General features: G+C 44.5%; 1 pseudogene across 1 annotated transcript; it reads right to left on the bottom strand.

Moving 5' to 3' along the window:
* Nucleotides 1–41,072: 41,072 nt before the first annotated feature.
* On the bottom strand, nt 41,073–131,761 carry LOC309974931 (traB domain-containing protein-like; annotated as a pseudogene). The gene is made up of 2 exons: nt 131,756–131,761; nt 41,073–41,966 (listed from the first exon to the last, which is right to left on the bottom strand). The product of its transcript is annotated as a traB domain-containing protein-like (transcript).
* Nucleotides 131,762–144,179: the final 12,418 nt, after the last annotated feature.

Genomic DNA, 144,179 nt, shown 5'->3' with positions numbered 1-144,179 from the left:
GTTGTTGACATTTAGACTAAAGTAAGAAAGGAAGATGGAAACCTATCATGATAAGATTGGGGTGAAATCATTCTAGGCAGAGGGAACAGATAATACAAATGCCCCAGATTGGGAACAATTTTGTCAAGTTTGAGGAAAAGAAATCAGACCAGTACAGTGAAAACACAGTGGAAAAGGAGAGAGGCAAGTCATGTAAGGATGACTTCCTTATCAGAAAGATAAGAAAAGTTCAAATCACATGAAATTTTGAAAAGAAGATAAAATGTCAAATGTTGTTCTCATACCATGGGAAGATGTAAAAGGATTTTTAAAAGAGGGACAGACATGATCAAATGTGTGCTTTAAAAATCTAATTCTGACTACCAAGGAGACCAGTTATGAGATGCTTACAGGATCCAGGCAAGAAATGAAAGAGGCTTGAACAATGGGAGATACTGGAGATGGAGAGAAATAGATGAATGGTAAAGTCTGAAGAACTTGCTATTAGTTGGATTGGGGGATAAAAGAAAAGAGTTAAGGATAACACTTCAATTTGGGATATGAACAACTGAGGGATATACTGCCATTTTTCAAGATAAGGAAGAAGAGGAAGAGTTTTAGTAACAAAACATGAGTTTTATTTGGGCAACTTTTAGTTTGAAATGCCTTTATTAGACATCCATTTGGATATATAAGCTGTTGGATATAGGAGTTTGGAGTTCCAGCGAAAGTACAGTACTACAAGTAAAGATTTATAGGTCATCAGCATATAGGTAAAACTTAAATCTTGGAACTGGACGGGCTCACCTAGAGAGAGTATGTAAATAGAGAAATGAAGAAGCATATCTCTATGGTGTTCCAACATTTAAAAGCAAAATAAAAAGTGAAGAACCAATCAAGGAGATCATGGTATCATGGAAGGTAGCAGAAGAAAGTGATTCAAAGATGAGAGAGGATCAACTGTGTTAAATGTTGCTTAGAGGACAAGATAGAAAGAACAAATAGTGACCAGTGAATTTTATTAATGGCCTTGACAAGAGCCACTGCAGTTGAGTAGTGGGGGCAGAATGCTGAGAAGTGTAGGTTGAAAGGAAGGGAAAATGAGGAATGGAGGCAGTGGTCAGAATCAACTTCTTCAAGAAGCTTCCTGTAAAAGGAAGCAGATAAATGGAGTATAATTGGGGAAGATTGGGGTCAAATGATGGTTTTGTAAATAGGAGATATGAGATAGAGTGGGAGAAGGTGGTAATTCAAAGAGAGGACATACTCTGAAATTCACCTCACATCCTATATTTGAAACCTAATCTTGACTGTGGTCCTCACAGTCTAACCACTTAAGTGGGCCCACGGAAAAGAAAGCTTTCTTCCAAAGTCCTAGAAAAGGAGTCTTTCCCAGGATGGACACATATTTTTAATCAGGATGCAGCTCCAGGTCCATCTTAGTGTAGCATATCCACAGGAAATAAATACTCAAAGAGCAAGCCAAAGGGAGGTCATATACCCATAAGATATGCCCTATGTTTGCAATTGCTCTTAATCTTTATCTGCCTTCATGGAAAGCTGCCCATATGCCCCCCTACCACAGGCTCTTAAGCATCCTATTCCACTAAATATCCTGGCTTTTCTTTGGGTGAGGTGCAGGGAAAATAGAGGAGTTCTCCCTAGAGGTCAGAGAATGATGTGTCATCTTATATAGTTGCCACTCATTCACTTAAATACTCTTAGGAGCTCAATAAATGCCAGTCACTGTGCAAAGGGCTGGGGAATATAGCTATAAGCAAGAAAAATAGCAACTCTGAGCATCCTGTGCATCTTTCATTCTATTGGGGAATACAACCTGGAAACAAATAATTGTGTAAGTAAATATTTATTACAATTGAGATAAACTATAGGAACAAGAACCAGATGTTTTAAAAGTATATAATAGGTGAAAAAACAAACTAAACTTTTGTTTGAAAAAAATTGTTTAATATAATATATGGCTGTGTAGTATTAAACAGTTTACAAAGAGCTTGATCATTCATGAAATTATTAAACCTAAGGGTAAAGAATAAAGAGATGAGTAAGAGCAGAGCTCAATTTTACAGACAGGAAAGCTAAGTTTCAAAGAGGTTAAGTAAAAATCAACTATCTCCATATTTTTGAACATATGTTTCCCTTTGTCTATTGATTAAACAAATCAGCCAGAACTCTAAATTACAACTCAAACCCAGACTAATGCACATAACTGAAAAGGTCAAAAGTAATAAAAACATACAGTTCTTCCTTCCTCCATAGTGATGTAATTTCAGCTTGGCACATGGCAACCCAGCTAGACTTCATTACTCAGCTCTCCTTATAACTAGGTGTTACTGTGTGACTAAGTTCTGACAATCAAATGTTAATAGAAAGGAGATGGGAAAATTCTGAGTCTTGTGAGATGGGCAACTTCTGAGTCTTGCCCTTAAAAGATTTTTCCTTGGAGGACTTATGCTTCTTTTGTATAGAGATTACCTTCTCACCATAAACAACTAGAAAAACAGACAAAATATATAAGACAACTTTTATAAGACATTGGACAACAGACACCACAGGATTGTGATCCCTGAGGGAAGGGAAATAAACAAGCTTAGCATAATAGTGACATTACTTACTGTCTAGAAGCATTTTTCAGGATATAGCACAGTGAGGGGCAATCAGAATGGATCAGTGGTCCTGCTGAGTTGAGAAGACAGAACAAAGATTGGGGAATCTGAAGCAGCCAAACTTTTTAAGGCACAGTATCAGAAAGGAGGAAGCTGCACTCAAAGAGAGCCTCAGATGTCAGCCAAAGGGTCCTTTTCAGTTTGGGGCTGAATACTAACCTAGGAATCCATGGGATAAGACTCCTCAAGGCCAGAAAAAGAACCACTAGTAATCAACAGGCCAACGAATGGTCAGAACTCACAGACTTGGGAATAGTTCACATTCCCAAAAGCCAGAGTGGAGAAATCATGGGTAGAATCCTCAGAAGTTTCAGGACTTCATTATGAGGTTAAATTAGTCCTCAAGTAAAGCTATCCTGGACTTTCAATAATAAAGCTTAAAAGCAAACCACAAAAGATCAAACAGATCCTCAATAACTTAAATTTGCATCAGAAAAAATCTAAATTCTTTAAAGGAAAAAAACAAAATCTAGCATTCAAGAGTATAGTATAGCCAACATCCAGAATCCAGTCAAAAATTACCAGGCATGTAAATAACAAGTAACTATAACTCATAATGATTACTACAAATTATAAATCTTATAATAGCATGTGCTCAGAGATGTAAAGGAAAAATACACATAGAAAGAGAAGCATAAGATATAAAGAGACTCAAACAGAACTTCCACAGATGAAAAATATAGTATTTGAAATAAAAAATAAAATAAATAGGATTAAGAACAAATTAGATGGCAGAAGAAAAAAAATCAGTGAACTTGAAGATATACCAGTAAAAACTATCTCAAATGAAGCAAAGAAAGAAAAAGAAAGACAAAAAAATAGCTTAGTAATCTGAGATAACAGCAAATGTCTAACATTCTAGACTCAGTAAAAAAAAAAAAATTTAAAAATGGGGGGGCAAAAAATATATGAGGAAATAATAGCTTTTTTTCTAAATTTGACCAAAAATTCTATAGATAAAGAAGATCAATTAACACCAAGGAATATGAAGAAAACAATACTGAAGTACATAATAATCAAATTGCTTACAACCAGTGAGAAAGAGAAAATCTTAAAATCAGTTACAGGGAGAAAAAAAGACATTATGTGTGTAGAACAAAAGATAAGAATAACAGCAAACTTCTCAACAGAAAAATGCAAGCTACGGGATAGTGGAACAACATCTTTACCATGCTGAAGAATATGTCACTATACTCAGGGAAAATAGCTTCCAAAAATGAAGGTAAAACAAATACTTTTTTTTAGACATACACAGCATAAAAATTCATCAACTTATGAGCACTACAAGAAATACTAAAGAAAACCCTTCAGACAAAAGGAAAGTAAAAGAAGTAAATCTGGATCTACACAAAGGAATTGAGAGCCCAGAAATGGTAAATATATAGTTAAATATAAAATACTTATTTTATTATTTAACATTTTTAATTTTTTAATCACTTTACAAGATAATTGACTGTTTAAAGCAAAAACAATAAAAATGAATTTCTGGTTTATATCACACATAGAATATATAACAACTGTGCACAAAAACCAAGAGTTCTTATATTATATGTGAAATGATATAATACCTTAAGCTAGCTTGTGATAGGAAAATATGTACACTCTTAAAGCAATTGGTAAAATGAAATAAAACATAGGCATATACTAATAAGTCAAAATTGGAAATAAAATAGAGTTATAAAAAGATATTTGATCTAAAAACAGGCAGGAAAAGAATAAAGGAGAACAAAAAATAGATGGGATGTATAGAAAACAAATAGTAAAATGGCAGTTTTAAATCCAGCCATACTGACAATTATATTAAACTTAAATGGCCTAAACACTCCAATTAAAAGCAGAAATTGTCAGCTTAAGGAAAAAAGTAAGACCCAATGACATGCAGCCTGAGACAAACTCACTTTAATTGTAAAGACACAGATAGGTTGGAAATTAAAGATGGAAAAAATTAGACCCTGAAAACTTTAATCAATATAAAGTTTGGGTGGCTATATTAATAGAAGATAAAAAATAGAGCAATGAATAGTCCAGGGACAAAATGTGACAATTCATAGTAGTAAAGGGAAAAAGTCATTAAGATAATATAATAATATTGAATGTTCATGCACCTATTGGTGGTGCTTCAAAATACATGATGCAAAACAGATATAACTGAAAGGAGAAAAAGACAAATCCATAGTTATAGTCAAAGATTTCAATACACCAATTTGAGTCATTGAAAGAATAAGTAGACTACATAAAAAGCATAAAGATTTTAACCTCACCATCAAAATTTTTATTTGACATTTGACATTTATTGAACACTCCAACAGCTGCATGCACATTCTTTTCAAGTGAACAATGAATATTCAAAATATAGACCACATTCTGTGCCACAAAACAATTCATAATAAATTTAAAATGGTCAGAATCTGACCATACTGAAATTAAACTAAAAATCAGTAACAGAAAGATATCTGTAAAAACTCAACTACTTGGAAATTAAACAACATATCTGAATAACACACAGTCAAAGAATAAATCACAAAGGATAACAGAAATTATTTGGAACTTAAAAACATAATATATCAGAAAGTGTGGGATACAGATAAAGTAGTGCATAGAGAAATTTTCATATTAAAAAATGTTTATATTAGAAAATAAGAAAGGTCTAAAAACAACAATCTAAGTCATTACCTCAAGATATCAGGAAAAAGAACAAAAAAGAGAAGAGCCAAAACCAATGAAAAATAAAACAGAAAAAAATAGAGAAAAATCAATGAAACTAAAATTTGTTTGGTTAAAAGAGCAATACAGTTAATAAACTCTGGCTATAATGATCAAGAAAAAGGAGTGAATACAAAAAAATACCAATATCAAGGATGAAAGAGAGGTATTACTGCAAACATTAGAGACATTTAAAGCATAAGAGAACATTACAAACAACTTTATGCCAATAGATCAACAACTTTGATGAAATGGAAAAATTCTTTGAATGACACAAACTGCAAACACACACTCAAGAGAAAATGTGTGTCCTGAAAAACCCTATATCTATTAAATAATTTGAATTTGTAATTACAAACTTCACCACAAAGAAAACTCCAGGTCAAAATGCCTTTACTGGTGATTCTACAAATCATTTAATAAAGAAATAATATTAATTCTACACTAGCTCCTTCGGAAAATACAAAATGGGGAACACTTCCTAAATTATTCTATGAGACCAACATTATCCTAACATCAAAATCTGAGAAAGATATTACAAGAAAGGAAATATAGAATATCCCTTATAATTATACATGCAAAAATCCTTTATATATTAACAAATCTAATTCAACAATATTTAAAAGGATCATCATCCATTTAGCATCATGACCAAGTGAAGTTTATCCCAGAAATGCAAGATTGGTTTAATAGTCAATCAATATAATTCAACGTATCAACAGACAAAGGAAGAAACATTATGATTATTTCAGTAGATTCAGAAAATCATTCAACAAAATTTAACTTCAATTCCTGTTTTTTGGTTTTTAATGTTCAGCAAACTAGAAATTAAAGAGAACTACCTCAACCTGAGAAAGGGCACCTATTAAAAACCAAAAACTAACATTATACTTAATACTGAAAGATTAAATGCTTTTCCTCTCAAATTAGAGACAGGGCAAGGATGGTCATTCTCACAATTTCTATTCAGCCTCATACAGGAGATTCTAACTAGTGCAATTAGGCAAAATCGACAAATAAAACAAATAAAAGAAAGAATAGAGAGGAAGGGGCTTCCCTGGTGGTGCAGTGGTTAAGAATCCGCTTGCCAATGCAGGGACATGGGTTTCATCCCTGGTCCGGGAAGATGCCACATGGTGCAGAGCAACTAAGCCCATGCACCACAACAACTGAGCCTGCGCTCTAGAGCCCGCAAGCCACAACTACTGAGCCCATGTGCCACAACTACTGAAGCCCACGTGCCTAGAGCCTGTGCTCCACAACAAGAGAAACCACCACAATGAGAAGCCCACGCACTGCAATGAAGAGTAGCCCCTGCTTGCTACTAGAGATAGCCCATGCACAGCAACAAAGACCTAACACAGCAAAAAATAATAATAATAAATATAAATTTAAAAAAATAGAATAGAGAGGAAGAAACAAAACTGTTTCCACACAGATTATTTATTTAGAAAATTCCCAAAAAATTACCAGAAAAAGCTACTAGAACTAATAAGCAAGTATAGCAAGGTTAAAAGATATAAGGAAAATACACCAAAAATCAATCTTATTTCTATAATATATAGTAGTAACCAACAATGGAAATTTATTTTTAAAGTACCATTTATAATAGCACCATAAAATCTAAAATATTTAAATACAAATCTAACAAAATATGCACAAAATCTGCATGCTGCAAACTACAAAATATTGATGGAAGAAAAACAAGAAAGACAAATAAATAGAGAGATATACCATGTTCATAGATTAGAAGTTTCAATTATTAAAATTTTAATTCTCCCAAATTGATCAACATAGTCAACACAATTTCAATTACAATTCCAGCATAGTTTTGTAGAAATCTACAAGCTGTTTATGAAATTTACATGAAAAAGCAAAGGAAACAGAATAGCCAAAGCAATAATAAAAAGGAAGAGCAGAGTTGGAGGATTCATACGACCTGATTTCAAGACTCACTATAAAGTTACATTAACCAAGAACTGTGGTGTGTAAATAGATATAGGCATGTAAATCAATGGAACACAAGAGAAGCCAGAAATAAACCTTGAATACATGATCAATTTATTCTCAAAAAAAGTGCCAAGGAAATCCAACAGAGACAGGATAGCTTTTCAACAGCTGGTGCTAGAAAAACTGAAAACCCATATGACCCATTTTTTTTTTTTTTTTTTTTTTTTGTGGTACGCGGGCCTCTCACTGTTGTGGCCACTCCCGTTGTGGAGCACAGGCTCCGGACGCGCAGGCTCAGCGGCCATGGCTCACGGGCCCAGCCGCTCCGCGGCATGTGGGATCTTCCCGAACCGGGGCACGAACCCGTGTCCCCTGCATCGGCAGGTGGACTCTCAACCACTGCGCCACCAGGGAAGCCCACATATGACCCATTTTTGAGTTAATTTTTATATTATATGAAGTATGGATGAAGCTTTATTTTTTGTTTATGGCAAAAGATTTGAACACCAAAGATATATAGAGAGCAAACAAAAACATGAAAAAATGCTCAATATAATTACTAGGGAAATCAAAATTAAAACCACAATGAGACCCCACTACATACCTATTAGATTGGCTTAAAAAAACCATAACAATTTTTAAAAACTGAAAATATCAAGTGCTGGCAAAAACGTGGGGCAACTGGAACCCTCATATATTGATGGTGGAAATGCAAAATTGTACAGCCATTTTGGAAAACAGTAGAGCAGTAGCTTACCAACTTAAACATACACTTATGACAGAGTAAATTCATTCCAAGGTATTTACTCAAGAAAAATGAAAGCAAATATCCATACAAAGACTTCTACTCAAGTGTTCATAACAGCTTTATTCATAACGGTCAGAAACTGGAAATGGCCCAAATGATTATCAACTGGTGAAAGGAAAAATAATTTATGGTAGATGTTTACAATGGACTATTACTCAGCAATAAAAAGAGACAAACAATGAATGATACATGCAATACTATGGCTGAGTCTCAAAAGCATTATGTTAAATCAGAGAAACCAGATAAAAATAATACATATTGTGTGATTCCATTGATATGAAATCCTGGAAAATACAAAGCTATAGTTACAGAGAATAGGTTGGTATTACTTGGGGCTGGGGTTGGGGAATGGGATTGACTGTACAGGGTGGAAATGTTCTATATCTTGATTGTAGTGGTGGTTACATGACAGTATCCATTTGTCAAGTCTTAGATTTTTATGCTTAAAATAGGTTAATTTTGGATGTAACTTATACCTCAATAAAGCTAATTAAACATTTTTTAAAGTTCCCCTGCTCACTTTCTCTCTCCAACAAGGGAGAAGACAAAATACTGGAGTAGCTGCCTTGGACCTAGGGAGAGAAACCATGAATTGAGGATGGATCCCTGGATCACTTATCTCTCAGCTATGACCTGAGAGGGGAATGTATTTTGTTGACACCATTGCATATGTCAGCCTCTTTATTACGGCACCTTAGTCTGCACACTAATGAATATGCCAGCTCAGGTTCAGCATAGCTGGTTTCAGAGGCTCAACAATGCCAGGACTTGAGCTCTGTCTCCAGCCTGACTCTGGTCCTCCCCATGCATTGGCTCTTTTCTCAGGCTCCATCTGGAGGCAAACTGCTCATGCAGCCCCAGATTCCTACTCTTTCATGTTTCACCAGTCATAAATTGAGTATCCACTTCTGACAGTTCCATCCAAGCCTCCTTACATCTCATTGGTTGTGTCTGGGTCACATGACTATCCTCGGGCCAGTCACTGTGGCCCGTAAACACAATGCTGTGATTATCCCCATCTGAGTCAAATGCTCTTTCCAGAGTATCAGGGGATAAAGCACCACAGAGAGTGCCATATGGGGAGGGAGGAGTGAGTTCCCCAAAGAAATCTGGGGTGTAGTTATGAAGGAAAGGTAGTTACTGGAGAGCCAAAGTAACAGATGGCCCTGTCAGAGAGTGAGTAAATGAGCAAATGACTTACCCACTGTCACCCAGCAAGAAAGTGACAGGTGTTTGAGGCTTGCCTCCTGTAGCAAAGCATAAACAAAGACTACATTTTTGTTTCTTTTATATCACACCACAATACCTGGCACAGAGCAAGCCCACAGCAGCGATTCCATCAGTAACTCCTGACTTGACTTTTTGTCTGGATTTGTTTGCCCTTGATTGGAGTCAAAAGTACCATGGCTGAGGAGAGATTACCAGGGAAAACATATGCTAGAAGGAAAAGACCAGGGCTTGACTGTGGATGTGTCTGCGGAGGAAGAACATGGCGACTCAAGTTACTAATGACTTTTTACAAAAGCTACCTCAGGCTGAGACCTTACTCAGACTTCACCTGTTCAATGCAAATCAGAGTCCTTCCTCCAAATTGCCATCCTGCTCCAGCAGTTCAAAGCTGTGTGGCCTTGGACAAGACATTTAACCTCTCTGAATCTCGGATTTGTCACCTATAAAACATGAACAGTGCTGCTTCCCAGGATCGTTGTGAGAATAAAATTTGATGATGTATGTGAAAGCACTTTATAAGCTACAACCACAGCTTGAGGAACAATCGCCGCCCAGCTGCTCCCGTGGGCACATACCACTTGCTCCGTTCCATCACTTTCTTCTACTTCACACTCTCCGCCTGGGATTTCTCAAAGTCACCTCAGCTTCAATCTCCTACTCTCCATCAGATCTACAGCATGGAGAAAATGCCCTCCTTTGGAGAACATGTGGCCTGTTTGCTGTGCCCACCCTGTTTGCAACATACTAAAATGGTTTAGTGCATTGCAAAAAGTTGCAGAGCAAGACAGTGGTGATGGAGGGGCAGGATCCCAGGCTCAGTCCCTGGTGACCAAATCCAGAAGGAATCTATATAGACCATGTTCCCTTGCTCGCCAGGAGGCACCAGCTGAGATATACAACCTTCCTGGATCTGGTGTGCAAAGTGGCTTCCCAGGCCAGAATGCTCTGGGGGAGGGCTGCTGAGAGCACTCTGGCCAAGTTAAGGGTCTAAATTCAGTTGCACAACCATGGGGCTGGGATATAAGAAACTTGTGGCCCATCTATCAGGATCTTTTGCTGAACGGCCTTGTTGTTTGGGCATCACTGAAATTGTGCCCGGGAGCCTTGGTCATAAAATACCAGGCTCTGCAAACAGGAGCTGGAGAGACAACATTGAGTCTGTTTAATCAGGACCGTTCACTGAGATACAGAGCACGGAGATGCGGAATACTGCCCTGCTCACTCCCACCATTGCACACACACGTAAGCTCACATCTGGGCAAGCACAGTCACATAAATCTTCTCACCACGCACACATGTGTTCTCACTCCCAAAAGCATGTGTTTTTACTCTACCCCACTATTCATGCGTAATGCACACTCACCTGCACTCAGCACACACTCAAACACACCTATGCACACACTCACACTCCAGAGCCATTCATTCACCCACTCAGAGGTTCACATAACCCTCAGATTTTACACACCTCACAATACACAAGTAGTTGTGCAATTAACCTGTGGTCACACAGACATATTCCAACACACATGGTCAAGCATGCATTGCACACACTTAGACACACACACACTGGAAGTTCTACATTTGGAGGCTAAGGGCTGTTCTGTGCCTATCCCAGCCTTCACTTCTTTGCAGATTTATGTTTTCACTTGAAATCTTGGTTCAAATGGGTTCCCACTGAGCATGTTATCTGAGGGTTCCCAGCCATATGCTTGCTACAAAAATTCTGCCCATGTGTCAGATTCTGGCAGAAATGCAGCTCACACACGTGTATCCATTGCAACAAGAGCCAGAATGTAGTTCTCGCTGTGGGATGGATGGGCGCCTGAGAGAGAGCCCTGGTACCTGGCCAGGAAGGGTATTCTGGTTGGGCATAGCTTCCAGGCAGCTCTCCCGAGGCTGCCCTCTGTGCTTTGCCTGCTAGGAGGCCCAGCATCCTAGCAGAGCTGGAGTTCTTTTTACTACGTGCAGGAAGGACTCAGCTGGGGGCTCTGCGGCCTGAGCCCCTGCCTCTGGGAGAGGCCCCAAAGCTAAGCTTCTTCCAGGTCGGAGAGAAGACGATTAGAAAGGAGTTCAAGTAGGTCAAGGCTTTGACTTGGGCAATTTGGCCCCAGCAACAGGCAGAGCTTTGCTGATATAATAAAACAGCCACAAGGAAGCATTGAAGTTTGCTGAGAATAGAGAAGGGGCAGATAGGTGAAATGTGCAAAGGCAATCCTCCTAGGATAAAGGGAGAATCCAACCACGTGACATGAAAGTTAGAGACAGACAGCAAATCCAGGCTCTGCCGCTCACTAGCTGTATGATCTGGGGCAGGTGACTTAACCTGTTTGTGCCTGTGTGTTCTCATTTGCAAAAACGGCTTAATAACAGTGCTCACAGAATAGGGTTGTTGTGAGGATTAAATGAGTGAACAGAAATAATGGATAAGTTGCTATAGGTAAGGCACTTTGAACAGAACCTGGCACCTAGCAAGTGCTTGTATTAGTTTCCCATTGCTTCTGTAAAAAAAAAAAAAAAAAAAAAAAAAGATCACTCTTCGTGGATTAAAACAACAGAAATTTATTCTCTTGCTGTTCTGGAGGTCTGAAGTATGAAATGAGTCTTACAAGGCTAAGACCAAGGTGTCAGCAGGGCTGCTTCATCCTGGAGGCTCCAGGGAAGAATGCATGCCTTCCTCACCAGCTCCTGGAGTCTGTTCGCATTTCTGGCCTCGTGCCCCATCACTCCAGTCTCCGTTTCTGTTATTATATTACCTTCTCCTCTCTCAGATGTTTCTCTCTTCTTCTTATGAGAACTTAGGTGATTAAATTGTGCCCACCCAGATAATCTCCCCACTAAATATCCTTAAATTAATCACATCCACCAAGTCCCTTTTGCTGTATAAGGTAGCATAGTCACGGGTTCTGAGGATTGGCACATGGACGTCTTTGATGGTGAAGAGAGCGTTATTCAGCCTACCACAGTGCTCACTAAGTGTGAGTGATTATGACAAAGTCCTCCCAGCTAACTTGCCCAAAGTCACACAAATGGGAGGTACCAGTGCTGGAAGCCCCAATCTCCCTGATCCCAAAGCCGTTTTCCTTTCCACTAAGCCAATGGGCTTCAAACTTAAGGAACATCACCCAGAAGGCATGGTTGCTGGGCCCACCCCTAAAGTTTCTGAGTCTGGGGTGGCACCTGAGAATTTGCATTTCTAAGCGGTTCCCAGGTGACGCTGAAGCTGCCATACAAAGTTGCATGTACCATACTTTGAGAACCGCTGCACTATATAGTATGCAGTCTGCTGGGAGGAGTGAGTTCCCCATCTTTGCAAACATTCAAGCAGAGGTAACAGAGGTGGTAGATGGGCAGAGTCCACCAAACGTTCTTTACAGAGCTCTCCCAGCGAGAGGCTCCCTGAGTCTGGGCCCTCGATGGGAAGGGTGCCCAGGATCTCCTGGGGACAGGTGGGCTCAGCTCAGCCTGTTAATTGAATGCCCATTTGAGCTCGGGTCTCTCTGACTCCTTTGAAGGCAACCTGGTACCATAAACAGTCTGGAGCCCTGGTACCATGGGGTCTGAGCAGACTGTGTTCCAGACCCCTCGCTCCCTCGCTCACAACAAAATCAGTCAACCTTCCAGAAGCCAAATTTTCTCCTCTGTAACATGAAAACCTCCATGCCTGCTTCGTAGGGTTGTTTTACGGATTAGAAAAAAATAATGACGTTGATACGACTTACACAGTATCCGGGACACGGTACAAGCCTTAATAAAATGTTAGGTCCTCTCTCCTTGAAAGAAAGAAATGGAGTGTCTGGTCACATCATAGTGAACAAGACTCCACGTACAGCAGGGCAGGGGATATAGAACATAGGAGAAAGCATAGAGCAAGGCTGACAGAGGCACACAGACAGTGAAAGCCCAAGATCTAGGAAGCAGAGAGCACTGAGCTGGGCAGGGAGCGGTCAGAAGCGGAGGAGATAGCATTTGAATGGAAGGCATCCCCTTAGCCTTTGGTGACACCCTCAATTCTTTTCAACTGGCACATTCAAGGGGCCAGATCTAACCCAAGTGCTTCCCCTCGGGTTTCTCCTCTTCATCTCTTGAAAAAGCATCATTGGTTCCCTCTTCAGCCTTGGGATGGGAGGTTGTGGAGCTATCATTTATTAACAGTCTACTATGTGCCGGGCTCTATGCTAGATGCTCTACATGTGCTATCTCACATAAGCCACTCACGCAACTATGAAGCAGGGATGTTTCAGATGTTTCGGAGGCTCAGAAAGCCTCATCTTCCTTCCCTCCCTGTTCCAGGGACACCTGCTCAACCCAGCGGCCACTTTAGCCTTCCAGCTGTGGGACCCCTGGAAACTTCCTCAGCTTCCTTCCTTTGTACCAGTCTCTCTGTGTGCTGCATTTTTTATTAGGATTCTTGCAGGGCTGCAGGGAAGCTAGGTGTGTGTGTTTGGTGATGGTGGTGGGAAGGGTGGAGAGGGGTTATTGAGTCTATAGCCATTCATCAACCACTTTCAAAGAGTTTCCTCCCCTTCTGCTGCTTATTATTATGACTATCTTCCAGGCTGCATTGCCCACCGTGGTTATTGCCTCCAACTCCAGAGGGCCACATCAGCTGCTGCTGACTTTTATTCCCGCAAATAAAATGGAAGCTCCGCAAGGAGAAAACCGCGGGCTCAAGAGACAAAGCCCATAAACTCGAATTTTAAAGACGGAAAGATGATGCCAGCAGTTCTCTGGGTGCCACCTCCCACATCCCCTCTGTACCCATTGCACTGTGCACGGCTATCCTCCAGAGAGAGTCCCTCTGAGCTCAGAAGGGCCCTCCAATAGGTGAGTGAGAGGGTGACAAATTGGGAAGAATTAGGGTGAGTTGCAGTGGTTTGCACAGCCCTTCCCCCAACCAATATACACAGGCCTACGTAGACCTCCTTCTGGTACCAAAAAAAAAAAGTCAAATAAAAACCATCTTGCTCTCTGGATATTCTGTCAGTGTGTGTTTTCTGCGCGTATAGACATTTTCAACTAATTTCCTATTTATTGTCCTCGGTGGGGAGTCTGGTCCGTTCCTAAAGCAGGCTGAGCTCTTCCAGTGGCTGGAGGTGAGAGGGGCAGCTGTCAGGCTGGGAGTGTGGGCTGAAGAGGCAGAGACCTCCTCCAGGCAGGGGTGCCTTCCCTGAACACCTTTCCTAATGATCCCCCCTCTGCATCCCCTAATCCACACTCCAGCTCCTCCTATTACCCAATATTATTCTCATTGTAACCTTTAGCACCATAACAGTATCTTGACTCGCTACTGCCTGTCTCCTCTGCTAGAGTATTAGCTCCATAAGGGCAGAGACCTTGTTTCACTTATGTAGCCTTCATGTTCTAGGCATGTAATAGGCACTATTAAGTGTTGTTGTTGTTGGTAGCAGTGGTAGTAATAGTAGTATAACCACCTGTCTCTACACCTAGAGCACTGCCTGGCCTATAGCAGGTCCTGAATAAGTACTACTTGAACAATTGAATAAACAGAGAAGGAAGGCCCCCTGAGGTTTGCTGGAGGATGAGGTTGAGCACCGTCATCTCTCCAGGGCCACAGGACGAAACCAGGTGACCTAGAGGAGGAAGAGTGGCTCACTTAGAGGACTCAAGCCTCTTTTAAAATCTCATCCCTGAGCCCGAGAGCCACAGTGATTTAGAAATTGGAAGGACCTGTAAGTATCAGGGAGTCAAACCTCCCACCCACCCACCCGTATGTCCCGAATCATGGCTGCCCAGTCTCCACTTGCATGTTTCCAGGAGGGGGAGTTCCCCCTCACACAGAACAGCCCAGTCATCTATTCAAGGCCCTAATTCCCATGCTGAAGCCTGGGCTAGCCCTGAGGGCACAGAGAGGAAATTGGCCACCCTGTCCTTTCTGGCCTTGCTCTGAGACCTACCCCCATCCCACCACTGGAATGATGAAATGGACAGCTCTCTAGAAGAGCCCTCTTGAGTCCTAACATGCTTCTTCTGTCCAGGTTAAGTGTTTCCAGTCCCTGTGATTTTTCCCCATATGACCCCATATTTAGTCTCCTTGGTTATGACCCTTGAACATGTACTAAGTTTTCACTGTTCCTTTAAAACTATGCTGCCTAGAACCAAGGATATTACCACAGGTGGGGTCTGTCTACAGGAATATCACCTCCTTTTCTCTATTCACTAGGCTTCTGTTAACGTAGCTTTGAGACTAATTGAAATTACCAAAAGAGAATGCTGAGATGAAGAAAAGGGCCACCCTTGGAGAAAACCCCTTCATTATGGGATGGGCTTATGAAGGACAAGAGAAGAAACTGAGAAGGAGTAGTCAGAAGGTAGGTGGAAGCAGGAGAGCACACTTTCCCAGATACAAGAAGGATGGGAGAACATCCCAAAGCTGCAGGTGGTAAATGACCATACAGATCCTGCAGGGGGGCCAAGAGAACAGGATGAGATAGAGGGCTTCGTCTAATGATTTAGCTCACCATAACCTTCAAGGGAGATTTTCCATGACATGGAAGGACCAGAAATTGGACTGCAAGGTGCAGAGGAGAAAATGAGAAGTGGAGAAGCAGAGGCAGGAGGTATAGACAACACCTTCAAGATCCAAAGGGAGGACTTGGTTGCTGGGAGCTGGGGTGGGCCAGGGACTTAGGCAAGAGCTCAGACACTGTGGTGCACATCACAGTTTGTGTGTCCAGACTCTTCTTTCTTCTGGGAACCATATGCCCTCTTCTTTTGGGGCCATATCCTCCCCAACTTCAACCATTTTGTTTTAGTGGGACCTGGGCCTTGAGTCTCTGCTCAGCCAATCAAAGCCCTTCCCTGGGATTTCTCAAATTAGAACCAAGGGAATAGAGGCTTTTCCTCTCTAGTGTTAAAACCTGGGTTTGTGAGTCCAAGAGTAGCCAATGGTCCCTGTGGTAGCCCAGCCCGGTGGAGAAAGTCCATGTGGGAGAATTCAGTTGACGTTTAGAGAAACAGAAGTCTTGTCCTGGAGCATGTGAGTGCCTGACACTCAACTCTGCCCCTGCCTGCTTGGCCTGAGATATGGTCATTTGAGTCAATAGAGCCAGTTGGATCTTAGACTAAATCAAACTGAGTTTCTGTCCCTTTCTACCAAAAAAATTTTCATATCATGACTGTAGACCAAAGGGCAGGTTCACAGTGTTTGGTACCCAAGATGCTTGATGCTAAAATCATTCATGTATAGAGCCAGGGCAGCCCTTGTGGGCCACTTGTCCCTCCTGAGCCTGATGTCCCCAGTCTGACAACTAGAGATGGTTACGCCTAGCAACTGTCTCTGCTATGAAAACGGAGCCAGCCTGGCTGCCTATGGAGAAGGTTATTTGCTTCATAAGCAGGAGGGCCCAAGGCACATCATGGCAGGGCCCGAGCTCGCCCTTCTTTCCTATTTCACATTATATTTCACCCAGGCAAGAATGATTCTTCTTGGCCAGGAAATTGATTTTAAATCACACTTCTTGTTGCTGACAGCTCCCATGGAACCCTCCCTTCCTGGTGTCTTTGCCCTCTCTCCCTCTCTGAAAAGCCCTCCTATCAGCCCATCCTCCAGCGTCCCCTCTACACACACATACACACACACACACACACACACACACACACACACACACACACACACACACAGCTCTTCTCCATGCTGGGGATTTTATTTTTCCCCAATTCCATTTATTGATGCACTTTTATAACCAACTCCATCTGTGGCACTGAGACCAGTCTGGAGTGATGGGGCCCTGGGAGAGGAGGCCAAGAAGCCGGCTGGAGGAAATGCAAACTTTAATTCTTGGCACATGCCTAGAGGAAGCGAGCTGGTATGGGGCAAGAGGAGGCTGACTGGTTGCTCCAAGAGCAACTTAAAGAAGGGATGGAGACTGATGCCATGGCCGTGAGCTCTATAGACCAACATCCTCAGCTAAGACACCAGACACCAAGTGGGGAGGAGAAAACACAGAAACTGCAGTACTGCTGACAGAGCTCCTCCTGGGGCCCTGACCACCACCTTTCATGTGTACATTGCCACTGTGCCTTATATATCCCAGCACCTGGCTGCAGGGGACATGCCTGGGAACTTGGTGCACAGGCTTTGGAGTCTGAAAGGCTTTAAGAAGCGGCTGGGGTCTGCCAGCCTCTTCTTAAAGGCCCAGATGGTACGTATTTTAGGGTTTGCAAGTCAAGAAGTCTCTCACAACTACTAAGTTCTGCCACTGTAGAACCACAGCCACCATACACAATATGTAATTGAATGGGCATGGCTGTGTCCTAATAAAACTTTATTTACAAAAACAGGCAGCCTGCCCTCAGGGCATAATTGGCCCCTCCCTCCCATCATCCTCCCAGTTCAGATGCAACTCACAAAACTGATTATAGTCACAGGCGCTCAGCCCAGTTGCTCAAAGGAAAAATGCAAAATTGTGAGAAAGCAAGTACACAAGGTACAGCCTAGTGGTCAAAACCGTAGGCTAGGTTCAAGCCTGGCTTTGTCACTTACAAGCTCCGTAACCTTAGAAAAGTCATTTACCTGTTCTGTGCCTCAGCACTATCATCTGTAAAATGAAGATGCTGAACAGCGGGTGTGTGTAAGGACTTGATTATTCAGCTCATGTGCTAAAACAGTATCTGGAAGATAGTACGAGCCTTATTATCAAGGAGTCTGGTGAGACTGCGAGATGGGTAACAGAAGGAGGCGTTCATGTGATGGCAGAGGAAGGCCTCTTAATCTAACCTTAGGAGGGCTTCCCAGAGGAGGTGCCCTTGGACCTGAGGCATTGACAATAAGTAGGAGTCGCTCAGGAGAAGAAGACGGACGCATGTTTGTGCATCTCATTAAAGGCAAGAAAAAGTAAGTCTTTTTTAAGGCCTCACAAGGAGGCTTGGTATTCCCAGGATTTGCTGCAAAGCAACCAGGCAGAGACCAGGCTGGAGAGATAAGCAGGGGCCAGATCATGCAAGACTACGTGTGCTATGCAGCAGAATGTGGGTTTTATCTTCATGACACCGGGGGCTATGGAAATGTTTTAACTGGAGGAGATTTGTACCTAGATGTGTGCTCACTGTTGCTGCGGTCTAGAGGATAGATTAGAGCCGGCAAGGGTAGAGGCATGGGGACCACCAGGAAGCCCTTGCATAGATTAGGGCAGGGAGGAGGTGGCTGCCCTAAGGCAGGGACCCTGGGAGGAGAGAAGAGGCACAAGCAGGAGATGTTAAGGAGATAGAAGCATCCAGATACGGAATCCTGTTGGACATATGGAATGGTAGAGAGGGAGGAGGCTAGAGTGACTCCCAGGTTTTGAGCTAACTAAAATCATGACCAGCAGAAGCAATTGACATCACCACTCGCCTTTAAAGTTCTGACACAGCAGAGCTTTATCACAGACTGATTTGGGGCCAGAGCTCAAAAACCATCATGCAGACATCTCTTCAAGATCCTGATATCAATTCCTTTGGACATATACCCAGAATTGGGATTGCTGGATCATAGGGCACTTCTGTTTTTAATTGGGAGGAACCTCCATACTGTTTTCATAGCTGCTGTAGCATTTTGCATTCCCACCAACAGTGCACAAGTGTTACAATTTCTCCACAACCTTGCCAACGCTTATTATATTTTGATTTTTTTAAAAGCCATCCTGGGCTTCCCTGGTGGCGCAGTGGTTGAGAGTCCGCCTGCCAATGCAGGGGACACGGGTTCGTGCCCTGGTCCGGGAGGATCCCACATGCCGCGGAGCGGCTGGGCCCGTGAGCCATGGCCGCTGAGCCTGCGCGTCCGGAGCCTGGGCTCCGCGACAGGAGAGGCCACAACAGTGAGAGGCCCGCGTACCGCAAAAAAAAAATAAAATAAAAGAGCCATCCTAACAAGTGTGAATGATATCTCCCTGTGGTTTTGATTTACATTTCTCTGGTGAGTAGTGATGTTCAGCACCTTTTCATGTGCCGGTTGGTCATCTGTATGGCTTCTTTGCACTCCCGTGTTCAATGACGTATAATACACAATAGCCAAGATATGGAAACAACCCGAAAGTCCATCACCAGACAAATGGCTAAAGAAAATACACATCCAGTGGAGAATGACTTAAGCTTAAAAAAGAAAGAAATCATATCACTTGTGATAACATAAATGGACCTTGAAGACATTATGCTGAGTGGAATAAATCAATCACAGAAGGACAAATATTACATGATTCCACTCGCATGGGGAATCTAAAGTAGTCAAACTTACAGAAGAAGAAAATAGATTGGTGGTTGCTAGATGGTGGGGGGGTGGAGGAGGGAGAAACGGGAAGTTGTTGCTCAATGAGTATAACATTTCAGTTATACAAGATGAAGAAGTTCTAGAGGTTTGCTGTATAACATAGTACCCATAGTTAACAATACGCTATTGTGCACTTAAAAAATAAAAAGGGTAGGTCTCATGTTAGTTGTTCTTATCACACAAAAAAGCAAAGGAACACAAGGAAACTTTTGGAGGTGATGGGTGTGCTTATTACCTTGATTGTGGTCATTGTAGCACAGGTGTAGGCATATGTCCAAACTTAAATATATTAACTATGTGCAGTTTGGGGTACATTGATTATACCTCAATAAAGCTGTTGTTTAATATAACCTGAGGTAGTAAGGAGCCTGTCAGAGGCCATTTTATACATCCCTCTGCCTCAGGACCCATCTGCATTCAACCCATCTAAATGGTCAGCCACGGGTGCAGTAAAGGACAGATGCTCCGTGAACACACAGGTTGGCTCTGCTCTCAAGAAGGAAGCTGCTCCTACATGGAGGTGAAGGTCTTGAGGACCTGGAGAGTCAGAGCTTTTAACTATTAGGCACTACCGTGGTCGCTCCCGCCACCGAGCACAGGCTCCGGACGCGCAGGCTCAGCGGCCATGGCTCACGGGCCCAGCCGCTCCGCGGCATGTGGGATCTTCCCGGACCAGGGCACGAACCCGTGTCCCCTGCATCGGCAGGCGGACTCTCAACCACTGCGCCAACAGGGAAGCCCCGCTGTTTCCTTTTATTTCTTTTAAAATTAGCCAGCCAGGTCAGCTTCCTTGCTGTAGGGGGAGGGAGGGTCTGGCAGATAGCCACCCCAACTGCATCACAGTTAAAGCTCCATGGCCTCAGCCACGACGGATGCAATTTATCTACAGCCAAGGCAAACAGGGAAAAAAGATGCCGTTTCTTCCCTTCCTTGCTGTTAGAGGCCATTTATCACTTTCGTTATTTTTATAGCAGTGTGGAGTGCTCAGCCCTCACCGCTGCCCCCCAGGAAATGTGAACAAATGAGGAATCTGGAACCCATGCTATCAAGGAAGGCATCAAAGCACAGAGGGTGATTAAGAATGGGATGTCAAATTCCCACCCCCCGCCGCCTCTAGTTCTTATTTTAACTCCCTCCCATGCGCCAGAATTCCCCAGAGAATCTGAGTTGAGGACCAGAATGGAAGAGTTGGTCTAAAACACCTGGCGCATCAGTAGACTTTGAAAAAGGAGTTTATTGTAATGCTCATGCCAAGTGACCTCTGATTTAAGCCAGCAGAGTAAGCAAAACTGACTCAATGAGAAAATTCGGTGTCAGGGCTGTAGGACTTAAACTTTTGCTGGAAAGATGGAAAGGTGGCGAAAGAAAATGGAACCTACTCTCATTTGGGTGAAGGTTGGTGTTGCTCACCTCAAAGCAGAAGTGAGTGCTTTATGCATTGAGAGATTCTATTTGCCTTGCTACAATAGGGAAGGTGTGTATAGTGAAGCTTTGGTATTATATGAACCTGAAACTGAATCTTGACTTCTCCAGTACCTCAGGGATTTATAAACTGGGAATAGTTATATCCATATCATAGGGTTGTTATTTTTTTAATTAAAATACCAGCATTATTTTTTTGCTGCTCAAATGGTTCAAGCTTTAGCCATTGGGAGCTCCATCAAGTTGGCTCCTATCTTCTCTCAACAAGCCTCCAGATATTCTAAGCTCATCTTGTATTTTCCTTTCCTCACTCCTGGAATCAACCACTTCTTCTAGGACCCCTGGTTCCTTTTAATGGAAAATGGTGTTTAGAGACCAAGAGCTGAGCATTACATGTGCTCACGGTTACTGAGGTGTCATTGATTCTAGGCCCTCTCATCAGACAGAGCTAAGAAATATAGGTATGTACACCAACCCATGCATATATGCATATCGATATTTCTTCATCTATCTATATTGTGGTTTTGCAAGAAGAAGATGAGGTAGGAAACTTAAGAGAATGTTTTATCTTTGCAACTTTTCTGTTCACTCAAAATTAAAGGTTTTTTTAAAGTATATGAAGAATCTAGAATGTAATAGGCATGCAATAGCTTCAGATTCCCTTTCCATCCCTCCACTTCCTGAACTTGACTGCTCTACCTCAAGAATTTATAAGTGGCCCCATAGGATTGTTGCAAAACATACTGGATGTGTTTCAGGATGTGCCCTATTACAGCCAACTAGCAGCAGGAACCATTCTGGCCAAGCTCTTTGAGCAATTAGCTGACTCTATCCAAAGTTTGAAGCAGAGTCTTTTATAATCTGGAGGGGGATATAGTTTAGGCTCCCCTAGAAGCAGACCCTGAGACAGGATTCAAGTGCTAATAATTTATTTGGGGGGCACCAGGAACACTATATGGAAACGGGAAATCATCCAGAGAGAGGAAGGCAGCCAAAATGTGTGCATTAATAAGCCAGCTTCCCCAGTGAGGGTCTGCAACATAATCCCATAAGGAAACTCCAGGAAATGCTATAAAGCACACGCCTCAAAATTAACCACACACACCCAGCAAAGTAGCTAGGGGATTTTACATACAAACCCACATTCATCATTGGTTGAAGGCTGCTCCCAGGGTTGTTGCTTCCCCAGCACAGGCAGAGTGGCCTCCTGTGGTTCTGGGGAAAGATGGGCCTTAGCTTGCCCCAGACACCAGTGGCCATGCCAGGCCCAAGTTCAGTCTGCTTGTCTCCATATCCTCATCTTCTCCAGTTCTCCTGAGTTTCCTTGAGAAGACTATGTAATGGGAAGAGAATCACGACATCTCCTGAGCTTTTCGCTTAGGAGGAGAAGATTTGTCATGGAAGAGCCAGTTTCATCTAACCAAATATTCAGTAAACTGTGACAAGGTAGCCAGACCTATAAATTTCCTCAAAATGATATTAAAGTGTATTTATATAGAGAGCTAAGTGGCATTTCTCTATATATGAATATGTAAATTTCTGGGTTTGTAAGTGTCTGTGGTTGAGAATGAGAATGAGAGTGAGTACAGAGCCGTGAATTCATAATGAAGTTTGAAAGAAGCTCTTTCCACCCTTTTGGTGTGTTACGTTATTAAGGTACAGCAGACTTGCAAAGTATCTTGTAAACTTAAAAGTTTAATGCATCATTTGCAGAAGTTTTCCACCGAGTTTGCTCTAAGAAAGGTCAATGAGGAGAAAGGGATGTCATCTCAACCTTTCCCCTTAAGAAGAGCTGCATGGTTGGCTTCCCCAGCCGGAACCAGCATCCCTCCCTGCAACCTGAGGATCCAGAGCTTCTTGCATGGCAGGCTTGCCATGTAAAGATGCAGACTGTACCCAGCACAAGCACACCCAGCCTCGGGATGATGGAGCACTGAAATCTTGCCCACACCCCCGTCACCAAGCCAAGCACCCTGATGCAGGATTGCAACTGCCAAGAAGAAGAGTATCTTTTATTAATTTGCACGAAAGCACCATGTGGGTCAACAGCATTCACATGTGTAACATGCATTATATACAAGCACCAAAGACAAGGAGTTATCAATTTAAGCATTGCAAGACCAGGACACAGAGAGGAAAAAGACTTGTCCAGGGTATATTCGTTTGCTGCGGCTGCCATAACAAAATGCCGCAGACAGGTTGGCTTCAACAACAGAAATTTATTGCCTCACAGTTCTGGAGGCTAGAAGTCCAAGATCAAGGTGTCAGCAGGATTAGTTCCTTCTGAGGTTTTCTCATCGGCTTATATATGACCGTCTTCTCCCTGTGTCTTCATATGGTATTCCTTCTATATGTGTCTGTCTTCATCTCTTCTTCTTATAAGGACACCAGCCGTATTGCATTTGGGCCCACCCTAATGACCTCATTTTAGCTCAATCACCTCTTTAAAGACCCTATCTCCAAATATAGTCACATTCTCAGGTACTGGGGAGTTAGGACTTCAACATATGGGTTTTGGAGGTGGGGGGGGCACAATTCAGCCCATAACACAGGGCAACACAGAAAGTCATTAATGATTCCAGAAATTGAACTTAATATTTTCTGACTTCCTATCTATGAAACTCTGGGGCTTATTCCAAAGTTGTCGCGTCCCAGTCAACCCTTGTTTTTGACAGAGGTGTAAATGGAATTGCAGACACTAAGAAGAAGAAAAAAAGCAGTCTGCCTCACTGCTGTTCCTGCTTAGCAAGTCATGTTGCCATCCCTAAATGGAGCCAGGATCTCCTGTGACACCCACGTAATACCCACCTCCACTGGTTCCTTCAGCGGAAGAGGGGAATGTCATTCCAGAGCCAAGAGCTCACAGGTACCTGTTAGATACCCACTTCCCTCCCCTGAGCAGCCACGTCCCACCTGGTCTACACAGAGAATGGGTTTCCACAAACCCAGCTTTCAGAGACATTTGTGTCATTTCTGCATGATGAAGAGGTCACCACGGTGAAGCCCCTTCCATGTCAAACTTCTGCAGGGAAGAGGCTGTGCTCACCTCCACTCAGGGCTTTGGATGATCTATGTAAATGGAACCTCCTAAAGTAGTGCAGTGCACAACCAGCATAACTGTATGGGGCAGCCCTGCCACAGTATCAACACCCGTTACCCCATAAGTTGTTTCTATCTGTTCCCTCCTTTTCCCCTCCTCTCAACTTCTTGCCCCTTCCCAGTCTTTTGTTATGGTAAAACTGCTTCTTCCTTACAACCAATCAACCAACGGACAGTATTGTATCCAGTCTCCCAGACTGCCCGCAGTTACCGCCACCTCCTGGAATTTATACCCCCAAATTGTACCAGGGTGATTGATAGAATACTGCAGAAATGATGGCATGTCACTTTCAAGATCAGGTTATAAAAACAATGTGGCTTCTATCTTGATCAGTTTCTCTCTCTTACTCTCTTGAACCTTTTGCTCTGGAGGAAGCCATGTCATAAGAAACCATTTGGTAAGATCCGCCTAGCAAGGAACAGGAGCTTCCTGCCAACAGACACATGGGTGAGCTCAGATCCCCCAAACACAATCTTCAGATGACTGCAGCCCTGGCTGACTCACAGCTAAGCTGCTCCTGGATTTCTGACCTACAGAAACTATGAGATAATAAATGTTTATTGTTTTAAGCTGATAAGTTTGGGGTCACTTGTTACGCAGCAACAGATAACGAATGCAAGCAAACCACATGTGGAGTCAGATCCACTCAGCCCCTCACAGAATCACCTCCACTGAGCTGAGTTTGGATGTTCTGCCCTAAATTTTATCAGAGTGGTTACAAGAAACAGCCACATAGAATGTGCCACCAATTCTGCCGCACACCTGTGATTAAGCATATTGTTTACTGCTTCATTAACTTTGTGGTTCTCTTTGTAAAGGGCCATATGAGAAACACTTTAAGAGTTTAGAACAGGGTTTGCCTTTATCCAGGTATTCATTATCTGAACTCCTACAGTTACATGTTTACCTAGGGAAGCAAAAGTCTCCACATATAATATTAGTCCTCTCTCCTTAATATTCCTCCCACATGCACACTAGGATCTATGCCTTCCTTTCTTATCAACATCTTTGGTGCTCAACCTTTCCCTGGTTGACAGAGGATCAATACCCTGGGAATACAATGCAAACTGATTGCCAAGTATAATTGCAAATATTGCAGAGGAAGGGGGCAGGATTTCATAAAGTCTATGAGAGTGAAGTTGAGGAACTGCTGGCATCGTGTGCAAAGGCTTTGACGAATGTGTATTTGGAAGCGTTAAAGCAGTTAACAGCTGAAGAGGGGAGAACAGCAAGGACGATGATACCATGAAGACTTTGAAAGGGATTGGTTTGAATATGAAAGGAATAAGAGAGGCTCTGGAGAAAATTTATAAAGCGCTCAAAGAGTTTTTGCAAAAAATAACACTTTATGATCATGCTGAAAAAGTCAAACATGAATTTGAGAATGTTATTTCATTCTACCATATACTTTTGTTGGGAAAATTCCACCAAAAAAGTCAGCCCTTGGTTTCCACTGTTCATTCAAAGAGCAGACTGATAGTATCATGTGCAAATCCAATTTTGTTAAGTTTACAATAAAATAAACTTACTTTTAATAATTTTTGCTTTCACATTTCAAGGTACAGTCTAACAAAGCTCTGTTTTAAATATTAACTGTGAGATGTTTGTCCCATCTTTAACGCCAATTTTTTTTTTGAAATTTATTTTTTTTATATAGCAGGTTCTTATTAGTTATTGATTTTATACATATTAGTGTATATATGTCAATCCCAATCTTCCAATTCATCTCACCACCACCACCGTGCTCACTTTCCCCCCTTGGTGTCCATACGTTTATTCTCTACATCTGTGTCTCTATTTCTGCCTTGCAAACTGGTTCACCTGTACCATTTTTCTAGATTCCACATATATTTGTTAATATACAATATTTGTTTTTCTCTTTCTTTTTTTTTTTTTTTGCAGTATGCGGGCCTCTCACTGTTGTGGCCTCTCCCTTTGTGGCTCCAGACGCGCTCAGGCTCAGCGGCCATGGCTCATAGGCCCAGCCGCTCCGCGGCATGAGGGATCCTCCCGGACCGGTGCACAAACCCGTGTCCCCTGCATCGGCAGGCGGACTCTCAACCACTGCGCCACCAGGGAAGACCTGTTTTTCTCTTTCTGACTTACTTCACTCTGTATGACACTCTCTAGGTCCATCCACTTCTCTACAAATGACCCATTATATTCCTTTCTATGGCTGAGTAATATTCCATGGTGTATATATATATATATATATATATATATATATACTACATCTTCTTTATCCATTCATCTGTCAATGGGCATTTAGGTTGCTTCCTTGACCTGGTTATTGTAAATAGTGCTGCAATATACATTGGGGTGCATGTGTCTTTTTGAATTGTGGTTTTCTCTTGGTATATGCCCAGTAGTAGGATTGCTGGGTCCTATGGTAATTCTATTTTTAGTTTTTTAAGGAACATCCATACTGTTCTCCATAGTGGCTATATCAGTTTACATTTCCACGAACAGTGCAAGAGGGTTCCATTTTCTCCACACCCTCCCCAGCATTTGTTGTTTGTAGACTTTCTGATGATGCCCATTCTAACTGGTGTGAGGTGATACCTCATAGTAGTTTTTTTTTTTTTTTTACATCTTTATTGGAGTATAATTGCTTTACAGTGGTGTGTTAGTTTCTGCTTTATAACAAAGTGAATGAGTTATACATATACATATGTTCCCATATCTCTTCCCTCTTGCGTCTCCCTCCCTCCCACCCTCCCTATCCCACCCCTCCAGGCGGTCACAAAGCACCTAGCTGATCTCACTGTGCTATGCGGCTGCTTCCCACTAGCTATCTATTTTATGTTTGATAGTGTAAATATGTCCATGCCACTCTCTCACTTTATAACAGCTTACCCTTCCCCCTCCCCATATCCTCAAGTCCATTCTCTAGTAGGTCTGCGTCTTTATTCCTGTCTTACCCTTAGGTTCTTCATGACATTTTTTTTTCTTAGATTCCATATCTATATGTTAGCATACGGTATTTGTTTTCTCTTTCTGACTTACTTCACTCTGTATGACAGACTCTAGGTCCATCCACCTCACTACAAATAACTCAATTTCGTTTCTTTTTATGGCTGAGTAATATTCCATTGTATATATGTGCCACATCTTCTTTATCCATTTATCCAATGATGGACACAGGTTGTTTCCATCTTCTGGCTATTGTAAATAGAGCTGCAATGAACAAGGTACATGACTTTTTTGAATTATGGTTTTCTCAGGGTGTATGCCCAGTAGTGGGATTGCTGGGTCATATGGTAGTTCTATTTGTAATTTTTTAAGGAACCTCCATACTGTTCTCCATAATGGTTGTACCAATTCACATTCCCACCAGCAGTGCAAGAGTGTTCCCTTTTCTCCACACCCTCTCCAGCATTTATTGTTTCTAGATTTTTTGATGATGGCCATTCTGACTGGTGTGAGATGATACCTCATTGTAGTTTTGATTTGCATTTCTCTAATGATTAATGATGTTGAGCATTCTTTCATGTGTTTGTTGGCAATCTGTATATCTTCTTTGGAGAAATGTCTATTTAGGTCTTCTGCCCATTTTTGGATTGGGTTGTTTGTTTTTTTGTTATTGAGCTGCATAAGCTGCTTGTAAATTTTGGAGAGTAATCCTTTGTCAGTTGCTTCATTTGCAAATATTTCTCCCATTCTGAGGGTTGTCTTTTGGTCTTGTTTATGGTTTCCTTTGCTGTGCAAAAGCTTTGAAGTTTCATTAGGTCCCATTTGTTTATTTTTGTTTTTATTTCCATTTCTCTAGGAGGTGGGTCAAAAAGCATCTTGCTGTGATTTATATCATAGAGTGTTCTGCCTATGTTTTCCTCTAAGAGTTTGATAGTTTCTGGCCTTACATTTAGGTCTTTAATCCATTTTGAGCTTATTTTTGTGTATGGTGTTAGGGAGTGATCTAATCTCATACTTTTACATGTACCTGTCCGGTTTTCCCAGCACCACTTATTGAAGAGGCTGTCCTTTCTCCACTGTACATTCCTGCCTCCTTTATCAAAGATAAGCTGTCCATATGTGCGTGGGTTTATCTCTGGGCTTTCTATCCTGTTCCATTGATCTATCTTTCTGTTTTTGTGCCAGTACCATACTGTCTTGATTACTGTAGCTTTGTAGTATAGTCTGAAGTCTGGGAGCCTGATTCCTCCAGCTCCGTTTTTTGTTCTCAGGATTGCTTTGGCTATTCGGAGTCTTTTGTGTTTCCATACAAATTGTGAAACTTTTTGTTGTAGTTCTGTGAAAAATGCCAGTGGTAGTTTGATAGGGATTGCATTGAATCTGTAGATTGCTTTGGGTAGTAGTGTCATTTTCACAATGTTGATTCTTCCAATCCAAGAACATGATATATCTCTCCATCTATTTGTATCATTTTTAATTTCTTTCATCAGTGTCTTATAATTTTCTGCATACAGGTCTTTTGTCTCCTTAGGTAGGTTTATTCCTAGATATTTTATTCTTTTTGCTGCAGTGGTACATGGGAGTGTTTTCTTAATTTCACTTTCAGATTTTTCATCATTAGTGTATAGGAATGCAAGAGATTTCTGTGCATTAATTTCGTATCCTGTTACTTTGCCAAATTCATTGATTAGCTCTAGTAGTTTTCTGGTAGCATCTTTAAGATTCTCTATGTATGGTATCATGTCATCTGCAAACAGTGACAGGTTTACTTCTTCTTTTCCAATTTAGATTCCTTTTATTTCTTTTTCTTCTCTGATTGCTGTGGCTAGGACTTCCAAAAATATTTTGAATAATAGTGGTAAGAGTGGACATCCTTGTCTTGTTCCTGATCTTAGAGGTAATGCTTTCAGTTTTTCACCATTGAGAATTATGTTTGCTGTGGGTTTGTCATATATGACCTTTCTTATGTTGAGGTAGGTTCCCTCCATCCCCACTTTCTGGAGGGTTTTTATCATAAACCGGTGTTGAATTTTGTCAAAAGCTTTTTCTGCATCTACTGAGATGATCACACGGTTTTTATTCTTCAGTTTGTTAATATGATGTATCACATTGATCGATTTTTGTATGTTGAAGAATCCTTACATCCCTAGGATAAATCCCACTTGATCATGGTGTATGATCCTTTTAATGTGTTGTTGGATTCTGTTTGCTAGTATTTTGTTGAGGATTTTTGCATCTATGTTCATCAGTGATATTGGTCTGTAGTTTTCTTTTTTTGTAGTATCTTTGTCTGGTTTTGATATCAGGGTGGTGGTGGCCTCATCAGATGAGTTTGGGAGTGCTCCTTCTTCTGCAATATTTTGGAACAGTTTGAGAAGGATGGGTGTTAGCTCTTCTCTAAATATTTGATAGAATTCACCTATGAAGCCATCTGGTCCTGGACTTTTGTTTGTTAGAAGATTTTTTTTTTTTTGCAGCTTGTGGGCCTCTCACCCCTGTGGCCTCTCCCACTGCGGAGCACAGGTTCTGGACGCGCAGGCCCAGCAGCCATGGCCCACGGGCCCAGCCGCTCCGTAGCACGCGGGATCCTCCCGGACCAGAATACGAACCCGCGTCCCCTGCATCGGCAGGCGGAATCCCAACCACTGCGCCACCAGGAAAGCCCTAGAAGATTTTTAAACACAGCTTCAATTTCATTACTTGTGATTTGTCTGTTCATATTTTCTATTTCTTCCTGGTTCAGTCTTGGAAAGTTATATCTTTCTAGGAATTTGTCCCTTTCTTCCAGGTTGCCCATTTTATTGGCATAGAGTTGCTTGTAGTAGTCTCATATGATGCTTTGTATTTCTGCAGTGTCTGTTGTAACTTATTCTTTTTCATTTCTAATTTTATTGAATTCAGTCCTCTCCCTCTTTTTCTTGATGAGTCTGGCTAAAGGTTTATCAATTTTGTTTATCTTCTCAAAGAACCAGCTTTCTGTTTATTGATCTTTGTCATTGTTTTCTTTGTTTCTATTTCATTTATTTCTGCTCTGATCTTTATGATTTCTTTCCTTCTGCTAACTTTGGGTTTTGTTTGTTCTTCTTTCTCTAGTTCCTTTAGCTGTAAGGTTATATTGTTTATTTGAGATTTTTCTTGTTTCTTGAGGTAAGATTGTATTGCTATAAACTTCCCTGTTAGAAATGCTTTTGCTGCATCCCATAGCCTTTGGATCATCGTGTTTTCATTGTCATTTGTCTCTAGGTATTTTTTGATTTCCTCTTTGATTTCTTCAGTAATCTCTTTGTTATTTATTAACGTATTGTTAGGCTCCATGTGTTTCTGTTTTTTACGTTTTTTCCCCTGTAATTGATTTCTAATTTCATAGTGCCGTGGTCAGAAAAGATGCTTGATATGATTCCAATTTTCTTAAATTTACTGAGGCTTTATTTGTGATCCAAAATGTGATCTATCCTGGAGAATATTCCATGTGCACTTGAGAAGAATGTGTAATCTGCTGTTTTCGGATGGAATGTCCTATAAATATCAATTAAGTCCATCTTGTTTAATGTGTCATTTAAAGCTTGTTTCCTTATTAATTTTCTGTCTGGATGATCTGTCCATTGGTGTAAGTGAGGTGTGAAAGTCCCCCACTATTATTGTGTCACAGTCGATTTCTTCTTTTAGAGCTGTTAGCATTTGCCTTATATATTGAGGTGCTCCTATGTTGGGTGCATATATATTTATAATTGTTCTATCTTCTTCTTGGATTGATCCCTTGATCATTATGTAGTGTCCTTCCTTGTCTCTTGGAACATTCTTTATTTTAAAGTCTATTTTATCTGATATGAGTATTGCTACTACAACTTTGTTTTGATTTCCATTTGTGTGGAATATCTTTAACCATCCCCTCACTTTCAGTCTGTATGTGTCCCTAGGTCTGAAGTGGGTCTCTTGTAGATAGAATATATATGGGTCTTTTATTTGTATCCATTCAGCGAGCCTGTGTCTTTTGGTTGGAGCATTTAATCCATTCACATTTAATGTAATTGTCAATATGTATGTTCCTAGTACCATTTTCTTAATTGTTTTGGGTTTGTTTTTGTAGGTCCTTTTCTTCTCTTGTGTTTCCCACTTAGAGAAGTTCCTTTAGCATTTGTTGTAGGGCTGGTTTGGTGGTGCTGAATTCTCTTAGCTTTTGCTTGTCTGTAAAGCTTTTGATTTCTCCATCGAATGTGAATGAGATCCTTGCCAGGTAATCTTGGTTGTAGGTTCTTCCCTTTTATCACTTTAAATATATCATGCCACTCCCTTCTGGCTTGTAGAGTTTCTGCTGAGAAATCAGCTGTTAACCTTATGGGAGCTCCCTTGTATGTTGTCATTTTTCCCTTGTTGCTTTTTTTTTTTTTTTTTTTTTTGCAGTATGCAGGCCTCTCACTGTTGTGGCCTCTCCCGTTGCAGAGCACAGGCTCCAGACGCACAGGCTCAGTGTCCATGGCTCACAGGCCCAGCCGCTCCGCAGCATGTGGGATCTACCCGGACCGAGGCACAAACCCATGTCCCCTGCATCGGCAGGCGAACTCTTAACCACTGCACCACCAGGGAAGCCCCGTTGTTGCATTTTATAATTTTTCTTGGTCTTTAATTTTTGTCAATTTGATTACTCTCTGTCTTGGTGTGTTTCTCCTTGGGTTTATCCTGCCTGGGACTCTCTGTGCTTCCTGGACTTGGGTGGCTATTTCCTTTCCCATGTTAGTGAAGTTTTCAACTATAATCTCTTCAAATATTTTCTCAGGTCCTTTCTCTCTGTCTTCTCATTCTGTGACCTCTATAATGTGAGTGTTGGTGCATTTAATGTTGTCCCAGAGGTCTCTTGGACAGTCTTCATTTCTTTTCTTTCTTTTTTCTTTATTCTGTTCTGTGGCAGTGAATTCCACCATTCTGTCTTCCAGGTCACTTATCTGTTCTTTTGCCTCAGTTATTCTGCTATTGATTCTTTCTAGTGTATTTTTCATTTAAGTTATTGTATTGTTCATCTCTGTTTATTTGTTCTTTAATTCTTCTAGGTGTTCGTTAAACATTTCTTGCCTCTTCTCCATCTTTGCCTCCATTCTTTTTCCAAGGTCCTGGATCATCTTCACTATCATTATTCTGAATTCTTTTTCTGGAAGATTGCCTATCCCCACTTCATTTAGTTGTTTTTCTGGGGTTTTATCCTGTTCCTTCATCTGATACATAGTCCTCCGACTTTTCATTTTGCCTCTCTTTCTGTGAATGTGGTTTTCGTTCCACAGGCTGCAGGATTGTAATTCTTCTTGCTTCTGCTGTCTGCCTTCTGGTGGATAGGCTATCTAAGAGGCTTGGGCAAGCTTCCTGATGGGAGGGACTTGTGGTGCATAGAGCTGGGTGTTGCTCTGGTGAGCTGAGCTCAGTGAAACTTTAATCCAATTGTCTGCTGATGAGTGGAGCTGAGTTCCCTCCCTGTTGGTTGTTTGGCCTGAGGTGACCCAGCACTGGAGGCTACAGGCTCTTTGATGGGGCTAATGGTGGACTCCGGGAGGGCTCATGCCACAGAGTACTTCCTAGAACTTCTGCTGCCTGTGTCCTTGTCCCCACAGTGAGCCACAGCCACCCCCTGCCTCTGCTGGAGACCCTCCAACATTAGCAGGTAGGTCTGGTTCAGTCTCTTATGGGGTCACTGCTCCTTCCCCCTGGGTTCTGATATGCACACTACTTTGTGTGTGCCTTCCAAGAGTGGAGTCTCTGTTTCCCCCAGTCCTGTGGAAGTCCTGCAATCAAATCCCATTAGTCTTCAAATCTGATTCTCTGGGAATTCGTCCTCTGATTGCTGGACCCCCAGATTGGTATGCCTGACATAGGGCTCAGAACCTTCACTCCAGTAGGTGGGCTTCTGTGGTATAACTGTTCTCCAGTTTCTGAGTCACCCACCCAGCAGTTATGAGATTTGATTTTATTGTGATTGCGCCCCTTATACCACCTCACTGTGGCTTCTCCTTTGTCTTTGGATGTGAGGTATCTTTTTTGGTGAGTTCCAGTGTCTTCCTGTCAATGATTGTTCAGCAGTTAGTTGTGATTCCAGTGCTCTCGCAAGAGAGAGTGAGTGCACATCCTTCTCCTCTGCCATCTTGAACCAATGTCACAGCCAATTTAAAGTAGGCCTTTTCTACTTTCAAGTACACCAAGGTATCAAAGGCTGAAGCTGGCAGAGGGAAAAAATCATTCTTGTCCTGAGGAACTGGCCTGTGGCCTCATTTCTGATCATCTGTGTTTTGTAACTTCCATATTTGACTTTTTGCCTGGACTTCTGGGAAGCTAAGTATGGTTCTGCTCCCAGTTCCAGTGTGTGGGTTTTTCCCACACCACCAAGCAACTCTGGGACATCAGCAGGCTGTCCTACAATTCTACTCAATTCTGACATGATCTATCAAGTGATAGCATCAGATCCCACAGGTTAATGGCTCAGTCCTACAAAACTGCCCCCTACCCTGACACCAATCACAAGTCCACGTTGTCACCTGTGCTTCCAACTGACCAACTATAGATTGGAGGTTTCAACAACCCCTTCCTTGGATTCAATCAATTTGCTAGAGTGGCTCACAGAACTCAGAGAAACATTTTACTTACTAGGTTACTGGTTTATTATAAAAGGCTATAACCCAGGAAGAGCCAGATGGAAAATATCCACAGGGCAAGGTACATGGGAAGGGACTCGGAGCTTCCATGCCCTCTCTGGACATACCACTCTCCAAGTATCAACACAGTTAACTGGAAGCTCTCCAAACCCTGTCCTTTGCATCTTTACAGTGACTGCATTACATAGGCATGACTGATTAAATCACTGGCCATTGGTGATTGATTCCATCTCCAGCCCTGCTCCCCTCCCCTGAGGTCAGGTGGGTGAGACTAAAAGTTCCAACCTTCTAATCACCCCGCTGATTCTCCAAGCAACCAACAACCCCCATCTTTAGATGCAGTCCAAAACTCACCTCATTAACATAACAAAAGAGCACTTTGTCTCTCTCATCACTTAGGAAATTCCAAATATTTTAGGAGCTTTGTGCCAGAAATGGGGACAATATCTATTTCTTATTATATATCTATATTTCTTATTATAAATCACAATATAACACTGTCAAGCTTTGCTGTTGTCATGTTTAGTTTCTCTTTTATCCTTGGTCCCAAATTTTCCTTAGTGTCCATCCTTCACTAAAGCAATTGAATATGTATGTTGTAGACAAAGTGCAGCACAGACTTTCGTCAGCCTTCTCAGCCTCTTTACTGCCTTTGACTAGGTTAGTCCCACGGCCCTTCCCCCAGCCTCCTTTTTTGCTTTTTCTAACACATGGTACTCTAGCTAGTTTTCTTCCTACATTTCTATCCTTTCTTTCTGGGTCCCCTTTTCCCAATGTAGAAATTTCCTTGCCTGAAACATCTGCTCTCTTTTCATATGTGTCCAGTGGTGTCTAGAAAGCTAGGATGGTCCAAAAGCCATCTTGTCACATCAACAAAGTTTATCTTAAGGCCACTCTAGAGTTACTTATTCTTTTTTTTAATTTTATTTTATATTGGAGTATAGTTGATTAACAATGTTGTGTTAGTTTCAGATGTACAGCAAAGTGATTCAGTTATACATATACATGTATCTATTCTTTTTCAAATTATTTTCCCATTTAGGTTATTACATAATATTGAGCAGCGTTCCCTGTGCTATACAGTAGGTCTTTGTTGGTTATCTATTTTAAATATAGCAGTGTGTACATGTCAATCCCAAACACCCAATCTATCTGTCCCCTCTGACCCTTCCCCTCTGGTAACCATAAGTTTGTTCTCTAAGTATGTGTGAGTCTGTTTCTGTTTTGTAAGTAACTTCATTTGTAACATTCCATTTTTAAATTATGCATATAAGAGATATCATATGATATTTGTCTTTCTCTGTCTGACTTCACTTAGTATGATAATCTCCAGGTCCATCCATGTTGCTGCAAATGGCATTATTCGTTCCTTTTAATGGCTGAGTAATATTCCATTGTATATATGTACCACCTCTTTTTTAATCCATTCATCTGTCAATGGACATTTAGGTTGCTTCCCTGTCTTGGCTATTGTAAACAGCACTGCAATGAACATTGGGGTGCATGTATCCTTACAAGCAATTTTTTTCTCCAGATATATGCCCAGGAGTGGGATTGCTGGATCATATGATAGCTCTATTTTTGTTTATTAAGGAGCCTCCATACTGTTCTCCACAGTGCCTGTACCAATTTACATTCCCACCAACTGTGTAGGAGGGTTCCCTTTTCTCCACACCCTTAGAGTTACTTATTCTGATGCCCATTCTCTCAACCTGCCCAGACTCATTTTATTTTTTAGCCTATTATGTAATATTTAAGGTAGAGAAAAGGTTTAAAAATAATGCAATGAATGTTGTGCACCCTATCCAACTTAAGCAATAAAACATGGCTACAGAGGTAATGCTTTCTACCTCCAGCTCATTTTCAATTATTAAAAGAAGTAGGGGGGGAGTCAATATGGCATAGTAGGAGGATGTGGAATTCGTGTCTCCACACAACTAGGGCACCTACCAGGCACCAGTGGGGGACCACGGACACCTAAGGGGACGGGAGGAACCCCCAGTGACTGGGTAGGACATGGGGCATGGGGGGAGTGAAGGGGGAGTAGAAGTGTAGGCAGGAAGGGACTGGCGCCCCAAGGGGTGGCTGGGGGAGGGGAAGGGTTTCCCACACCCGAAGGGGGAAATTGGGGAACCACTGGGAGGGCAGAGGATCAAAAGGGAGCATGGCCAGGTTTCCCCTGCCCACTTGGTCCCCCAGTAACCTGCTGAGATCCCGGGCCTGATCCTCTGCCCACCAAGGCCCCCTCCAGCCGGGCGTGTCCTGAGGGAGTGAGAGGGAGGGAAGAGGGAGCAAAAGTAACGGCTGGACCTCCAGGACAGCACCCCTGAGGAATGGCTGGGGGAGGGGAGGAGTTCCTATACCCAGCAGGACCCACCCACGGTTCGGGGTCCAGTGGCAATGGGGGAGACCCTGGGGGAGGGAACGCAACCAGTGCTTTCCCTGTCCATTTAGGCACTGGGGAGCCTGTTGGGATCCTGGGCCTAATCCTCTGCCCTCAGAGCCTCTCTCCTGCCGCACAGAACACAAGCCCTGCCCCTACACCCCCAGCCAGGGCCCTACCTCTACACTCGGAGACCCCCTCCAACGATCTGGGCCTAAACCCCACCCACACACCCTCACTCAGGGCCCTACCTCCAAACTCTGGAACTCCACACTCCATAGGCCTTCCTTGCAACCGGCTGCCTCTCCCCTTCTGAGCAGGTCCTCAGCAGAGGCCCCGTCCCATGCTTGAACATAGCCCCGCCTAGGCCCCCCCCCCACAGAGCCTTTTCCGGCTCCATGGGTCCTGAGCCTAGGCCCCGCCTCACGCTCAAACGTGACCCCCCCACCCGCCTAGATCCTGCTGCAGCCTAAGTTCCACCCCCACCTAAACTCTGCCCCCATAGCCAAGCCTTTTTTTTTTCCTCTTTTAGATTGGGGTTCTGTTTTACCTTGTTGATTCATTGTTGCTCATTCTTTTATATTTTTATTTTTCCTAATAAATCTTTTATTTTTCTACTTTTATTATATTCTTTATACTTTGTTATTGCTCTCTCCGTTTTGTTTGTTTTCCCCCACCACTTTATTTATTTCTTTTTTTCTGTTCAGGTTTTGTTATACTTTGTTGCAATTGTTTCAATTATGGTTTTAATTTTCCTAATATATTTTCTATCTTTCTAATTTTATTTTGTTTTTTATCCTTTGATATTGTACTGCTTTCTTTCTTTCTTTCTTTCTTTATTTCTTTTTTTACCATGCCACGAAGTATGCAGGATCTTGTTTCCCAGGCCAGAGGTCAGGTCTGAGCTCCTGTGGTGGGAGCTCCGAGTCCAAACCTCTGGACTAACAGAGAACCTCAGAACCCAGTGAATATTAATTGGAGTGAGGTCTCCAAGAGTTCCTAACCCAGCTCCATCCAACTGCCTGCAAACTCTAGTGCTAGACGTCTCAGGCCAAACAATCAGTAAGACAGGAACACAGCACCACCCATCAAAAAAAAAATGAAATGACAAAACAATATGTTACAAAAGAAGGAGCAATGTAAAAACCTACAAGACCAAATAAATGAAGGAAAAATAGGCAAACTACCTGAAAAAGAATTCAGAGTACTGATAGTAAAGATGATCCAAAATCTCGGAAATGGAATGGAGAAAATACAAGAAATATTTAACAAGGATCTAGAAGAACTAAAGAACAAACAAATAGTGACAAACAACACACTTACTGAAATTAAAAATACTCTAGAAGGGATCAATAGCAGAATAACTGAGGCAGAAGAACGGATAAGTGACCTGGAAGATAAAATGGTGGAAATAACTACCAGGAAGAAGAATAAGAAAACAGAATTGAAGACAATCTCAGAGACATCTGGGAAAACATTAAATGCACCAACATTCGAATTATAGGGGTTCCAGAAGAAGAAGAGAGAAAGAAAGGGTCTGAGAAAATATTTGAGGAGATTATAGTCAAAAACTTCCCTGACATGGGAAAGGAAATAGTGAATCAAGTCCAGGAAGCACAGACAGTACCATACAGGATAAACCCAAAGAGAAACACGCCAAGACACATATTAATCAAACTATCAAAAATTAAATACAAAGAAAAAATATTAAAAGCAGCAAGGAAAAAGCAACAAATAACATACAACAGAATCCCAATAAGGTTAACAGCTGATCTTTCAGCAGAAACTTGGCAAGCCAGAAGGAAGTGGCAGGACATATTTAAAGTGATGAAAGGAAAAACCTACAACAAAGATTACTCTACCCAGCAAGGATCTCATTCAGATTCGATGGAGAAATTAAAACCTATGCAGATAAGCAAAAGTTAAGAGAATTCAGCACCGCTGGCCTTCCCTGGTGGCACAGTGGTCAAGAATCCACCTGCCAGTGCAGGGGAAACGGGTTTAAGCCCTGGACCAGGAAGATCGTACATGCAGCGGAGCAAGTAAGCCTGTGTGCCACAACTACTGAGGCCACGTGCTGCAACTACTGAAGCCCAGGCACCTAGAGCCCGTGCTCCACAACAAGAGAAGCCACCGCAATGAGAAGCCCGTGTACCACACAGAGAGTAGTCCCCCACTCACCACAACTAGAGAAAGCCTGCACACAGCAAAAAAGACCCAACACAGCCAAAAATAAAATAAATAAATTTTCTAAAAAAGAGAGAGAGAATTCAGCACCACCAAACCAGCTCTACAGCAAAGGTTAAAGGAAATTCTCTAGGCAGGAAACACAAAAGAAGGAAAAGACCTACAAAAACAAACCCAAAACAATTAAGAGAATGGTACTAGGAACATACATATCGATAATTACCATAAATGTGAATGGATTAAATGCTCCAACCAAAAGACATAGACTGGCTGAATGGATACAAAAACAAGACCCATATATAGAATGTCTACAAGAGACCCACTTCAGACCTAGGGACACATACAGACTGAAAGTGAGGAGATGGAAAAAGATATTCCATGCAAATGGAAATCAAAAGAACGCTGGAGTGGCAATTCTCATATTAGACAAAATAATCTTTAAAATAAAGACTATTACAAGAGACAAAGAAGGACACTACATAATGACCAAGAGGCCAATCCAAGAAGACATAACAATTGTAAATAGTTATGCACCCAACATAGGAGCACCTCAATACATAAGGCAAATGCTAACAGCCATAAAAGGGGAAATCGACAGTAACACAATCATAGTAGGGGACTTTAACATCCCACTTCCACCAATGGACAGATCATCCAAACTGCAAATAAATAAGGAAACACAAGCTTTAAATGACACATTAAACAAGATGGACTTAATTGATATTTATAGGATATTCTATCCAAAAACAACAGAATACACTTTCTTCTCAAGTGCTCATGGAACATTCTCCAGGGTATACCATATCTTGGGTAACAAATTAAGTCTTGGTAAATTTAAGAAAATTGAAATGGTATCAAGTATCTTTTCTGACCACAATGCTATGAGACTAGATATCAATTACAGAAAAATAATTATAAAAAATACAAACACATGGAGGCTAAACAACACTACTAAATAACCAAGAGGTCATGGAAGAAATCAAAGAAGAAATAAAAAAAAATACCTAGGAACAAATGACAATGAAAACACAATGACCCAAAACCTATGGGATGCAGCAAAAGCAGTTCTAACAGGGAAGTTTATAGCAATACAATCCTACCTCAAGAAGCAAGAAAAATCTCAAATAAACAACCTAACATTTCACCTAAAGCAATTAGAGAAAGAAGAACAACAACAACAAAAAAACTAAAATTAGCAGAAGGAAAGAAATCATAAAGATCAGATCAGATATAAATGAAAAAGAAATGAAGGAAACAATAGCAAAGATCAATAAAATAAAAGCTGGTTCTTTGAGACGATAAACAAAATTGATAAACCATTAGACAGATTCATCAAGAAAACAAGGAAGAAGACTCAAATCAACAGAATTTGAAATGAAAAAGGAGAAGTAACAACTGACGCTGCAGAAATACAAAGAATCATGAGAGATTACTACAGCAACTCTATGCCAATAAAATGGACAACCTGGAAGAAATGGACAAATTCTTAGAAAAACACAACCTTCTGAGACTGAACAAGGAAGAAATAGAAAATATAAACAGACCAATCACAAGCACTGAAATTGAAACTGCAATTAAAAATCTTCCAACAACAACAAAAAAAAAAACTTCCAACAAAAAAAAGTCCAGGACCAGATGACTTCGCAGGTGAATTCTATTAAACATTTAATGAAGAGCTAACACCTATCCTTCTCAAACTCTTCCAAAATATAGCACAGGGAGGAACACTCCCAAACTCTTTCTATGAGGCCACCATCACCCTAATACCAAAACCAGAAAAAGATGTTACAAAAAAGAAAACTACAGGCCAGTAGCTCTGATGAACATAGATGCAAAAATCCTCAACAAAATACTAGCACCAGAATCCAATAGCACATTAAAAGGATCATACACCATGATCAAGTGGGGATTATCCCAGGAACGCAAGGATTCTTCAATATATGCAAATCAATCAATGTGGTACATCATATTAACAAATTGAAGGATAAAAAACATATATAATCTCAATAGATGCAGGAAAAGCTTTTGACAAAATTCAACACCCATTTATGATAAAAATCCTCCAGAAAGTAGGCATAGAGGGAACTTACCTCAACATAATAAAGGCCATATATGACAAATCCACAGCCAACATCATTCTCAATGGTGAAAAACTGAAAGCATTTCCTCTAAGATCAGGAACAAGACAAGGTTGCCCACTCTCACCACTATCATTCAACATATTTTTGAAAGTTTTAGCTACAGCAATCAGAGAAGAAAAAGAACTAAAAGGAATCCAAACTGGAAAAGAAGTAAAACTGTCACTGTTTGCAGATGACATGATACTATACATAGAGAACCCTAAAAATGTTACTAGAAAACTACTAGAGCCAATCAATGAATTTGGTAAAGTAGCAGGGTACAAAATTAATGCACAGAACTCTCTTGCATCCCTATACACTAATGATGAAAAATCTGAAAGAGAAATTAAGGAAACACTCCCATTTACCATTGCAACAAAAAACATAAAATACCTAGGAATAAACCTACCGAAGGAGACAAAAGACCTGTATGCAGAAAACTATAAGACACTGATGAAGGGTAGTTTTATTTTATTTTATTTTATTTTATTTTATTTTATTTTATTTTATTTTATTGACAGTGAAATAATTCTTTATTTGGGCCGGTTGGGAGAGGGCAGGCAAGGCTAAGCTGGACCCCCATGGGGGGTGGCACCCAGGAGCTCCTCAGGGGGCCAGCTCCTGTGCCCCTTGGCTGTGTCACAGGAGTAGCCACAGGCAGCCCCCTGGACGGACGTGGTGGCTCCCTCTGTCCTTCCTACTTGTGTGACCAGGCCTCGGGGGCCCTCTGCAGGCAGTACTGGGTGGCAGGCAGTGACAAAACCAGGCTGCTGGCATGGCGCCCCATCCAGTACAGGCCATAGCCCAGGAGGCCCAAAAAGGCGGCCTTCATGGTCAGCCAAGACACTCTGCCAGAGACGGACAGCAGGGGGACCATCATTATCTCCTGGATGTTGAGGTCAGTGGTCCAGTTCTTCTCGATGCCAGGGACATGGCCCATGCCCACAATGCCCACCACCATAGAGGGGACGCACTTTCTGCACTCGGCATCAGAGGCATGCAGCAGCTCCAGGCACCAGGCCGCCTGCCTCAGCATGTAGGTCAGATAGATGTCCCGCTCAGACACGGTGCAGTGCAGGTCGGGGAACTCGCCGATCATCTCAGCCATCATCTGCTCCAGGGAGTCCTGCTTGCACCACTCCACATCATCCTTGCTGATAGGGTCTGACAGGAAACATAGGCCCCAGGCCAGCTTGATCTTCTGCAAGAAGGAGAGGGTGGCAATGGCCCTCTTGAAGGTGATGGGGATAGGCTGGTCACCCAGGTGGAACTTGCAGAAATGCACCTTGCTGGCCTCCTTGAAAACCTCCCTGAGCTCACCTCCAGGGGCCATGCCCAGCTTCTCCATGATGTGGGCGGACACCTTCAGCAGCAGCATCTGCATGAGTTCTGACATGACCCCGTTCTGCCTTATGGCCTACTGCAGCTTCTCCAGGCTGATGTCCTTGGCCTCACGCAGCAGTGTACACTAGTTCATCTTCAGCACGTCAGGCCGCACCTCCCAGATGGTCTTCACCATGTCCTTTATGCTTTCATCGCTGAAGTGCGCCATGCCCACCATGTGCACCCAGCTCCCGTCCTCGGCCACCAGCTCGATCACCAGGGAAGATGATACAAACGATAGAGAGATATACCATGTTGTTGGATTGGAAAAATCAACATTGTGAAAATGACTATACAGATTAAACGCAATCCCTATCAAACTACCAATGGCATTTTTCACAGAACTAGAACAAAAATTTTCACAATTTGTATAGAAACACAAAAGACCCCAAATAGCCAAAGCAATCTTGAGAAAGAAAAACAGAGTTGGAGGAATCAGGTTTCCTGACTTCAGACTATACTACAAAGCTACAGAAATCAAGACAGTATGGTACGGGCACAAAAACAGAAATATAGATCAATGGGACAGAATAGAAAGGCCAGAGATAAAACCATGCACATATGGTCACCTTATCTTTGATAAAGGAGGCAAGAATATACAATGGAGAAAAGACAGCCTCTTCAATAAGTGGTGCTGGGAAAACTGGACAGCTACATATACATGAATGAAATTAGAACACTCCCTAACACCATACACAAAAATAAACTCAACATGGCTTAAAGACCTAAATGTAAGGTCAGACACTATAAAACTCTTAGAGGAAAACATAGGCAGAACACTCTATGACATAAATCACAGCAAGATCCTTTTTGACCCACCTCCTAGAGAAATGGAAATAAAAACAAAAATAAACAAATGGGACCTAATGAAACTTAAAAGCTTTTGCATAGCAAAGGAAACCATAAACAAGATGAAAAGACAACCATCAGAATAGAAGAAAATATTTGCAAACGAAGCAACAGACAAAGGATTAATCTCTAAAATTTAGAAGCAACTCATGCAGCTCAATATGGAAAAAAAAAAAAAACCACCAACCCAATCCAAAAATGGGCAGAAGACCTAAATAGACATTTCTACAAAGAAGATATACAGATTTCCAACAAACACATGAAGGGATGCACATCACTAATCATTAGAGAAATGCAAATCAAAACTACAATGAGGGGATTCCCTGGTGGCGCAGTGGTTGAGAGTCCGCCTGCCAATGCAGGGGACACAGGTTCGTGCCCCGGTCCGGGAAGATCCTACATGCCGCAGAGCGGCTGGGCCCGTGAGCCATGGCCGTTGAGCCTGCGCGTCCGGAGCCTGTGCTCCGCAACGGGAGAGGCCACAACAGTGAGAGGCCCACGTACCACAAAAAACAAAAACAAAAAAACACTACAGTGAGGTATCACCTCACACCAGTCAGTGGCCATCATCAAAAAACTTACAAACAACAAATGCTGGAGAGGGTGCGGAGAAAAGGGAACCCTCTTGCACTGTTGGTGGGAATGTAAATTGATACAGTCACTATGGAGAACAGTATGGAGGTTCCTTAAAAAACTAAAAATAGAACTATCATATTACCCAGCAATCCCACTACTGGGCATATACCCTGAGAAAACCATAATTCAAAAAGAGTCATGTACCACAATGTTCATTGCAGCTCTATTTACAATAGCCAGGACATGGGAGTAACCTAAGTGTCCATCAACAGATGAATGAATAAAGAAGATGTGGCACATATATACAATGGAATATCGCTCAGCCATAAAAAGAAACGAAATTGAGTTATCCGTGGTGAGGTAGATGGACCTAGAGTCTGTCATACAGAGTGAAATAAGTCAGAAAGAGAAAAACAAATACCATGTGCTAACGCATATATATGGAATCTAAAAAAAAAAAAAAAATGGTTCTGATGAACCTAGGGGCAGGACAGGAATAAAGACACAAGACCTAGAGAATGGACTTGAGGGCACGGGGAGGGAGAAGGGTAAGCTGGGTCGAAGTAAGAGAGTAACATTGACATATATACACTACCAAATGTAAAATAGATAGCTAGTGGGAAGCCGCTGCATAGCACAGCTCGGTGCTTTGCGACCACCTAGAGGGGTAGGATAAGGAAGGTGGGAGGAAGATGCAAGGGGGAGGGGATATGGGGATATATCTATGCATATAGCTGATTCACTTTGTTATACAGCAGAAACTAACACAACATTGTAAAGAAATTATACTCCAATAAAGATGTTAAAAAAAAAAAAAAAGCAAGCAGTGACTTCCCCGGTGGTACAGTGGTTAAGAATCCGCCTGCCAATGCAGGGAACATGGGTTCGATCCCTGGTCCAGGAAGATCCCAAATGCCACAAAGCTACTAAGCCTATGTGTGCCACAACTACTGAGCCTGTGCTCTAGAGTCCATGAGCCACAACTCCTGAGCCCATGTGCCACAACTACTGAAGCCCATGCACCTAGAGCCCGTGTTCCACAACAAGAGAAGCCACCACAATGAGAAGGCCACACACCGTAATGAAGAGTAGCCCCCACTCACCGCAACTAGAGAAAGCCCTCACACAGCAATGAAGACCCAGCGCAACCAAAAGTAAATAAATAAAAGCAATCATTTATTTAAAAAAAGAAGAAGAAGAAGAAGAAGAAGCAGGCAGAGGGGTTGTATTTGAGGGTAGCCTGGGGATTGTAGCAATCACGAATAATGAACGTAGGGAGCATAATTTCTGGCTTACATGTACTCCCACAGATATTTAATCTTCTCTACATTCTGATGAGGTGTCTATTGTTCTTCCCACTTAGGGATGAGTAAAAAAGTTCAGAAATCATCTGATGTGATAGATGCAGTAGGAAGATATGGACCATGGAGCAGATGCTTGGGTTTCAGCTCTGTCTCCAATAAGAGCTGGCAGTGCAATACAGGCCCAACTACTTAAATGTTCTATGCCTCTAGCTTTCTCATCTCTAAAATGGGGTAATAATATTACTTACTTCATGAGATTTTCCTAAAGATTAAATGTATGCTTAGAAAGAGAGCTTGGCACATTATAAGTGGTATATAGGTGCTGTTGCTGTCACTACTACTATTACTACTGTGATTATTATTATTACCTGAATTGCCAACTAAGGAGAGCTGTATTCTCCTACATAATTCTCTGTCCCCAAGAGTCTCAAATGCCTACAGCTATAGCCAATCAGCTTCCACCACAGATTTAGCTACACCCCAGGCTCAAAACCCAATCATCTGGTACTTAGAAGAATTTAAGGAGCCCATAGCCTGCTGTTCAAGATTCATCTTGTCAGCCTTGGTGCTTGGACCCATTCTGATCTTGTGCCCCATGAACACTGGGGTTCTGTCTCATGCCTCAGCATGCATTTTCCCAAGGCTATGAGGGACCGAGGTGCAGGGGGTGTCCTGCAAGCAGCAAGCTAACCACCTGCTGAGACTACTCCATCCTGGCACATCCTTGCCTGGCTGGTGCAACACCCTTGAGCTTCTGATCATACCGCCACCAAGTGAATCTCCTTCCCTGGTAAACATGCCTGCCCTCTGGATCTGAGACCTCCCTGGCCTACATCAACCCACCGCTAACTAGGTCTTCTTCCAACAAGAGTCACCCAGTTTGGGAATGGCATTTCTTCATTTCTACCAAGTTCCACTTTCCCTTTTAACTACATAATTTGATTTTTTTTTAAATCAATGGCCTCTTGCTAATCAACCTCCTGCCTTGGCATTTGTGCACTGAGCTTATACAGCAATCCAAAGCACTAGGCTACGTTAGGCCTTCACACAAATGCAATTGCACTTTTACTGCTGCCATAATTTTGAGTTGCTGAGTAACGAGACTGATTTCTCAGAGAAGTGAAAGGCAAATATGTGGCCACTCAGCAGCCAACTTCTTCTTCTTTTTTTTTTTTTAATTTTATTTTTGGCTGTGTTGGGTCTTTGCCACTGTGCACAGGCTTTCTCTAGTTGCGGTAAGCAGGGGCTACTCTTTGCTGTGGTATGTGGGCTTCTCATTGCAGTGGCTTCTCTCGTTGAGGAGCACGGGCTCTAGGCGCATGGGCTTCGGTAGTTGCAGAATGTGGACTCAGTAGTTGTGGCACACGGGCTTAGTTGCTCCGTGGCATGTGGGATCTTCCCGGACTAGGTCTCGAACCCGTACCCCTGCACTGTCAGGCGGATTCTTAACCACTGCGCCACCAGGGAAGCCCATCAGCAGCCAACTTCTATTTCTTTATAATTTAGTGCCACCAAGGACTATGTCTCGTTTTTCCTCCTTTCTGGTCACAGTAACCTCAACTGTCGAGAATAGCTGGGTGGTATTCAACCCAAGCAAGCTACACCTAGTCCTACTTATTCTTTTAAAAATATACATGAAGGGGAAATACTTCCTGAAAGGTGCAAAAGGAGCTTGGCAGACTCTCTCTCTCCAGCAAAACAACTATTTAATTGGTGAAAATTATTTTTAAAAACTTATTTAAAGTCTCTAGAAATTGTCCTAAATATGTACAGCAATGGGAGAAACATTCACTCTAGAAAATCTACTAAACCTCAGTAAGAACAGTGAGAGTCTATGGTATCTGAGCCACAACTCACTCCCTTACCCCCTACCCCACAGCTCTACATTACAGAAGCTCTGCCCCAAGTCAATGTGTCCAAGAAGAAGAGGGCTCCCTCTCCCTCCAGCTCCCAGTGTGGAGCTCCTGTTTCATCTTGTCAGGGGGCAGTCCACTGGTTTTGCTCATCCCTCTCCCCAGCCCCAGGTTGCAGAAGTTCTATTCTGGTTGATGCTGCAGAGAGGACCAGTCTCCCTTCCCTCACTCAGCCCCTACTTATAGGGGAAAAGCTCTACTCTAGGCTCAGCAGGCTGAGATGACTGGGGACCCAATCACTCTATTCCCAGTTTGCCTGTAGGGAAGAGGTTTCATGTTACTAGAGATAAAGAGGGACACTTTTTTTTTTTTTTTTTTTTTGCGGTACGCGGGCCTCTCACTGTTGTGGCCTCTCCCGTTGCAGAGCACAGGCTCCGGAAGTGCAGGCTCAGTGGCCATGGCTCACGGGCCTAGCCGCTCCGTGGCATGTGGGATCTTCCTGGACCGGGGCACGAACCCGTGTCCCCTGCATCGGCAGGCGGACTCTCAACCACTGCACCACCAGGGAAGCCCAAAAACTATTTTTTTAAAAATGAGAAAGAACTCAAATTAATAACCTAGTCTTTCAACTAGAAAAATAAGAGTAAACTAAACCCCTAAAAAAAAGCAGAAGGAAAGAAATAATAAAGATTAGAGCAGAAAAAATGAAATAGAGAATAGAAAAATGATTTTAAAAAAATAAAAACAAAAATTTGGTCCTTTAAAAAGACTAAGAAAATTGACAAACCTTTAACTAGAGTGACCAAGAAAAAAGCAGAGAAAGAATACTTGACACTAAAATTAGGAATGAAAATGAGAACATCCCTACCAGCCTTACAGAAATGAAAAGAATTGTAAAGGAATACTACAAATAACTTTATGCCAACAAATCAGATAAAATAGATGAAATAGGAAGTTCTTAGAAAAACACAAATTACCAAAACTGACCTGAGAAGCAATAGAAAATCTGAATATACCTGTAACAAGTAAAGAAATCAAATTTGTAATTTTAAAACTTCCCACAAGGGAAAGCTGAGGCCCAAATAATTTCACTGGTAAATTCAACCAAAACTCAAAGAAGAATCAGTACCAATCCCTCATGAAAACTTCCTAAAAATAGAAGAGAAACATTTCTCAATTCATTCTATGAGGTCATTACTACCCCGATATCAAAACAAAACAAAGACGTCACAAGAAAACTACATACCAGTATCCCTTACGAATATATTTGCACAAATCACTAACAAAATACTAGCAAGCTGATGTCAGCAACATGTGAAAAGGATTCTATACCATAACCAAATGAGATTTATCCCAGGAAGGCAAATTAGTTTACTATCTGAAAATCAATTCATGTAACGCACCATATTAATAGAATAAATGACAAAAAATATCATTTCAAAAGAGGCAGAAAAATAATTTGACAGAATCCAATAACCTTTCAATATTTAAAAGAAAAAACCTCGAGAAATTATAAATAGAAGGAAACTTTTTCAACTTGCTAAAGGGATCGAAGAAAACCCACAGCATCTTACTTAACGGTGAAAGTCTGAGCGCTTTTCTCCTAATGTCAGGAACAAGACAAGGATGTCCACTCTTGCCACTTCTATTCAATATCGCACTGGGGCGGGGGGGGGGCACTCAGCAAAGATGCAACACACATGATTAATGTATAAAAATGTTTTATTTCTATACATTGGCAATAAACATTATGGAAAAAATTAAGAATTCAATTCCATTTACAATAGCATGCTATTTCATACTAAGAAATAGAATGAAAAAAATAACATAGTCAGGAAAAGGAAGTACAAGACTTGTACACTTAAAACTACAAACATTGTTGAAAGCAATTAAAGATATAAATGAATGGAAAGACATTCCATGTTCATGGATTGGAAGGGTTAATATTAAGATAGCAATACTCACAAAATTCATCTACAGATTTAACACAACCCCTATCAAAATCCTAACTTCCTTTTTTGCAGAAACAGAAAAGCTGATCTTCAAATTCATATGCAAATTAAAGGGACCCAGAATAGCCAAAAGAATCTTGTAAAAACAAGTTGGAAGACTCACACTCCCCAAGTTCAAAACTTGCTGCAAAATTACACTGCAATCAAGACAGTGTGGTACTGGCATAAGGATAGATCAATGGAATGGAATTGAGGGTCTAGAAATAAACCTTTACATTTATAATCAGTTGATTTTCAACAAAAGCGGCAAGACAACTCAATGGAGAAAGAACACTCTTTCAACAAATGAAGCTGGGACAACTGGATATCCACAAGCAAATGAATAAATTTGCACTCCTACCTCAATTATATACAGAAATTGACTCAAAATGGATCATAGACTTAAATATAAGTGCTAAGTTATAAAAGTCTTAAACAAAAACATAAAAGCCAATTTGTGACTTTGGATTAAGTAATGGTTTCTAAATACTATAACAAAAGTACAAGCAATAAAAGGGGGGAAAAAAGGAAATTGGACTGTATCAATATTAAGACTTTTGTGCCACAAATGATACCATCAAGAAAGTGAAAAGATGACCCATGGAATGAAATAAAATATTTGCAAATCTTATACCTAATATGGGACTTACATTCAGAATATATTTTAAAATTCTTAAAGCTAACAATGACAAAAACAAATAACACAGTTTTTAAGTGGGTAAGGATCTGAATAGATATTTTTCCAAGGAAGATATACAAATGATCAATAAGTGCATAAAAAGATATTCAACATCATTATTCATAGGGAAATGCAAATCAAAACCACAATTGGATACCACTTTACATCCACTACACTGGCTATAATTTAAAATACAGGCAATGACAAACATTGGTGAGAATGTGGAGAAATTAGAAGCCTCACACATCGCTGGCAGATTTTTAAATGGTGCAGCCACTTTGCATAAGAGTTTGGCAGCGACTCAAAACGTTAAATATAAAGTTACCATGTGACTCGGCAATTCCACTCCTAGGCATATACCCAAGAGAAATGAAAACATATATTCATACGCTTGTACACAAATGTTCATGGCAGCATTAGTCATAACAGCCAAAAAGTAGAAACAATCCAAATGCCCATCAACTGATGAATGGTTAAATAAAATCTGATATATCTATATAATGAAATATTATTCCACAATAAGAACAAATAATGTACAGATACATACTACCATATGCGTGAACCTTGAAAACATTATGTTAAGTGAAAGAAGCTAGTCTCAAAAAACAACACCTTGTGTTTATATGAACTATCCATTTATATTAAATGTCCAGAAAAGTCCAGAATTGGAAAGTCTGTAGAGAGAGAAAGTATATTAGTGGTTGGGCTGGAGCAGTGGTTGGGAGGAAATGGGGAGTACTAACAGGCATGGAGTTTATTTTAGGGAGACAAAAAGTTTCTAAAATTAGATAGTGTTGATAGTTACACAAACTTGTGAATATACTAAAAAACATTGAAATCTACACTTTAAATGGTTTAATTGTGTGGCAATGTGAGTTATCTCTCAATAAAGCTGTCTAAAAATCATCATCGTTCATGTATAGGAAGACAACATTGTTAAGATGTCAGTTCTTCCCAACTTGACCTAGAGATTCAATACAATACAGTCAAAATCCAAGCAAGTTATTTTGTGGATATCAACAAAATGATTCTGAAGTTTATATGGAGAAGCAAAAGGCCTATGATAGCCAACACAATACTGAAGGAGAGCAATAAAGTCACAGGACTGACACTACTTGACTTAAAGACTTACTATAAAGCTAAAGTAATCAAGATAACATGGTATTAGTGAGAGAACAGATAAATTAATGGGACAAAATAGAGAGCCCAGAAATAGATCCACACAAACACAGCCAACTGATCTTTGTCAAAAGAGCAAAGGCAATACAATGGAGAAAAGATAGTCTTTTCAACAAATGATGCTAAAAAAACCGGACAGCCACATGCAAAAACAAACAAAGAATTTAGACACAAACTTTACACCCTTTGCAAAATTTAACTCAAAAATGGATCACAGATATAAATGTAAAGCACAAAACTATAAAACTAGAAGATAACATAAGAGATAATCCATGTAACCATGGGCTTGGAGATGAACTTTTAGATACAACACCAAAAGCACAATCTATGAATGAAAAGAATGCCTATTAATTAAACTTCATTAAAACTAAAAATTTCTGCTCTGCAAGACACACTGTTGAATGAAAAAAAAGAAAAGCCACAATGGAAGAAAATATTTGCAAAACACATACCTGATAAATGATTTGTACTCAAAATATATGAAGAACTTTTAAAACTTAACAAGAAAAAAACTACCCACTTTAAAAATGGGCAAGAGATCTAAACAGACACCTCACCAAAGAAAACATAAAAATGGCAAATAAACATAGGAAAAGACGCTAAATATCACATGCCATTAGGGAACTGCAAATTAAAACAAGATACCACTTCACACCTATTAGAATGGCAAAATCCAAAACACTGACAACAAATATTGACAAGGATGTGGAGCAACAGGAATACTCATTAGGTTCTGGTGGGAATGCAAAATGGTACAGCCACTTTGGAAGACAGTTTAGCAGTTTCTTACAAAACCAGACATACTCTTAATACAAAATCCAGTAATTGCACTCCTTGGTATTTACCCAAATGAGTTGAAAATGTCTATCCACAGAAAAGCCTGCACACAAATGTTTATAGCAACTTTATTCATAATTGCCAAGATAACAAATATGTCTTTCAATAGGTGAATAGTTAAACTGTAGTATACCCAAACAATGGAACACTATTCAGAGATAAAGACAAATGACCTATCAAGCCATGTAAAGACACGGAGGAAACTTAAATGCATATTGTTGAATGAAAGAAGCCAGTCTGGAAAGGTCTACATACTGTATGATTCCAACTATATGATATCTGTAAAAGGCAAAACTACAGAGACAGTAAAAAGATCAGTGATTGCCAGGAGTTGGGGAGAGGAAGGGACGAATAGGTGGAGCAAAGGGAATTTTTAGGGCAGTGAAACTACTCTTTATGATTCTATAATGGTAGATATTTGCCATTATGCATTTGTCAAGACCCATAGAACGTACAACACAAGAGTGAATCCTAATGTAAACTATGGGCTTTTGTTAATAATGATGTATAAATATTGTCATCAATTATAATAAATGTTCCACAATAATGCAATACTTCAATAACAGGGGAAACTAGGGATGGGGAACTCTTTGTACCTTCCACTAAATTTTTCTATAAACCTAAAACTGCTCTAAAAAATAATAAAATCTATTAATTAAAAAAGAAAAAGTTCAGGGCTTGCCTGGTGAAGTAGTGGTTAAGAATCTGCCTGCCAGTGCAGGGGACACGGGTTCGAGCCCTGGTCCGGGAAGACCCTATATGCTGCAGAGCAACTAAGCCCGTGTGCCACAACTACCGAGCCTGCACTCTAGAGCCCACCAGCCACAACTACTGAAGCCTGCACACCTAGAGCCCCTGCTCCACACCAAGGGAAGCCACTGTGAGAAGCCCACGCACCGCAATGAAGAGTAGCCCCAGCTCGCCGCAAGAGAAAGCCCGTGCGCAGCAACAAAGACCCAATGCAGCCAAAAATAAATAAATAAATACAAAAGGAAGAAAAAAGAAAAAGTTTCCCAGTCATTTCTCATGTGCGATCCTGTTGCATATCACCAATTCAAGCACAGAGAGATGCTTGATTCTTGAGAGTGAGTGTTTGCTCTTATCTCTTTCCACAAGGACACAAGTAAATAAATTATAAAATAATAATAATTTGTCATGTAATATTTGGTAATCCAAAAGAAAATATGTAATCTGGGTGTGAGTTATACAGTGTATAGTAAAGTGAATACCGCCTTAAAAACTAGGATATCATCAGTATTGCTACATCCACCTATATGCTCCTCCTCATCCTATCTCCTTCCTCCCATCAAAGGGAATAACGATTTTCCTGAGTTCTGTGTTTACCATTCCTTTGCATCTTGTGAAACAGCTTGGTGTTAGGAAGGCAGCTCTGGAACTTCACTGCCTACATCATTGCCATGGTGGTAGGCAGCTTCTAAAATGACCGCCAGTGATTCCAGCCAGCTGGCATATTTACTCCTTTGTGTAATCTCCTTCCCTTGAGCAAGGACTGGACTTGAAGGCTTGCTTCTCTTCTGAGGAGACTATGGCAACCATCATGGGATGTCATTTCCAAGACTGGGTTGCAGAAAGATTCTAGCAGCCATCTTGTTCTCTCTCTCTTGCTTTTTCTCTTGCTGGCCCTGATGGAAGCCAAGTGCCATGTTTTGAGCTGCCCTATGGTAAGAATCACATACCCTCAGTCCAACAAACCCAAGGACCTGCATCCTTCTGAAAGCCACGTGAGTGAGCTTGGAAACGGATCCTCCTCTAGTTGAGCCTTGAGATGACTAGCAGCCCTAGTGGACACCTTGACTGCGGCCTTGTAAGGAACCCTGAGCAAGAGGACCCAGCTAAGCCATACCTAGATTTCTGACCCACAGAAACTGTGAAATAATTTTGTGTTTTTAAGATACTAGATTTGGGAATACAATACTCTCCCCTTATCCACGGGGGGATATGTCCCAAGACCCCCAGTGTTTGCTTGAAACTATGGATGGTACCAAACCCTACATATGCTATGTTTTTTCCTATATATAATACCTATGATAAAATTTAATCTATAAATTAAGCACAGTAAGAAACTAACAATAATCACAAATAATAAAATAGAACAATTATACTGTAATAAAAGTTTTCTGAATGTGATCTCTCTCTCTCCCTCTATCTCTCTCTCTTTTTGTCAAAATATCTTATTGTACACTGGACAAACAGCTGACTCATGTCCTGGGCAGGACAGAGCAGAATGGTGAGAGATTTCATCACACTGCTCAGAATGACATGTACCTTACAACTTATGAGTTGTCTCTTTCTGGAACTTTCCATTTAATATTTTTGGACCACAGTTGACCATGGGTAACTGAAGCTACAGAAAGTGAAACTGCAGATAAGGGGGTACTACTGGTAATTTGTTATGCAGCAATAGATAACTAATATGGGCATTTTATTAGCTATGTGATCTTGGGAAAATAACATAATTTCTGTGCCTCTGTTTCATAGCTATGAAATAAAGTTATCTTCTCATGGTGTCTAGAGAGGATAAAATAAGTTAATCTACAAAAGGCTTAAAGTGGTTTGTGGTGCATAGTAAGTGCCTAGTAAATGTCAGCTATATGTCTGGGTTGACTGATATATGTATGGATTCCTCACTGAAGGTGCAGACAAGACCCAACCTCTCCTCACTTCAGCATGAACAGGCACTGCTGATGTTGGGATATTGGAGAAGGGGCTGCAGGTCCACAACATTTATGCCTGTTTATAAGAGCTTGCCCCCCTTTTCTGAGGTGGGGGGACTAGTTTCAGGAGCTGGTCCTCCACTGATAAGATGAAATGTATTGAAGTTTGTCTAAACTGACTGTGTTCAATGTTCAGGGAGCTTCCATATCAAGAACTTGGTGAGTCCCCACTGAAGACACTGATATTACAAAAGGAGAGAAGACATCTCTGTTCAACCCTCAGTTTCCCTGACTGACAAACACAGATCTCTATAACTTCTTTTCATGGGTTATACCTACCATTTATCCCCAGCCTCTCTAGAGCACCTCAGACCAGAAGTGCCAAAAGCAATACACAGGTATCTGGGTATGAACACATGGAAGTTAAACAAGATACTGAGGTGTGTAATTCCAAAATTTAGTGATTTGCTTATGCTTCAGTCATTGATTTATGCCCACTGCAAGCCAGGCACTCTGCTAGTTCATGAAGTTCAACACCAAATAAGTTAAGGGGCTTCGGTTGGGATTTGAGGATTCATGCAGATCTCTCACCTAAGTGTAGGGGTCTGTAGTCCTGTTTGCCTGGGTTCACCATTCTTCCTTTCTTTCCCTAGTAGCAATACTGGGAAGTCACTAGTCCATAAAGCTATACGCATGGAACTTCCATTGAGCATTTTGGTGCCTCCCTTTTAAATACAAAAGGCACTGGGGCTCACCAGATGTTTGAGGAAATGCTCTATCATGGAAGAAAGACTAACATAAGCAAAGCAGGGGGAAAAAAATTGGGAAATAGAAACAAGGTATTGATAGATTTTTTAAAAACAACCTGTAACTGATATCCCCAGAGATATAGGGAAAACTATTGTATCCTTAAAACAAGAACTTATGAGATGGCTGCTAGTCATCTCAAGGCTCAACTAGAGGAGGATCCGTTTCCAAGCTCACTCACGTGGCTGTCAGAAGGATGCAGGTCCTTGGGTTTGTTGGACTGAGGGTTGTTGGACTGATTAAAGAGAAATATTAAAAGAACTCTTGAAAATTAAAAATATTATAACAAGTAAACAACTCAGTAGAACGGTTGTAAGAGTAAGTTAAGGGAACCTCCAAAGAGATGCACAGAGCACCAGAGAAGTGAAAAATGGGAGAAAGTACAAGAAGATTATAACACCAATGAGAACAGCCAATATTTGAATAACAGAGACTCCTAATAAGTACCTACTGTACAGCACAGGGAACTCTATTCAATACTTTGTCACGGCCTATGTGGGAAAAGAATCTAAACAAGAGTGGATGTATATACATGTGTAACAGATGCCCTGTGCTGCACACCTGAAACTAGCACAACATTGTAAATCAACTATATCCCAATAAAAAGTTTAAAAAAATAACAGAAGCTCCAGAAAGAGAGAAACCAAGAGGGGAAATTATTGAAGCAGTAAACCAGGACATGAATTTCCAGATTGAAAGTGCCCCCAAGTACCAGAACAAAGGATGGAAAACATCACCCACCAACTGACACTGAAAAAATCAGGAAAAAGAATAGCATCAGACTTCTCAATATCAACACTGCAAGGCGGAAACAATGGAGAAATACGTTAAAAATCCTGAGAGTCAGGGGAGAGATGATCTCCATTCTATAATTTTATATTCAGCCAAACTGTTAAGGAAGTGGGAGGATATAATAGAAAATCACCTCACACATACAAGATCTCAAAAATAGTGCTTCCCATGAACCCTTGCTCAGAAAACTGCTAAAGGATGTTCTCCACCAAGATGAGGGAGCAAATCAAAAAAGAGAAAGCCTGGCATCCAGGGAATCAAGAATTGAATACAGGAGAGAGTCAAGGGAATTTCCAATGTGATGATGAAGGGAAGTTCCAGGGTGACAGATGAGCGAGAAACCAAGTTGGAGCAGGAGGACCAAGAATTAAATCAATACATAATTTTACGTGTCAACATATTTAAGAGAAAATTATAATTCTGCCAGGGAGCTTGGGGATGAAATAGTGATAGGTACATAGAAAACCAAGTAAATGACAAATCAGGGCAATTATAACCCAAGGAAAACAACAAAGTTGTACAAGAAAAGAAATGTAATCATGATACACTATGTAACTCAAGCTGAGACTAATACAACCATAATAACATAAATATTGAATACTAATATTACCCAAAAATGATAATATAATCATATTAGGAAGATAGAAAGAAATGTGTTTTGGGAGATAAGAGAGATAAATCCTCTTCTTACACAAAAAGAAGTTAATAAATGGTAAGTAGATATTTTTTAAAAAAACAGAGTAAACATGTTATTTAGAAACATGGATAATACTGGAAGAAAACAGCTAAAAGGCTGGAAATGGTTGCCTGAGGGAGAAAAATAATTAGGAGAAAGGAAAAGTTCTGCCTTCCCTTCAAAGACTTATATGGATATTTATTCTTTTAAACTAAGTACATGAAATTTAAATATGGACTGCATAATAGATGATAGTGTTGAATTAACTTTGAATTCCCTAGTTGTTATAATGGTATTATGATTATATAGAAGAATGCCTTTAATTCTTAGGAGATACATGATGAAGTATATAGGTATAAAGCAATACAATATCTGTAATATATTTTTAAATTATTCAGCAAAAATAAATAATAAGATAGGTAGATGATAGATGGGTAGGTAGATAGAGAGATAGTTGATAGACTGGCAGAGATGAGAAAATAAAGAAATGTAACAAAATGTAATTGGTGAGACTAGATAAAGGGTATGTAGATGTTCACTGTACTTTTCTTTCAACTTTTCAATCATCTTTTTTTTTAAATTTATTTATTTATTTTTGCTGTGTTGGGTCTTCGTTTCTGTGCAAGGGCTTTCTCTAGTTGTGGTAAGCAGGGGCCACTCTTCATCGTGGTGCGCGGGCCTCTCACTGTCGTGGCCTCTCTTGTTGAGGAGCAAAGGCTCCAGACGTGCAAGCTCAGTAGTTGTGGCTCACAGACCTAGTTGCCCCGCAGCATGTGGGATCTTCCCAGACCAGGGCCCAAACCCGTATCCCCTGCATTGGCAGGCAGATTCTCAACCACTGCACCACCAGGGAAGCTCTTAATCATCTTTTATATTTTTCAAAATAATATGTTTGTGGGAAAACCACAACATTTTATCAGGTACATTGTTACTCTGATAAAAATAAAACACTTGGCCCAATGCCTGATATATTTATATAGGCATGCTATCTATCATTAGTATTTTGATCATTATCACCATCATTATTTCTCACTAAGTGGTCCAATTTACAGATAAGAAAGTGATAGATCACTGATTGTTACTCCTGGATAATAAGAAAAAATATTAACCAAAGACAATTTTTACTTCACCATTCACCCACCCACCTATCTACCCAGGGTCTAGGGCCTAATGTGTAGCACTAGAAACGTAAGCAAATATGCTCTTTCCTCTTACGTAATGCTCATGGTCCATACCTGAATGATAGTTGTGGTCACCTCTGGTTGGAGATGGTCCAGAAAATGACCAATGGCCTGGTTAAAGAGATATAAAAGAAGCAGAATCACAAATGTTGAAAGGAAAGGTAGTTTAAGGTACCTCTCAGGTGTCCAACTTGGTGGATCTGGGTGAGAGATAGGATGTTGCCTAGAACGAGACCAGCCACCTTAACTTTTACAGTACCTTGTTCAGAGTTGCTTAAGGGTGTACGCTGACTTCCCACCCCAAGAGCCATCCCGAGACCTGGAGCCTGTTGTGTCATAACTATTTATTCTAAATGTATTACATTCACACCTGGCCCTATTTCATGTTACCATTTTCTGTCCACTTGAGAAGAGCTGAAGGTCTTCCCAGAGTCTAGCCAAACAACTTAATGACTTATGTCCTAAAAAAGCTCAGTACAACTGCAGATTTAGAAACACCAGTGTGCACCTCCTTACCCTGGTCACTTATAAATGCTTAGAAGACCAATATAATAATGAGACAACCTCAAAGGAACTCATCTTCACGTGTCTCTGTTCTGAAGCAACAGGTCAAATCTAACTGGTGTTTTCTGCCACTAGGTTGAGTCCCTAACCTCTGAGTAACATGTCATTTGTGTGTGTGTGAGTGTGAGTGTGTGTACACAGATAGACTAGCAAGTATATATACAGTCGATCCTCACTATTCACAGACTCCATGTTCATGAATTCCCCTGCTTGGTAAAATTTATTTGTAACACCAAAGTCAATACTTTCACAGTCATTTATGGACATGCCCAGAGCAGCAAAAAAATTGAGTGGCCTGACATGCACATTCTCAGCTGAGGTTGAACAAGGCAACACCCTTGTTTCAGCTCTTATACTATAAACAAGTGTCTTATCTGAAGTCTATTTAATGCCCCGCCCCATTTTTCTTTTTTTGCATTTTTGTGCTTTTTCTGGTGATTTTACTATTTTAAAAGGCCCCCCAGGCATAGCGATGAAGTGCTGTCTAGTGTTCCCAAGCACAAGAAAGTTGCGGTGGGCCTCGGGGAGAAAATACGTGAGTTAGATGAGCTTCATTCAGGCGTGAGTTATAGTGCTGTTGGCCGTGAGTTCAATGTTAGTGAGTCAACAGTATATATTAGAGAAGGCGTCTTTAAAGAGAAACACATAGAACAAGGTTATGTATTGATTGGCTGACAGAAATGTTGCAACCTGAGGCTAGCAGGAACCTGACCCTTTTATTTCCCCTAGAAGCAATGATTCAGTATCCACTAAGTCAGAGTTTGTGGCAACTTTGTAGACCACAACCCGCATAAATAATAAGAATCAACTTGCAATATGTGTTTGTGTGTCTATAGGTTTATGTACATATATTATGTATGTATATATATATACACATATGTATATATCTTTCCAATGGCTCTTTGAAAAGTAATATCAACAGGTCCTCCTTTGTTGCTTGATTTTTTTCAAAACAACCACCAAATGCACTTCCCCCAAGGTCACATGTTAAAATTCTAGGATGGGGCTTCCCTGGTGGCGCAGTGGTTGAGAGTCCGCCTGTCGATGCACGGGACACGGGTTCGTATCCCGGTCTGGGAAAAGCCCACATGCCACAGAGCGGCTGGGCCCGTGAGCCATGGCCGCTGAGCCTGTGCGACCGGAGCCTGTGCTCTGCAGAGGGAGAGGCCACAACAGTGAGAGGCCCACGTAACGCAAAAACAAAAAAAAACAAAACAAAATTCTAGGATGTAGCTGAAAAGGGGCAGGAATTCAAATGACACGGCTGACAAGGGATTAATCTCCAAAATACAAAAACAGCTTATACAGCTCAATATCAAAAAAACAAACAAACCAATCAAAAAATGGGCAGAAGATCTAAAAAGACATTTCTCCAAAGAAGACATCCAGATGGCCAATAGGCACATGAAAAGATGCTCATTGTCACTAACTATTAGAGAAATGCAAATCAAAACTACAATGAGGTATCACCTCACACTGGTCAGAGTGGCCATCATCAAAAAATCTACAAATAATAAATGCTGGAGAAGGTGTGGAGAAAAAGGAACCCTCCTACACTGTTGATGGGAATTCCTTTAAAAAACTAAAAATGGAGCTACCATACAATCCTGCAATCTCACTCCTAGGCATATATCCAGAGAAAAACACAATTCAAAAAGGTACATGCACTGCAATGTTCATAGCAGCACTATTTACAATAGCCAAGACATGGAAGCAACCTAAGTGTTCATCAACAGACGAATGGATAAAGAAGATGTAGTATACATACACACAATGGAATATTACTCAGCTATAAAAAAGAATGAAATAATGCCATTTGTAGCAACATGGATGGACCTAGAGATAATCATACTAAGTGAAGTAAGCCAGAGAAAGACAAATATCATATTATATCGCTTATATGTGGAATCTTAAAAAAAAAGATACAAATGAACTTATTTACAAAACAAATAGACTCACAGACATAGAAAACAAACTTATGGTTACAAAAGGGGAGGCGGGGAGAGGGATAAATTAAAAGTTTGAACTTCAAATATATACACTACTATATATAAAATAGATAGCGAACAAGGACCTACTGTAATAGCACACAGGGGACTCTACTCAGTGTCTTTTAATAACCTACAATGCGAGAGAATATAAAAGAAGAATATATATATTTATACATATATGTGTAACTGAATCACTTTACTGTGCACCTGAAACTAATACAACATTGTGAAACAACTATATTTCAATTCAAAAAAAAATTTTTTAACGGCACAGGAATGATATAGGAAAAGTGTGGAAATGATAACTGTGGCTAGATAAGTCAAAAATCATCTCCCTTTGCAGAAATGTTCAGGTCCCCTCACTCTGAGCTGCACCCCTCACAACCAGTACCTCTAAGAACCCCACGGCTCTGGTCTGCAATCGTGTACCTACCGTGGTCCTTCACACTGCCCTCAGCCTAGGCTTCTATAGATTATGGGTAATGATTGTTTCCCATGAGAAGAAAGGATGAACGGGAGAGTCTTCCCCACCCTTTTGGCCTCAGCCATGGAGCATTCACTTATAGTGGGTAACAAGTACACAAACAACCCCAGGTACTTTATCTTGAGCCCTGGTCATCTAAGTATGATTATTTATACATTGTCTGGCACATAGTAGGCATTCAGCAAGTATGAACAAATTAACATCTTAGTATAAATAGTCATTCTTTCCCTTTAAAATATGATCCTGAAAGATCTGTCCATTCCTAATGATGGTTTTATTATTCTTAAGGACATTTTCTTTTCTTTGCATCAGAGAAACACATCTTCAATTCTGCATCAAAAGTCACTGGGTGCTGGTGGGAATGTGAATTGGTTCAGCCACTATGGAGAACAGTATGGAGGTTCCTTAAAAAACTACAAATAGAACTACCATATGACCCAGCAATCCCACTACTGGGCATATACCCTGAGAAAACCAAAATTCAAAAAGAGTCATATACCAAAATGTTCATTGCAGCTCTATTTACAATAGCCCAGAGATGGAAACAACCTAAGAGCCCATCATCGGATGAATGAATAAAGAAGATGTGGCACATATATACAATGGAATATTACTCAGCCATAAAAAGAAACGAAATTGAGCTATTTGTAATGAGGTGGATAGACCTAGAGTCTGTCATACAGAGTGAAGTAAGTCAGAAAGACAAAGACAAATACCGTATGCTAACACATATATATGGAACTTAAGAAAAAAAAATGTCATGAAGAACCTAGGGGTAAGACAGGAATAAAGACGCAGATCTACTGGAGAACGGACTTGAGGATATGGGGAGGGGTAAGGGTGAGCTGTGACAGGGCGAGAGAGAGTCATGGACATATATACAGTAACAAATGTAAGGTAGATAGCTAGTGGGAAGCAGCCGCATGGCACAGGGATATTGGCTCGGTGCTCTGTGACCGCCTGGAGGGGTGGGATGGGGAGGGTGGGAGGGAGGGAGACGCAAGAGGGAAGACATATGGGAACTTATGTATACGTATAACTGATTCACTTTGTTATAAAGCAGAAACTAACACACCATTGTAAAGCAATTATACCCCAATAAAGATGTTAAAAAAAAAAGTCACTGGGTAAAGAAGGTTTGATTCAGTGACCTGGATTTATTGAAATTGCTTGAAGAGAACATCAGTGCCATAAACAGTGGTAAGCGCGCAGCCGAGACGCCATCCAGTCTCACCTTGGCCCATGCTGGCACCCCTGTTCTCACAGCTGGCAGCCCCAGTCCACACAGTGAGAACCTAGTGTACACAGCTGGCTCCTAATCCAGTCCACACCTGGCTGGCATCCCAGTGCACACAGATGGCACTCCAGTCCATTCAACTGGCTGGCACTTGGATTCTCACGGCTGGCACCCCAGTCCACTCAGATGGTGACCCAGTCCACACACCTGGCTGGAACCCAGGCCCTCACAGTTGGCACCCACTCCACACAACTGGTGCCCCAGAATGGCAGCTGCTCCACTGGGAATGTTCTCACTGTTCCTTGCTCTTGACAACAAAGTCTGTACTGGCCTCTGAACACACCTCAGGTGACTACTCTGTTCTCACTAAGCAAAACAAACTTCGATGACACTAAAAGGGGGTTAGGTAAGACACCTAGTAAAGCTTTCCAGGCAGAAGAGTTTAAGACATGACCACAAGGAACCTCTTTTATTGAGGATTCCCAGAAAGGAAAGCACTTACAGGTTTCCCAGATGGTGTGAATGTAGTTCTAGTAAGGGGCCTCTTGGAGCCCCTTTGACCTGCGCTGGGATGGAGGTTGTTCTCTTCAAGGTGTCCAGGCTACTCCAGGCACAGCAAAGTCAAAAACATGGCTCAGGTCTGCATCAGGAGCAAAGGCCCTGTGAAGTCAGGCCCTGACCCTTGTGGAGGTATAGTGACCATGGTGTGGGGACTCCACGTTGTCCAAAAAACCCACCAGGCAAGCCTAGCACAGATGAACACTGGAGTCCAACTGCAGGTAGAAAGGAGCATCATGGGAGTCTCGGATACTGGACCAGACAGTGCACAGTGGGTCTGGAACAGTGCTCTTCTCAGATGGAACATACTTAGAAGGGCACACACACCCATTCCTAACTCTTTATGATCTTACAGAGACAGCTGAATACAACACCTGTTGGAAACATGTCGAAGGGGAAACGCAGAAAGTAATTCCCTAAGCCCAGGCCAAGAATGTTGCTGAGAGAATATTCAGGAAGGTCAGCTCCCCTGAGCTCAGTGGCACTGCCACTCATTATCTTGGGAGTGCATCTTCCCCTCTATCAACCTTGGTTCGTTCAACTTGGAAATGAGAATGATGGTGCTTATCTCTCAGAAGCTCCTTCCACCATTGCCTCAGTCTGAGCTGATCCAATTAGATCCTCCCTCTTGGGCATTTGAAAGTGAGATGGAAAGACCACATAAGTTAGCCATGGATATCCTCCATTTGCCCCTCCAAATCCACACCCTATCCTTCTCTGCCCTGCTCTGTGCCCTGGGAAGCTGACCTCTATCTGGATTGTATCAACTGGCCTCCCTGACCTCCTGGATTCTAGCCTGATCTGGCCAACATGAGGCACCAGCAGGAGAGAGGAGAGTGGAAGGAGAGAGAGGTAGGGGACCTTATTCCCACAGTTCCGTCTCTGCCAGGTTACGGTTTCGCAGTGGCTGAATTCCTCTACCGAAGGTCATGACTCTTGTCAGGCAGCCTTTCTCCCATTGCCACAGGCTTTGCCAGGTTCAAGGGCACCACTCCCTCCCCTTGCCCCTTCTGATCTACAAAAAGAAATGGTTTCCCACTTTGCCAGCCCCAAGGTGCTTCAGGGTCCCTTGCTGGTTTCCCTGAGCCCTTTACTGGTAAATAGTCTCTGCCCTAAGCTCTCTTTGACCTCCCCTTTCGAGCAGACCTTCTGTGTCCTGCTGGACCCCTGACAATACGGGGAGCCAAACCGGAAAGCCTCAAAGAGTTAATGACCTGAGGTCACAACTTGGGGGCATCATGATAGCCCTTGTAGAAGCAGGATCATGTAGCTGTAGAGAGCATCCAAGGAGCAGATGGCTGCCTGGTGACTCTCCAGGACCCACACGGCATGACCACGCATCCCATACTCCAGAGTCCCTTCCAACAACCTCTCTGGCTGAGCTAGCTTGAGCAGGCTTCTGATTCTTGTGTTCATGGATCCCTGACTGAAACACACGCCTGTCTTTATCCCACTCTAGGACAGCAGCTGCCTGTTACTTCTCACAAGGACTGGACTTCCTACTGGTGAAAAGGTCTATCCCTTTTTAGGTACGAAGAGCCAGATGGGTGGGTTCTATGTCTGCTCTTGAGCGCGCTGGATGATCAGTACCCAGCCTAGCACATGGCAGAGTAGACACTCAAAAATATATCGTATTGAATGACTAAACAAATAATCTCCAAGCAAATGTGTTTGTTGGGTGCACAAACACAAGATCATTTCAGAGGAGACGCTTAGTTGAGAAGGACTGTTGGGCATTTTGCTAATTGGCTGAATAAATACGAGTCCACTTTTCTCTTCCACCCAAACCGCCTTTGATTTATCGATGTTCTGTAAAGCCGGCTGCCACAGATGACCGGAAATGCCTTCCCAGGCACGTAGGGGCACTGGAAGAGGAGGAACTACTTGCCTCCAGGTACACAAGACCTGAGCATTTTGCTTTCTGGTTTTGAAATGTAGGAGAAACAACAAAGGGTTGAAGGATGACATTTTGGCTGGATGTAGAGGATAAATATTCCTAGAACTGTAGATTCTCAGAATTGGAAGGAATGTTCAAGGTTGGCAAGTCCAGTCTTCCACAAGTGGTAAAATGGCCCCCAGCAAAGGCTGGGGACCCCTCTTGCCCGGCCCAGAGAGGTGCTGTGCCTCCCCAGACTCCCCCCTCTCCCAGCTCAGCAAAGGCTGGGGACCCCTCTTGGCCGGCCCAGAGAGGTGCTGTGCCTCCCCAGACTCCCCCCTCTCCCAGAAAAGGCCTGGCATTCCAGAGGAGGCAGGCAAGGGGGTGTCCAAGGCTCACCTGCGCCTGTGGAAGATGGGGTGATGGCATCCTCACTGTGGGTTCCACGGGACACAGGAAGCACGTGGAAGTGGCAGAGACAGGGTCAGGGGTGGCAGTCACGGTCATGCTCTGTCCATGCCCCTGTGAACACGGGGTCTCACAGGGCAGGGGCTTTGGCTAAGCAGGCCCAGTCATGGGTGCCCACACCAGCCCAGGCAGGTCCTCTTCACAGAACTCAAGTGCTCGTCGAATGTTGCCACGTCTCTGTCTCTCGGCTTGCAGTGGGCAGGCGCGGCCTCCACCACCCTCAGGAGCCTGGACTGGAGGTGCTGCCAAAGAACGTACCCCCCCCACCCCCCAGGTTGCCATCCAGAATGAGCCGGCAGTGCCAGGTCCATCTCAAAAGAGATGCTCAGAACTGCTCTATCGTAAGTATGTATCATATCATACTGTATCATATCATATTGTATCATGTATCATGTTGTATAGTATCATATGTTATTACATCATATCGTATCATATCACGTCGTGTCATATATCATATCGTATGGTATCATATTATATCATTTCTTCTTATCACCTCTATTTTACAGATAAAGAAACTGAGGCCCAGAGGGACTAAGTCACTTGTCAATGGCTACCAAGAATGTGAATCACAGTTGGGCTCAGGTGCACGTGAGCTTTCAAGAGCAACAGGTGTTTGGTGGAGAGTGAACGGGGGACAGGGCAGGGAGGATCAAAACCTGCCTGGAGAATAGGAGAGGCTTGGAGGAAAACATGGGCCAAGCTTTCAAGGTTAGGTAGAGGCTCTCCTGGTATCAGAGAAAGGGCATTCCAGTCAGGGCACAAGTTTGCCTCCTGGGTGCCAAACTCTGTTCTAGGAGTTGGGAATGCAGCCTTCAACAAGATATACAGAATTTCCTGACCTGGGGAAGCTTATACTCTGGTGAGAAAGATAGACAACAGGGGCTTCCCTGGTGGCGCAGTGGTTGAGAGTCCGCCTGCCGATGCAGGGGACACAGGTTTGTGCCCCGGTCCGGGAAGATCCCACATGCCGCGGAGCGGCTGGGCCCGTGAGCCATGGCCGCTGAGCCTGCGTGTCCAGAGCCTGTGCTCCGCAACAGGAGAGCCCACAACAGTGAGAGGCCCGCATACCACACACACAAAAAAAAGACAACAAAAAATAATAATAATTAACTCTGTAGTGTGTTAGGTGATAAATGCTGTGCAGAAAAATTAAGCAGGGAATGGGAGTTAAGGAAGGAGTTCTGGAAGAATAAGATGGTCAGGGAAGGCTTCAGATATCCATTTGAGCAAATACTTGAAGGGTTAAGAATGAGCCATTCAGGTATGTACAGGAAGGGCATTCCAGGCAGAAGAAATAGCAGGTGCAAAGGCCCTGAGGCAGAGGCATTCTGGGTATTTGCGGAGCATCAAGAATCCAGTGGAAGGAGAGGGAAGAAGGTAACTGGACTGAATGGACTCTAGGGTTACCCATTGGGGGAACCTTTCTGTGCCTCAGTCTTTTCATCTATATAAGGAATGCACCCTCCCCAGGTATTCAGGGACCAGGATGCTCCAGGCAGGTTTCCACTGCCTTCTCCCCTGAGGTCTGAGTCTTCTTCTGTCTCAGTAAAAAGGACCTCAAGTAAAAGCCAAGGGGCAGCTGGCTGGGAAGCCAGAGCAGGCAGCACAGGGAAGGGGCAGGACAAACAGGGGAGTGAGGGGGTGCACTCTGGGGAGAGGGGGCAGCAGACAACTCCCATGTCCCCTGGACAGGACTCGTGGTCCAGGAGGAGGGAGTGGGGAAGAGGGCAGGGAGGAGGCTGAGTCAGCTTCTTCAGTCCTGGGGCTGCCATCTTGCCTGGGGCAGGAGCCCTACTCAGGAAACCAGTGTCGGGAGGGTCTCACCTGGAAAGTGACTACTCCTCCCTTCCCCAGGCCAAGCCAGAAGGAGGGAGCATGGTCCATCAAAGGGCCACCAAAGGAGTCTCTCAGAGATTCCCACTGAAGCCCCGACTCTACAGTTGCACCTTGCCTTTCTCCACCCATGTCCACCCCAGGCCCCTGCCCTGCCTGTCCATGGGGGCTGCAGCTTCCAAAAGCCACCAACCCTCACCCCAGCCCCGGGACTGGAGAAAGGGCTGTCATTTCCAGGGGCTTGGCTTCTGACTTTTAGAAATGCCCCCAGGGAATGGGGCATGGCAAGAGGAGGAGAATTTCCCAACAATGGGTGGGGATGCATAGATTCAATTATGTCCCGCTGTTCCCCTCACTCCCCTTAGTTCTCCAATAGAGAAACTAGGAGACCCATATCCTGTGCAGAGAGGCTGAGACACATAGAGAAACAGGAAAAACACACCAGCGAGGTAGAGAACTAGCACGACAGACACAAGGAGAGGCAGCAAAGGAGAGAGAGAAACAGAGGCAGAGAGAAGGACACAGAGAGGGAGAGATGGAAAACAGAGTGACAGCCAGACAGATAGAGAAATAGAGGGGAAGACAGACAAAAGTGTGCGGGAGGGAAGCAATGAGTCGGAGACAGAGAGACAGAAAAAACAGGCAAATTCTGGGCTTCAGCAGGAGAACCAGCGATGGCTGTCCCTGCTATGGGAATCCCTTCATCTATTTGTAGAGAACACAGAAGACATAGGATAAAGGGACCCCCACCCAAGACTCCCAGTAAAGCCTCTTAAAGGCGAGCTCTCACTCCAAACAGCCTTTGTGTCCCTCCAAATCCAGACTGGCCCTCTCCCAAACCTTGCCCCTCCCACTCATGCGGGCTCTGGGCTCACTCCCCCTACCAGTGGGTACCTGGGGCAGGGCAGTGGGGAAGTCCACCCCAGTGCAGGAGATACAGGGATGTGTTGTCTGTACAAATGCCTAAAACAGTAATAAATCCAACTAAAAGTCCGTCTCTTTTTATTATCACCAGGAACTGACAATTCTAAACATTGCAGTGATAAAAATACTCTTCCACGAAAAATTCTTTTGTGGGTAAAATGCTAAAAATTGCTGTGATTACTGTTGAGTTTTAACCTATATATTTAATATAGATACAACATATTTTCAGATCATCTCTTTTTATTACTTGTCCTTTAATGAACATTGTATCCTTCATGGATGGTAGTCCAGAGCCCTTTCAGTCATAGCTGGCTCCCATACGTGGGGCCTCAGTTACACATGTTTATTTTCAGAGTGTTCCAACATTCAGAATCACTCAAGCCCACTTCAGGGCACTTTATGTCTCTAACTCCCATGATACTACATATTCCTGTGTTTAAATGGAAGCTTCTAAATAAACAATGATAGCACAGTGACGGTAAAGATAGTCTTTGGAAAACAAAGAAACTGAGCTTGAGTTACTTCCATTCTGTCTTTCCAAGGGACCACATAGAATTTTTATTCATATATAAATTTTTAAAGCAGTGAAACAGAATGCAAACTGCGAGTGTACTATCTTTTGTCTGGAAAGTGCAAATTTTAGCTCAAGAACTACTTTACTGGCTTTGGATCATATCTTTAATATTGAGGTGAATTCTTTTTCAATTGTTGCCTATTTTAAAGCTAAAAAGTGAATCAAGAAAACAGAAATTGTAGTGTTATCATTTGTTATTGCAACAGACCAATAAGTAAGTCGAAGTTTCCTCTTTCTTTCAAACCATATGTTAACACAATTTAAAAGTATTAATCCATTACTTCTTAACATTTTTGTACTGTAGTATTTTACTTTTTTACTGGCATAATGGTATATATGAAGTTCAATACAAGATAACTTTTACTGAGTTTCTTCTCTAGTCATTATCATCATCATCATTATTATTATGGTTTTATTTCATAATTAGTACTAAAAATAACTTTATTAAATAGAGGAGGGAGACTGTTTAAAGACTGATCTATCCCAGGTGTCAAAATGCACCATTGCCCCTGACCAAACTTCAGTGGACTGGATGGACCCCCATCTTGCACACCTCACCCATGCATCCCCTCCCGTTCTTAGTTCCCCTCCATTTCCTGGAGGAAGTGAGACCAACTCTGCTCCAGGCCTCATACTCTTAAGCCCCCAGGGCTTCAGTGTAGAGGGGTGGGCAGCACGGGAGGAAGTCTCCACCCTCCTCACCATGGTTACCATCTCACACAGGGATGCCTTCCTAGGGGCTCGGCCACCCCACCCCCTCCTCACTGCTGCCACACCTGACCTCCCAGTCACACCTTCACCTCCCTGGAGGACTCTGACCCTGGCTCAGGGTCTTCCTCTCTGCTCAGCCTCAGCCAGGCCGACCTCACTGTCCACGTGGGCTCCACAATCCCTATGCCTTTGCAGCAAGTTGATAATCTCAAACCCAGTGAAGGTCTGCATCCCACACAGTACATCTCAACTAATGGCACCCACATTCACTCAAATACTCAAACCCACATTCACTCCCACACCTAACCCAGCAGCAAGTCCAGACAGCTGTACCCTGGACTTGGCCATCCTCTGGAACTATCCAGTATCTTCAAATCTTAAATTTTAGTATTTCAGGATCTGGCCAATCATCTCTGATTTTTCCAGCTCTCTCCCACCCTCTCCTGCCCTTTCACACACTCCTTCTTCAAAGTTCCATTTTTAGCCAATGGGCCACCATCCATTAGTTCCAGAGGTCAGAAACTTGGGAATCGGGACTTCCTTGGTGGTGCAGTGGTTGAGAATCTGCCTGCCAATGCAGGGGACACAGGTTCGATCCCTGGCCCGGGAAGATCCCGCATGCCACGGAGCAACTAAGCCCGTGCATCACAACTACTGAGCCTGCACTCTAGAGCCCATGAGCCACAACAGCTGAGCCCGTGTGCCACAACTACTGAAGCCCACGTGCCTAGAGCCCGTGCTTCACAACAAGAGAAGTCACCACAATGAGAAGCCTGCGCACCACAACGAAGAGTAGCCCCCACTTGATGCAACTAAAGAAAGACTGCATGCAGCAACGAAGACCCCAAGCAGCCAAAAGTAAATAAATAAATTTAAAAAAGAGAGAAACTTGGGAATGCTCCTTACCTCTTCCCCCTTCCCACCTTCTATGTCCAAATCTATTTCCACATCCCACCCATTCTACCTCATACATATCATTTGAATTCATCTACTTCTCTCCACCTCATTGTCACCATCCGAGTCCAAGGCATTTTATCTCCAAGCTGGAACACAAAAGCTTCCTAACCAGTCTCCATCCCTCCACATCCCCTACCCCCAGGAAGCTATTTGTCCCATAGAATCCAGAAAATTCTTTTAAAATGGTAATTTCATCACAATACTCCCACTCTTCAAAACCTTCAGTGACTTTCCATTATCCATAGAATGAAGATGAAACTCTTGAATAGAGACCATTATTATCCAACAGTGCCCTGGCCTCCACCTACCTGTCTCACCTTTTCTCTTATCATCCGCCCTCTCGCTCATTAAAATCCAGCCATACTATTCTCCCTTCTATTCCTATATGTACCTTGGTCCTTTTAACTCAATAATTTAATATATATTTATTGAGGCAAACTATATATTGGACACTGGGGTGGATATACAGTGGTGAACAAAAGAGGTGAAAATAGTTGCCCTCAGGAAATTTATATTCTAGTGAGTGAAGACAAATCATAAACAAATCTGTATATAATACAAAAGCATGGGATGAGTAAGTGCTATGAAGAAACACGAAGCAGGGAAAGGGAATAACAAATGTCCAGGGATGCTGTGCTAGCCAGAGAGCCAGGAAAGGCATCTCTGAGGATGTGATCTTTGAGCAAAGAGTGAGCCATCAGGGGGGCTCCCCTGGGGGGCTCCCCTGGTGGCGTAGTGATTGAGAGTCCGCCTGCCGATGCAGGGGACACGGGTTTGTGCCCGGGTCCGGGAAGATCCCATGTGCCGCGGAGCGGCTGGGCCCGTGCACCATGGCCGCTGAGCCTGCACGTCCGGAGCCTGTGCTCCGCAATGGGAGAGGCCACAACAGTGAGAGGCCCGCATACCGGAAAAAAAAAAAAAAGAGTGAGCCATCAGATTATCAGGAGAGAGGGCTTTCGAGGCAGAAGAAACAGCAAAGACCAAAGGAAGAAAAGTGCTGAACCCATGTACATGAAGAACAGCAAGAAATGCCAGGGCATTTGTAAGGGTCTGGAACCCTTTTCTCAGCTCCAGCTTTCCCTTTTTAAACCTCCAAATCGCCTTTAGATGTCTAATCAAAGATTATTTCCTCGAGCAGCCTTTTCTGAACCCTGCCCTAGATCAAATCCACTGTCCCGAACTCCCAAGTTTCCCTGCTCTCTTCCTTAGTAGCATTAAGCACCATTTAGCTTATGTATGTGGGAAACTAATTAAGGTCTGTCTACTTTGCTAGACTCTCTGGCTCACACTTAACATTATGCCACCCTGTGCATTGGCCTCTTTCCCCTGGCCAGGGCAGAAGAGAGTCTGTCACATCTTGCTCTCTGATTGACCACTTGCTATCTCCTGCCTGCTAGTTAAAACACACTATTTTCAAGCACGATTCAATATAATTGATCAGGCTACAGCTTGCTTCACCACGATCACATCTTCCTGGGATTACTGCTTCATTCCCTTGATTGGACTCAGATGTTCTGTCATCACTCAGGATGGGTCTCTACCATCTCAAGATGCTGATTTAGTCCATCAAATGTTGAGTCTTCATAGTTTCTGTCTCAGAGATTGTTGAATTTAGCAGTCTCCTTATTTGCCCAACCATACCCTCTTCTAAAAGAGATTACGCCCATATCCCTGCTACACAACTTCCATGCTTTCTTTTACCTGACCCTTTTCTTGACCTGCCATATTCAAGTGGGTCAGAGAGGGAACACACGAGCAAAGGCCAGAACCACCTTAGGTCAAGAAGTAGCCACTCCTTCCAAGCCTTGTAGAGCCCAGTCCACTATTCCCCCTCTTCTTGGATGGCCTTGAGAGTTCCCATCTCTGCATTTATTCTTAAGATCCATGGGCTATCCAGAGACTGTGTGGCCTGGCTTTAAAAAGAAAAAAAAAAAAAAAAAGCTGGATCAATTTAATGCTTTCTTGAGACTGACCCAAAGGAAAAAAGTTTTTCAGTTAGTGGCCCAGAAAGAATTTGAAAGGATGCCTTGAGTTGGGACAATGGCAAACCAAGGCCAAATGCAATGGAAAATTATAAGGAAAGAAAGGAACTAGACATTGGCTGGAGGTAGCTGATGCATATTAATGGCAGAACAGGGGAGGGATTCTGCTGCTTGAAGAATCCAGAACCACATCAAATCCAAAAGCAGCCACCAACATTCCACCCTTATGGGATGGAAAATAAAAGGAGATGTCAAGGTCAAGATCGGTTTTTGACAACCAAAATGGGACTTGACTTGAATAGAAGGTAACTGATATCCAAACCACAAGGCTCCTTGACTGGACATCCTCTACTGAAGGTAGAGGACACTGACTGAAGGTCTACCTGACTGAAGGTCTCTAATCAACTCTGGGGACAGGTGGGGTGCACACGCCAAGGTAATGGGCTGTTCCCTTCTCCCCCACCTCCATCCCAGCTGGGCTCTGAGAACTTCAGCGTTACTGAAGTGACCTGGAAATACTTGGAGCAAGGCTCTGCAGTACAATGACGGCCTGAGCAGACCCCACCCTTCATTACCCTCTGCGATCAGGGCAGGGAAACTCTGCTCAAAAGACGTGTGCAGTTGATAAAGTGAAGTAATGTGGAGGCACTGCTATCTGGGGAGGGGAATAATTTTATTATTTCCTGGTTCTACTAGCAGCCCAGTGTGAAGGCAGAGATGGGGTGAGAAGCAGAAAACACAATCTAAGCTACTCCTTGAAGGGTTGACAAAGAAAAGGACAAGCCTGGAAAATTTTCAGCAAATATTCGCAGTTGGTGAAAACATCTGGCAGCTGCTCTGACACAGATCCAGGGAAAGGGAAACCGAAGCAGACACAGGGCTGGACCCCCCGCACATGTACCAGGCTGTTGATCATCACTATGCTGGGTACTCTGTACACACTTTGTCATTTAATTCCCACAAACTCTATGCCAAGGGTATAAATACACTCATCTTATAGGTGTGGCTCGTAAGTGAAGGGTTGCCAATAATTGAGAATCAGCCATTTATTGAGAATTTAGAACATGCAGATCCCAGCCTATTGCACTGTGTTATTTCATTAACCCACAGAGCAGCTGTGTCAGTTAAGTACTGCTATCTCCACTTTACAGGTGAGGAAAGGGAGGCACAAAGACTCTTGCCCAAGGTCAACAGGGAAAGAAGATGCTTCGAGGTGACTCGGTATAGTAGAAAGTCTCCACAGCTCCTAAAGAGCAGAGCTTGGGTTTAAACCCAGAGAGATCTGACCCTGAAACTCATGCCCTTCCACTACACTGTGCTGCTTCCCGCCATGACCAAGAGAGGTCATGTGATGACTGAGTATGTGGGCCTGTGAACGCCAGAGCTTTTGAGCCCTGAGTCCTGCAGACCTGAATTCTCTCCCTGTGGGGCTCCAGAAGGGTGTGGGAGGCTGTGCCAGCCCCCAGGAGCTGGAAGGCTCACCCTCCCTGTCTGCCAGCACAGGGTTGCCCGGGGCCTCTGCAGCTGCCCTTGTCTGGGCTCCAGTGTGCCTTCCCCAAGCAGCACCCAGGGCCTGGGATGACTCTCTTAGGCAAGAGAAGAGTTTCTCTTAAGTTTCCAGAAATGACCTAGAAGAATCAACTTGACTTGCAGCCCAGTAATTGGGGGAAAAATCCCAGTTGTACCACTCACTTGGTGTTCTTGGAAAAACTGCTTCACCTCTGAGGTTAGCATCCTTATCTTAAAATGAGGATAACCGTCCCTATCTCCTAGATGATCAGACAGATTAACCGCCCCCAGCTCTGTACCTAGAATGCAGAAGGGACTCCACAATGTCAATGTCTGCCTCTTCCTCTCCCCACTTATATCTAAAATGAGACTCTTTTTTTTTTTTTTGCACGCCTCATAAGGCTGCTGTGAGCATGAAATGACATAATCCAGCCTGGCCAATTTTAGGCACTCAGTAAATGTTAATTAAAACCGAATATTCTAAAACGATTGACTTGATGCTGTCCCCAGGAAGCCTCAGCATTTGCACAGCGAGCTGGAGTGGCTGGAAGGAGAGTCCAGCCCATTTTGCCCAGGCCTGTGATCTTGGGTCATGGCCGCACTTTGCTGTCTTTCAACATCATCACAGAGGCTCTGAAAGGGCCCTGGTTCTCGGAAAGGACTCAGCATGCACAGTGAAGCCAGAATGATCTTCCTAGAAGGCAAAACGAAGCATGCCCCTCCCAAAAGCTAAAAACTCTTCAATGGCTCCCTGTGGGCTCAGGATCAAGTTCAAATCCTTGAACATATTTTCAAGCCCTGTGTGATCTGGCCTGCATCCATTTCCAGCCTGATCTGTCACTCTCTTCCTCCTTCTCTACAACCCCAAACACTCTGAGTCTCTTTCAGGTCCTTCAAGGGGCTGGGTTCCTCCCCTTATCACACACTCCCAGAGCAGCCCAAGTGTCCTCCTTCATAACGTACATCCCATGTACCGGGCATGTTTTACGTCTGTCGACACCGTAAGAACATCGGGCGTATGAGGGCAGAAGGGTCGAGTCCATGCCTCCTTTGTTCATTGTTATATTCCCAGTGTCTAGCACAGAGCTTGGCACATGGTGAAGACTGAGCATATTACTTTTAAAAGCAGAAATATATGTTCTTATTCAGGTTTACTGAGAAATGTCACTTTTCTCTGTGTACCCCACCATCTTGCTCAGTCTGGTACGCCAATACAGCGTTCTGAGCTCCACTTCTGCAAACCTAGCAATTCTGATCCCAGCAGGGTCTCGTGGTGTGGGGGAAGTGCAAGGGTGAAGGGTTAATACAGACTACACGTTCATAAGGCTTAGAGAGCAGCTGTCTCATACACACACACACACACACACACACACACACACACACACACACACACACTCACACACGGATTCACTTGCATGCACCCAAATAACGCCATGCCTGTATGTGAGGATGTACATGTCTCAGTGTAACATCTCTAATACAAGGATGCATCTCTGTGCATGTATATTTATGTGAGTAGCCCAACGCCTTTTTTAAGTCCCTCTGAAATGCTTCCATCTTTTCCTCAAAGTCTCTTCTCTCTTGGGCCACCACTTGACTCTTTCTTCTCTCCCAAAGCCCCATGAATGCCCCTCTCCCCTACCATTCAGACTAATTCAGCTCTGCTTCCAGACTCACACGCCTCACTCAATCTCTGCTCAGCAAGACGAAACTCCTGCAATTAACAGGACCTGCCTTCTTTAGAAGGCAGTTTAGCTATAATCTGTTTTACTTAAGGACAATCGCAAAGGTTTCACCCAGTCCCCAACCCAAGCCACTTATCAAAGCAGCTCTTCCAAACGCATCTATCATTTGGTCCAAGAATCTTTCATCCCAGCTGCTTAGAGGATAACACTGCCTCTTTAGAATTACAAACTCATACATAAAATCAAGGTGGGGGTCCTCCCTAATCCATCTAGCAGTGCTGTAGGTGACACAGTTTATGTAGGATCTGGGCATAGGAAGAGGAAGAAAATTCATACTGGGTGTGCACCTATGTTTGCCCAGCCTATTCTTTGATAATTTATGACACTAATTTCACAACATTATTCCTAGGTTTAGATAAAGAGGCTGAGGGTCAGAAAGGGTAAGTAACTTGTCCAAGGTCCAGCAAGTAAAGGGCAGAACCAGGCCTTGAACCCATGCCTGTCTGACTCCTGGGTCCATACTCTTTACAGTACACCAGGATGCCTCCTCTCCTCCTCTCCTCTCAGTATAACAAATGCACTGACTTACTTCACTCTGTATGACAGACTCTAGGTCCATCCTCATCTCTACAAATGACCCAATTTCGTTCCTTTTTATGGCTGAGTAATATTCCATTGTATATATGTACCACATCTTCTTTATCCATTCATCTTTTGATAGACATTTAGGTTGTTTCCATGTCCTGGATATTGTAAATAGTGCTGCAAAGAACATAGGGGTACATGTGTCTTTTTGAATTATGGTTTTCTCAGGTATATTGACACATATGTGAAATCTGGAAAAATGGTACAGATGAACCTATTTGTAGGGCAGGAATAGAGACGCAGACTTAGAGAACGGATGTGTGGACACAGAGGGAAGGGGAGGGTGGGATGAATTTGGGTATTAGGTTTGACATAAATACACTACCACGTGTAAAATAGCTAGCTAGTGGGAACCTGTAGAGCACAGGGAGCTCAGCTCGGTGCTCTGTGATGACCTAGATGGATGGGATGGGGGGAGAGGGAGGTCCAAGTAGGAGGGGATGTGTGTATACCTATAGCTGATCCACTTCACTGTACAGCAGAAACTAACACAACATTGTAAAGCAATTATAGCCCAATAAAAAAATGCACTGAGGCCAACATTGTAATAAGAGGTCTTCAATATGTGTAAAGTACGTAAGTCATATTTGGAGAGAGGGATAGATAGAAAGAGGGAAGTTTGGGAGGCATGATCAGCAAGGAGACACAGATCACAGCACATTGGAAGTAGGCAGGACCTCAGATTCTTTTGTCTAACCACCTCATTTTACTGGTAGGGAAACTGAGGTCCAGAGAAGAAAAGTGACTTGCTTGCTAATCATCACACAAGTGCCAAGTCAGACAAGGTCTCAGGTGTGATAGCAGCCTTGCCAAGCTCTTCCAACTATATCCCCTTGCTGTTCTACAAATAATTGATATCTTATTCTGATGTTGACTTGCATAAAATCTCCAGTGTAATCCAGAACTTGAAATCAAAAATTTATCAGCCCCACTCAGGAAAAAACTGCTGAAAGAGCTCTTCCCTGGAAGCCCCTACATTTCCTGCCCCCTGAGCTCATCACTTCAGGACTGGAAGCCCTACCAGAAAAGTCACACCTAGTGCAGCCTTTGGATGGTCCAGCAGCTGATGAGGGTCATGACTGATGCTATGGAGGCTAAGTCTTGGTCAACATCTTGTCTGGAGATGCAGGTATCATGCTTTGCTTTCCAGTGAAAAAGGCTGGAGTGTTTCCTATCCCAACAGTTAAATCTTTCCCATTTTCATGGGGCAGATTTAAGGCTGCTCCTGGGAGGACTGATGATGGGATGGTGGTTTCTATCCTACAGGCCAATTTTGGCGGCAGCCCAGAACCCTCCATCTCTGGTGCAGTGCGGTTCTCTTGAAACCAAAGACTGAGTACAAAAAGATATGCCTTTGGCTCAATATGTAAAAACTCTTCAGCAATAAATTTAATCAGTTCCATTTGGGGCTCTCACAATTTCCTCCACTCAGACAAACTGCTTTTTATTTCGAACGTTCCTGAAGGAAATTGGCCAATTGCTTACTTCAACTGTCAATGCCATTATGCTGAGCCTGGAGGCAAGACACATATACAACCTGGGGATTTCTCTGAGTTGAATCCTTGCAAAACTGGCCACTAGAACAAGGGTCCAGCCCAGAGAGTCTGTGGACATTGACCCCCTAGGAACTCCTCAGAGAAAGGGAACAAAGGTGGCCGGGGCAAGGACAGGGCTCTGGAGAATGAGGAATAAAGGAATGTAGCATCCAGCTTGGCTCTTCCAATTGACAGTCATATCCTAAATCCAAGGGGGTGGGGTGATCTCTGGCCACCCTGGGATGGCATCAGCAGTCAAGGAGACTGGCTAGAAGAGGCAGGGGTGACATTAGTGTCCGAGGAGTCCGAAATTAACAACTTCATTGTTGATCACTTCCATGTGCCAGGGACTGTGCTAGGCATTTTACATGTATAACTGCAGTAAATCCAAACCCCTTACCATGTTCCCTGGAATGGTGCCTGGTACCTAGTAAGTATTATACAAGTGTTAGCAAATGTTGTGGCTGTTAGCAGGAGACTCCCAATGAGCCACCAAGCCGACCCTCTCTGGCTTGGAGTAGGCAAGTTGACCCTACAAGTTCCTGCCACCACACCATCAGAGATGAACTTGACTGAAGGCAGTGATCAGCTTGGGTCAGGAACTGATGGGTCAATTGTGTGATCCCTGGCTTTTGGGTCAGGAACTGATTGGTCAATCATGCTCTGAGCACCTCTTTCCCTGGGTGCTCACGTAGGCTGGCTCAGAAGTGGTGCATGTCCAGTCACCTGTATCAGTAGGCGTGCTTCTCCCAGTCTCACCCCACAGCAGGAAAGGTTTCACCTGACACTTCAGGAGAAAGGAAGGAAGAGTCTACTTTTTACAGTCAAAGCAGAGTCCTGGGGAGTGACTCCTGATTCCAGCATTGCCATGACAACACCTGGAAAACATCCCTGGCTGAAAGCTGAAGCCTGCAAAGCTGAGTGGTTGTCTCAGGTGAACAGGTTCTGGGAAGGTTAGTCCAGACTAAGGAGAAGGGGGCAAGCAGGGACTTCATACATTAACCACTCCCCCTTCACAGGGCTGGCTGGGAACATTGGATGTTAGAAGCAGGTCTCCTGGTGACCAGTCCCTTTTGAAATGCGCCATATACAGAGCTTCTGAGTTCGAATCCCCATTTCCCTCCCAGAGGGCACTCACTGCTTGCTTTCCCTCCATTGCCTTCCAACCTTCAGAGTGAGTCTTGGATGACTGATCTGACACCCCCCAATACCAAACCCGGATCATAATCACAAGAATACACTGAGCACCTACTATTTTCTGGCTCTAGGCCAGACACTAGGGATACAGTGATTTTTTTTTTTTAAATGGGCATGCCTGGGTTCTCTAGAAAACAGAGCTTGAGACCAAAATAAACACCAGAGACTCCATTGACGTCAACGTCCAAGGAAAGAGTGGAGAAGAATAAATGAAAAGGGGGCGGGCTTATCAAATCTAACCCAATGCATTAGAGACTTGGACGCATTGTTAGATATGCAATGATATGGAGAAAATTATGTTCCCAGAACTCCTCTTGGGGAGAATATCCTCTGCATAGAGAAGACTTTGATAGCCAGTTGTGCAATTGAGCCTCAAGGCACACGCTTAAGAAATAATAAGTGCCTCACCAGCTTCTCAGGAGGCTGGGCCTACTCGCTGCAGCACTTCTGCTGTGCTGAGTGGGGTATGAGAGTGTGGGCAAGAGCTGAACTGCTCAGGACCCATTCTTCCCTCTACCCTTACCCCCTCCTCCCTATGGCTACTGAGCAGACAGGTAAAGAGTGCTGATTTGAAGCAGGGGCCAAATTTTCATCCCCTCTGGGGTAGCCACAGCCTGATTCCATTGTGGGAAGCCACCCTAAGGCTGGGAGACAAAGCAACTAAAAGGCAGGTACCTAAAGGGTGACCAGCTACAGCGTCCTAAGGACTGAAGTGGCCTGGGGCTTAATCTGCACTGTTCGTGTGGGCCAAGTGGCCAGAGACGCTTCAGCCTTTAGAGGGAAGCTTATCCAGTGGCTAAGCATACAGGGCCTGCTCCGGGCCAAGGAGGCACCAATGCTGAGGCAGCAGCAGTGACCTTTCCAGCGAAGTGCGCTGTGGTTCGGTTCACAAAGCAGGTAGCGCTGTCTTCACCATCTGGGGCACAGAGGTATGTAAGGTAAGGACTCCCCTGCCCCTCAGTTGCTCATAATGATCGGGGGAAACAGCTAGGCCAACAGAAAATTACCATACACCAAGACGATTAGGGACTCTGGTGCTGCCAGAGCACAGAGGAGCTCTTTCTGGAAAGGGAAAGCTTCCCAGAAGAGGTGAGGCTGGGGACAGGGTGGGGGGAGGGGGGGAGAAGGGAGCAGGGAAGGGGAGGGGAGGAGAGGCTGAGCAAGGGTGAAGCTGTCCCAAACCAAAGGAACAGGATGAGCAAAGGAACAAAGGCATGTAATACCATAATACGGACAAGGAAAAAGTCCTTCTGAATGTTGGATCAGAAAGTCCGTACCCGTGAGTGATGGAAGATGATTCTGCCAACAGAAGAAAGAAGGAGCCGGGTCGTGAAGGAGCTTGGATATCATGTGATACCTGGACTCTTATCTTGAAAGATGATAGAGACCACTGAAGGATTTTCAACTTGGGGATGACACAGTCCCATCTTTAAGACTTATCTCTCAAACTTCCTGACCTTAATGCCCTATTTCTTTCTTCCACCTGCCTGAACCTTGGCTATTCTTCAAGACTTCCCTGAAACCCCACTTCCCTCAGCAAGACTTCAGGACTTACACAGGAATCTCATCATATTTCATTTGACTTTCAATGGGTCTTAGTGGACTCATTTCTGGATCTGGCCCTCTCACTAGACTGTGCGGTCCTAAAAGACAGGGATTCGCCATAATCATTCCTGTGTTCCAGTTGCTTTGTGCGGCCGGAGGAAGGCACTCTGAAATGCAAAGCGTGGCATAAACGTCTACGACTGCCATGACTATTAGGACAACAATTATTATCGTCAGTATTATTTGCATTATTGGAGTTCTTTAAATACTGAGTAATCCCTTAACCATGGAGACCCCAACTTCTACCAGTGAAGCCCCATTGGAGTTGATTCACCTGAATGGAAAGAGTTCAGGATTTGTTGTCTGGAGGTGAATTAAAATTCTGATTCCACCACTAACCGAATGAGGAGACCCCAAATTACAAAAGGTCTGTTGAAGGAGAGCAAGAGGGTTAAGGAGGCTCTGCAATTCGGATTCCCCAAGAGTAACACCTAGTAAAAGCCTGGCCCCTTATTCCAGATGGTCAACAAGATGTTTACACATCAGAAGCATTTGGGGAAGCAAGTTCCCAACCCCAGTTGGGACAGACTCCAACCCCAGCACCTGGCAAATGAAGCCAGGAGGCTGCCCCTCTGAACCCCTTTAGAAGCCTCCATGCATGTAAAATGGGCACTGTGGAAGCCCAGCTGTGAGTTCCCCAAGAATGTATTAGGACTAGTCAGGTCAGAAGTGTCCACGAGATCAGAAGAGGCCAAGAAGTCAAGGGATCCCCGTGACCTGTGTCTTCTTCAGCCACTCAGAGACTGAGCAACTGGGAAAACAAAGACAGCACAGTGGAAGTACTGAGTCTTGACACTCCATAGGAGCAGGTGCGAGCTTGCTGACCAGCCCTACCTGCAGCTCCAAATCATCATCCTCCCGGGGAACTCGTGGTTTCTGCAAGAGACGAAGCAACCACAGCTTGGATGGAAATTGTCAACAAAGGCCTGACCTCCCTCTTCCTCCCAAAGCTACTGACTTGTCAGAATCTGTGGCTTTCTCTGATAGAAGAGCATGCCCACTATGCCATTAAAATAAAAACAAGTACATGCAGGGGACTTCCCTGGCGGTCCAGCGGTTAAGACTCTGATCTTCCACTGCAGGGGGCGCAGGTTCGATCCCTGGTTGGGGAACTAAGATCTCGCATGCCCTATGGTGCAGCACACACACACACACACACACACACACACACACACACACGAAAAAAAACAAGTACATGCAATATGGACTGGAGGAGAGGGGAGTGCCTATAAGAGATGGAGGAGTGATGGTGGATCACATGACCCAGGACTGCCCTTCCTGGCTCTCCTACTTCTCCACCATCTCCAGCCCTCTTTAATGAACACTTGCTTAATTACAAGGGGCCTTATCAGACTGCCAATGACTCTGAGTACCATTCACATTGAATCGTCGTGTCGTCTTTTTGTTTTTTATGTGAAGGGTCTCAGGAAAAGTCTAAATTCTTTCTGAGTTAGAGTGGTCCTGATTTGGTGCCTGATTCTCATACTTGCTCTGGTACGTTTGGGCTCAAGCCTGGTAAAGTGACCCAACTGCAAAGGGACCTGATGAACTGATCGGTGCTGACCTGGAGCAGGAGAGATTACAGGCCACTATATGGGACACTTTTCTAAGTATCTTTCTTCAGAACTGCCTGAAGAAAGGGCATGCTGACTTCACAGATAGTGATCTCCCCGTCACTGGAGAGGTCCAAGGAAAAGCTGGCTAACTACCTGAGGGAGAAGTTGTAGAAGAAAGGCATGGATCTGTAGGGGTCTTTCCCAGCCCCGAGCCCGTGATTCTGTGTCTCTTACTACCTCTCCACTTAGGATGCACTCCTCCTGCCGAAGTTTTGTGAGCCCTTGCCACTCTGAGGATCCATTTCTTTGGCAGAAAAGATGGTGCCAAATGGCAGCAGAAGTCTGCTTTCTCCCCAGTGGCAGGCAACACTTCCCTTATTCTTCCTGATCCAAATACAACTAGGGTTTAGTCCAAGGAAGGGCACTTTATTTTTCTTTAAAGCCTTGTTCTTCACCAAGAAATAAATAAAGAGGATGTGAGTAAGCAGAAGAGGAGGAATCCAGGTAATCTGCAGCATTCTCCCAGGATTTCACTTCCTAAGGAAATAACCAGTGGGATCACTGTAGGCTGTCCCTAAATATGCAATGTTCCACTGAGAGGAGAGAACTCCTGTGACTCTGCCCTGTATCAAAAGCAGACCTACTGCTAGGGCAAGAGGTCCTTCTGGCAGAGGAAAGCAAGGGTACAGCCCAGCTACCAGCTACCGAGCTACTGACTCAGAAAAGAACCAGGAGTCATCAACTACACCCTACCACCGTAAAGGATTTAGACAATTCCAGAATGTGTGCAATTTCTCAAAAGTTGGTTAGATTTTTTTTTTAACCTCTTCCAAGTTCCTGGCAGGCATTATCAGTAAAACCCTTAAAATGTAAAGGCCCTACTTACTTGCTTTAAGGGACAGGAAGACAATGTCCTACTCGAAGGCTAATTTTAGTAGGGAGAGTCCCAAGGGATAGAGTGGACCTTAAAGACAAACGCCACAGAATGAACTCCAGAGCTGAAGACTCAGACACCTGGCTGCACCAGTTGAGAGAAGTGGAATCACAGACACCTTCTGGTACATCGACCAAGCCCTACCTATCTCTGAAGTGTTCCTGATACACGCTAGAATGGCCCTCAGACCCCCGCGGCTGTACTATGCGGCTCCACCCCCTGGCCATCGATGACTGGACGAGAGGAGGACATGTGACTAAAATGAGCCAATCCATTCTCCACTCAAAAATTTGAACTAAGGGACAGGGCTGGGAGTTGAGAACTGAGTCAGGCTAAGAGCAGTGCTCTTGGGCCAAGAGCAGCATCACCTGGGACCAGGGGAGAAATGCAAATTCTTACTGGGCGTTGGGTCCAGCAAGTCTGCCAGGTAATTCTGATGCTAGCTAAAGTTAGAGAAGCTTTGCCCTAGAGGAAAGGAAGTCCAAGAACTCCTACTGCTAAATCCCTCTCTCAACTGAATTCTGTGAGACATTCAAATATATTTCCAATAAATAGAATATATTTTCCCTTAAGCTACTTCAAATTGGTTTCTATTACTTGCAACCAGAGAACCTTAACAAATACAGTGGCTTGAGCCTGAGATAACAGAGGCAGACCCTCCATCCCCCAAGTCATCACCACCACTTCCCAATACTGGTATCCCATTCCCATTCCCAGTTCACCCTATGCTCTTTCAGTGGGAATGGCCCTAATCCCACCCCTTTCCCACCCATAGTTCTTTGGGTTTGCTCTTTTATCCACTTGCTTTTTTCAGTTCACATTTTTCCCCTAATCCTTTATTTACCGTCTCAACCTGGAATCTGACATGTTACTGTAACATCTTGATTTCTCCTCTTATGCCAGAAAGCCTAGGCCCCTCCCAGATTCTCCCTCTGTTCTCTAAAGCACAGGCATCCCCTATTTTTTTCCCAGCAATGCATTTCTCTTTCATTGCCTTGAAGGAGTGGGAAGCTTCTCTTCACAGTGGCACCCAGGTTCACACAGTAAGTAAGGGACACATTCAGACACCAAACCAAGTCTGGCTGACTGCAAAACTCACGTTCATTCCAGCCTGTCTCAGCTTTTCATCTGCAAACTGTCTCCTTAATCCTCCCTCCTTCCCCTGAGTGAGAAGCAGGGGCTAAACTGAGAGCCCCTCCACCCCTCCCCCACCCTGAAGACTGTGCTCTGCAAAGCAATAGATTCTGCCCTTTATTTCTCTACTCTCTCTTATGGCTCTGTGTGTGTGTGTGTGTGTGTGTGTGTGTGTGCGCGCGCGCGCGCGCGCGCACGTGCGCGTGCATGCAGGCATGTGTGCATGTGAGTGCTAATAACAAGTTCAGTTCCAAACAGCTGTTTGTAAGGCCATCTGTTTGCAAGCCCAAAGAACCTCGTGAAGGTTAAGTTTGTAATCCCCAGGTACGTTTTCCATCAAATAGAAAAGTGAGTTGATGCTTTGCACAATCTTCTGTTTGGCTCGATATGTGTTCTTTTTCCAAAATCTCCTAGTTCCCCCACTTTGAAAATCTGTTGACGCAGGCAAAGTCCTCCTTCAAGATCTTTACAAGAGTAGCCCTTGGCAGCTATAGTATCAACATCATTTTGGCCCTGGGGAGACATTAGGAGCACTGAGCCTATGGAATCATTCCTAGCTCACAACAGCAGTAAGACTTTTACTGTGGCCAAGTTCTCAGCTAGATTCCTAGGTGTCTCCTGGACTCATGTTAGGCTAATGAGCCTCCCTCGATGCCACTCCTTTCTAGCCAAATACTCAAACGTTTTTCTACTTTTTCGATTTGGTCAATTTCTTCTCATCATATTTTACTGGTTATTGTCAATAGTGTGGGTGCAGCATTTTTTTTTTCTGTATGTTGCCTGATTCACTCTGGGTCCTTCACAATCATGCCACTGTCAACAAGTGTATCCCATTTTCATTTGCAACATCCATTTTCTCACCACTTTCAATTTTCGAAATTATTATTCCACTTTGGTTTCCATCATAACCATATGTCTCTTCTAACTAGCATTTTCAGTGCACTCTCACTCACTGCTTCTCCACTTATCGGTCATGATGATAACAATGTTTGTAAAACACCTTCATTCTAAGCACCAACACGGCAAACAAGCCCTAACAAATCAAGTGACAACCAACTACAACCACTGTCGCCATCTGTTGGTGGCAGGAAGAGCTGAAGCGCTTTTGCTGTGGAGCGGGGGTCAGCAAACCTTATTTGCAAATAAAGTTTTATTGGAACACAACCGTGCCTAGGTATTTATTATTGTATATGTTAGCTTTTGAGCTACAATGGCAGAATTGGACAGCTGTGACAGAAACCATGTGGTCCTTAAAGCCAAAAGTATTAATGATCTTTATAGGAAAAGTTTGCCAGCCCCTGCTCTACAGCACTTGTGGAAATTAATAAATTTAAAGTTTGCAAGGAAGGAATATACAGCTTGAGTCCGTGCATGACTCAAGTAGACGGTCCTCATGAAGCTCGTTTGCATGAGAGCCTTTGACAGAATTCACCCTAAGTAAAGAACGGACCAAACCCAAATAGCCTGACCCAGTCAGAAAGTTTAAGTCAGTGTACAGAATAGAATTTCTCATTACTTGTAGTGGCTATAACTCCAACCTGTCCTGAGTTCATTTCCATTTATGTATGTCTGGGTCTTGGAGGGAAGAGGGCTTATCTCAGTCTACTATAGTCTAAATAATGCCGCATAAGAAACCATCTCAAAACTCAGTGGCACACAGTCATAAGCATTTATTCCTCACTCTAGCATCTGCAGGTCAACTAGGGAGGCTCTGCCTCAGTCACAGGTCTGCTCTGTCTGGCTCAGTCCCCCATGTCTCTCATTCTTCCAGGACAGTGTTCTGTCTAGGAGGGCATGTTCTTCTCCTGACAATGGCAACAGTCCAAGAAGGTAACTCCAAATGCACAGGCACATTTCAAGCCCTTCCTTGTTCTACATCTATTAATGTCCCATTAGCCAAAGCAAGTCACATGGTCAAGACCAACGTGAATGGTTGGGAAATACACACCTCTCATAGAGGTTTGGGGGAAGGAAATGAATATTTGCTGAACAATAAGATACCTAAGTAAAGACGGCGAGACTGTTTCATCAGACTCTATAGAATTGGGGGATGATTCCAAGACAGTGCAGCATGAAGGAGGAAGAGGCTTTCTCCTTTGCTCTCCACCCTCATTCACTATAGACCACCTTTCAGCTTTGACATTCAGACCGTGTCCCTTGAGAGATGGCAGCAATGAAAGAGCCCAGGGAGGCAATGGTGGTGCCTGGTGGCCACTGCTGGGCCTGGCAGATCAGCAGCAGAACTCGACAGGTTGCCCAGGAGTACAGAAGGAGAGGCTGCAGTGCCCAGAACAGCGACAGTGCCCGGAGTTTCCAGTACCTGCAGGGGTGAGCCGTACCCATCGGAGCAGCAGCACCCCCTAGAGAGGACATGGGACTCAGCAAAACAGCCACATAGCTGTCCAGAGGCGCCAGGGACACGGCGGGGGATTCTCAGGAATCAGTGAGATCTTTTACAGGAGTCTAAGGTGAGGGCACACGGCAGTGAAATCTGAGTCACCTCATTGATACCCACAAACCGGTGGATGCTGCAGAAATTTATATTATACAAACTGGGATATCTAACCCTAAATCCCAGAGAACACATTCCCTTAAATACACACACACAATACAGAGTGAAGTAAGTCAGAAAGAGAAAAACAAATACCGTATGCTGACACATATATATGGAATCTAAGAAAAAAAGAAAAGGTCATGAAGAACCTAGGGGTAAGACGGGAATAAAGACACAGACCTACTAGAGAATGGACTTGAGGACATGGGGACGGGGAAGGGTAAGCTGGGACGAAGTGAGAGAGTGGCATGGACATATATACACTACCAAACGTAAAATAGATAGCTAGTGAGAAGCAGCTGCGTAGCACAGGGAGATCAGCTCCGTGCTTTGTGACCACCTAGAGGGGTGGGATAAGGTGGGTGGGAGGTAGGGAGATGCAAGAGAGAAGAGATATGGGAACACATGTATATGTATAACTGATTGACTTTGTTATAAAGCAGAAACTAACACACCATTGTAAAGCAATTATACTCCAATAAAGATGTTAAAATTTTTTTTTAATTTTTTTAATCCACACACACACAAACACACAGCACAAACACCCTTAGCTCCCACCCATTAGAAAGAAGCAGGAGCATTAGATTCTCATAGAATTTCCTTCCTTCCTTTGGTAGAATCATCAAACAGAGATTCCTACCTATTCTAACCAAGACAGAACAGTGAGCTGTAACTAAGCCTGTGCTTGAGGGCAGAGCAGCCTCCATCCTGGAGTCTCTGGAGAAGCGTGCTGGAATACCTCTTTATAGGGGAAGCTCCTCCCCGCTCTCCATCTGTCCAGCCCCACCAGTCCCTGGAGCTTCTGATCATTAAGCAGTAAGTACAGTCCTAATGGGGGCTAATGGTGGGCTTAAGTACTTGTTATGGAAGGAACTCCTAAGGTTGTCTGACTTACATGTATTGAGTGGTCCGGCAGACCCATGGAACAGTTCCTCCTAATGAGACAAATGACTAAATGCTGAAATTGAGCCCAGGAATCGGCTGGGGAGAGGGAGGAAACCCTGCCAGTGCCCTCTGTGAGGGCCCAGTGTGAAAGCACAGCCTCCTTTGCTATCCCCCGGGGGTCCTGTTGGACGAGCAGCCCTGTAGGAGTTGAAGAGCTAAGGTGCTGTTAGTAGTTAATAGGCAACAGTAAGGCTGCCAGGCTAGTCTCGATTTTCACCTCTGCTGCACCTCAGTCACCACGCCCAGGACACCCCTGTGTTCATGCTCACCCAGAACTGCCCTGCCTGCCTCAGAAATTCATTCTGCTCACGGTCCCCTGCCCTCCGGCTTTCTCCCCCCTGCCTCCCACCACTCCTGCCTTTCCTTTGACATTCTCCAACCCAGCAATGACCACATATATCTCCCAAGTATTTAAGCTGGAAAGCCAGAATCCTAAGGGTCACTCTAAATACCTTCCTCTCCCTTGAACCCCTATGTCAATCCCACTAAGTCCTACTGATTCTCCCTCCTAAATGTTTCTTAAATCTGCCCACCCCTCTCCATCTTCCTTGTCCAACTTCCCATCATCCCTTGCTTGGACTACTTTGATGGACCCCAATGGCAGGGACTCCATTGTACCCATCTTTGTATCTCAAATGTTGTACCTGGGTCTGGCACAAGCTGAGAACTCAGAAAATGCTTGCTGAATGAATGAGTAAGTGAATGAATGAATGAATGAATAAAAGGGCCCAAATATATTCATGTGTAATTATTCTCAGCTTATCTCTCCTTTCCAGTACTAGCTGTATGCAATTGGACTAGTCACTACTCTGAGCCCGTTTCCTCACCTGTTAAACAGAGATAATCCATCTCAGGTAGAGCTGCTGTAAAGATGAAAGGAAATAATACTAAAGGAATTTTTTTTTGCTGCTGATAATAATCTGAGAAACAATGACCTACGCCAAGCGGGCTTTTTCTCTCTTCTCTGGTAAGAAGCTTAGAAAAGGCTGTTGCTGGCATTGGCCCAGAGGCTCAAGACATCTAGGCCAAGACCTGTATAATATTCTTGGCTTTTTCCTTATGATTAGATTACAAAATGGTGGCTGTACCTCCAACATCAGCCCACATTCCAAGTAAAAAGAAGAGGAAATACCAAAGGCAAAGGGCAAAAAAGGTACATGTAAACTCTGTTTATCCCTTTTGAAGAGCTCCACACACTTCCAATTTGGTTAAAAAGTAAAGAAAGCTTTGGATCAGACACCAAACATCTGCTTGAATGGCTGTATCAGTCAGGGATCTTGGTTGCAAACACTGGAAACATCTTTGGCTATATTAATTTTTTTAAAGAATTTCTTAGAAAGATATTGAAGGTTCACAAAATTATTAGGAAACTAGGCGCCAGGGTTGGAAAATAAGCAAGAACCAAGGGCTCCCCCAAGGGCCCAACACAGGAAATGATCTGGCCAGGGTGCTATGACCACTACAGCAGGACACCACTGACACTAGCCACAACTACTGCCACTACTAGGCACCACAATGGCTACCACAGATGAATTCCCAACCATAGTTCTTTTTTGAATAATTTGCTCCATTTTCAAAGTCCTGGGCAGAACAACCAACTGGCCAAGTCCATTGTATCAGTAAAGGTCTTGGCAGGAATTGGGTGAATAAGAGTTTTATAAAGGGGTTATTTACAGAGGGGAAGGGAGGGTATAGGGAAACCACAGGAATGGTTCAGCATTCTGAAGTGTGTAATGGCACGGGGCCATGATAAGCCTGAACAGGCAAGGGAAGGGAGTGGTTACAGAAACCCAGAAGAGTCTTACAGAGATAGAGGGCCACCTACAGGGGCTGTGACCTTAGGGAGAGGGACATAGTCAGCCCAAGTGATCCAGCAGCGAGGGATAAAGAAAAATAAAGACTCAGACCTCACTCTCTTCTCTATTTCTCTCTCTCTCTCTCTCTCCTCTCTCCCTATAGTCTCCTGCAACAGTCCTCCATCGGACACACTCAACCAGAACCCAGAACCCAGAGAGCAACAGGCCCATTGATGTGGATAAAAGTCAGCCTCTGGGAGCACAGAGCAGAGCAGGGCAGGATGGCAAAAAGATCTGAAGAAGTAAATGTGAGATATCTGGCAAGAGACACTCTTTCTACCTCTTAGCATCCACTTTTGCCATTCTTCTGGGTCAAAAGCTCAAAAGTTCATGTCTTCGATACAGAGAACAACCAAAGTCCATCTACCCCTATATCATTGCAGGGCGATGTCAATTCATTCAAACTCTCTACGGAAACCTACAAATTTAGCCACCACAAGTGTTCTTCATATAAGGTAGTAGAAGAAGAAGAAGAAAAGGGGGAAACTTTTACATAAAACTTAGCTGCTACTGTCCATACTTTTATAGCTGGACGTGAGACCTAAGTTGGTAATAACAGTGGCCCTCTTCTACTACCAATCCGTGTTCCCTTGGCCTCTAAGAACACCCTGAATGGATGGGGTTTATTGCCTGGTGGGGCTACCCAACCCCCATTCCTGTTAGATCTGAGTCCCTGGTAGTCTTGTCTTTACTGGTTTGCCACAGTTTTACTTTGATCAGGACTATTGGGTAAGGGAATATTAAGAGGAGTTCCAGTGACCCTGGGGTTCTAAATGGGTCTGTCTTACCCCAGGATGTGGCAAAAAGCAAATTTTCCTCTGGTAGCCAGGATCAACCACCTGGGCCAGTACAGATATGCCCTCTTCAACCCAGTGGCTCAGCAGCACAGAGATCCCAGAATGGCTAAGGGACTCTCTCAGCTTCTAGTTCCCAGTGAAGCCCAAAGTCAAGGAGACAGCAAGCAAAACATTTTCAGTTAAGTTACTGGGTGTAATAGTGAAAGAACTACTTCTGCCTCTACCTTGGTGCCCAGACCCATGCGTTCTGGCTACAAGAGAGGCAGCAACAGACATTGGCTACTGGTTTAAGGCCTACACTGTACCCTGTAGAACCCCACCCAACTTCACAGATGCTATCCCCCAGTTGGTGTTGTAACTTAACCTTCAACAGACCTCTCCACCATATTGTCAAGCCAACTGCTTCTGGGTGATGGGCCACATGGTAAGAACAGTGAATTCCATGGGTTGAGCCCATTGTCTTACTTCTTGGAAGCCTTGAAAAGTGTCCCCTCGTTGGAGATATGATTGTGTAAGATACCAAGGAGATAGATTAGGAATTCTTTAAGTCCAGAAATGATAGCTCTGGAAGAAGTGCTGTGGGGAGGAATGGCAAGTCCATACTTGTGCAACCTACTCAGCCACGCTGCATTAGCAAACCACGAGAGGGCTTTGGTTTCACCAAAGTATTAGGATGTGCATTGGCCAGAGGACACCAGGCTTATCACCTGCCCCATCTCCCAGAAGTCGCTGTCCTGACAGGAAAGTGAATCAGCCTGATGAAAGTTCCGGGTAAGCATCTCCGTGTTGGGTTATTGTGGAAAATGCACACACCTTGTCTCTGATGGTTCAGCATCACCATTCGGCCTCAACAATGCTAGGATCCCACTATTCCCACTAAGAACAGCGATCCTGGTTCCATACCCAGCTTACAGATGAGTCAACTACAGAACTCTAAGGATTTCAGTGCCTGTTGACAATGTATTTCTCAATACTTTGGTGAAAGGAGCTTCAGGCCCTCCCAGGTTATAGGGGCCAGGGCGGGGGTGGGGTGGGGGGGGTGGTCGGGAGTAGGAAGTGCTGGGAGGGTGAGCAGTTTACATATCAATGATCCCTTCCTCCCTTCCCATCTCACGAGGCTTCGGACACCTTTTTTTTTTTTTTTTAACATCTTTATTGGGGTACAATTGCTTTACAATGGTGTGTTAGTTTCTGCTTTATAACAAAGTGAATCAGTTATACATATACATATGTTCCCATATCTCTTCCCTCTTGCGTCTCCCTCCCTCCCACCCTCCCTATCCCACCCCTCCAGGCTGTCACAAAGCACCGAGCCAATATCCCTGTGCCATGCGGCTGCTTCCCACTAGCTATCTACCTTACTACGTTTGTTAGTGTGTATATGTCCATGACTCTCTCTCGCCCTGTCACAGCTCACCCTTCCCCCTCCCCATAACCTCAAGTCCGTTCTCTAGGAGGTCTGCGTCTTTATTCCTGCCTTACCCCTAGGTTCTTCATGACATTTTTTTTTTCTTAAATTCCATATATATGTGTTAGCATACGGTATTTGTCTTTTTCTTTCTGACTTACTTCACTCTGTATGACAGACTCTAGGTCTATCCACCTCATTACAAATAGCTCAATTTCGTTTCTTTTTATGGCTGAGTAATATTCCATTTTGCAGCAGTAGTTCTGAGCCCCCCAGGGGACATTTAGCAATGTCTACAGACATTTTTGGTTGTCACATCTTGAGGAGTGCTACTGGAATCTAGAGGCCAAGGATGTTGCTAAATATCCCTCAGTGTTCAAGACAGCCCCTGCCACCACACACACACATACACACACACACACACACACACACACACACACACACACAATGAAGGATGCCGGAGAAGTTCTGGCTCCTTGATCTCATTCACTGTAGGCCACTGAGTCCAGCTTTCCCTTAGCCAACCCAGTAGACAGTTCTTCTCAAAATATGGTCCCTGGACCAGCAGCATCAGCAGCAGCTGTGAAATTATCAACAGTGTAAATTCTCAAGCTCCACCCCAGACCTACAGAATCAGAAACTCTGGGGGTGGGGCCCAGCAGTCTATGACTTAAAAAGCCCTCCAGGTAATTCTGTTCCTAAAGTTTGAGAAGCACTCCAGTAGACCAGGGGGTGGCAAATTGGTAAAGGGCCAGATAGTAAATATTTTAGACTATGAAGGCCAAGTGATCTCTGTTACAACTATTCAACTCTGAAAAAAAAAGCAGCTATAGACAACACAATCAAATAAGCATAGCTGTGTTTCAATAAAACTTTACTTATAGATACCTTAATTTGAAGTTCATAGAATTTTCACATATAACAAACAATTCTTCTTTTGAATTTTTCAAGTATTTTAAAATGTAAAAACCATTCTTAGCACGAGGGTCATACAAAAACACACAGTGGGCTGGATGTGACCCACGGGTGTAGTTTGCCAACCCCTGGAATAGACTATTAACACCACCCCCAGTGCTCAAGCTGGCGTGTTCAGTTCTGAATCCCAGAAGAATACATCATGTGGATGAATCTTGCCTGAAGAAACAGTTCAAACCATATTCTCCGCTCTCTCTCACATCTGCCAGTGGTCCCCAGTGGCTGAACTGCTTCCTGGGACACAGAGAGGGTGGGGAGAAGATCTAGTGGGAATTGGGAGTAGCTTAAAGTCAGGGGCAGGAAAAGGGAGCTCCCTAGAGGGGGCGCCACCTCACAAAAGAAGGAGATGGGGTATTGCAAAAATTTTAATATCAAATATCTACTACAGTGGTGTATTTTCATCAAGCATCAGTTGATCTTCTTAATGTCATATTGATACAACCCAAATTTCACGCAGACTGGATCTACAAATGCTCGCTGCCATGGCAGAGTTAAGATAGAAAGATAGTCCCCCATGTGCCCAGGGGGCATTCACAGAAAGCTTGGTCCCTGCAGAACTCCCAGGCCACCAGCACCGCTGGCTGGGTGGACTTCAGACCCGGTCCTCGGCAGGTAGGCCCATGCGTGCGCATGTGAGTCTTCCTAATGTCCCACCGCGGCAGAAGGGGCAGTGCAGGTTCAGCAAAGCCAAAACACAACCATCTCCTTGTGTGAAGTGGGCACCATTTCATTTTCCCTGGGGAACACAGAAAAGCCACAGTCATAACACCGATGACAGTGCTTTCACACCTGAGGGGGCTCCTTGACAGCGGTTCACTTGGAACGTTGACCAGCCCTCGAGGCTACTGCTAGACTAAGGTCACGGTGGGGAACGCTAGCTGTCAACAACCTTGTACACACATACCTCACACTCAGCGCACAGTCACTGCGGTCACACCTGCACATCTCAGAGGTCCCCCAGACAGCACACCACAAGCAGTGCTGCACACACACTCATACAGAAATACAGATGTGTGTATCTTTCTTTAAAATAGAACTGAACTGCAGAAAACCCTTTAAACTATCTGCTTAGAAAGCCCAGAGGTGCTGCATGGGAGACAAGTCAGGGGCTGGGTGAGAGGAAGAATCTTGAATCCAGGCATAAACGGAGTGGAGGCAGACAGGTGTATCCTAAAGTTGTTTTATGCCTCCCACAACGGTTATTGATGTCTCAGAGGTTAAGAAACAAAGAAAGGAACAGCTTATACTATCCACTTAGCAGAATGGCTATCTGGAAGTGAGTTTCCCAAAACAGAGAGAGAGAGATAAAGGGGTGGGGAAGTCATTTGTCCTCAGAGATGGACTAAGTGGGAGCCCTCTGGAACGAAGACAGCCCTGATGCTAGAGACACCCAGGTCTGATTTCCAACTGCACTGATCAACTGTGTGACCTTAGGCAAGCTACCTCACCTCTCTGAGCTCAGTTTCCCAGGTTTATAAACAGGGTTAGTGTGAAAGTTCAGTGAGATAACCTATAGGAAGTAGCTGGTGCAATGCCTGGCATAAAGTAGGTATTCAACAAATGCTGTCTCTCTTGTCTTCCCCCTTCCCATGAAACCTCCTTCCAGGAAACGCTGAGCCTTACCCGCCACACTGTCACCACATCCTGGACATTCTGTCATAATTTCGTTTCTGTTCCTGAGTTGATTCATCTCGAGACAGTGGATCTCCTTTTGCCCCTGGTATTTTTGGTCCCTGTCTAATTTGGGGCTCCACACTGGAATTTCATTTTCTGTGTGTATCTCCTCCTGTGAGCCCCTTTTGCTTCCCCTGCTTCCTGATTCAACTCCATCCTGCCTGTTTCCTGTTTGTTTCTCCCTCCCCTTCTCCCTCCCTCCAACCTTCCTTGCTTCCCTCTTGCCTACAATAGCTATAGAGAATCTGCTGCATTCCCAGTACTGGGCTGGGCATGCAGCCTAATAGGTCATCCTAGAAACAAGACAAATGCAGTCCCTGATCTCAAGGACCTTCAGTCAGGTAGGAGAGACAGTCAATGAACAAATATATTACAGGATGTTTAAATGGAAGTGTTAGCCAGGGCATCGAGACAGTAGCTCTCATATTTCAAAGAAGGTACTAAACCATATGCAGAATTTACAAATGAGGTTGTCAAAACTAGTTTCACATTCAAGTGTACATACAGGTCAAAAGTTGGATTTGGGGGAAATATCTTAACAAAGAATTTCTTGAGATAAACTGTGCTGTGAATCCCACCCCCTTCCAGGAGAAGGAGTGGGAGGCTGTGGTAGTCACCACTACTCTTCACTGGTGTTTGGTTTTTCTCTACTTCTGGGCACCACAGATATTGTATCCCAGCCACACACACCCCCTTGAAATTAGGGATGACCATTAATTTGCTTTGGCCAATGAATTTCATGGCAATGCACATCCTTCCAGTCCCATCTTCCCTTGTTGTGGCAATGGTAGAAGAATTTTTTCTTATTATTTAATTCTATTAAGGTTATTCCACCCATCAATTTACACCAAGTGCTGAAAAGAGAAAATATTGATAATGTCCGAATGAATATCTAGCATCTAGTGAAGGAAAAATTATTTTCTCTTATGAAGCAAAAGTTAAGTTCACTGAAAATAACGTTTTTCTCCATGCAACTTTTTTTTAATTGCAGTAAAGTATATACAACATAAAATTTACCATTTTATCCATTGGTAAGTGTACAGTTCAGTGACATTGAGTACATTCACTTTGTTGTGCAAACATCACTACCCTCCATCTCCAGAATTCTTTTGTAGAAGCGTTTTTGACATGGAGATGCCATAGATCACAGCAGCCTGGAATGCTGGGTCAACACTTGGAGGACCACTGCCCATAACGGTTGTCTGGATCCATGGGGGACTGAGAGCCGGAAGTGAACTTGTGGGGTATTAAGTCATTCTGGTTGGATGCTGTTAACTCAGTGTAACCTAGCTTAGTCTTACTAGTGCACGGATGCTACCTCCTACCAGCAGGGTGACAAGAGATTGGCTTTGAGAGACTACTTGGAGAATTTAAGTGGGATGCCCGTAGTTTCACTTGAGAAAGCCAAATGTCAAGAGGCTGGCTGCAGCAGCCTGTAGAGCAAAGGAGAGAGCTACAGTTTGGGAAGTAACTTACTCCCAGAGTTCACCAAGCAAAGAAATGACAAAGGCAACGAAATGTAAGTCAAGTGCAAGAGTGAACCAGTGTGGAGGTTATCTTAGGTCCTGTCGGTCCTGTCAAAGGGAGAAACCAGAGGCACTGTTGGGTTCCCAGGAGAAAGCAAATAGCCAAAATAGAGATGCATGTGTTCTAGACCTGTAGGCTGAAAGATCCCCAGTGATGAGATGGCCATCTCCAACGGCCCACAAAAGCACCCAGAAGAGAAAGAGTTCACTTTTTACATCTGCCAAGTCCAAAGAGTGTTGAAACTGGTCACCACCATGGAAACGGTCCCTCCTCCCCTTACCTCTTCTAGCACTCCTCCATCCCATCCTGGAGGTGTCATACATGGCTAGCAAGATGGCAGAGGAGAAGTACTAGGTGAAGAAAGAGAGAAAACAGTCATACATCTCCCTTCCCCAACAGCTTCCAGCCTGCAATAGGCCTCAGTGGAGGGCATCTTTAAGGCAAAAATTGCAGGGCTGCATATTTTAATCACTAAGTTAGAAATACAGTAGAAACATAAAGTATACATAATACTTTTTCTTGCTGGGCAACAATCAGAGATGTCAAGTTTTCATCCAGAGGCAGGAGAACTAGCCCCACAGAATGGATCTAAACTGGGACAGTGGGAGACAGAAATGAAGTCGTTTATGATGACATCCCACAAGTCATCATAACTTATTCAACATAATGATACAAATAAATCTACAAATATTTTCTGAAATCAGCAAAGTCAGGTTAAAGATTTGACAGGGATTTTGTGACTAAAGAAACTATTTGTGAATCAAAACACGAAGTGGTCAGCCACAGGCACAGAACAAGAAGAGAACCATGGTGTGTCCATCTGAGCCTCGACGGCTCAGGTCACTGTGTTCCATGGCTTTGATCCTCCAGTTTCCAATGGCATATGGGTGGCAAATGTAGAGGTTAATTGTTTATTATGCGTCAGAGTCACACTATGCAGCTTTCAAATCACATAATTAAATCCTATTATTCTAATTCCACACGTGTCAGATGTAAATGGTCAGTTGGCTCTCAGCAGCCATCCCCATCTCCTTCCTCTACTGGAGAAGCTGAAAAGATTTTTTATGTATATACTTACATTTCCCACACTCCCTCGAAGATTGGTTCTGGGTAAGAGATGGGTTTCAACAATCAAGTGATGAGACAGGCTGGAACTCGGGACCCTTTGCTGCAGTGCTGCAAGGCTTGCACCTGGGCAAACGTCTCCTTGAGCTACAAAATACAAAGAAACTATAAGGGACTAAAAATAACTGTGGGGCAAATTATAGACAAAAAGATACAAAAAAGACCAAAAACCTCAACTGCCACTTCTGAAGAGCCAGGAGCAAAAACAGGGTGTCGGGAGCAAAAGCAGCGTACTGCACATGCCCCCTGCACTCAACACCACCTGAGGGGTGGGCAAAACACCTAACCCATCCCTCCGGCCAGATCCCTGGACACACCCCTACCCTCACCCCATATAAGGAGCCAGCTAGCCCCACTTCGGGGAGTGAGAAAGCAAGGGAACCTGTTATTTGTTGTCGCTTCCCCCTGCTACAGCAGGGGCTCCAATAAAGCCTTGCCTGAGTTTCTTGATTAGGGAAGGCCAAGAACCCTGGTCAGTATCACTGAGATATTTGCAGATGAAAATAAACCAGATACTATCTTCCTGGTGACAAGCAAGAGGGTAGAAACACCAGTAGGCCTTTTTCAGGTTATGTTTCAGTGCCCAGGAAATAGTGGTGGCAGCAGCAGATTCCTGAGTCCTGGATCATATCGCTGTGTACTCTGTGCCTCTGTGATTTCAGGGTCAACCCCCGATCTCCCACAGTCCAGATTATGTCAAAGGCAATAGCTCTCCTGTTGAGTCCCTTCTACTGGGAGTCATTCTCGAGGCCCATTTTAGAGTCTCTCCTCCAACCCTTCCAACAAATTTGGAAGTACCTAATCCCTCATAATAAATGAATCTCTTTCTTCTTAAACTATCCAGAGTTTCTGTTTCCATCATTGAACACTGACTGATACACAAAAGCACCTTCTGATTGTAATCTCACTTCTCACTTGGCATGGCCACAAAGAGAGAATGCTCTAGTTAACCTATGAGTAACCATTCCCCAAAGTGGTAATATTTTTCAATGAGGTCTGATGTCATACATCAGATGCTTATGAAGTTCATGGGCATTCCTGAGTTTGAGTAATTCAGGGGCATGCACTAAACTGTGTTTCTATGTTTAAGGCTTGACTAAAGTCTGGATATGGGTGAATTCACCGAGAAACGCGCCACCTTGGAAGATCTTGGGGGAAGAGGACACCCAGATTTCTCTGGCGGCACCTCAGCTTCATAAATACCTCAACATTCAAACACCCCTTCTATGTTTCCAGACCAGCCCTAATAGGCTCCATTGCCCATGTAGCGAAGCTGGACACCTAATCATGTTCTCCATGCCTGTCGTATTCCTCCCCTTCCTTCTCCTCCTGCTGCTCCCTCCTAGGAAATAATCACCACACAGTTAGTGGCTCGTCAGGAAAACCTTTCATTTTAGCTGGAAAAGTCCAGTTTTAAGGCAGTTCCACCCAGGTGTAACATAGCCCAAGAAACAGAGTGGTTGTGCTTCCCTCAGCTACAGCAGGGAGTTATGCATGAAAGTCAGTGAGTTGGCAGAGACCACCTGGACAATATTCTCTTAACCCTTCCTTTGTGGTCTCCACTTGAGCTCCCTGGACAGTAGATGATTTTGAAGGCAGAAACTGTCCTGTTTGTCTTTACATTCCCAACACCCATCTCTGGACCTTGAAGAGCAGATGCTTAGGGATGGTTTGTTGAATGAATGGTTGAATGAATAACACTTCTATTTCTCTGCCTCTTTTTTTCCCTACACTCCTCTTTGCGCTTTACATAGCAGCCACACAGGATAGCTTTCATTTCATGCTCTCTCTTACCGTCTGCCTCCATATACCCTTTTCCCACTATACTATGCATACATCCATCTTCAAGTTATGCTTGGACCTCCACATTTTCCAGGTACCTTCCCCAACCACTTAGACTAGTTTCTCCCAGTAGACATGCCCATAGCTCCCGTATATTCTGCTTCATAACACTCATCACCCCTGTGTGTCACTACTTGTCCAAGTGTCTGTCTTTTCCACTATAAGGTAAACTGCAAGGAGGCAGTGGACCACATGCTCTACAATTATTTGTTGAATGAATAAATAAATGTCTCTTTCAAAGGCATGCATTAAGAGTAGAACCTTTCTCCCAAGAACTCTCAGCCAGATTTTCTAACCACAGAGCACGGAAGGGAACTCCAATCTACATCTCTGCCCTTCTAAAGGATAGCACACCTTGTCTCTCACCTGCCACCAGGTTTGTAATGCTTAATTCACCCACCGGGTCCCGTTGGTCCCTTGGAGGTTCGTACCTGTGTTATCTTCTATACTGTGTTTACTACAGCAGTTTTCTTTTGTTCTTTCTCTATTTTCCTTGTATTGTGTCATTTTTAGACTATTTTATTCCCTTATATTATGTTTTCTCCTGTTTTCTTCATTACTATTTAAAAGGAAGTTCCATTTTAAGAAGTCATAGCTTTAAGCAGCTGATTTATCCTAAGTCAGGAACACTAAATGTCACCCCCATCTCTACCCATCACTCCCCACCAGCTAGTGCTACACAGCCATTTCCTGTGTCCAAAGGAGAACTTCTGGTCCAGTCCTGGGAGAGCCCCTAGACTATAAAGACTTTCCAGTAGGGTCATGAAAAGTTTGCCACCAAAAGTCATTATGTCTGATCACAAAGGAGAGCAAAAGAGACATAGAGATAAGATTTGTGGTTGCCAAGGGAGTGGGGCGGGGGGGTGGACTGGGAATTTGGGGTTGGTAGAGGCACACTATTACATTTAGAATGGATGGACAACAAGGGCCTAATGTACAGCACAGGGAACTATATCCAATCTCCTGGGATAAACCATAACGTAAATGAATATTAAAAAAGAATGTATATACATGTAAAACTAAGTCACTTTGCTGAACAGCAGAGATTGGCACAACATTGTAGATCAATGTTATACTTCAATTAAAACAAAAACAAAGGAGAGCAAAAGGCCAGGATTCTCTGGGCCCAGAGTGTGAATAAGTCCAGCCTCCAAATACAACCCTGCTGCCTGTGCATTCATCTGTGTTTCCCCAGAGCCAGGCTCAGGAGCCTTAGTCTCTAAAGTGTCAGAAAATGGCTGAAAGTGGATAAATCAACAAATAATGAATGTATGAGCAAATGACCGAGAGAATACATGGATGGACAAATGGATGAACTAATGAGCAACTGAATAAATGAGAGGAAGGAATCAGTGAATGAACCAATGAGTAAATAAATGGATAAATAGACAGACAGGATGGGCAGTGGAATGGATGAATGAATGAATGAATGAGTGGAGGAGAGAATAAGTGAATTAGAGGATGAGTGATTGAGTGAACAAATAAATGAGTGAAGTAATAAATAAATTTGAGTGAGACTTGTAACTCAGGCATCAACCAGGCATGAATTCCTATCAGGAACCATAAACCAGTCAGTTCCAGAAAATGGAACTGGATACTAAAAATACAATAAAGAAATTAAAAACAAAAACCCAATACGGAAGATATTGATCAGGGCCCAGAATCAATATTCTCCTGGATAAGTCTTCAGCATGGCCTCAGCCCCACTCATTGACTGTCACTGGAGCTGTAGACATTCTGAAAAAGACAGACTGAGAGAGACAGCCTGTGCGTGTTGCAAGTCTGTACACTTGATCAAGACAGCAGTACTTTACCCTTTACCCATAATGCTTGGTCCCCACCCCCAAAGATTCTGACTTACCTAGATTGAGGGCAGAGGGCAGGGAGCAGGAGACAGGGGAAGGCAGACACTGCTTTGTTTGATCTTTTTAAAAACTCCCACAGGAATCTAAAATGCAACCAGTGTTGAGAACCACAGTTTCCACGACAAATGAAATTTTAATATGGGCACTTGGATGCAGTCATTTAGAAGCTGGTGACATCCTCATGTCACCAAAAAAAAAAAAAAAATTAGCCTTTCTGTTTTTCACCAAGTAATATGTGAAACTTACAACCCGGCCCCCAACAAGACTTACTTCATTGCCTACCCTACTCACACCCTCTGAGAGGCACAGCTTGACGACGTGACTCCTCCTCCTGCACCCACACAAGGCGGATTTCCTGGAGATGGACCGTTGGCCTAGAGGCAGAGTTCTGGGGTAGAACTCAGATGGAGTAAGGCTCAGGAAAGGGGCACAATTCCAAGAAGGAGAGAGATACATGGGTCAGAGGGTTCAAAGATATCCGGATTTCAAACTACCTGGTCATTAAGAATATACTTTTCTTACATTTGATGTAGCCACCTTGACATGGTAACATCAACATGGATGAACAAAATGTCACCTCTGTCAAAATGTCTTGCTTGGAGACAAGATGGCAGACAAGCCTTTGTGACTCAAGAAAACAACAAGATCCCTGGCAACCAACCACCTGGCCAAAAGACAGGCAAGAAATCAGGTGGAAATCAGCAAGCCAATCACTTAGAAAATAAACGCAGTGTTTTTGGTGCCTGGGAACCAGAGGCCTGGGGAGGTGCCTCTCTGCTTCAGTTGCGGGGGGTTAAGCACTGTACTTTCTGCTTCTTTCTTATCCGGGTTGCCTTCGTTTTTAGGAAAGTTCTTTTTAGAAGGCCATTCTACTATCTCCATCATGCCAAAGAGATGAAAGGAAATGTTAGGAGGAAAATGAGAACAGAGAAAATCTTCAGATCTCTTGGGATGAACAATAGGGTTGATGCAAGGCTGGCGCAGAATGTAGGAAACTGCTTATCTATCCCCAGGTTCTCGTTTTAGCAGAAGATAAAGGAATGGGAAGGGGAGGAACCTTGGAAATTGAAATTTGCAGGAGGTAAATTCAGGATCAATAAAAGAAAGTGTGCCTTCACTCAGCAGGGAGCAAGCTTGTAGAGCTTATCATCCCAAGAGGGGATGCAGCTGGAACATAAAGAGGTTCCTCAAACTTGTAAATATATTTTGGGTTATTGAAAGAAGAGTCACGTTAAGTTGACATCTAGGAGAACAATCCTGTTTTCTCCTAATTTACTCTTCAGTGTCCTGGACTCAAACAAGATCCTGCACTGCAGGCACCATGGAGATGACCTAGTGTGGTGATCCAATGATCTCATGTTTGATCTGGGGTTAACAATTGCCTAGGAAACTAACTTCCTTCCCTCTCGCTTCCTTCTTATAAGTGCCAGTGACAGACTCCATCTGTTAAACACCTTCTATTTTCCAGGCACTATTACTTTACACCCACTGTTTAATTTAAATCAAGCATTCAAAGTGCACTTATTGAGTACTTCTTTGTGCTCCCCACTCTACGAGGTTCTATGGGTAGTGGAGAATTAAAAGACTCCACCAAGGTCTTTAACGAGTCCATGATAGATTTGAGAAGGCAGAATAAATATGCATCATTAATTAAACAATTGACAGATACAGGAAACCACTAGAAATGATGGATAGATACAGGAAACCACTACACATGTGAGGCATGTAAGATAAGGGACCAGTGGGGGCTGAGGACTTAGCAATCATGAGTTTAATAGAGTTATAGCAAAGTGATTAAGAGCAAAGCCCTGGCCCCAGATGGTCCGATTTCAAATCCCAGCTGTTCCATTGACTAGCTGTGGCATTGGGGTAAGTTACTCAATCTCTCTGAACCTCAGTTTCTTTATCTGTGAAATGTGGATGCTAACAATACCTTCCCCACAGAGTTGTTGATTAAATGAATCAGTGCACCGAAGCACTTAGACCAATGCCTGGAACGTACTGAGTAATGTTCATTATCACTATGTTTATCTCTGGTAAGTGTTACCACGAGGGGAGTGGTGACCAGGAGGTACATTGAGAACTTCCTTGCCTGTCTGGCTGTGGTCAAGGTGAAAGTCAGATACCTTAAACAGTCTGCAAAGCTCCTGATGCTCTACCCTCAGCCTACTCTTAAACCTTATCTCATGCCCTTTTCCCCTGTTGTTGTGCCCTAGACACACTGCCCTTCTCTCTCTTCTGCTCCTTGAACATGAGGACGAGCTCTTTTCCACCTCAGAGTTTCACATGCGACTTCCTTCTGCCTGGAGCCTCATTCCTCCTCCGTTCTTCACATGGCTGGCTCCCCCTCATCCTACAAGTCTAGCTTAAATGTCACTTCCTCAGAAAGGCTTTCTGTTGCCATCTGTATCCGTCGGGGTCCTGGCGGGAAACAATGGCACACTCACATAAGGATAATTCAAGGAGGCTTAATAAAAGGAGTATTTATAAAGGCACGGAGCAGGACAAAGGGATATCACAGGGACAGAGCAGAAACAACACTCGGCCAGAAGGATGAAGGAGCAGGACAGTGGCTGCAGCCAGCCCAGGGGGATTCTGCACAGAGAAGCTAGGAGAACCAATACCCCAACCTCATCCTCCTCTCTAATATCCTGCTGGAGATCTCCTTTGCCAGAACCCACTAGAAGCAGAGGACAAGAGAGCCCATCGACGTGGTCCATCCAGGTCAGCCTGCCAGGGCAGAGACCAGGGTAAGAAGGGTGGAGGGAGTGCCTGGAGGAGCAAGAGGAAGACAGCAGGTGAGTTCCCCTTATTACCCTCAAAGTTGGAACCTTAATCTTTTTCATATCACAGAACAATTTATTTTTAAGATTCATCTCTAGAACCATATTGGCTTTGCTTATCACTGATGTATCCATTGGGATACATCCTTGCAGACATAGTGTATAATTGGTAAATGCTTGAGACAAATTAATGAGTGAATGAAATTGTTGCTACCCACGAAGTGATACTAAAAGGTCCAAACTGTATTGTCCAAAGATGTGGGGCCATCTCCAGCTTGGGCCAGACCAGTAGCCAAGAATTTCAGTGTGCAAGAGACCAATCCAGTGAACAGAGACGCCCTATAGGTAGAGACTAACCCTGGAGTGGCAGGACCCTCGTTCCAGGTCACTTATCCATTTTGAGCAAGACCTGAGTCAAGAGCTGAGAATAAGAGACAGAGTCCAGCCCCCAGCAGGGGGCCTGACAAGAACTAGGCAGAGGGTCCAGCACAGGTGAGAAGTGGGATGCTTGGGAAGAGAAGTGAGGCCGACTCTCTGTCGTGGCGGTGACAAACCAGCCTCCCTCCGTTCTCCACACCGCAGCCAGTGTGATTTTTCTAAATTATAAATCTGATCATGCCATTCCCCCACTGAAACACTCCCACTCACTTTCTCAAAAAAAATTTATTGCATGCCTATGATGTGCAAGCCCAACCTTCTAAAGACAGTATATATAAGTCCCTGCATATCTTGGCCCCTGCTGCCTCTCCAGCCTCATCTCACACTTCCACCTCCAATGTGCATGCGCTCTCTCTCTCTCTCTCTCTCTCTCTCTCTCTCTCTCTCTCTCTCTCTCTCTCTCTCTCTCTCTCTCTCTCTCTCTCTCCCTCTCCATCCAGCTTTCCAATACACTATTCCCTCTTTCCCCTCTGTATCTTTTCACATACAGTTTCCTCAACGGAAACACTCTTTACCTGTAATTCCCTTTCACCTGGCTAAATTTTGCTCATTCTTTGAGTCTCTGTTTAGACCTTGCTTCCTCTGGGAAGTCATCCCTGATCTTCTAAGGAAGAGTTAAGAGATTCCCCTTCAGGCTTTTAGGTTATCTCAGCACCCTGTACTTTCCTAATCCGAATGCTTGCCTCTCTGTATCATAGCTGCCTGCATAAGTGTCTGTCTCCCACCTAGACAATGATTTTGTGAAGGTGGGACAGAGTCTGTCTTGTCCAGCCTGGTATACCCAACACCAAGCACAGTGCCTGGCACATAATAGGTGTTCAAAATATTGCTGAATGATTGAGTGAATCGATTGTTAGGTGGATGGATAGATGGATGGTACATGATTGATGTTAAGGAAAGCTTTGATTCAGCCCTGTTCAGTGGAAACTAGCGAAACATATTGCATACTGAGACAAAATTAGGCAGAAAGCACTAGTCATCCCAGGCCCACCCATTGGGTCAGACAGTCTGAAAAGACTCTGATGGGATTCACCAGGTGAGGTTTTATCACCTGTGAGTGAGCAGGGTCAGGGAGGGCTACACTGATGTTCCTCAAGAAAGACTTTTTGAAAGAAATGAATACTGGGATATATGTATATGTACGGCTGATTCACTTTGCTGTGCAGTAGAAGCTAACACAACATTGTAAAACAAATACACTCCAATAAAAATTAATTTAAAAATTAGATAATAAATTAAAATTTAAGAAAAGAAGAAGTGAATAGTGACACTTGAAGAAAATGATGCATGGAGGTAGTAAATACTGTCACAGCCTGCATTATGGAGCACTTATTTCATATCAGGCTCTGTGCTGAGAGCTTTATATATTTTATTTCATGTAAGTGACAGAGGTAGGATGTGAACCCAAGGAGTCTAACTCAAGGTCTACACATTTAATGAATATACTACAAAGTCTCTCAAAGCTTGGGTGGAGAGGAAACAGGAAGATATCCCAAGCAGAGACATCTAACAAAGACAAAGATGGCAATAAACAAGTCTTGGACAGGTTCTGGCAGAGTGTCAGCCCTGGCAGGTGTAGGGAAGCTGAGGGCAAAAGACAAGGGAAAGACTGATGCATAAGACTATCAGGCTAAAGACTTTGGCGTTGGGCCCGCAGGCAATAGGATGTTGGATAGAACCATAATTACCTGGGGCTTGAAAGAGAACATTCCATGGGTGATGTGCAGGAGGGGTCAAAATGGAGGGAAAGACAGAGGACCACTTCGGAGACTTCAGGGTGACCCAGGTGACAGGTGACAAGTAACTGGACTTGGAAGGCAGCCTGGGGAAATAAAGGAGCCCTGGCAGAAGAACACAGGGGAGTATGTGGGGTAGTGAGTGGCAGTGGGCAGCCCCATTCAGTCCTGTAATTCTGTTTTTACTCTCAACACAAGCTAGTGATTCGATTCTGCTCCTGCCCCAGACCCAAAAGCTGCTTCTGTTTTCATTTGTCAACTTAAGTGGAACAAAAGTCATCAACGTCGGTTAATCACCTTGCTGCTGCATGGAGGGGTGTTTGGATCTGAAAGTCATTAGCCAGGTCTGGTTTTTGGAGTCACTGACCTCCAGTCTCTCTAGGACATGGAGAGGGAACCTTAATTTAATTGATCTGATTAAAACAACAATTTCTGTGATGACTTTCATGGAAATAGGCCACTAGCAGTGAGATCTTGGTGACACATTAAAAATTCAAATGCCTGGAGAGCTTCAACAGTCAACAGGTCCAGCACTGTGAGCTTGAAATCCCTGGCAGCTTGGCTGGCTCCCAGGGGTACTAACTCTTCTCCTAGATGTGCCGCCTTGACCAAGTGGGAACAGCCCTCCCAGTAAAAGGGTCACTTTGGAATTAGAGGTAAAGGGCAGAGCATGATGGAGACACGGGAATGTGAAAGAGAAGATGCGAACCTTCCCCATGTTCCCTGAGTGGAGGGAACCGGCATTTACTCAAGTACACAAGCCAGAAACCTAGGGCTCCTCTCCCTCCCTGGCCCATAACACCATATGGATCACCAAGTCCTGCCTATTCTAACCCCTCAGCATCTCTCAGAGCACATACTTTCTCCATCTTTCTATCATGTCTCTCTTGGTTACTACAAAATAGCTTCCTACCCATATACTCTTATATTTTTTACTGAGCCACAGTGAATGGCTTTTGCATTTCTCCAGGGCACCAAGGCTCTGTCATTGCAACTGGAGGCCACACGTGCACTGGGCATCCCGACAGTGGGGGCAGATGGAGCCCCAGTAAGTGTCAATGTCTTCACACTTAACCCTTGAGTCCCTGTATTCATTTCCAGGAGCTGCTGTAACAAATTACCACAAATTTAGTGGCTTAAAACAATAGAAATTTATTCTGTCATCGTTATGGAGGCCACAAGTTCAAAATCAAGGTGTTGGTAGGGCCACAGGCCCTCCAAAGTCTCAAGGGGAGAATCTGTCCTTGCCCCTTCCAGCTTCGGGTAGCTGTAAGCATTCCTTGGCTTGTGGCTGCATCACTCCACTCTCTGCCTCCGTCTTCACATGGCCTTCTCCTCTTCTCTCCCCATGTCTTCTCTTCTTCTGTCTCTTACATGGACACTAGTCACTGGATTATGGCCCACCCAGATCATCCAGGATGAGCTCATCTCAAGATCCTTATTTACATCTGCAAAGATACTTTTTCCAAATAAGGTCACATTCACAGGTTCTGTGATTAAAACATGAGCATATCTTTTGAGGCCTGACCAGAGAAGGGCACGATAGGGGTAACTCTTGAGCAAGAGGGTGACTAGAGACTGGATGTCTGTGTCACCTCAAAATTCACATGTGGAAACTTAATCCTCAATGTGGTAGCATTTGGATTTGGGGTCTTTGGAAAGTGAGTAGGTCGTGAAGGCAGAGTCCTCATAAATGTGATTAGTGCCCTTATAAAAGAGACCTCAGAGAGCTCTCTCAGCCCTTCTGCCACGTGAGGACACATCGAGAAGACCGCCATCCATGAACCATACACCAAATCTGTTGGCACTTTAATCTTGGACTTCCCAGCCTCCAGAACTGTGAGAAATACATTTCTGTTGTTTATAAGCCATGCAGTCTATGATAGTTTCTTTGTTTTGGTTTGGTTTGGTTTGGTTTTTTTGGCTGTGTTGGGTCTTCATTGCTGCGCGGGGGCTACTCTTTGTTGTGATGCACAGGCTTCTCATTGCAGTGGCTTCTCTTGTTGCGGAGCACGGGCTCTAGGCACGCAGGCTTCAGTAGTTGCAACAGGCGGGCTCAGTAGTTGTGGCTCGCGGGCTCTAGAGTGCAGGTTCAGTAGTTGTGGCGCATGGGCTTAGTTGCCCTGCGGCATGTGGGATCTTCCCAGACCGGGGCTCGAACACACGTCCCCTGCATTGGCAGGCAGATTCTTAATCACTGCCACCAGGGAAGCCCTGTGGTAGTTTGTTAAAGCAGCCCAAATGGACTAAGACAAGGACCTTTCTGGAAATATAAGTCACAGGTGAGGTGTGGCAGTATGACCCAGGGAAGTGCCAGGAAGGGCAAAGGTGTCAGCCCAATTGTTCTTTAAAATGCACCCCAGTTTTGCACTGAAACGCTGACCCCCAAGGAACCCTGGAAATGACCAGAGGTCGGTCAGAGCCTGAAGCTTGAGCCTGTCCCTGCTTCCTGTGGATTTGGGATCCCTTGACACCACCTGCCCATCATCAGCCCTTGTCCTAAAAGCTCTGAGACCCCACGTCCTTAAGCCTATCCCATGAGCATAAGGAAAGGAGCTGATAGAGGGGGAAAACCATAAACTTGAGAGTCAGCAGACTGGATTTGAATCCCAGCTCAGCCACTGCCTAGTTGCTTCCGTTTCCTTTGCCATAAAAGAGGGTAATGACAGCCCCCTCTCAGGGCCGTTTAGAGAATATGAAGTAGGAACACTGTACGCGGCACAAAATGGAGGTTCTGAAAACAGTCTCCCCACCACTTTCAAAGTCACCCATTCCTTCTGTCCCTATCCAGGAAAGATGGTCTTACACCTCCCCATCCAGCAAGTATCCAGTCTGATGGGGAGGCTTAAGAAGACAGATAATCGATGAGAAGGGGGAAGCTGTAATAGACTCCACTGAAGCAGCACCAAAAAGCTTGAGCGAAAACTCCTCCTCCTTTGTTCTTTACAACCAGCAATGCTGCAGCCCCTGCCATCCTGCATTAAGCAATGTTTCAACTCTCTGTCTTTCTTTATCTAATAAACGGGGCCACTGGGTGAAAGCCTGCACTCCCTTGGTACCTTACTCTGCTTTCCTCTTCCCCCCTGGTTCTTATATATGATTTCATTCACTTAATTTACTACTGCTGGACCAATAAGGGACTGTCCAGGTCATACCCTTGGTATGGAAAAAGTCTAACAAAGCTCATATCCTTCAGGTGTGACAGGTGCAAAAAATCCCAAGATCTCATGAGATGTTTGTAAGCAAAGAGACAGAAGGGGACCAGTGAAAACCAACATCACCAAATTGCGCATGAAAGTCCCCTGATGTTCCACCACCACGACCCCATCACCCCTACCCACTGCTGTGTATTGGGAAATATCACAGTATCAGAAGATGACTGACATTAAGGAGAGTGTGCAATTCTTGGCAATGACTATAAAATATTGACCGTGGGAAGGATTTCCTGCATCTTATGTCAGTCTAAAGGGGGATCATCCCTCTTTAGACTCAAGGCTTCACGTTGCCTGCCTCCATGCAACTGGCTCTTGGACCCCACCTGGATAACAGTATTTCCCAAGTGACAGCAGGCCAGAGAATTTTTGTCATCATTTAGCTACCCTAGTGCCCCAGGGTCCACAGTGACTGAAAGGTGTCCTTGTCCAGCTGGCTCAATGCACCTTTATTGAAGGGAACTCTAGTCTGGCCCAGTGGGTCTCAACTGGGGGAAATTTTGCTCTCCCCACCCCACCCCAGGAGACTTTCGGTAACGTCTGGAGATATTCTTGATCTACATAGTTAGGGAGGTACTAGTGGCATCTAATGGATAGAGCACCCTACAATACACAGCACAGCCCCCCACCACAAAGAAGTATCCAACCCCAAATGTCGATAGCCTGAGAGGTTGAGAAATTAGTCTAGACCCTTCACCCAGAACAATGCAGAAATGCTTCTCTGAGTCGGATCCAACTTGCTCCATCAGCACTGGTCATGCTCCAGCAATGCAGGCTTGTTGGGTGAGCTGGTTTTCCCTCCCAGCGCTGGGCCCACCCCGCTCTGCTGCCTGCAGCCCCAACCCCTCGGGGACAGCACTCACATGGCTAAGATTAAAGACTGGTGCCGCAGGCCCCCATGCCAACTCACCACTTGATTGCTTTTAATTTAATTCTGTTTGATTACAGCACATGGGAGTCGCATTGGAGAGATAAGACAGGCCCTTTATATTCTGTCTTCATTAAGAAGTTTGGATCCAGAAGCTTTTTCAAAGAGCTATGTGTCTCCTTTACTTTTGTGCCATTTTTAATTGAGGAGGGCACAGGGAGATGTGCAGAGACTTAGTAAATGAAAGATGAAATGTCTGAGGCCCGTTTTAGAGGAGAAGCAGCCAGGATTGGGATCCAGTTGAGAAAGCCAGGACAGGGCCAGCCTGCTGTGGCTGAAAGAGGTGTGGGAAGAGAAGCATCTCTCTTAGTCCATTACCAATAGTGCGTTAGCCCGGATCTATGGAATGACATGGCCAGGTTACTTCGCAAGGCGAGAAGAACTCTCGGGGAGGAGCTGGGAGATTGTGCAGTGGTGATAAAAGAAAGGAGATGAGGAGGATGAATCACCACAAATTATCTGTACCCATCTCTAGCTAGAGGACCATTCCAGTCACAGGGAAAACTTGCCCAACTTCTCCATGCAGATTTAATCACTCCTACCTCGGTACTCCTACAACACATACTTTATCTCTTGAGCAAAGCATCATGTTGTATTAGTTACCTATCGCTGCATAACAAATTACCCCACAACTTAGTGGCTTAAGACAGCAAACAACACTCATTACCTCACAGTGTCTATGCATCAGGAACCTGGGTGTGGCTTAGCTCGGAGCATCTGGCTAAGTGTCTCGGGACGCTGCAGCTAAGAGGGGTAGGATGCACCTCCAAGTCCACACACATGGCTGTGGGTAGACCTCAGAAGATCCATTTCCAAGCTCATTCCTGTGGCTGTTGACAGGCCTCAGGTCCTCACTAGCTATTGGCCAGAGATATCAGTTCCTTCCCCATGAGCCTATCCATAGAGCAGGCCTCCCTCAGAGCAAGAGGTGGAGAGAGGGAGGAAGGCAGCCCAAGATGAAAGCCAGAGCCTTTCTGTAACCTGGTCACAAAAGTAACATCCCATCCCTTTTCCTGTATTTGTTAAAAGTGAGTCACTAGGTCCAGCCCGCACACAGGAGAAGAGAGTACACAAGGGTATGAACACAGGAGTCAGGGACCACAGAGGGCCACTGGAGAGGCTGCCTACTGTACATGCTGCATTGTAATAATCTGCCTCTTCTCCTGGAACAGTTGCTCCTTGAGGTCGGCACCACTGTTGACCTACCTCTCAATCGCCAACAACTAGCCCAGCGTCTGGGACATGCTGGGCATTCCAGGGGTGTTTGGTAGAGTGAACAAATGCATAAACACATGCATTCATAATTAATAAATGAATGAATGCACAAATCAACAAAATAATCATTTCTTAAACCTTACTTATACTCAGCAAACCAGTCCTCAGCAAAGAAAACTTGTTTGCCTCCAAAACGACCGTAGCAGGAGTAGATATATCCAGGTCATCTAAAAATTCAATTAGATTATTTAAACATAAATTTGAAATAACAGAGTGTAATCATATTTTATTCCATTGAACATGGGGCCATTACTATTCTCTCCTATTATGGTTTAATCTGCATCCACTCAAATATTTTCTCTTTGGGGACTAATGACTGATAGTAAATCAATAATGCTGGAAAAAACCCAAAGTTTTTCATTATTTTAAGCTGCCATCTGGGTGACACTAAACAGTATAGCAATGATCAGTATTCAAGCAGCTCTGTCTAGACCTAGTTAGTCTTCATGCAAGATCGATCAGCAGAGGAGCTGGAAACAAGGGAGCAGGGGTTTGAGTGGGACCAGGAGAGGCTGATATGCCTGAAGACCCAGAATATCAGCTAGAATGTGGCCAGGGCCAGAAGTTGAGCCCAGCTGAAGCTGACTGAAATAAGTCAACCCATGCCAGGAGTGCCCCAGGATCCAGAGAAGGGCTAACAAATAATCAACAGATGAACAGTTTTCCAAGCAAATTCAGCTGCAAAAGGATTTAGGCAAAAATAAGTGCTTCAAAGGTGAGTGGAACAGGCCAATGCAAAGAACCTGGCAGGGAGTAAGGAAGATTGAGGTCCCAGAGACCAGGGCTCAGAGACAGAATCCCATAGCTACAAAGATGGTCTGAACCAGGTAAGACCTCAGTGTTAGTAGGACTGGGGTACAAGGCAAGAACATAAGGTGAGGAGGGAGGAGCAAATTAAGCCCTAGATACCAGGGGTACAAAGGAGGGCTTTGGTTTGAGGATTAAGCAGAAGGCTTCTCTCCAAGATTGGACTGAGTCCTTCAGATACTGAACCCTAAATTAGAGTTCCTTCGAGTCCCCTTCCTCAGAACTGAATTGGGCCCAGGGCCTGGAGGTGGTGGGAAGGAAGATACTGGGATCTAGGGAGAGATCAAAGAACCTGTACCTTCCCATCCACCTGGTTCCCCATCTCCTGGAGGAGGGGTGTCGCTCAGCAGAGTTCAAATTCAGGGCCGCCATAGTCCCACTGAATGGGGCTTTAAAGGGGTTGTGCAAACATGGGTGTGGTCATTTCATGGATGTTCTCTCTTCTCCTATGAGAGTAGGTAAGAGGGGTACAAAGGAAACGTCCCAGGGGAAAAAGCCTTGGGTGATCTAGGCGAGCTCAGCTCTAAGCACCAAGGTAAATCCTCTCTCAATCCTTCTTCTGGTTCCACTCCCTGACTCTGAAGCTTTGGACTAATCTGTCCCCCCACTGAAATCATAGGAGCTGAGATGGGGGTCCAAGCTTTGGGCAGAAGAAAATGAAGCAGACAAAATGTTTAGGTCATTGCTGCCCACATAGCTAAGGCCGAGGTGGCCCCTCACTGCCAAGGCTGCTGACTCATGCATCACACTGGGTTTACAGCCAAGGCCCCTGGTAAGAAAGCCTTCCTGTGCACAGAACACCCTCAGGCTTTCCTGAGTTCCTAGCCTACGACCATCACACTATCGTATCTCAGTTACAATGCAGTATCACTTCGGGGAGTCAGTGAGGCCAAAACTCCTGCCCAGGCATCAAGCTGGGAGCCCAGGAGGGCCCTCGGCTTGCAGAGCCCAGCCGGTTATTACAGTTCGGGTTGGAGAGACCTGCATGGGTAGTTTATGGAGACCAATGACATAGAACCTGGAATGACCATAATTTGGTGCAGATAAAGGGTAAGCCTTTTAGAAGATGTGAGAAACCACATATTGAATCCATTCTGAGGGAACTATTCCCAAGGAGTTAATTAGGATAAATCATTCAGAGTGGGTTATTTATTTATTTATTTAACAACCCTTTATTGATGTCTGCCTGTGATGTGGCAGGCACTGTGGGGAATACAAACATGCCCAAGGTATGGTCTCTGGCCTCAAAGGAGCATGTAAGCTGGCAGGGGAGACAGATGCCTACACAGTTAACACAGGGAGGAAGGAAGCAGGGGAAGGGGGTGAGTATGTAACTAATCAACCTTCCCATTACAATTAGAACACTTGGGCTCAGATGCCAGGGACCAATCTAGAATTCCAACTCAGTGGCAGAGTTGGTAAGATGAAGCCCTCCCAGGTCTGGGGGTAGGAGACATCCTGAATTATGAAGAGCTCAAAGGCAAAGTGCACGTGGTTCTAGTGTGTCTCTGATCCTTCCTGGTAGATTTCTAAGTCACGTGGTCTGGTTTTGCATAGTGTGGCTAGGTCTTACTCCAGACAAGAGGTGTTATGGGTAAATTGAATGATTGAGCTACTGTAAATACTGGGTGTGGGATAGGCATGAAGGAATAGGGAGCGAAACAGAGAATATTCATTCATTAATTCAAACATTATCTCTTGTTTTGCAATATTTAAAAGAGTTCTGAAGATGGATGGTGGTGACAGTCACACAACAATATGAATGTACCTAATACTACTGAACTGTATGCTTAAAAATGGTTAAGATGGTAAATTTTATGTTATGTGTATTTTCCCACGATAAGAAAAATTGAAAAAAAGAGTATTGAGTTAATTAATATGTGCACTGTGTTACATGCTGGTCCAGAAAAAAACATGAATGGTACAAAACCCTTGCCATTAGGAAGCTCACAATCTGAGGGAGAAAGGCAAGAAAAAAGTAAATCTCAGCTCAGACATCACCTCTCCCAAGAAGCCTTCCCTGATCCTCCCACACTGGGTTAGGCCTGCTCCAATTGTCCCTCAATAGTCTGTGCTGGTTTGTTTCATAATTATCTTCATTTATTCAGCAAACATTTATTAAGCTAGGCATTAGGGATATAAAAGCAAATGAGGGGCTTCCCTGGTGGCGCAGAGGTTGAGAGTCCGCCTGCCAATGCTGGGGATACGGGTTCGTGCCCCGGTCCGGGAAGATCCCACATGCCGCGGAGCGGCTGGACCCGTGAGCCATGGCCGCTGAGCCTGCGTGTCCGGAGCCTGTGCTCCGCAGCAGGAGAGGCCACAACAGTGAGAGCCTCACATACCGCAAAAAAAAAAAAAATGCAAATGAGGCTTTCAATGTAAAGGAAGAAACAAACATGCAGATGGCTAAGTATTAAAAAAAAAAAATTACTGCACTTCTCTAAACCGTAGACTGAGCTTCCACAGGCTGTTTTCAGTAAATGTTTGCTGGATGGATGGATGGATAGATGGATGAATATCTGTGGTATGGAGAAGTGAGTTACAAACTACGTGCCTGTGAATATAAACAAGGATCATTTAAACTGGGTTTCAAAAGATGAACAGGAGTCTGCATGGAGAAAGAGAAGAAAGGCACCCCGCCCAAGGACATGTGTGTGGGAAGAAGTCTGCAAGTCTGGGAAGCGGTGGAGAACTTGGTGCTAAGAGTTCTGGGAGAGAAGCAGAGGGACCCTGATCAGGAAGGCCCATGTAGGCCATTCCAAGGAGCATGCAGTGTGTTGTGATGATAATCAGAGGCTGTGAGAGGTTTTTAAGCAGAAGGATGTTGCCTCGCTTTTTATTTCAGCTTGCTCACTCTGCTGTGGGTTGGAGAAAGTGAGACTGAGTCTACATAGGCTGGTACCAGGGCCCAGATAAGAGATTATCTCTACTTATGTGGTGGAAATAGAGAAATGTGGCCAAAACTAAGAGATGTTTATGAAATATTATAGATGGATCTGGCAACAAATTGGACTGGAAGGCTTATTCATTTATTCAACAAATATTTATGGAACACCTGCTCTGTAGTAGGCACCATTCTAGACACTGGGAATTTAGCAATGAACAAGGGAGCCAAAGTCTTATCCCTGTAAAACTTATGGTGGGGTGAAAAAAGAATAATAAAATAAAGAAGCAAACAAAAACAAACATGATTAAAGATGTGTGAGCTTAGGGACTTCCCTGGCAGTCCAGTGCTTAAGACTTCATCTTCTAATGCAGGGGTTGCAGGTTCGATCCCTGGTCGGGGAGATAAGATCTCACATGCCTCACAGCCATGCCAAAACATCAAAACATAAAACAGAAGGAATATTGTAAAAAATTCAATAAAGACTTTTAAAAAAAAAAAGATGTGTGAGCTTGAACAAGTGAATTTTTTTGTGCCTCCGTTTCCTCATCTGCAAAATGAAGGTGTTAATAGTATCTACCTCACAGGATGGTTGTGAGGATGCAATGAGTTGATATACATAAAGGACTTCAAACTGGCCTGGCCCATAGTAAGCACTATGTAAGTATTAGCCATTATAATTAAGAAAAATAACACAGGACCCATGCATTAGAGAGAGGCTTTCATGGTGGAGGTAGGGAAAGATGATTTTGGTTAACAGGTTACGAAATGGATTTCTGGGCTGCTATTCTTGAGCTGAAACCTAAGAAAGGGATGAAGGAACCAAAATGGCTAAGTTCTATAGATCAGCTTTCCAGAGGGACAGGTCCTGAGGCTGGAATGAGCTAGGAGCATCCAGGAAGTAGAGAAGAGGCCAGTGTGACCAGAGCACAGTGAACCAAGGCTAGGGGTGATGGATAAAACTAAAGAGGTCAGCAGGGACCAGATCATGAGGGCCTGCAGGGCCATGTGTTTTTATTTCAGTAGCAGCAGGAAGGAAGCCATTAGAGTGTTTTACATAGGAGAGCGATATTCTCTGATTCCTACTTTTAAAACATCATTCTGGCTGCCTGTAAAATGTTCCAAAATATGGCTCCAATTTCCTCCAATCCCTGTATACACATCCCTTTGCTGTGTGGTTTGCCACTCCCCCAGCAAGAGGAGAAGCCTGTTTCCCCATCTCCCTTGAACCTGAGCTGGCTTATGACTTACTTTGATCAATGCAGTGAAATGTTTGTGAGTTCCAAAGCTAAACCTCGAAAGAAACTGTACAGTTTCCTTCCACCCTTACCATCTTGCCACCCTGTGTACTAATCGTATTTATTACTTTCTATATTTTATGAGGTCTAGTCATCTGTAGAGGGCCTTGCTGGCTGGGGAGTGACTGCCCTCCCAGGGCTGGCTAATTCCTAGACAGTAAACAACTTGTCAGTGAGCCCAACTTTCATTTATAAACCAACCAGTCCCAAGTCCATAACCCCAACCGCCTCCTTTATCTAATTCTCATACCAGGCCAATATTTCCCTGGTCCTAAATCAACCAGGAACTGCTACCAGACAAGTAAAGACAGCTCCTATGCCTCAAAGCCTGCTAGAATTATTCAAACCAGCCAATCCTAAACTGTTTGCCCAGGCCGGCCTTGCTCCCCACAGAAATTCCATAAAGGCTGGGGCTGATGCCTTCCCTGCATTCCTTTCTGCCTCCTGAATGACACTGGTGCTTCTCCCTGTGGCCCTGCATGGAGTGCTGTGCCTCTCACTTCTAATGAAACTGTAACTTTAAATTATTCTTTCAGGGCTTCCCTGGTGGCGCAGAGGTTGAGAGTCCGCCTGCCGATGCAGGGGACACGGGTTCGTGCCCCGGTCTGGGAAGATCCCACATGCCGCGGAGCGGCTGGGCCCGTGAGCCATGGCTGCTGAGCCTGCGCGTCCAGAGCCTGTGCTCCACAACGGGAGAGGCCACAACAGTGAGAGGCCCGTGTACAGCAAAAAAAAATAAAATAATTCTTTCAATGGCACTGACTTCTCCATGTCATCACCCAGTCATCTTTATAAATTAAGACTCAGGCACAAATCACCCTACCATGTGAAGAAACTCAGGCTAGCCTACTGGAGGATGAGACCACATAGAGTAGAGAAAAGATGCCCCAGCTGACTGTCCCTACTCCAACCAACCCAAGCTGATCTGTCAGCTGACTGCAGTGGAATGAGTGGCCCTGGGTCAGACCAGCAAAAAAACCACCCAGCTGAGTCTGGCCCAAACTGCTGACCCACAGAATTGTGAGCAAATAAAATGATTGTTGTTTTATGCCACTAAAAGTTAGGGATGACTTGTTACACAGCAGTTGATAACTGATACGGTGCTCTATGGGGACAGGGCTCTATAGGAATCAGAGTAGAGGCCAATGTTAGGAGACATCGGTCCAGGTAAGAACAGACATGACTTGGCCTGGAATGGTAGCAGTGGAGATGGAGGGGAGTGGCTGGAATAAAGATATGGTTTGGAGGTAACACTTGCTGGTTAGATGTGAGTAGGAGAGGAGGAGCAGACTCAAGAAAGATGCCACGTTTTCAGCTTGAGTAATTGGGCAAACAATGGGGGTATTTACTGAGATGTGAAGAAACTGGGGATTGGGGGGGTGTTTAGGCGTGGAGGGAGATCAGTTGTTCACTTTGGGATGGATTCAATTCGAAATATCTATTAGATAACCAAGCGGAAATGTGGAATTCCAAGCTGGACATTCACACTGGAGCTCAAGGGAGAGATTTAGGCTGGAGATAAGAATGTGTGAGTCCTTCAGCTTAGAGGAAGTATCTAAAGCCATGGTGTTGCAGCCAAGTCTTACGAGATCACCTAAAGAGAGCATAGAAAGAGGAGAGAAAGAGGGCACAGAAACCCTAGGGTTTCAATGTGGAGTTGAGGAGGGGAGACCAAGGCAGACTGAGAAGGGGTAGATGGCGAGGTAGGAGAAGAACCAGGCCAGCATTTCAGGGAGAAACAGGTGATAGTGGTTATGCTGCCGAGAGCTTGGGTAAGAGGAGAAAGAGAAAGAGCCATCTGATTGGGCAACGTGTGGGTGTTGGCTGCGATGAGAGCAATTTCAGTGACCTAGGGAGGACAGAAGCCAAGTTCACGTATGTGGAGGAGAGAACGGGGGATGTGGGCGTGAAGACAATGAATCCAAACAACTCCTCTGAGAAACTTTGCTGTAAAGGATGGTAGGAAAATGGGCAACACAGGGATGGGATGTGGGATCAGGAGAAGGAACTTTTGTTTTATTTTTTATGATTGTGAAGTGCATCTGACATTCAAAAGAATAACTATAGGATCTATGTGCTGTTTGAAGGGAGTTTTTCTTTTCTTTTTTTTTTAAGATAAGAGGTACTACAGCATTTTGTATGCTAATGGGAATGATCCAGTTGAGAGGGGAGAAACCGATGATGCAGGAAAGAGAGAGGATATTTACAGGAACAAAGTCCTTGAGAAGGTTAGAAAGAACAGGATCCAGGGCCGCGTGGAGTTGTCAGCCTCTGTTAAGGGTAGGGACACGTCTTCCATTGCAATAGGAGGAGGTATGTCAAGGTAGTGATGGGAAGGTACAGGAGTTCTTGTCTGATGGTTCCTCTGTCTCAGTGAAGTATAAGGCAAGGTCGTGAGCTGACAGTGAGGAAGTTGGGGAGGGTTGGGGGTTTGAGCAGAGAGAGGCTGCTGTCTCCGAGTGGGAAAGAGAACACAGGGAGGCAGTGTTGTGGCATTGCTGGGCAGTGTCAAGTGCCCATCTGAGGTCTGTGGTCATGAATTCAGAGCGACACCGCTCAGCAGGGTTATAGGGTTTCTATAGCAATGCTCAGAGGTGCGAGTTCATGGAGGACCAATGAGTGGAGTTAGCCAGGATGGGGCTCTTGCCAGGATGGAGGTTTTGCTAGGAAGGCAGTCAAGGACATTTATAAGGAAATGATTATAATACATCCTGAGCAGTAAGGAGGGGGCAAGGGAGATGGAGGGTGACTCCTAGGTTTCTGCAGGACACCTCCAGGTAGGTGCCATTTGCCAAGATGCCGTCCCCATCCAGGAGGAAGCCCAGGTTTGGGGAAGGGAAGACTCTGAGTGATGACACTGATAGTTGTGTCTGTGGGAATGCAGGCAGGCAGGATGCCACCTCCCCTTCCTTCGCCCTGTCACCTGCCCTGGGCCCCTACCTGGGAAGGTGGAATCCAACCTCAGTGGCCCCGATGCCCACTGCCCTGCACAGCCAGCTGCAGCTTCCCTCCTTCTTTGGGAACCTGCCAAGGCCCGTTTGCTGGTTTTTTTAGTTTAATACATTTTAATCAGAAAATTAATCAGGAAACACCAGTTCAGCAGATAATTGAACAATGAGGAGACACGATAATTGCTGTTTAGTCTAATTAACTTTGTTAAGTCTTTATTGGTAACAGACACTTCCTGAGTGAAACTTATTAAATGTCTTCCCCTGGAAAATTCAATTCCTTTTCAAAGGAAAAGTCATAGGTTCTGCGTTTGTCTGCCTTGTTTCAAGGAAAAGGACATCAGCCTCCCAGCAGTCCAGAAGATCTCTCCTCTGCCCTGGGGGCAGAGGAGACCTGTCAGTCTCTGCTTGGGCTCTGGCCAGCTTCCTTCTCCTGAAATCACAAGCAGTCTAGCTCCGAGGGGCAGGGCTTGCTGCCGCCGCCTTTCACTGACCCTTTACCTACTTTTTCTTTCTTTAATCTGCTTCCCATGATGACGCCGCTTCTCCTGTATCCACTGCCTTGATGTTTCATTTTGCTGCTCTCTCTTCGAACCCCCTCACCTTCCCCGTTCTCCCCCTGCCATGCATTCAAGGGGCTTTTGGGGTGAGCTCTGGGGTTCAGGCCTCCTCCATCCTTCAGCTACTCTTTGCCTAGTTCATCCTCAGATTCCCCACTGCAGGGGCCATAGCCCTAGTCCAGGGCCGTGTGTGGATGCAGGGAGAGGACAGGTTTCCACCCCTTCCTCCCTTCCCACCCCCTACACATCACAAAACTCTTCCCCACACCCTTCTCTGCCTTTATTTTTTGATTTATGCAACTTGTAACTAGGCGTTTGTGGAATAAAGGAGAATGGGGAAAAAAAAGAGAGAGAGAGAACCACTGCCCTAGGTCACCAGGCTCTCTCCAAACCACATGACCTGCAGCCCATTAGTCCTGTTCTCCTTTTATGCTTTGGGGATCTTCTTGAATAGAGTCACCCAGAGTCATGGAGAGAGCACCGAGGACCCACCCAGGGGCAGGAACCACCCATGCAAATCACCTGTAGGTAGCAGCGGGCAGACATTCTACACCAGCAGGCACCTGGCTCCAAGTTTGAAAGCAGGCTGTCGATCTGAATTTTCCAAACAAAGTGCTGCTTGGGGCTTCCCTGGTGGCGCAGTGGTTGAGAGTCCGCCTGCCAATGCAGGGGATACGGGTTCGTGCCCCAGTCCGGGAAGATCCCACATACCGTGGAGCGGCTGGGCCCGTGAGCCATGGCCGCTGAGCCTGCGCGTCCGGAGCCTGTACTCCGCAACGGGAGGGGCCACAGCAGTGAGAGGCCCGCGTACGGCAAAAAAAAAAAAAAAAAAAAAAAAAAAAAAAGTGTTGCTTGATCCATGCAGTCCCTCTGCAAAGGACATGGTGCCTTCAGGGCTCCAAAAGTGTGCGAAGTGCTTGGTTCATGCACTAAATGTTTTTGTCCTGAGAGTTTCTTCTCACCCTTTCCTCTGTGATTATTTCTCATGTAGGTCCTCTCAGACAGAACTTGCTTCTAATCTACTGCCTTGCTACACAGAGCTAGTTCCTACCCAGATCCTGTTTCCCCCACAGAGAATGATGCGGTACCAGGAACAGCAGACACAGTCAGGGAGTTTAGCTCATGGAAGCCCTGGTGATTTGACTGAATGATGGGAACTAGAAAATAGGTGTTACCTGCCAAGCTCAAAACAGTGGACATTCAGAAGATGCTTCAGTAAGAAAGAGAAAGCTACCCTCTCCCGTTGCAACTTTGCACAGCCACCTTCATTTTCAACGCCCTCTCACCAACATGACGATCACCCTGGGCCTGTGCTCCAGGGATGCTTGTCCTGAGAGGTCCCCTCCTCCCTCCACCTTGCGAGCCCTTGGCACCTGACCTTGAGCGCCTGTTCACACGTGCTGAAGGGTTTGGTTGCTCCAGACACTCTGTCGCAGGTGGTTTTATTTATCCCAAGTGCTCTCTGTCAGGTCTAACATCAATAGGCCAAACAGATTTTAAATGTATTTAGATCCAGCCTGTCAACCAGGGGAAAGGTGACAGTGAAATATTCCAAGGCAAAAGGAAGTACAGATCATCACCAGGTGGTTTGGGTTAGCAGGCAAAGAAATGAAGGGTGACAGACTGCTGTTCCTGCCTAATCTGGGAGAACATGCCCCTCACTGCTGGAAATGAACCCCTCAACCTGTCCTCCAGCTCCTTCCGAGAGTCTCCCCAGGTACAGCCCAGGGTGTTCCTGAACAAGCTGTCGCCTCCAGTGAGGTCAAGAGGCTGCTGAGCCCAGCTGACCTTGCCTGATGCCACAGGATGGCCGCCTCTGATGCCCTTGCTCGGGAACTGACTGCTCTTCTGAACCTGGGTCATCTCCTCCCCCAATTTGCTAATGCCGATTACCTATGTTACTGCTGCGAACAAGCTAGAACTTCAGCAGGACTTTACTGAAGATTTGGGACTAAAGAAAAGGAAGTACAGCCCACTGTACTTCCTTTATAGAAAATAAAATAAAAATAAATAAATAAAATAATAAATAATTTATTAATAAATACATTATTTATTATAATAAATAAATAAAAACTAGAGAGACACCACAGGCCTATCTATGCACAATTTAGAGCTAGTTCTAGTAGTGGCCACCCTTGGAACATCCAGGCCCAAACCTGACCTCAAAACGTCTTGTGGGACTGGCTCCCTGTTTGAATGCTGGCCAGCCCTTCCTCTCCAAGCACAGATCTGCATCCCAAGTCCTCAAACCCTATCCCAAAATGGTAGACAATGGGGGCCCCTACCCACCCACAGGGGTGAGGTCTGGCACCAGGTCCCCAACAAGACAACCCTGCGGGAATCCCACGGGTTATTTCCCAAAATCTGGGTCTCTGGGAGAACCAGGTTGTGCTGGCTGAGGCCAGTCCACACATTTCCCCACTCCTTCCCTGGCACTGCCCAGAAGTTCAGGCTACACAGCCCTTCTATGCTCTCCACTTTCCCAGTTCCACCTTCGCTTCCAACAAGGGCGCTAAGAAAAACTTCACCATCTTGGTACAAATGCAAAAATTTACAGGCACGGGGCAGTCTGGATTCAGAATTAGAAAGGAAACATTTCTCTAAAGGGAACATAATTTGCAGAGGAATGGTTCTGCTAAAATACCCTTCTGATTTACATTACTAAGCAGTACACCTAACATCACATTTAGGCCTTCTCCAAGAAGCAGGGAGAGCACTTGCTTCTCATTTACATAACCACAAGGGCCCACTCAAGAGGTTTTGCCAAGAACAAAGCGACAGTCTCCACCCTAAAAGACAGACACTGTGCATTATTTTTAAAATAAGTTTTTCTGCTTCAGAAATTGTAAGGTCCGATCTACCAGGAGCCCTGTTATATAAGGAGTGGAAGAAGGGCGATAAATTTGAAGGCAGGGATGATGTCATATTTATCCCTAGACATGAGAATGCTCAGCTCAAGAGTTTCTGCACACATAGTAGGTTCTCAGTAAATAGTAGTCAAATGAGATGGCACAGACAGGGGCAGGTGTGAGATTCCAGGTCTAGGGCAGCCTGGAGATAAAAACTAGAGAGACACCACAGGCCTGTCTATGCAAGCCAGAAGGAGCCAGAGAAGATCTTCTCAGGCCAGAAGATGCTATGGGTTTAGAGAAGCTGAGGTCCTCCAGCAAGGCTGTGTGCTCGGGCTTTGGGCCCTGATTGCACCCCTAGCTGAGAGCACAGGGCTCTGAGTCCATGGAGTCTGGCTACAGTTTTGTATAATAATAATACTAATACTCACGTAATAATAATACTCATAGCTAATGCAGCATGGTGTGTATCAGATCATTAAATAATCATAACAACTCCATTGTCGTAGGAGGAAGGTACCACGAGGAAGGTATCATTACTGCTTCCAATTAATAAATTGCAAAGTGAGGCACAAGAGGTTAAGATAGTCGCCTTTTTCCATAACAAGCCAGATAGTATTTTTAGCTTTGCAGGCCATATGGTCTCTGTTGCAAGTATGCAACTCTGCATTTGTAAAGCAAAAGCAGTCGTAGACAATATGTAAATGAAAGGGTGTGGCTGTGTCCCAATAAAACTTTACTTACAAAATCCGGCAGTGGGCCACAGATGGCCCATAGACTGTAGTTTGCCAACCCTTGAGCTGGGAGGTAACTGGCTTTAGGGTCCACGTTCTTAACCCTTATCCACATCCTCTTTTAGAGGCTGAAGTGAGCAAGTCCCAGAGTGAAGATCGTCAAAGATGCGGGAGGCGGGCTTCACTTAGCAGCCAGGACCCAGCAGCCTGGACCTGTGGTCCACACACCTGATGATCTCAACCTTTCACGCCATTTATCACCCACCCTTTCTGTGTTGAGGATGGCGAATGACTCCTCAAGTAAGGAAGGAGAGGAGATAGAAGTTAGGGTGGGAATGAATAGGGTAGGAAGCATTGGGGAACAGGCAGGATACTGGGGCTAAAACAGAGCATGAGATGGGGGGTAGAGGTTAGGGACTGTGGTGGTGACAGCGATGATGATTTACAGCATGCTTAGTCTGTACTATCTAACCCCATACTTCAGTGTCTTGATTGCAATATCTCAAATCCTATCCCAAAATGGTAGGCAATGGGGACCTCTACCTACCCACAGGGGTGAGGGTGGTGTTTAACTCTCAGTTAGGAGTTAAATTTTGTGCCTCCCCTGAAATTCATAAATTGAAGCCCTAACCCCAAGTACTTCAGAACATGACCTTATCTGGAGATAGGGTCTTTACAGAAGTAATCATGTTGAAATGAGGTCTTTAGGGTGGGTCCTAATCCTGATGTCCTGACTGATGTCCTTATAAAAAGGGGTAATTTGGAGACAGATACACGTAACAGGACAATGCCACATGAACGAGAAGGTGGCCATCTACAAGACGCCTGGAGAGAGGAAAGGAACAGATTCTCCCTCACAGCCCTCAGAAATAACCAGCACTGCTGACACCTTGATTCAGACTTCTAGCCTCCAGAACTACAAGACAATAAAGTTCTGTTGTTTAAGCCATCCAGTTTGTGGTACTTTATTATGGCAGCCCCCGCAAATGAATACGATCTCATCAAGTCATTGCTGCCATTCTGGGAGGTGATCTCTGTTATTATCCCCATTTCACATAAACTGAAATTCATAGGTGTTGAGTAACTTGCCTACAAGAAGTGGAATTTGAACCAAGGTTTGCCAGATTTCAGACAGAGGTTCCAAACAGACATCTCCAAACAGAATATGCCACCCCAGAGAATGCTGCTGTGACATAAGGATTATTTTGAACCGAAGGCAATTGAGAAGAAACACATATGAGAAAAGCTCTCTGCCCTCCTCCATTTGCCTAAAAGCAGGATGTAAATTTACAAATGTGTCCCTCCTCTGCTCTGGACCAGGAAGAACAAAGGTTACTCCATGGAGGCAACTTCAGACCCCTACCAGTGAAGAAGGTGCCAACTTAAATCTGCATAACAAACTTTACTCTTCTTTACTGTGCTTTTCCTCGTCACCACCCAGAACTGGCCTCCCCCATACCTTTCTTTCTTTTGCCTTTAGCTGAAGATGGCATTTAGGCTTGAGTTCTAAGCCACCTCCTGGAGTTACTCGTTTTTCTCTGGGTCTCTCCCATGTAAACATGAGTATACAGGTTAATAAACTTCTGTTTATTTTTCTCTTATTAATCTCTTTTATTCCAGGAGTCTCGGCCAAGCATTCAAAAGAGTAGGGGGGATTATTTTCCTCCCCTATACATATTTTAATCACTAATCTACACCACACTGCGTACAGTGCTGGAGTACATGAGAGTGTTGAGTGGCTCTTATCATGTCTTCCATATATCTGCTACCTGTACCCTCTCCCTTGAAGGACAAGCCCTGACCTCTCACATCTCTTGAAGGCCCCACACTTGCTCCTCAACTATCGGTGCTCTGTCTTGAGGGAAGACTCAGCTCTGAACTCAGCAGAGTTGGTTCCAGGAGTAGGGAGCTTGGTGACTGTGCAGTGTGCTATGTTCCCACAGGAGGAAGGTAATTTCCCCTCCAGTGCTGAGAGAACAGTGGGGCTGTCAGCCTGCCCAGGGTAGGATCTGCCTGGTCCACATGGACAGCCCTGCCCCCCCACCCTACCCCCCCCCCCCATCCAGCAGACACCGTGGTTGGCCTGTTTCTTCTCATTAGGCGGGAGGGGACAGGAAGAAGCTCAGCCAGCAGCTTGCTGCAGAGTCTTCTGCCTGGAGACCAGGACTCCACTGTGGAGATGCTGTGGCTGCCAGCCCTGGGTCACCTTGTCTGCTCCAGGAGCCTCAGCCTTCCTGGCTAATCATCCCAGGACCAGCGCTAACCAGGGGCCTTCCGCACAGAGACAACCACATGCTTGGCCTTTCACGGACAGGAGGAGTCTGCTGAGGCTGTTTTAAGAAAGCAGAACTGTCGGAGTCCAAGAGGTAATTAGTACTTAAGAAGCACAAGTTGCCAAGGTTAAAAGCTAAGAAATAAACACACACACGCATGTACACCGTCATACACAATTTCAAATGATTCTTAAAAGCTAAATAGAGAGATACGGCCCCTACCTGGAAAACTATTAAAGAAAGATAGGATTTCACACTGAAGAAGACCAGGGCCCTCTCAGGCATCACTGCTTGGCTGGGCACCTTTAGGTTGCAGAGGTCTACCTTCCCCTAAAACCTGTCCTTCCTCAACTTTCCTTGTCTCTGCCAGTGGCTCCACCATCTTTCCAGCACATGACTGACATCCTCAGAATTCTCTACCCCACTGTGCACTCAGACCCCACATTCCAGGGATTTGCCCTTGCCAATGTAGTTCACATCACACCCCCCTCTCCAGGCCTGTGGACACTCTGCCCTCACTCTGGCCTCATCCCTAGCATGGACCACTATCACTCCTATCTGGTCACTCCCCCACTCACTCCATCTTCCGTAAAGATTTCGATCATGTCGTCCTCCTGCTTCAAATCCTTTCATGGTCCCCCGCCGCCAAGATGCGACATAGGATGGCGCATTCACCCTTAATCTTCAGCGCTGGGTTTGAACTGCAGCTCTCCCTAGTTTCCCTGTGGCCTTGAGGAAGTTACTAAATCTCTCCAAACATGGCTTCCTCATCTGTAGAATGAGGATTATCTTACGTACCTCAAAAGACCATTATGAGAGATTAAAATGATTAGCGCCTCGAAGATGTAAATGACTCAGTAAAGCATAGCTTTTATGATTATCAGTCCAGGAAGGAGAAGGGGCTTGTTCAAGGTTACCAGGTGGATTAGTAGCAAGTCCAGATCTTCCAACTCCCATGGCACGCCAGGGCCTCGCGTAGAGACTCTCAACAGCTATTTGTTGGATGAATGATCATCAGTCAATCAATCAATCCCAGCCTCCTGTGCTAGAGCCTCCTTAATCCCCTCTAGGGACTAAGTACCATGAGTCTGTTAAAAACCACTCAAGACAAAGGTAAGGAAACCCACCTTCCTTTTTTGGCCTGTGCTAATCTTTCTCAAGACTCAAGGGGGCCCCCTGGTGCTCTTATCTGGCATTGCATGAACAAGCCCAGATTGGTTCAGACCTTCTAAACCCTGTCCTGACTCATCTGGGCATTTCAGACTAAGAAGGCGCTGTCCCTCTGGTTTCCACATAAGGGTGCCTTTCTCTGCACTGCAGCCCAGCAAAGATTGCCTGAGCTCCTGTAGCTGACTCAGGTGGGACTTCAGGTGGCCTGACAGAGCGACCAGAACTGCTATCTGTAATGGGATGATGTCTAGCTGTGGAGGGTGGAGGTCCTGAGCCCTTGAATACGAACCTTATCAGGGGCCCAGCTCAGAGCACTCCTCTGAGATGTGTAAGAGGTCAAGAGCCCTGAGGGAACCAGACCTCCACCTGCCACTGAGCATTAGCCTGGACCCACCACACCCCTGCTCAAACCCTCAGCCCTTTACTGCCTGGGCTACAGACACAAGTGTCTCTCTCCACCCATTTCTCAACTCAGCCCCACACCAAGTCCCATCCATTCTATCTCCCAAATGTGTCCATTTCCCTCCAACACCACTGCCACCAACCTATTCCAAGCCACACTCATCCCTCTCCTGGAATGGTGCCACAGCCTCCTTCGTGGTCTCTCTGCCTCCAGCCTCACCACTTGCTACAGCCAGAACAATCTTGCTATAACACAAATCCTACCTCGTCACTCCCCGGCTTGAAAAATTTTCTCACTGCATCTGGGAGAAAGTCCCAAATCCTTAACCGGGTTGACGATGTCTGAACCATCTGCCCTTGCCTTTGGCCCAATCTGACCAGACCCTTGACTTGCCTGCTTTTAGAGTTTCAGATTCCTTCTCTCCTCTGGGCCTTGGCATGTGTTATTCCCTCTGCGTGGAACGCCTTTCCCCCCTCTTCTCCACCTGCTGAGGTTATTCAGTGGGTGTCTGTGGAGTGCCAGGGATGTGTCAGGCACTGTCTTCTTGAGGCTTTGAGTCTCAGGGAAGAGTCATAGATTCATCAAATAACCACATGGTGTATAAGTTAAAACTGTGATCAGTGCAATGGAGGAAAATGACACGGAGACTTAACCTTGCAATCTGGGAGGGCTTCCCTAAGGAAGGGATCTTTGAGCTGAGAGGTGAGAGTAGTTCCGGAACTGGCAGGACAGGCACCTGGGGCTGTGAGTGGCCCTGTTCCCCACTAAGTGGGAAAAGCCCACCTGCCGTGAGAGTAAAGGAAGCAAAATACGAGATGAAAAGAGGATCGTGAAGGTCAGTGCGGCTCTAGTTCCTGGCCTGAGGCTCCTGGAGCTTCTGCCTCTAATTTTCTGAGGCGACCCCCATCTTTCTTTCATAGACTAGTAATGAGCAACCCCTGAACAGCATAATAATAAGGCTCCCGGCAGACAGTGGCATGGGCTTTGAGATCATAGAGGCTTGGACTCAAATCTTGGAGTGTCCACTCTTTATTGTGTGTCCCTGGGCCAGTTACTTCCTCTCTGTGAGCTTCAGTCACCCTATCTATAAAATAGGACCACAGACCTCCCTTTGCAGGGTTCTTGTGAGAATGAAGTGAGATGGAAGGCACATCCCTGGCATAATGAGCTGCAAAGGGATGGCCGGGCTTGGGCAGTTTGCCATCTGAGACGGGGTAAAAGAGTGAGGGGACCCTCATGTTCTGGGCCACAAGCCAGACCCAGAAGCTGTGTGGGCTCAGAGAGGCAAAACTCAAGAGTTCGAAATTTCTCATCACAGAGAAAAGTCAGCAATGCCATTTAAATTGTTGATGTATTCCATTAAAATTGGTTCACTTTCTGGTAGAAAAAAAGTGTAATTGAATCTCTGGACCTCCCAATCTTAAAGAGGTTCCCAGACTCCTTTCCCGCACTCCCAACCCTCCATCTATGAAGGAAACACAGGTTGTATTGAAAATACCTGCTGGCCCTCCAAACTGAGAAAGACTGGACTCTGGGCCAGAGAACGGAAAAAGGGAGGGTGGCTGATGAGGACTTGTAATTCTGATTCTGCCTGAACACAGAACTTAGGGAGGCCAGCAGATGGAGGGTGAGATACCAGCTGCACTATCTCGAGTGTTGGGGACTCCACTGGGGACTGTGGCTCAGGTGGCAACACTGGGCTTCCTGATTCCGCCCTCCACATAAGACAGCCTCACACCTCCAGCCACAGGGAGCAGTAGGACCACAAGCTTCACCCCACAGGGGCAGAAGATCCCTAAAGGAGACAAAGCAGGGGGGCTGAACATTCAGCCCCTTTGCCCAAACTCACTAGTCAGAATGATCACTTGTCCTCTCTGAGAGGAGGGAGAGAGGAAATGGGGCAGAAGGAGGCTGGGACTCACCAGGTGTGGAAAATAAGAACAACCGCCAACATCATTCACCCCATTCTATACCCTCTCTGCACTGGTCTTCATTTTGGTTCTACAAAAATGCATGCTTCTTCCCACCCCAGGACTTTTGCACATACCTGTGTGTGTGTGTGTGTGTGTGTGCGTGTGTGTGCGTGTGTGTGTGTGTACTTAGAACACTCTCCTCTTTTCTCCCTTTGTCTATTGACTCCTTACTTGTCTTTCAGGTCTGAGCTTAAACATCACTTCCCCAGGAAACCCTTCCTGATCTCCCGCACAAGGTCACATCCCCCTGTTATATGTTCTCCTAGCTCTGTACGTCCTCTTTGTAGCATTTGTCATGAGTTTAGGTACATAATTATTTCTATGATTATCTGACTAATGTCTGCTTTCTGGAGAAGACTAAGTGCATTGAGAGCAGAGGCTATGTCCATGAGGGTGTCTGCTGTGTCTCCAGCAACAGTTCCAGCAACAGCACATGGTGGGTGCTCAAAATAGTGGTTTTACTGTTTATTTATTTGTTTGTTTGTTTGTTTTAATGATACTTGCCCGTTGTTTTGAGTTTTATTTCTTTTTAACAACTATATTGAGATATAATTGATATACAAAAATTGCACATAGTTAATTTAATGTATACAATGTGATAAGTTTGGGCATAGGCATACACTCATGAAAGCACTACCGCGATCAACCTAATAAATGCATCCAACACCTCCAAAAGTTTCCTCATGCCCCTTTGTTCTCTAATTTTTTAGGGTTTTATTTTTGGTTTTGCTTTCACTATAAAAACACTTAACAAAAATTTTAAGTGCAAAATACAGTGTTGTTAAGTACAGGCACTATGTTGTACAGCACACCCTGGAATTGATTCCTCTTGCAGAAATGACACTCCATACCCACTGAGTAGCAACTCCCCACTTTGCCCCCCTCCAGCCCTGACAACCACCATTCTACTCTCTGCTTCTGTGAAATCGACTATTTTAGATACCTCACATAAGTGGAATCATGTAGTATTTGTCCTGTAACTGGCTTATTTCACTTAGGATAATGCCCTCCAGGTTCATCCATATGGCAGCATGTTGCAGAATTTCTTTCTTTTTTAATGGCTGAATAATATTCCATCGTATGTATAGACCACATTTTCTTCATCCATTCATCCATCGATGGACATTTAGGTTGTTTCCACATCTTGGCTATTGTGACTAATGCTGCAATCCATATGAGAGGGCAGATATCTCTTTGAGATCCTCAATTCAATTCTTTTGGATATATACCCAGAAGTGGGATTGCTGGATCATATGATGGTTCTATTTTTAATTCTTTGAGGAACTCCCATACCATTTTCCATAGCTGCTGCATCATTTTACAGTCTGTGACTGCTCAAAATATTAATGAAGTAAAAATAGTTAACATTAAAGTCATTTTAAGCACTTTACACGCATTAACTTCTTGAAGGTTTATAGTAATTCTAAGGTGGATACTTTTAGTACCTCCATTTTACAAGTGTGGAAGCCAAGGCACAGAGAGGTTAGATAACTTGCTCAAGGTCACACAGCTAACAAGAGGAGCTGGGATTACAAGGCAGGCAGTCAAACTCCAGCTGCATGTTATTCACTGCTGCACTATGCTGCCCCTTGAGAAAGGGGGCATTGGAGAAGGAATTGGAATAGAGAGGTGGAGGAGGGCTGTGATGTAGAGGGCTTTTGTTGCACAAGAGGCTAGCCAGAGGAAAACAAAGACTCTGAGAAAAGACATACAAGAACATCCCAGCTGCTACATTGTGGTAATGAGTGAGGAGACACCTCTGATTTGGGGACCAAGTGTGGGGCCATAGAGAGCCCCAGTGCTCACTTCTGCCTCTGGAATCTTAAGCCTGGTCATCAGCTCCTGTCCTTAGAGTAGGTACATGGGCATGGCTATCCAGTTGCCATGGCAACTGGCTCTCTCAGCCCTTTGGAGTGGTCCTGCTGTGGCGACCTCTGCCTCCTGGGCATTCTCAGTGCACCTGAGAGATGATACCCACCTCGTACCAGTTGTTGTGAGATGATGTACACAAAACACTCAGCACAGCACCTGATATAGTAAAAGTTTGATAAGTGTTTTTAAATCCTTTTAGAAGGGCTCATGTTGGTGGTACAGCCCTGACAAATGCCTAAGAGATGTCAGGGGGTCTCTTCCTGGAGGGAACTCTCCCTGGGGGGCTAATGTTTCATTAACTCCGCCAAAGAAGCCCAATGGAGATGAGACGCTGCCGCCTCCCCCTGCCCACACCCGCGTGGTCAGCAGCTGGCAGGCTCATTGTTTTAAGTGATGAGCAATTGTCGTTTTCTGTCACCGCCATGATAAATCACTTTAAGAACTCCCTTCTCTCGACAGCATAAGTAATTACATCCCTGGTGTCTGGGGCCCTGGCACCGATTAGGAGGGAAGTAAACTACGCTGGAGCTGATGCTGACTCATTTTTCTTTTTCACAAGGGCCTAGAGGCCACAAGGGTCAGAACCGGCTGACTGGACCCTTCCTGGGCTGAAAGACGAAGCAGCCCTTCAGCACTTCCAGAGCTAAAGTCTAGAGACTGAGCCCCCCACCCCCTTTTCCCTAACTGTCTTCAAGACATGATTCCCAAATGGACCAGTGATTAGGAGGAAAATGTATTGTACTATAACAGGGAGAAATAATTAGACTAGATAATAAGAAAGGGAAGCGTACCTTGTAAGAGGTTCTGCATGTGGTAACACGAGCTTGGTATATTTTATCTATCATGTTTCCTTGGTAGACAAGGAATGTATTGTATTGAATCGGTAGAATTAATAAACATCTTGGTCAGCAAGAACAACATGTCTCTAAGAACCTTGGTGACCCAGAAATGACAATGAGGAAAAGATTAGATGACCTGGATGCTCTTGTAAACTGAGAAGGAGATCCGGGAACGAAACTGGGCAACGTTTGCACATAGGATAGAGAACTAAAGCACAGGGGGCAGGCTTGAGTGGTATAAAGGATAAACAAAACCCAAACGCTCAGCAAAGTCGTGGGCTCGGTGCCCGCTGTCATTTCCCCTACTGCCATGTGGCTACCAGCCTAAATAAACCCAGAGAACCCACATCTTGCACCTGCATGCCTACCCCTGTCCAGGAGTTGGGGAAGGTCATTCTCTTGGTAGTTCCTGTGATTCCACTTGGGTGCTAGCTATCATGACAGCCTCCTGTCTTGATTATTCTCCCTGCCCCTTATCAAGAGCCAGGGAGGTCTGAGCTTTCCCAAAAGTAATTAGCTTAGAGAGTCAGCAAACAGTCCTGAGCAATGATGCCAAAAATAAAAGGATGGAGAGATGCACATGATTAAATAAATTTGGGGGTGCTGCATACCGTAACCTTCTTTAGGAGCGTCACAGTACTCATTAGCTGTTTTTTTTTTTTTTTTTTTTTTTGGCTGTGTTGGGTCTTCATTGCTGCGCGCGGGCTTTTTCTAGTTGCGGCAAGAGGGGCCTACTCTTCGTTGCGGTGCGTGGGCTTCTCGTTGCGGTGGCTTCTCTTGTTGCAGAGCATGGGCTCTAGGCATGCGGACTTCAGTAGTTGTAGCTTGTGGGCTCTAGAGCACAGGCTCAGTAGTTGTGGCGCACGGGCTTAGATGCTCCGCAGCATGTGGGATCTTCCCAGACCAGGGATGGAACCGGTGTCCCCTACGCTGGCAGGCGGATTCTTAACCACTGTGCCACCAGGGAAGTCCTCGCATTAGCATTATAAAAGCTCTGAGAAGTCCTGCAGTAAATAACCTACTTAGCTTTGTTTAACCCATTGTTTCCCAAACTGCTTTGATTAAGGGATCTTTTTCAGAGATACCTACCGACATCCTGCGGAACCCTCTTTGAAAAAATGCTCTTGGCGCAGCTAAGACTTGACTGCAGGTAAGAAGAGGGACTGGAGCCTGATTCAACCCAGGACCACAGTGACCTAGTCTAAGAGGAGATGCTGACATCAGCTGTGTTCACCTGAAAATAGCAGTAGCACATATTTGCTGGGCACTTACAGAGTTCATGGGTTTCCAGTCGCAGAAACTGAGATTAGAGGAACGAAAAGTGACGTGCCCAGTGACATATAAGACGTGGTCAGGCCAAGACTGAAACTTGGCCTTCCTGACTTGGGTCTGTCTCATAAACCCTCTGGGCTTTAGTTTCCTTATGTATATAACATGACCAGTGTACCTACCCTTATAAAGTTGCAGTGAGGCGTAACTGAGATAATAAAGGGCTCAATGCAGGGCTTAGCACACAGTAAGCTTTTAAGAAGTGTTTTCGGCACAACAGACCCCACAGAAGGCTGGACTTACCCTCTCCAGTGACAGTGACGGGGAGCTCAGTATCTTGCAAAGCCCTCTGGGGCAGCTCTAGCTATTATTAGAATAGTCACCTGGATATTGAGCCAGATATGTGTCTCCCCTTCCCCCTAAGTCCTAACTCCGCCCTGAGAGCAGCCCCCAACTCTTGTCCACAAGAGTAGCCCCACAGGGACCTCAGACAAGGATGGGATCCCTGAGTCCCTTCCTCTTGCCCACTCATCCCCTCCCCCAGTGCATTGAGCTTGGAGGACAAGACATTTTGCTTAGGACCTGTAGCATTTCTTTCACTTTATCCCTCCCTTGGGCAGAACCCCTTGTTTGTCTACCTGGAAAGGTCGGCCTCTGCCACAGCGCATTCAGCCCATGAGGAGAGGGGAAGGACTTCAATCTCAGCTCACCTGGGATGACCTTGAGGAGAGCCAAGGTCAGGAGCAGGGACATGCCGGCCAGCCCTCCCTGCGCACTTCATTTCAGGCCAACTGAGATCCACCGACCATTGCCGAGGCCCGTGGGGGAAGGTCCAGCCTGACTGCTGGACCCGGAGCCGGGAGACGCAGGTTCAGGGAGGATGAGAGCAGGACAAGGCACCCATCCCCAACAGCATCCTGAAGGTGAGGAGTCCCTGAGAGGCCCAGAGGGTGGAGGGAGAGAGCGACATTATGTGGTTTGACCCCTAGGTGGCCCGTGCCATGTACCAGCACTGTTCTTTATCTGTAGATCACCTCATTTATCTTCACACGACCCTATCTGCTCCCTTTTGAGAGATGACCAAAGCAGGCCAAAGAGAGGTTAAGGAACTGGCCCAAGACCACACAGGAAAGAAGCAATACAGCTGACGTGTGAACCCAGGCCATCTAGCTCTAGAGCCTACAGATCTGAACTACAGATCTTCCCAACGCTATACCATCTGGAACAGTCCAGGGAAGAAAGCACCAGAGGAAGAAAAGGTTAGAACAGAGACTAAAAAGGTACAGAAAATTCAGAACATTGGAGACAAAACGAAAGCTCATTATCCAGGGGAACATAACGGCAAACAGCATAGACACGGGCCTGGAGGCACAGTGGACCGCAGATGCCGGCTGGACAAGCAGAGGCCAAGGGTAAGTTGGTTTCACCCTCCCTCCAAGCTGAGGATTATCACCACGCAGAGGAGACAGGCTAGAGTGAATGGAAGGCAGAGTCCCAGCTATGCTTCTTCTGGGACAGAAACACAGAGATGAATAAAGTGCCCTCCCCAAGGAGCTCACAGTCTGTGGGCAAAGGCCATCGCAGTGGCCATAGCAATGAGATGAATTGAGAGGGCCCCTCCCGCAGGTCTAGTCCCTGTGACTCTGAAAGACAGCATCTCCCCATGAAAGGAGTTTGGCAGCTGCTCGGCTGCATCATAAAGCAAGTCAGACTCCGGTGGGAAAGTTTCTGGAGTCCCATTAGTGCCGAAACAGCCCAGTGTCGCCTCCCTCCACACTCTCAATGAATTAACTCGGTGACGGAGATGGAGGAGATGCTAGAGTCCCCCATCGTCTTCCCTAACCTTGGGACAAATTAAATCAAATTCCACTGCAAGGCCTGAAGGCGTAAACTTCGTAGGCTGTACCAATATATTGTGCCAGGCAGGCAGGCTCCCAGGTACTAACTACTTTATTCAGCAAGTTAAACAAATGATATGATATCTAAATTCAAGGAGAGGCACCCAGGAGTTATGGAGTACATACCACTGGGACTTGACAATGAACAAAGCAAAACAGAACTGCTAAACGAATGGCTCAAAGTATTTATCTGTCTACCCTTTAAGATTTAGCTTGGGGCCTCCGTCCACCCCTCCTCCGGGAAGCCCTCCCCATTGACACCATCTCTGTGGATCTTTTGTCTCCAGAAGGCTGTATGGCCTGGCGGTTAGGAGCATGGCTTTGGTCTTGGCTAGCGGGGGGGTTTACCATGGACTAGTTGTGTGACTCAGCACATTGCTTAACCTTCAAGTCACTCCAAGCTTCAGTGTCTTTAAATGTAAAACGGAGATGATAATAGCTTCCATCTCCTCAGGTGGCTGCCAGGGTTTCCAGTTAATCCATGCAAGGATGTTAGCACATAGGAAGATCTCCATAAATGGGAATTATTTCTATTATTATCCTCATTGTTGTCACCATCCTTTTGTTATCTTATTTATATTGTTAGTAACTATTGCAATGTTGGGGTCTCCAAGGGATGCCCAATGAGTAGCAGCCATCTTTTTCACTTAGTTCAGAAAAAAAAGTTTAATGAAACAGATAGATGGAGATCAAAACATTGACAGTGTTACAGACAGAGGCTGAGTTGGAAAATGTAACTTAATGTAAGAGAGGATGGGCGGGAGAATGAATCCAGGGTTTAAGGGTCACGGCAATGCCGAACAGGGCAGACTTCTGTGTGGGAGGCCAAGCCTGTCTACTGCAGGGTAGAGCCCTCAGGTTCTCTTCCGGAACAGATCAATCCCGTGAGAGAGGAGGCACCACATAGGCATTGTGGGTTTCCTTCCTAAATTTACCAATTGGTAAGATGAGTCATTCCATCTCCCCAGGGTAGAAAAATAAATGGGTGAAAAGGGACCCAGAGTTAGGCTAATAGAACTCCTTTCACAGGAAGAACCATCCGGAGTTGCGGAAAAGCCTTTCCCAATAACACATAGGAGACAATGAGATGTGGTGACTTTGGGGTCCAGCAGGATGGATTTGAACCCATTCTCCCCTCACTTAACGCCTTATGTGATTTGGGGAAAAAACCTTAATCTTTTAGATTAAGGCTCCAATAAAACCTGGCTTTAGCAGCACACAAATCATTCGGAAGAAGTCACCAGCACTTCCCTGAGCTTGGTCCCTGGTTCTTTGTTCCCAGAATCCAGACACGTCCATGGATCCTGAGCCTGGCATTGCCTGGGCTTTGGCTTTCCGACTTCCTCCACTCGTGTCCTCATTGCTGACCCTGCTGCCTACTCCCAGAGCTTCTAGAGCAGAGACAAAGCTCACACGTACCCAAGCAGACCCATGACCAGACCAGCCACCTTAGATATATGTCCACTTGCTCCCAGTCAAAATGCAGCTTAATATCAATCCTGCACTGGAGGATAAGCACCCAGCCCCTCCTGCTTCTTCCAGCTCCTGGACGGCTCCCTCACTGAGGGGGGGCAAAGCGAGGAATCATGTGCCTCCAGTCCCAGAGAAGAAATGGATACAGGGTAGCAATTTGTACGTGGTGCTACAGAGTTGAAAAAGAACTTCCACATACGTACATTAGCTCCTTTGGCCTTCACCGTAAGTAGGAACTATCACCCCACTTTCGAGAAGAGAAAACTGAGTCTGGGAATAGTAGAGCCTTTTGGAGGATGGTGAGTCCCTTTCTGGATACCCTTGATGGTTGACCATGGCAGCATTAATTGTACGAAATGACTTCATCTTCCTGGTTACAGCTGATTAGACAAAAGTGAGCACATGACTCAAGCTGAGCCAATCAGGTTCTCCTCCCAGTAATGTGTGGAATTCATAATTCACACTGCTGGGGAAGTTGGAAACAGTGGGGCAACCATCTCATGTGTCAAAAGGATCGATGAAACCAGACCAGAGAGAATGAGATTGAAATGTGAAGCACAGTCCCAGAGAAAATCCAAGATGAAAGACTCTCTGGCTCCAGAGAAAGCAAGATACACAGACAGGGTGACTGCAGTGTCTCTTGGTGGCTTCCCAGTCAATGATCTCTGTATCCCTGCAAAAAAATTCTATTTTTGTTTAGGCCAAGTTGGTCTCCGATACTTGCAAGTGAAAGAATATTAATTAAAATACTCAGAATGGTTAAGAGTCAAGCTATCGAGTCTCTAATCTCCTCTAGCTCCAAATCCCACCCTCCTGGTTGGCTATGGGGAAGGTGGGTTCTGGAGGGACCTGTGGCTTCTTCCAGGAGAGAGGAGGGAAATCCTGAAAGCAAAGCTTATAAGGAGATGTACAGACTCAAAGCCTACTCCCCGTGTCCCAGACCCAGTAGAATCTGGAATCCCAAACCAGGAGACAGTTCCCATTCTGTGACTCCTATCATGGCAATTCTCCACTAGGGAGGATGGTGATTCTCAGCTCTCCTGAGGATCTTCTAACTAGTTTTGTTTGTGTTTTACCAAAAAAGACATGATTCTGAACTTTTCATTGGAATACCCAGGACAATCCATGGTCATTCACTTCCATGCTCCTGAATCTGAAGACCTGCTCATTAATCTACCATAAGAGAGAAATTCACCTTTTCTTTTCCTGATTTTGGCATCAACCACGCTGGCAGTCTGGATGCTTCTAGTAGAAGGCAGTGGCACCATGGAGTCACCTGCTCCCCAGTGTGTACACCAAGGAGTGGATGTGGGGACACATCAGAGTTGCTAGTGGGGGCAAGTCAGAGGCTACGGGGGAATTCTACCCCTGGGCAGGGGACCCGGAACTCCTGATCAAGTCCTGACTCATGTTTCTCAATAAACATTACATCAATAAACTAATCCCATCCATCACTCAGGCCCTCATCCCCACCACCAACCTTCATTGGCCCAATCCAACCCACACTCACTCCCTAAACATCCTTCAGATCTTCTTGCTTTCATCAGAACTGCTATTATTCTCGATTAGATTCTTCATTCTTATCACATAGATTAGCAAAAAATAATTCTCTGGACTCCCCATCAATCCTCTCTCTCTGCCCCAATCTATCTTCCACACCAGTGGCTGCCCAGTGGTCTTCCTAAAAGAGTCCTATCACTCCCAGATTAACAGCCACAGGAGCTCCCACCAAGGTCCCCTGAGTCCTGCCCCTGTCCATCGCTCAAGCTCCACCTCTTACCTTACCCCTTGCACTGGGGCGGCACTGAGCTGTTGACCTCATGAAGCTCTTTCAAGACTCCATGCCTTTGCACAGACAGCTCCCTTTGCCTGAAGTGCCTTATCCCTCCTCTTCCGTTGGTCTAACTCCCGCACAGCCTTCCTGACTCACCTCTGGCACACATCCTCTGGGAAGTTTTTCCCAACTCCATTCCCCTGTTCCCACCCATGGTCCTGGGTTCATCTTACTTGGTCCTCAGCACTGCTCACCCATAAGGTAACTTGCCTGTAGCCACCACCCAGCTGTGAGCACCTTGAGGGCAAGGAGCATCTTATTCATCTTTAGTATCAAGAAGAAGCGATGATTGCTCTTCAAAATAGAACCAACCATGGCTGTTTTTACATCCTGGAAGAATGGCAAAATTCCTATCAGAGGAGATGGCATCTTATCTAGGAAAATACATGGAGGCAATTCTTTGGACTCAAAGGAATTGTATAATAAGGTAAGGCAATGTTCTAGTTCCCCGGCCAGTCCAGGAGAGGAGGCACGCAGCTCTCGGGAAAACAGAGGGAAGTGGGGGAGTGTGTGAGAAAGGCTATAGGGGATAGTGGACCCAGCAAGTAGGCTGAGGGCCTTAGGAGGAAAGGGGGACAGTGGACATCTCTGGGGAAGTGTGGGCTAAGGGACATGGAGAAACAAGGTGATGGATATTCCAGTTTAAAGTGTTTCTTGTACTGTGCTTTCCCAGGCTGCAATCCCTCCTCTGCCCTACCCTCCCCCAATGACTGCAAACCTTCAGGACAAGTCTATCGCATAACAGCAGCCATGGGGTGATGGTGCTTTGAAAAGAATGAAGGAAACGAGGCCCTGTCCAGCATGGAGAGAGACAATACACAGAGGGAGAGCTACAGAGGGGTGCTGACAGGTGCATGACTGAGAAGTCAGGGAAGCAAAAAGTCAGAAGTGAAAGGTAAGCATGAGAACAAAAACTGCCCCAGGAATTTGCAGAAAGCTTGGGGAAGGCACTGAAGGAAGGAGAGGGCTTATCATTTTCTTTAAATGTCCAACGCATGTTCAAATGAATTGAATCAAAACTGTGGTCAGTTTGGGGACTTCTGAGACTGGCTTGCATGCATATGGGGCAGCTGTCTTCTGTGGCACATGGGAGAGGTGAAGAATGTCCAAAATTCTTAGCAAAGAGTATTCCCCATGGCCGTAGCAGAGGGTGTAAGAAGAGGGAGGCTTTGGAAAGAGATGAGCGCTGACAAGGTTTTCTTAGAAAGGCTGGTGAGAACAGCAGAGGAAACAAAATCTTCAAATGCCTGAGCAAGAGCAAACCTTAGGGAACATCTGGTCCTCAGATGGCACATAGAGCTCAACGCAAGTACCAACTCTGATCGGCTGGTAGTGGCTGTCAGAGTACTACCTTAAGAATTCTAAGGCTCATCTGGAGTCAGCAATAAAGAATTCAGTGATCAATTAATACTGTCTGCCACTGGTGCAGGAAGGGGAATGAGAGCATGTGTGTCACATATTTGCCATCTCTAATCTAGCCCAACTCCTCGTTTTATAGATGGAAAAGGGGAGGAACTTACCCAAAGTCACATAGTCAGTGGCCAGAGCAAGTCTAGTGTTGAGTTCTGGATTCTTCTGTGCACTGTGCTACCTACATATACATGAAACACAAGGTGGGAAAGTGGGAAAATTAATATCTTGGCTAACTATCTGGTCAGACTAACCAGTGCAGAAGCACAGACTATGCCAGAGGAAGGGACAAAGGGAAACTGTATTAGGTTTATATCAGGAACAGGATTTGGCCAATCTCTTTGTTCACTTTGAAGACAGGTTCACCTGCTTTAGGGTGCAGAATTGTTACAGTTTGGGTTAACATAGCAGTGTGACCAGGACCCAAGCTCAGGTGTAGGGCTTGAAATCCCCATCACAAGGAAAGGAGAAGACAGGGTGACCTGGGTAGTTCGTGTCTTTAGAGTCTTATGCATTCATTCAACGAACATTTTTTGAGCACCTTTGAACAAACTACTGAGCTGGAAGCTGGGGCTACAGTTCTCGAGGCGTTCCCATCAAGGATCGGGCGGAGACAGGCATGAAACAGCTAATTATACAATTAGTTATTTAATTATAAATGGCAATAAATGCCATGAAGAGGTACAGGGAGCTCTGACAGCAAACAACCCAGGGATCTGATGTAATCTGGAGAAGGAGGGAAAGCTTTCCCAAGGAAGTGATATTTCAGCTGAGACTCAGAGGATTGGAACAGGAGTTAGTGATGGATGGGGAGTAGAGGGCGGCAGCATGAGGAAGACAGGGAGACAGAGGGCAGAGGGAAGAACCTGTTAAAGGGCCTAAGGAGGGAAGAAACATGACATAGTTGAGGAACTGAAAGGCCAGAAGGGCTGGAACACAAAATATGCATTTTCTCTATCAGATTGCTGTTGTCGGGGAAGAAGAGTTAGGAACCAACAAAGGATAAAGCCGTGACAATGGGACCCAGCAGAAATGGCAGCCTAAGTCCTCCCCACCTCCTCCCACTCCCATCTGCAACCTACGTGGAGCCTCAGCGTGAGTTTTTAGAAGGCACTCCTTCGGGACTGACAGCTCAGGCACACACCTGGGAGAGTGGGGCCCTGGCTGGCTTTGAGCCCTCAGCTGTCCCCTCAGCCAATCACCTTTGCGCAGCATACAATGGCACAGCTATACATGGCAGTCCGTCCCCACCCCCTCATCCCAGGCCCCAGAAAGTACGCTAGATCCCTGTGCATAGGAAACACCTGGAGAGTCTGTTAAAATGCAGGTTCTGACTCTAGCCTGGGGTAGGGGGTCACACTCCCTATCTCTAGACCATGCTTTGAATAGCAAAGAACCAGCAGACAAGTTGTGAATGTCTGGGCTTTAACATCCCAGAGCAAACTGTGAAGAAAAAGAAATCCATGGAAAATGATTCTGCTTGATTAAATGAAATCCTTTTGGATTATTTCCCACTGTGCGCCAGGCCTTTTCATGCTGGAGACAGGCAAACATGGCACAGCCCTTGTGCACAAGAGAAGGCGCCCAGAACCTGTGGGACGGATGAGTATGCACCCAACACCCGGGCAGGAGGTAATCACTTCCATTAAAAGAGCCATGGAGCCCAGAAGGAATGACTAGTGCTAATCAGAAAAATCTGGATAGACTCCTAGGGAGAGGTGACATTTGTGGTATGAACAGGATTTCAGCAGGTGGAAGGTGGGAAAAGGTAAGAAAAGAGCCAAGGTATGCCTCAACCAATCAACCAATCAGTATGTAAGTGCATGAAATTTTTTTAATTAAAAAGATGAATACAAAGAACCGAAATGTAAAGAGATGTGAAGACCCCAAGCATACAGACGTTGACATTCATGGAAAAGGGGGGTTCGTGGGAGGCAGAGCTAAAGTATTAGTTCAATGTCAGGCTATTCTGGGCCTTGAATGTCAGGCTTAGAGAAGAGAAACAGGAGATTCATGTATTTTACTAAAGATGAAAACGTGAAGCCCCACCAGGCAGAGTCTGGGGCCACCTTTGTGAGCTGTGGTCCTGTGCGGTCCCCATCAGGGCTCCCAGGACTGACGTGTCCCAGGCAGCTTGCGGAGGCTTGAGGCCCCAGCAGTTCGATATAGAGCCGCTTTCCAGTGTCTGGGCTTGTGTTGTCAACACAAGAAGGTGAGGACAACAATGCCGGAGGACAGACATCACACTGCACCTGTGGGGAAAGCGGGCTGGGGGCGCGCAGCTGGAGAGAAGAGCTTTCAGCCACAGAAAAGGCGACCTCTGAAAAGAACTCACTGACGAGATGGGAAAGATAAAGCCCAAGGCCCTCAAAAAGAAATCGTCAAGTTGCGCTTACAAGATAGAAGGCGATGAAGAGAAATGGATTGTTTCACAGGGAGGAGCTCTTCAAGAGGCTGCGTGAAATAAAGGAGCCGCCGCGCCAGAACCGAGCCTCCTCCCCAGACCCCGCCCCCAGGATCTCCGCCTCACCCGTCCCCACCACCAGGTCATGTGGCCCCCTCCTGCAGCCCCTCCAGCCCCGGACCCCAGATCCCAGTCCTGCCCCAGCTCTGACCTTGCGCTCCCTTCTGCCAGTGGCCTCCGTCTTGCCCCAGAGAGGCAACTAGCACACCAGCCACCTAGATCTTGTTTCCTAGATACCATTCTCCACCAAAAGAGACCAGGGTTCTTTAAAGAAAAGGCTAATCCCATGATTCGGGCAGGGAAGATACAAGCTGAGCCCGGAACACCTTGCCTGTGTGCCCTGGCTGTCCTCTCTTCCTGGGCTTCCCTCCCACCAGTTCTCGCTCCCTCCAATGACACGCCATCAGATAAACAGCACACCTGCGCCCACGTTCAACCCTCTGGTGCTGATCGGAGACCTGGCAACACACTGTAGGTCAGTACAGCACCTTTGGAGATCCAAAGCAGCTGGGTGCAAACCCCGGCTCTGTCTGGTACTAACTTCACCTGTCTGAGCCCAGTTTTTTCCTCTAGAAAATGGGGATACTGATACCTTCCTCCTGGGATTCTGGGAGGCCTCAGGTAGGTGATCTGTGCTGAGACACTAGGCTCAGTGCTTACCCAGCAAACACTAAATGGCAGTATTTTATTCCCCATGATGTGTTCACCTGCCCTGTGAGATCCTGAGCTCGGCCTCATCTACTCTTCCCATCCCCGGACGCCCAGCACTGAGCCTGGCACCCCAAGAGTGATCAGTCTGTGTTTCTTAGATTGCTTAATTGAATTTCAGGCTGATATTTACCGACCAACCCTCATTGACCAGAATGTACTGACTGGTACCTTCCAGCTGACCTTTGGTGTGTGTCCACACATTGATTGGGCTTGTCCTGCCAATGTCCACTGATTGACACCTACCTGGGACAGCCCCTCAGAGCATCTCCCAGGGCCCCAGTCTCCACAGTGAAAGCCCACAGGAAAAAAAAGCTCTCTCTGACTCTCCCATTTCTCTGTGTCTCCATCCCATCTCATCTCTGCCTCTGTCCTTTGTCAGCATCGCAGTGTCTGGCTTTCTCTGTGTCTCTGTGACCCTGTTCTTTCGCTGGGTCTCTGCCACCTTTGTGGGCTCCTTCTCTGTGGCTTTTCCCTTTGCCACCATCTTACCCTTCTACAGAAAAGCTGCCCCCTCCCCTCGCTGGTGGCCCTCACCGTTCACCCTCAAGGACATGGCACTCAGTGACACAATCGCACATTTGTTGTTACCCCTTTATTGTTCTCCTGGTGACAGACTGTCTTTTCGTCCCTACTCTTTAGGGATTCGATGCAGATGGTTTTCTTATCTGCTCCATCTGGGATGCCTGCTCTCCCCCTCCTGTCCCCTTCCCCCAATCCTAGAACTTCCAGCTGTGGCATCATCTAGAGATCAGGGGAGGAAACTCAAGATCTGGGAAGGGGAAGACCTCCATAGGCCCGAGAGAGGATTGTAGGAAGCAGCCTGAGGGTCCCCCAGCTAACACATCAGGGAGGGAAGGATGTGGTCACGTGTGCTACATACACAGGGAGGCACGCCTGCGGAGGAGGAACACATGCTCCACTCCAAAGTCATCACGGACAGTTCATACATCATGTATCTCAGCCACTTATCTAAGGGCACAGACAGACGCTCTATGTATTGGAGGACATGGTATAGGAGGGTGAAAATGTGAATGTTGGAGGGAAAGGGGCACGCACATAGTATTCGATCCTTTGTTCTGATGAAACCAATTAGTGACACGTGCCACACCTGAACAGAGCTTCTAGTGCTATCACATTGCCTGCTTTTGCTCTTTTCCTCCTCCCTAAGGACCACAAGTCCTAGATGGAGGCTGCTCCTTCAGCCCAGCTGCCACAATGAAGAAGACATACAGAGCAAAACAGAGCAGAGACATTGCATCTGACCTGCAGGTAATAGGTAACGAGATGGGAACATAAACACGTGTTCTTTATGAACTACTGAAAATTTAGAGATTGCTTGTTACAGCAGCATAACCTAATGAAAGCTGACTGAAACATCTCACGTAGTCCCAAGGCTTTAAATACTATTCATATACTGATGGTTCTTGTATGTATATCACCAGGCAGGCCCTCTTCTCTGAGCTTCAGACCCATACATACAACTGCATATTCCCATCTCCACTTGGATATCTAACAGGCATTTCAAACATAGCATCCACCATGTAATTAAACAAAAATTTGAGAGCCATTGCTCTTCTACTTGCCATCATATACAAAATGTCCTGAGCCATCACTTAAAACACACTATGTGACATTATAGATGTCTGTTGTCAACTTAGTGTCACACCTACATACATCATGCCACATGCCATTGTATCAAAGTGAACCTATCCTTTATTTTATTTTCAGGTTTTTTGTGAAATATTTTTCAAATTGTAAGAGGAATATAGACTTGTTGTAACAATTGAAATGTACAATAGAAAGGTTATAAATTACAGCTTTCCCAGTCCCCACTCCACTACCTCTCCTCTGATGTAACCAATGTTAATATCCTGTTATGTGACCTTTAAGTGGACATTTATGATGAACAATTTTAGATATCCCTAAAATCATCAGTGCAGAAATCTGCCCTCTATAATGGCAATCGGTATGAGCAAGGCAGGGTGGGAAAATACATCCCTCATTTTCACCCACAAGTTAAGGAACTCCCGGAAGTTGCCTATGTCTCCAACAAGAAAGAGTGATCAGAGCTGGCTGGTGCCCACGCAGTTTAAGTGGATCAGCAAACTGGCAGGTTCCGCCTCTAAGAGGGACGCCCACGCTGATAGTTAACCCCGGGGCTAGAGTTCTGGGAGAGAGCCAGCTTTGCATGTATGAGGTCATGAGTAAAGTTCAAGTGCCTGGATCTCCAGGTTATGTTCAGAAATAGCGGAATCTGGTGATGGAAATCCTGCACCAGGCAGATGAGGGTTTAAATTCCACTCTGCCTTTTTCTGTGTGCACTTGGGCAATTCACTTCTCTAAACCTCAGTTTACTCATCTGACAAACAGAAATAAGAAAAACACCTATGTATTAGTCAGTGTCCAATCAAAAACACAGAAGCCACTCAATATAGTCCATGTATTGATAGAAAG

The sequence above is a fragment of the Leucopleurus acutus genome (assembly GCF_964270905.1).
Source record: "Leucopleurus acutus genome assembly, chromosome: 2".
In the NCBI taxonomy this organism is placed as follows: domain Eukaryota; kingdom Metazoa; phylum Chordata; class Mammalia; order Artiodactyla; family Delphinidae; genus Leucopleurus; species Leucopleurus acutus.
Note: the sequence above shows the minus strand (reverse complement) of the source record. Positions and strands in the feature narration are given on the sequence as shown.